Source organism: Mauremys mutica, chromosome 7 (assembly GCF_020497125.1).
Source record: "Mauremys mutica isolate MM-2020 ecotype Southern chromosome 7, ASM2049712v1, whole genome shotgun sequence".
NCBI classification, from domain to species: Eukaryota; Metazoa; Chordata; order Testudines; family Geoemydidae; genus Mauremys; species Mauremys mutica.
Genome location: NC_059078.1, coordinates 44734345 through 44878523, shown reverse-complemented (window position 1 = coordinate 44878523; position 144179 = coordinate 44734345). Strand labels below are relative to the sequence as shown.

Here is a 144179-nt window from a genome sequence, read left to right as displayed (position 1 = left end):
GCATGCCTGTGCACGCATGCCAGCAGTTTACTGTGATGTTGCAGATTAGACCTAATTCAGTGCAGTGACATCAGAGCGTGGTAGGGAAGGAAAGTATCACAATTCAGTGGGCTTTGGATCAGGTTCAGGGTCCTTAAGTTAATGAAAGTCTTTCTCTTTACATACGTGAAGGCTGATCCAAACCCCATTAGATTTGCTTTACTTTCCTATATGTGCATTTTTCTGTTTCTGTTGTGAAGGAGAGAGAGTAAGGTAGAGGGGTCAGCTGCAGAAGCTCCCTCTGCACTTCCAGCGTGCCTAAGCTTTGACCTGGAGAGATGCACCGTTAGGAGAGAGAAATCCAGGGTGTAGGGGCATGTTCAGTCCTTGGCCTCTTTGCACACAAACTGCCAGCAAGAGGGCAATGAGTGCCACATGTAGCATTGTTTGTTATATGATCCTCCCTCCGTTAACAGCTGGACTGACATAGCAAAAGCTGCCGGTTGCTACTGACTTACTGTTGGGATATATGACAGTAGCCTCCAAAATGTGCTAGGCACTGTACGAACATGGAGGAAAGACACAGAGCTTGTTCCCAAAAAAATCAGTGCAAAAATACAAACAATCAGATGAAGCACAGGGAAAGCAGTGGAACAGAGGGGTACTAAGTCACTCACTGTAGGGCTCCCAACAGAAATGGCCCTACAGAAGGGCCGTGGCCATTCAGACAAGCTTTGGGAGGGCTCTGCATGAAGAGGGGGCTTGACGGAAAGAGCATGAGGGGATGTTTGTTGGGGAAGCAGTGAAGGCAGCTGACCTTGCCTTCACCGCTACTCACAAGAAGCTTCAATTTGACAAGATGGGGAAGGGGGCAGAGCCAAAGGGTGGGGGAATAGGTGCTGATTGCTTGAACTGTGTTTGAACAGGCACCCTGGAGATGAAACTCCCATGACCTGTCCCCTCCCCTCAGTCCCTGCCCCATGCCTCCCCTAATATGGGGAAAATCTGCTTGCACGTACTGAGCTCATGCTCTGCCTGGATTGGGGAAAAACATGAGACTTGCCAACAGACACCACGGTTACTACGGAAACCGCAAAGAGGGGACAGAGTCACAAAGACACCCCCCCATCCCCCCCCAATAACAAAGCAGGGAGGAGATAGAGTGAAAGGCAAGGCAGCTTGCATTCAGGCCTTTCCTTTGCTGTTCCTCGCCTCCCCTGCCCTTCACTGCCTATGCTCCAGCGAGCGGCTGGGTCACTGATGTCTTGATGTCCTCACCGGCCAAAGCGACTTTCCATCTCTGATAGGTACTGACAGGCATTTGATTTCCAGGTCAACACGATTTCATTCACTACATCTGCAGCCCAGGGAAGGCCTTTCCCCACACTCCAGCCTTCCCCTCTCCCTGGAGCAATCTCCCTCGCAGGTCTCTGCGAGGCCACAAGGCTGGCTGGAATTCACAGCACTTGCTCAGCCAGCTGTCGGAAGCTGTAAATCTCACCGGATGCAACGCTGAGGACTTTGGGTGGAGGAGGTTAAATGTGAGGGGGGGGGAGACAAGGCTGAAGCTACTAGAGCTCTGCAAGCACCCGCCTGTCTCATTACTATTTAAATTGGGCTCTCCATGTGTCCTAGCTCTGTGCTGGTGCACCTCAGAAAAAGTGTGTGGCTTCCCCTCTCCTCCCCACCACGGCTTCAGCCTAAATTAATGGTGGGAGGAAGCAACATATTAAAGAATGCTTCACTGTTTCCCTGCAAACAAAAAGCTGTTTCCAGCTGCAGTGACCCTGGAGAAGCCAAAATGTCTTTCTGGGTGAAGGTCCAAGACTGTGGTGTCCTGTGCTTATTCAAAGAGTATAGGCATCAAGGGAGGAGCTGGTTAGGTGCTCTGGAGTATTGTACAGCCAGCAGTAAAAGGGTGGGGAAATGAGGATGCTCTGGGCCGCATAGGAGGAATGTGGGTCATAGTTGAAACTAGGTCTCCAGGACAGTGAGGCTACAAAGCAAACTGTGTAGACCCTAAGCCTGCCGTCCTACTCTGATTCATCTTCATGCAGGCCTTAGCAAAGGCGGATCTGTCCTGGGCTCTGCTTTTGGGGGAGACCTATGGTCTTAATTATTCCTCTAGCATCATAGCAATGCATACGTAGACCCAGACCTTGCCCTGAAGAGCTGACAATCTGTGGGCCCAATGAAACTAATCACATGAGTATGTGTATGTGTTTGCAGGACTGGGACATTAGTTATGTAAATATGGCCTAGGAAGAAATGTCCATCCTAGGACCCCAACATGCTGTGTGTACATGAATGAATTAAGCTGCATAGCCCACAGGAGACAGGGCAAGTATTATAAATGGTTCACAGATGGGAACGCTGAGGCACAGGGAGGGTCAGTGACTTGCCCAAGGTTACAACAGAGCAAGGAATAGAAACCAGGTCTCCTGATTCCCACTCCTATGTCTTAGTCATGAGATCATCCAGCTCCCCCACCCAGCTAGCCTGTCCAAAAGCTGAAACTATAGTTCTTAGGCCCTTACTCCCTCCCCAGAGGTGTTCTGCACCCCACAGCTCCAGCAGGAGAGCTGCCAACAGACTGTTGGTTTGCTCTCAGTGCTCGGTTCCCTGCTCAGATTCTGTTCCTTTCCCACTTATCTGACCTGCAGTGCTGCAGGCTAGCAAGGCTCCAGGCCAAAGAGCTTCTCCTACCAGTTCCCATCCCTGCCTTGCTTCCTTGCATGCCACAGTTGTCCTGCATACTCCGCAGCAGCCTTTGACCTCATGAGGCAGCGTGGGGTAGGATGGAGGGATGTTGTGGGGATGTGGCAGCTATTAGAGGTCACATCGGGGGCAGGAGGAGAGCTAGGTGCAGTCACTCAGTCTTACTTCACAAAAGGTCCCTTCTCCCTAAGGCCAGCTCGGTACACGTTGCCAGCCTCTGGTTGGGTTTTTTAGTAGAAAAGTGAACAAATTACACATTAAAAATCAATCCTGTCCCCAGCAGATGAGGATTGCAATGGTAGTTTGGTGTAGCCAATGGCAGTTTGTCCAGTGGTTGGAACTGGGGCGGGGAGGACGCCTAGAGTTTGTGCCTGGCTCTGCTACTGACTTTTTGTGTCACTTTACGCACGTCACTGCAACCAAGGTTGTTGAAAGTGGCCTCAGGTTTGGGGACCCAAACGTGGGATTCCTACTGACCTGATTTTTCCAGCGGTCCGGAGCACCCGCAGCTCCCACTGATTTCAACTAATGTCCCGAGTACTCAGCACCCCGGTCAGTCAGACATCCCCGAATCAGTAGCCACTTCTGGAGTACCAGGCTTAAAAATCTGTGCCTCGGTTTCCACGTCTGTATAATGGAGTTTAAGGATGCCTGCCTTGCAGGGACATTGTACCAATTAAAGTTTGCAAAATGTTTTGAGCGCCTTAGATAAAATTGTTATGGAAGTGAAAATGTTCTAATCCTCGCCAAAATATATGGCTAAGGCAAGTCACCTCTAATACTGACTTTATTTTAATTTGATAAACTGCTCAAGATGAGCCTGATTTAAAAAGAGGATCGCAGTATTGCCCTCAGTTGAGGTAGACTTGTGTCTCCTTGCTCCAGCTGATCAGGGGAGCAAGTTTAGCTGCACTATCCCTGGAGAAACAAACCTCAGCATGCAGATAGGAAAAAAGCCAACATTTTATTGACCAGAGCTTTACAGGCAACAATTCCATGCCCCATCCAACTGAGCCCATCAGCTGTGCTGCTGCTCCAGGGTTACAAATGGATAGTGGCCTTAGAGGTACGCATGCCATTACATGAGCCTTAAGCAGAGGGATATTGATGTGCTTGACTTACTGGAACCTGTGCTATGTCAGGTGAGCATTATTTAATGGATGTTTCACCACACTCCAGAGTTTCTCATCCTTTTAAGTCCCATTTAGCTGTACTGTGACTGATGTTATACTGAAGTTAACAGGCCTCAAGCACGTGTGTAAGTGCTTTCCAGAATAGGGATGGACTTAAGAACTGTTTTAGTGCTTTCCTGACTTAGGACCTCAAAGCTGATAAAACACGAGCACCCCAGACACCACCACATGGTGCTGATTCCAACAGATCTGGGAGTGGGTTCGAAAACATATAGATGTAGTTAAAATGTTGGCAGACTGATGGATCTCTTACTGGAAAGTCTGAGCTCGTTTGCAGATCTACTTGCTAGCCTGCACTTTTTGTACAGCCATTGAGTAATCAATGTTTTTTCATTTTAATTATGTGCAAGGACTGGATCAGCCACATATCCACCCTGACTTAATAAAGGCCAGTGCCACTAGACTGTTTAAAAATGTATGTCCTTAATATAGAAGCGTAGTGTTTGTGGCATTTCCTATTGCTTGGAGCCAGGATATTAAACAGCCTTCCAAGAGAGACAGTCTAATTGCAGTGAGTCTCATAGTATGCACGAGGCATACAGAGATATATTTGCATTAGTGGTTTTGACAGGGATATGATCTCTTAATTAGCATGACCATCTGAAAAGATCCTAGTAAAAGAACTCTACCAGAATTAAGCAGCAGACACTGCACCCTAGAAAGGTGATTCCCTCCTGCCAGATTCAGAAAAGTAAATGGCATGCAGCATTAACAATTAATCCTGCACAGCTAGAGTGCCTGTAACTATGCTAGGAAAGCCCAGATGGATGGATTAGACCAAACAAATAATGTTTGACCAGTTACATTGTGAATTACAGTCGAACCCATTTATCTCGACCTCGGTTAACTTGCCAATCCTATTAACTCGAGGTTTTACAAGTGGAACCGCCAAACTCCCTCTTTATCTTATGGGCTTCTCATCCGTTATGTCGATTTGCCCAACCCTAATATCTCGAGCCCGGCTCCCCGCGTCCCCGCCCGCCTGGCCCCGCATACCCGGTCCCTGCCCATCCCCGCCGCCCGGCCCCGCATACCCGGTCCCTGCCCGTCCCCGCCCGCCTGCCCGGCCCCGCATACCCGGTCCCTGCCCGTCCCCGCCCGCCCGGCCCCGCTTACCCGGTCCCCGCTTCGCCTGCCGCCCGGCCCGCTTACCGGGTCCCGCTTCTTTGGCTGCCCGGCTCCGGGTCCCCGTCCCGCTTCGCCGGATCCAGCCACGTGCAGGCACCGCGGTAAGGGGGCAGGGAGGGGGTGTTGGAGAGAGGGCAGGGGAGTTCAGGGGTGGGGGGGTGGATAGGGGTTTATCTCGATCATCGGTTATCTGGACTATTTTTGGCAAACCCCTAGGCCGGCGACATAACAGGGTTCAACTGTAACAAGTAACTTTACTCAAGTGCTAATCCACCAGCATTCTGCTCTGCCAAAGCCTGTCCTGGCCATGAGGCTGTTCTGCCTTTATTCCAAGAGGCAGTCCCTGGGCATGAGCACATTGGCCATGGGGCTGTGGGAATAAACAGAAAAAAGGCATCTGTCTCTGGGCCCAGCACCTTTCACCATTGGCCAAACAGGTTATGATGAAGCCCAAGAGCAGGGAGGCTTTCTGTGGCTGTGGGATTGTTTTCCTCAGCCCCACATCTACTTAGGCAGAGCTCTACTGGGCAGTGTCCGCTGGCTTCTTTGGCAACTCCTCAGAGCAGTTGGCACTGCCCAGTATTCTGTTTGTCTGTGTGACTGGCCCTTTTTTCTTGCTCTTGTACCCCATTCCTGACCCTACCTTTTTTTGTGTTGTCCCAAGTAAAGAGTTGCTCCCAGTTCTTTTTGGCCTCCTCCCCTCAAACTGGAGGGGAGGGTGGGCCAATCTCACCTGTGTGAGAGGAGCCATCTATGGGTTTCCCTTTGCATCCTGGTGGTCAAATATGTCAGCCAGGATCTTTCACTAGCTCTAAATTCAGCTCAAAACAAGAAGTTTGGTACAGATTGGCAGGGAGAGGAAGGCTTTCCCCCTCCCCCTCCACCCCTCTCAGCTGTCCTCTGGAATTCCTACAAAGTTAAACGAGGTTTTAGAGAAGATGCAAGAGGATAAGAGAAGCTAGAGGGAGAAGTAGGGCACCAAAACCACCACCTGAAGTTGTCTTGGTGGTTTTTGTATGCTGTGTAAGCCAGTTAGCGCTCTGCCTGGCCTTTGGGAGCTACCGTCATATAAATGTACCACTGCTAGAGTGATGGGCACATGTAGATAGCAAGTAGATCTCCACCTAAGGCAGCGAGGGGAAGGGGAAGCTTTAACTAAACATTTTACAACCTTACTGACTCAGCTCCTGTTCAGTTATTTCTCAAGAATTCCAAAGCAGTTCATCCATCCCTAGTGGGAGAATTGATCCGATTCCTGTCTCTCTAACCAATAAGGCTTGTGAGAAACAAATGCAAACACTCATGCTGGACGAGGCCCAACATGATCGCCTTGGCTTCGGTTGCCTTCTTGAGATTCTGCCACAGCTCCATTTGCTATTGACTGATTCTAACAAAGTTGGGTTTCTAAAGTTACAGCTGTTAGAGAAAGGGTACATTGCTGAGGGCTAAGTTCTACCTCCTTAGTCATGCTGAGTAGCACATTTACTCCATCAGTAGCCTCACTGAAATCAGACAGGAAAAGAGTAAAATGAATGGGACTATTATTATTATTCTGAGTAATGTTACTCACTGTAAAGGTATCAGAATCTGGACCTGAGTTATTTAGAGCACCTGTTGCCATGGCAATGAGATACCTAGTTATAAATATGGGGGAGACTTTTAAGGCATGAGGGGAACCCAATTCTCAATGAAAGTCCAATGGGAATTGGGTGCCTAACTCATCTTTCTGCCTTTAAATAATTTGTGGTGTTAAAGGGGACAACTTTCAAAGCCACCAACAGTAGGTGGTATTAGCCAAAACCTCTGCTGCTGCCACCAGAAATCTCATCAGGGAACAAAAGGTCATGCAAACCCTAAACGAAAGGTGCCTTGTGTCAGGTGTCCTACACTGGGAGTATTGGTGGAGCACATTCAAAAGGCAAAGTTCCCCTGCTGGTCCTGGAAATGCAAACCCAGATGCAATAGCAAGCCCAGCCCAGACCACCGTAGCTGCTGTGGCAGGATACATTATGTCAGGCTTCATTAAGGAGGAGAGTATTTATGTTCTTTACTTACTGGAAGCTGAGCGACATCATGGGAACATTATTTTAATGGATGGTTCATCTATTTCAGAGCTTCTGCGGTAATTAACAAGTCCTTCCCAGCTGCACTTTGGCTTTCTCTGTATTTTTTTTCCTTTGGACCTAAAAACATGATTGAGTATTGCTTCCCCTCCTTCATATGCTGCTGGATGGGGCAGGGACTTTTTTTTTTTTAAGGTGTCTTCCCACCATCCATTCCAGATATCACTCTAGTTCCCTTTGCCTCTTATGGGCCCTGATTCAGCAAAGCATTTCAGTCTGTACGAAAACCTGTGCCTATTCAGCAATTGCTTAAGCATGTGCTTAACTGTTAATATGTGCGTAAATCCCTGCGAAGCACAGAGCCCAAGGCTGAGATGCCTGACTCCTATGGAAAATCTCCTAGGCCCCTTTACCAACCCCAACTTAGGTACTCTTCTGAAAATAGATAGCCAGCTGAATTGGGATCACAGGTGGTAGTCCTCCTTCATTCACTTTTCCAGTGGGAGGCCCAAGCATTGTGTGTCTTCTGATTGTTAACAATGTTATACTATGACTCTTAGCTTCAAATAAATAAATATAGCTTGGCCCCCAGTGCTCCAGCTGGCAGTAGCCTCCCTGCAGCATGTCTGCAATTGTTACAGACTACTGAGGTATTTGTCCAAGTGGGGGAAGCAGTGATCCACATTGCTGAGGAGTGAGTGCCACTTGCTATGGTCACATTATTCACGAGAGGTGCTTGCTTCACAGACTGCTAGACACCGATAGAAGAAAACAAAGTTCAGTGAACTGACTTCACTGTCCTTGAGGCACTAAGAACCATAGCTGGCCTCCTTGTTTGAATGGCTAAAGACTTTTGTGTCCTTAGTGCCTGGCTAACTATGGGTATCAACTACCTGCTTTCTAAGACTTCGGAGACATCTTATGGGGCCTGATCCAAAGCCCATTAAAGTCAATGTAGACACTCCCACTGACTTTAATGGGGTTTGGATCAGGCCCATATTGCTTCTCTGATCCTTGACTTAAATCTTCATGAAGCAATTACTTGGATGCCTAAGGGAAGTAGTTCCCAGTCTCTTCCATACTGCAACCTCATTTTCCATACCTCGACCACTTGCTCCTCTAGCGGGGATAGTCATCCATTTAGCAGCATGTACTCTGTCCCTGTATACATAAACCCCAGAGGAGAAGTATGAGGAACAGGTGAATGCCAGGCTGTAAGAGTGGATAGGTATAAACAAAGGCACCAGTCCTACAAACAGTTGCAGTAGCTTGGACTCCTGTGCCCCAGAGAATCCCAATGAAACGACTGCGCCTCCACTCACGTGCAAGGCTCTGTATTAGTAATACAGATCAAGATACAAGATCAGGCCTGCAGCAGCATATGAGAGAGGATGACCAACATCTTGAATGGCCTACTCCTCTCCATCACTTCCTGGAAGTGGCCTGAGGTAAAGAGAGGTAGGGACAAGGGCAGGAAGAAAATCATTCAAAACCAGCTGCATATGAGGTGGTTGATGGTGCCAGTCTCTGCTGCTCCTTCCCCTTCAGGCTTTGAATCTGTGTCCCCCCGACAGTACATTCCAGCTCCAGGGGAATGTGAACCACAGCAAAATCACCCAGCCCAAGCACAGCACTGCACTGATGACCAAAGGCTTGTTCAATATGTGGGATCAAACATTTCAAGCTTTCGATAATGGAAACACTACCTCATCTAAAGTCCAATATGAAGAACGAGAGCCAGAATTATGTCCTCTAGCATGGTGTTTGACTAAGACACAATTATCCAGGCAAAGACAGGAAAACATTAGTACATGAAACCAGGATGGCTTATTCCCACACCTTATTGGCACCTTATTCCCACACCTGCCTGGGGACTGCCTTTTATCTTAATATGTATGTGCCCTGAAGCCACACCTCTGGCTGGGATCTTGTCACACTTCAGAAGCTAAGCAGAGTTAGGAAACGTCATTCCTTGGCTAGCAAACTTCCAGGGACACCTCAGGCACTGCAGGAAGCAGCGCTGATGATTCCAGCTAGTATTCTTTCCTTTGCATCCCGGATGAACCAGTGCCACACCATGGGCTGGGGCTGCTGAAGTGTGGCCCTCTGTAAAACCATGGGCTTGACCAAATTGCAAGACTTCATAGCCCCTTTTCCCAAAGGACACATGTTGACCTCTGTCAGGGACACCCAGAGGATTCAGGGGGCCTGGGGCAAAGCAATTTCAGGGGCCCCTGCCATAACAAAAAGTTGCAATACTATAGAATTCTATATTCTTGTGGTGGCCCCCGCAGGACCTGGGGCAAATTGCCCCACTTGCCCCCCTCTCCCCCCGGGCCACCCTGGGAAAAATAAACATTTAAAAACCTTCCGCATCTCGGCACAAATCCAGTTTTGAGAACTTCTTTTCAAGTCACCTTTACAAGGCATCACTGGTTCTCAGCATCAGCTAGTGCTAAAAGGCACTAAAGCTCATTAAAAGGGTTGGACAAATATTTTCCGTCAAAACTTTTTTTGGATCGAAAACTCGGGGTTTTTGAAAAGCAGAAAAAATCAGACAATGTCTGCTTTCCTTCAAAATGTGTTGTGGTTTTTTTAATTGAAAAGCTGAAATTAGTCTGCCAAAACCTGAACATAGTTTGGGGTTTCATTAGTGTATGGCCAAATATTTGCTGCTTGCTGTGTTTGATTGTTTAAAGAAACAATAAAAAATCTGCTTAAAAAAAATCCAAAACTTTTGAACCACCTCAGCTTGTGTCATAGGTTTATTCCCCACTTTGAACTTTAGCGTCCACAAGATGGGGACCTGCATGGACTCCTCTAAAATTAAATCCAGTTTAGATCTGGTAAAGCTGCCACCAACTAGAAATTCCAGTGTCTAGTACACTCCCTGTTCCCCCAAACTTTCCCTGGGGAACACAGATCCCAACTTCCTTGGATCTTAACACAAAGGGAAATAATCCATTCCTCCCACCTTCTTCCCCCTCCCCTTGTCCTTAGGAGAGATACCTTGATTCAAACTCCTTGAATCAAACAAAGAGGGATTCACTTTTCCCCCTCCCCTTCCCCTGAAAATCCAAACAAGGGAAGAAATCACTCAGGTTCTAAAAGAAAAGATTTTATTAAAGAAAGAAAAAAAGTACACTATCTCTGTATCACCAGGATAAAATCTACAGGGTCTAGCTTATAAGCCTGGAGAGGTTCCCCCCCCCTCCTTTCTCAGAATAATTAAAGTAACAGCAAACAGAAATAAATATATTTCTCCAGCAAATACACAATTGCAAATGTAGAAATCAATTATAAGCCTAAACCGCCTTCTAATACTCACTATACTGAATAGAAGAAAATACTTCAGGAAACCTTGGAGAACTTGAAGAATATGTCTGGCCTCTCTTAGATCCAAAGAGAGAACGGCAATCCAAACAAAGGACACAGACAAAGACTTCCCTCCACAGAGATTTGAAATTATCTTGTCCCTTGATTGGTCCTCTGGTCAGGTGTTCCTCAGGTTACTGAGCTTGTTAACCCTTTACAGGTAAAAGAGACCTTAACCCTTACTATCTGTTTATGACAGCTTGTGACCAAACGCCTGAGCCCATCCAGTCAGAGATTTTTCCAGGTTTCTGATACTCTGCTGGCTTCCTTGACTCATATCTGTCTCCATAACTTTGGGTTCATTTAGGTTAGAACATAAGAACGGCCACACTGGGTCAGACCAAAGGTTCATCCAGCCCAGTATCCTGTCTACCAACAGTGGCCAATGCCAGGTGCCCCAGAGGGGTGAACCTAACAGGTAATGATCAAGTGATCTCTCTCCTGCCATCCATCTCTACCCTCTGACAAACAGAGGCTAGGGACACCATTCCTTACCCATCCTGGCTAATAGCCATTAATGGACTTCACCACCATGAATTTATCTGTTTCCTAGAGACTGGCTCCATGGGGTCCCTCACAAACTGGAGACAGTTACTGTGGGTTTGTCTTAGTATAGCTTATGTACATACTCCACGAAGTGAGCATTTGAACTTGTTCCAGAATCTGGGATGAGCCTATGTTGTGAAAACTGAAATGCTCAAAATAGCAGATGCATGTGAATGGACACAGGGTGCTAAAATTAAATTAACGCAGGGGGTCTTAAACTGGGGATCGGGATCCCTCAGGGGGTCACGAGGTTATTACTGGGGGTCACGAGCTGTCAGCCTCCACCTCAAACCCCGCTTTGCCTCCAGCATTTATGATAGTGTTAAATATATAAAAAAGTGTTTTTAATTTATAAGGGGGGATCACACTCAGAGATTTGCTATGTGAAAGGGGTCACCAGTACAAAAGTTTGAGAACCACTGAATTAACCCCTCTGGAGCCTCAGGGAATGCAGAGGGCGGGGGAGTCTCCCTTTGTATAGTTGGGAAGGACGTAGGTGGTGTAGGATATTGCTCTTCTCATGTGATCCCTCCCCCATGGCTCTCTTGGCTCTATTACTGTTAATCTAAAGTGGCTAATTTTAAATGAAGCTACCCTCCCCTGACATGAATCTCCCTATGGCACTGAAATTAAATGTAGACTATAATTTGGCATTTGAGAAGTGAAAGGGATGGTAACCCTAAGGGAAAAGATAACAGCTTGGCTCTTTGTGTTAAATAGCTGTCTGCAAGCCTCAAACTGCTGAATGAGCTTTAGGGTAGGGAAGGCTGTGTCTCCTCAAACAGCTTGGCCCTGCCCCCATCCAACCCCCACCCACTTCCTGCCCGCCCCGACTGTCACCCTCAGAATCCCTGACCCATCCTGCTCCTTGTCCCCTGACCGCCCCCCGAGACCCTCCCAACCACCACCCTGGGACCCCACCCCCCACAAACCCCCCCTGCTCCCTGTACCCTGACTGCCCCGACCCCTATCCACCCTCCCCGCTGCTGAGTCCTGACAGACCCCCAGAATGCCCCGTTCCCCGTCTCCTAATGCCCCCCCAACCTCTGCACCGTCCCCGTGCCCTGACTGTCCCCAGGACTCCCTGCCCCTTATCCAACCTCCCCCCCCCGGCCCCGGCCCCCTTACCATGCCGCTTACTCCTGCCTCCCCCCTCTCCCAGAGCCTCAGCATGCCGCGTCCAGGAGCAGCCCCAGACAGCACTGTAGTGGCATGGCTCCACGGGACCTGAGCTCCCGCCACTCGGCCCAGAGCTCAGAGCCCCATCCCCTTACCACGCGGTGCTGAATGGGAGGAGCTCAGGCCCTGCTGGAGCCACGCCGCTTTAGCTCTGTCCAGGACCGCTCCTGGACGCGGCGCGCTGAGGCACTGGGGGATGGGGGAAGGCGGAGGTGGGAGGGAGCCTCTGACATTCTCGTGGGGAGCCCTTTGGGGCCCGGGGCCTGGGGCAAATTGCCCCACTTGCACTTCTCCCTCCCACCCGGGAGGAAACGAGTTATTCAGGTTAAGTTCCAATGTTGACCCAAGAACAAATGGATATAAACTGGCCATCAACAAGTTTAGGCTTGAAATTAGACAAAAGTTTCTAACCATCTGAGGAGCGAAGTTCTGGAACAGCCTTCCAAGGGGATCAGTGGGGGTGGAGACCTAACTGGCTTGATGACTAAGCTTGATAAGTTTATGGAGGGGGTGGTATGGTGAGACTGCCTGCCTACAATGGCATATAGCTGATTTGCGTCTACCTGCAGCAAATATCTCCAATGACCAGTTAATGGACACTAGACGGGGAGGGCTCTGAGTTACTACAGAGAATTCTTTCCTGGTGTTTGGCTGTTTGGGTCTTGCCAAAATGCTCAGGGTCCTACTGACTACCATATCTGGGGCTGGGAAGGAATTTTCCCCAGGGTCAGATTGGCAGAGACCCTGTGAGTTTTTTCACCTTCCTCTGTGGCATGGGGCACAGGTCACTTGCAGGTTTTAAACTAGTGTAAATGGTGGAATCTCTGCAATTTGGAAGTCTTTAAACCATGAGTTGAGGACTTCAGTAACTCAGCCAGAGGTTAGGGGTCTATTACAGGATTGAGTGGGTGAGGTTCTGTGGCCTGCAATGTGATTATGATAGTCCCTTCTCATTTTAAAGTCTATTTTATTATATATAATAAAATAATGTAAAATTATGATTATCAACCGATTGGTGTCCTAAGTAACACCAGGAATATGGCAGAAAACTGAGGTCTGAGGGATTCTGGAGTGTTGTCTTATTTTTGACTTGGGATTTTAAATGGAAATACACAATAAGTGGGGAGCAGAGGGCTTTCAAAGAGCAAGTATTGGCACAATGTTGGGGCACTGTGGAATCATAAGGGGAAATAGGGAAATCACTCATGTTTCTTTGTGTAAAGTACAACAGCAAGTATGAGGAAGGGGCCTTTGGAGGAGAATAATAGGATTTAGGGACTCATTAAAGGAGCTTGTGAGAAACTCCAGATCTTGAGGCTGGAGAACAATTGAAAGGGACACAGTTTAGGAGAGAGAAAATGTATCCAAGAGACAGCTTCAAAAACTTCAAAAACACAGTGAAGGGAGAAGGCTGCATCATGGGCCAGATCCAAAGCCCATTGAAATCCATGGAAAGACTCACACTAATTTTCAGGGGCTTTGGATCAGACCCTCAAAGCAGCTGTCCAAGCAGTCAGTAGAGCCATTGAGAGAAGGGAAATTAGTAACTGAGAAAGACAACAGTTCTGGGGGCTTGAATTAATTCTTTGTCTCAGTACTGATGAAAGAAGCAGACATCTGTGTCCTGGAGACTGGGGAAGGAGAACTGAAATGTAGGAGTTATGGGAATTGATCCATTTGTCCTTAGACTGCTCATCTTCTTTCAAACAGAGACAAACTCTTTCCTGTCACTCTTCTTGTGGAGATGTAAGAGAGCTGGACTGTGGGTCACACACATCACTCTGGTCTCTCTATTAGGCTATATGTGATAGTTTTCAAGTATAGTAGCAGCACAGGTAGAATGTGCTCTCTTTTCTGATAGTTATTTGAACTAAGTGCAATAATCAGTGCCACTTACACGTGAGCTGGAGGGGAAACTGCTCCATGTATTTTGTTAAGTTGAAAGAAGGACATTAAAATTGACTTTGCTTAGCACAGAGGTGGCCAGCCTGTGGCTCCAGAACCGCATGTGGCTCTTCAGAGGTTAATATGCAGCTCCTTGCATAGGCACTGATTCTGGGGCTGGAGCTATAGATGCTAACTTTCCAATGTGCTGGGGGGTGCTCACTGCTTAACCCCCCACTCTGCCCCAAGCCCTGCCCCCACTCCACCCCTTCTCCCAAGGCCCTGCCCCTTCCCCTGAGCCTGCCATGCCCTCGCTCCTCCCCCCTCTCCTTCCCTTCCCCATAGCCTCCTGCACACATGAAACAGCTGATTGCAGTGGGCAGGGGGGAGTAGGCGCTGATTGTTGGGGGCTGCCAGCAGGCGGGAGGCGCTGGGGGCTGGGGAGTGGATGGGGGGCTGCTGACATATTACTGTGGCTCTTTGGCAATGTACATTGGTAAATTCTGGCTCCTTCTCAGGCACAGGTTGGCCACCCCCGGCTTAGGACAAAGGTGTGTGCAGACATGTAATGCATGTCATCGCAGAGAGACAGCGCTGAGCAGGAGAATGAGAGCAGATAAGGAGAGTCCAGGGAAAGAGATTGAGCTTTTGTTCAGGGAGGATAATTACTGGTAAAGAGAACAAATGGGGAGTTCAAATCCAAGATTGTGGACATACTTATGTTGTGGTTACAGTAAAAAAAATTGACTAACAATAGCATTGTGGTTTCATTTATTTATAGTTACTTCCTCATGCTCATTGTTCCATGTTTACTCTTTGTTCTTTCTCAATGACTTCCAGACAACTTAAAAGACAAATAATGATATTTTCTCTCTCCGCAAGCTCAACCTGCTATCTGAAAAATTGGTCCTTCCTCTTCCACCATCATGAGCAATTAAGATTTTATATTCAGAAAACTTAGCTGCTAGCTCTGCAGATGGCATGTGAGGCAGAATAGAATCCAGATTCATTTTCCATTGTTCTGCAGGAGTCAAAAATCAGACTTGGGTCCAGGCCCAAACCGTGTCAAAATCCAAGGGAGTTTGGATCCAGTGTGCTCATTTGAGTCCAAACCTAATAAAAACTCCTTTATCAGCAAACATAACTCAAAAGCTAACAGCTGTATAGCAGGTTAATGCATGTGGTGCTTTGTTTGGGGTTTGTAGTGTTGCACTAGTACTCTTGCAGTTCAGAGCGCTGGTATTTTCCTAGAGACCGGTGCAGTAACACAGGATTTCAGTTTCAATGCTCCATTAAGCTTAGCATGGACTGTGAACCCTGAGAATTTGAAAAGTGTATCAGTGAGCGATAGGCCCAGGTGACAAAGCTCAGATCTGAACTTGAACTCTCCCACAGTTCTGATGTGCTACTATGGGTGACAGTCACCTTAGCCGTGCCAGATATGAACGGATGAATAGGGTGGTCTAGACCTGGTTTGGGTTTGGCCCATTGTACAGACCAGATCCAATTCTCTCCAAAGTTTAGGGATGGTTATATCTGGGCTTACTGGTTCAGGCTAATCTCTAGTTCAATCTTTGCTCCCCTCTGCTGACTTCTGCAGTCTCTGAGAAGTGAAGATTATTTGGTACATGTTGTACAGACAACCACAAAAAGGTGAAGGGCCAGATCCTCAGCTGCTGTAACTCAGTTTAAGTTCAATGTAAGTCCCATGAAGCAATACCAGACCTAGGTGTGTAACAGCTTCTATACCGATTGCCCAAAACAAGGGATGTCACCTGTGATGGGGCCTGAGAGGTGTTTGCCACCCCGAGACTTTTCAGAGGTCTATGTGATCCATTGTCTTCTACTTCCACCTCCACACATCAGCTTTGGACATAATCATTAGTAAAGCAAACTTTGCCCCTCAGAATTGTTTCTGAAATCAACCCTGCCCAAAACTGAGTATAAACAGGAAGGGTGTGAGAGCAAACGTTTTGGCAATTTATGCTCTGCTGAGTAAACATAACATTCCCCTGTTAACTGAACGGGTGAATATGCAAAGGCTTGTTTAAAATATCACCATGGGCCAAATCCTACTGAAGCCAAGGAGGTTCATACCACTAAATCGGTGGTGTAAGGGTTTGGACCCAGGTGACTAGATCGGCTTTGGTCATTGTGCTTCTTGGCTGCAAAGAATAAGAAACATACATGCATCTGAAGAAGTGGGTTTTTTACCCACAAGAGCTCATGCCCAAATAAAAGTATTAGTCTTTAAGGTGCCACCAGACTCCTCATTGTTTTTCTGGATACAGACTAACATGGCTACCCCTCTGATACAGGACTGGACTACAATATAACACTGTACTAAAAGAGTTAAGGAGACTTAATTAACCTGCATAAAATTTTCTCTTTTCACAATTCACATACTGTACAAATACCACAATGCTTTTACTGAATGGGCAATAAAGCTCTTGTGCTTGAATGTAGTAGCTACACTTTGTGTACTACAATAGTTGATGGCTAGTCAAGTGACAAGTTAAATGGTTGCTAAGTTCAAGTGAGACTTTTCTCTGCTGCTGCTAAAATTGCAGGGGAAGAAAAGTGGCATTCTCCACATCAGGCCAAAGCGTTGTCAACTTACTCAGGTGGGTAGTCCCAGTTACATCAGTGGGAATACACACAAGTAAAGCAATCACAGTTTGGTCCGTGGTTTCTGGTCTGTATTACAAGTTTTGGACCCATCTGGAAACTTGTATTTCCTTCGCTAGGAGAGATCAATGGGGTTATATAAAGTATTTATACACAGGGATAAAAAGCCCACAGCTGGCCCAGGTCAGCTGACTTGGGCTATGAGGCTGAAAAAAATCCTGTGTAGATATTGTCCTGGAAGACTCCAGATAGGAAGGCCTGGAAGTGCCTGCTTGGGAACGAATAGGGAGCAACCCAAAAGGGCCTAGGAGGGGCTGAAGGGAGAGACAACAGGAGCCTGGGAAGGTCAAAAGCTGAGTCTATGGGTAGAAGAACTAAAGGAGAGAAGACAGAGCCCTTGGGAAAGAGGGCCTGTACCTGCGCCTAGTTTGAGACTGGGGCAAAGATTCTGTTTTGTTGGGTTTGAACTTGGACAAAGGGACGCGGTTACCCTGGAAGGGGCTGACTTAGCTGGAGGGCCAAGTCACTGCATCAGCCAAACCAGCCTGTGCAGTTTTCAAGAAGCCCTGAAGAAGGGGGAAACTGAAGCATGAGTGCTACAGACCATGTGGGGGTGGTAACATCCTGGGACACTGGCATAGTCAGCAAGATAACAAGAGGACGTTCTACACCTGCTGGAACATTGGCAGAAGCAGCAGGAGGTACAGTGGGCTGCTCAGCAGAAGATGTGGCCAGAGTTCATGCCAGCCCAGCAGTGATGGCAAGAAGACCAATGTTATCAGAGGGGAGGAAGGTCATGCTGGTGTTTCCACTGTAGAAAGCCTGGCCACAAAAGGTTTGAGTGCCCCAGGTGACAGTGTGAGCAGTGGGCATGGGCTCAGGGAAGCAGAGGCACTGGAAGGCCAGGAACCAGAGATGTAAGGTTTCAGATACAAAAAATTGGGACACATCAGAAGGGTCTGCCCAGGAAAACAAAAGGGAAATGAGGGATGCAAAGATGGGGAAAGCACAAGCAGAAGCACAAAGGCAAGAGAAAGTGGCCCCTTCCCTGACAGAGGATGGAGAGGGGGCATTGGCTCAGAAAGTTGAAAAGGCTCTGAGAACAAACAGAAGACATGAAGCTTAAGCTGGAAGCTGAAGTCAGTAACCTTAGAGAGCTCAGGAAGAAATCAGAGCAGTTACAGGCTTGGGCAAAGGATGCCCAACAGAGAAGAGAAGCAGCCACATGGAAATGTTACCAGAGCATTGAACCATCTGGTGGGGTGTGCTAAGATGGTAGGCACAAGTACCCAAGAATTCTCTGTATTGGGAGATATCACCAGGCCTACAGCCTGGCAAAGGAGTCAGCTCTTCAGAGGTCTCTTTACCTCAGCATATAAGGTGTTTTTTTTTTATGAGGTGCTATGATACCACAGTGATGGTGTGATATCCCTAGATAGAAAACGAGGATAATCCATCTGGCCCCTCTTGCTCTCACTTTATGAGCTCAGATACCATGGTAAGAGCCATACAAATGCCTAAAACCATCTTTTTTTTTCTTCTTTTTCAATGGATGTGGAAGCATACATTCACCAACCCTGATCAGATGATTAACCCTTCAAACGGTTCCTTTGCCTCTGACAGTTGCCCATATCTTAGCTATTTACTTTTCATCTGTGATGGGATCAGCATAGGCATCCCTACTTTGTGTGATTATTGGCTTCAGGGACATTAATATCTGTAAGCCACTTGGGAGATGGAAAGTGCTGCATGCAGGCTAAGTAGTAATATTGTATGCCTTTGTTTCAGGACCTCAACATTACACATGCAAGATTGCAGCAGCGGAATGTCTAGGGTTCCCAGTGTGCACAGACCATCTTAAATGCCTTTCTCAACTATTTATCCTGATAGTAATTCTGGACTGAGTTCAACAGCACATACAAGCATTTTTGCTTAATACATAGACTGACCTTCCATGAAAATCATGTTTACTGTTCCCTACACCTAAAATGAGTTTGAGAACAAAAGGTTCGATCCTGCATTCAAAGGAAGTTGAGGGTGCTCAGTGCCTCACAAGGCAGCCCACAACCCTGTGCATAGCTCCCCTAACCTCTGCTTAGCAGGACCAGTTTTTTCCTGCTGTTTGGAAAGAGAACCTTGGATTATGTTGCTACAAATGAAAGGTTTCAGCCATTGTATTAGAGGAGTCACAGGTAAGCATTATTTTGAATGTCAACTCCCTCCCCATGCCCCCTCTAGCACAAACTAACTGTCTTTGTGCAGAAGCTCATCTTCGTTTTCAGCCGCAGCATTTATCAATGTGGCTTTTCAATAATCCTCTTCCCACAGGTAAAGAAAATCCAGCATCCAAACGGATTCCATGATTCTTTGAAGCTGGAAAAAAATGGATCACTGCCTGTTCTGAAATTTCATTCAATTCATTAAAGGATTCTCCTCTCTGCTCTAGTCCCACATGCTGGGGAGAAACTAAGAATATATGCCCCATGTGACTGTCTGATCTTAAATCCTAGTGTGAAATTGGATTTTCCTTAACTCCCTTGTGACTTGACCTTTGCAATCTCCCTATGTTGTCAACAAACCAGACAAGATAATTTTATAGCATTACTGCGTGCAGCCAGAATTCACAAACATACTGGGTGCCAGAGAATGAATGGTGTCTCTCTGGGAAGCACAGAAGGAGTTATGCTTAATTTTAAAATAATACAGAAATGTCATATACTTGCCCCGGGTCATATCCAATCCATGGGGTGTAACTTCTTAGTTTCCCTTTGTGGGCTACATGGCTATTCAGTTTGCAAAGAATCTGTTCTTTCATCTTTTAAAAAACTCAAGGCCTTGTCTGCACACAAGTTGTACCAGTTTAACTGAAGGTGCGTTTTTAAATCACAGATGCCTATCCCTACATAGGCACTCTTTATTTCAATGTAAAAGTGCCTCACATTAACGGAAGTTAAGTCCATGCTTTTACTTCTGTTCAGTTAAACCAGTGCAATAGTCTCAGATAGACAAGGCCTAACCTTCTAGCCCGTGTCTTGTACCCACCAAACATGAGCCTAGTGTAAACCAGGCAATGTTGTCTCCCTGCATGTGCAGATAGTCTGAAGCAATAGCTCAGCTTTATATATTAATATACACACACACACACCTTAACCCACCTTATTCTGGGCTGGTTCTCAGGAGACTGACTGCTGCTAGACCCAGAACACATGCTTCCCTGCAGAGCCCCCTCATGCAGAAGCGGGAACAGGAGAAAACCCTCTCATTTAAGGTGATAGCTGACAACTGTAACAATTTTTTAATCCATCATACTGAGGATGACAATTTGAAAGTCAGTGCTGTTAACTACTTTACTTCTGCTCATTTTAGCCAAAACATCCAGCCACCGCATTTATATCTATCCCAAAATGTGTCAAAGCCCTAGCTGTCTCTTACTCAACTGCCATTTTCCCTCTGGCAATTTCTTCATTTCAATTCTGTATTAATAGGAAAATGTTTGACATAGCAAAAACTGAAACTGTGGGGGCAGTGTAATATAAATGGAACTTGCTAGCAAACTAAATAATGCCAGGGCTTTTGTACTGATTTGCATTAATTGTGATGTTCAATTCATTAAAAACCTCCATTTTTATAATTACAATGAAGCTGCTGGAGAATTTTCTTGGCAGCATTTACGCCTACCATGGACCACAATTAAAAACAAAATTCAGTGAGTTTGGGAAACAAAAACAGAATGAGTTTGATGCCCAGAACTGTGAGCTGCTGTTTGATCCTGAGCAACTTATACATAGTAGTTCAATGCTAGGTCAGTTCTGAAAACTATCTTAGACCTCTTTGGAGTGGGCTGGGTAGGAAAATGTGATCTCCTTTGCAGGGCTGCCCAGAGGGGGGGCAAGTGGGGCAATTTGCCCCAGGCCCCACAAGGGCCCCCACAAGAATGTAGCATTCTATAGTATTGCAACTTGTTTTATGGACAGGGCCCCCAAAATTGCTTTGCCCCAGGCCCCCTCAATCCTCTGGGTAACTCTGCTCCTTTGTGTGAAACTACATATGGGTAAATTTATTCCCCACATTTTTTTCTTTAAAAACCCAGCAGTGGTGAAGGGTGCTGTGATAAGAGCCCTGAAAGAAATCTACCCCCAGAACAGCCCCCATCGGCGCAACATGTCTGATCTCTGAGTTGGACAGTGCAGCCTGAAGTGGATGTTCTGTAGTAATTTCAGTCCTGTGTTGTCTGCTGAGAATGCCAGCAAGTATGATATTGGTTGTAGACTTCTATGATATTGGATGTTTTTTTCTTAAAGCTTCAGCTCCTGGACTCCTGTTACATGAAAATCACCACTTGCCTACTTTCTTAGAGAAAAGCTGCTTGTCAAACTCTAAAGGCTCCAATCCTAGAAGGCAAATAAAAAACATTTTTAAGAGGTTTCATAATTTTTTTAATAATCGCGTGATTTTTTTTTAGGGGGCCTAATTTATGATTGCTGAATGTCTGAAGATGGCCAGACTGAGAGTGTAATTTGTGGTGATAGGGTTGTTGGTGACTCCAGACACATGCTGCCTAGGTCTTGGCCTGAGCTCAGGTCATTTCTCACAGGCCATGGGCAAAGCCATCAGATGATAACTGCAGACCTGAATCAGATGCAGTCTGGTGGCCTATAATGAAAGGCACTGCATAGCCAGTGCTGTGAACCGTCCAGCCTTTCCCCACCTCTACACACACACACACACATTTTAATGCGCCATCCTTGAGGTCAAACCATCAGGTGCTAATGGCTTGTACAAAAGGCCTGGAAGCCCACAAAACGCTATCACGTTATCTAAGTGACTAGGCTGTATGTAGCGTGGATCAAGTCCAGACGCAGATCTCCGTGTCATGGCAGGATGCCTGATAGCAGAGATAGTTGAAAGTCCCTTTAGCAGCTCATTGCACTGGCTGCAGCTTGTTGTGCTGCTGGGATAGGAGAGGAAGGCTGGTACCAACTTCCTTTTCCCCCTCTCCAGCAAGGGTTAATTTTTCTTCACAGGTCTAGCATTAGACAGCAATGAGGTTTTGAATATCCCAGCAGCTGGGCCCCTAGCTGAGGCCCAAGCACTTGGCCAGCACATTTCCAAAGAACAAGCACTACCCATATTCTCTTTTCAAAACCCCACTGTATTTGACTTGTGCAAGGACATGCAGTGAGCCAGTAACAGAATAGGACCCAGGAGTCCAGACAATCAGATTCCTGCTCACATCTAGAACATGCTCCCTCAAATCAACAGTGTTGCATCATGTTACAGCTTTGAAATATACATGTGCAGCACATAGGATGAGCTGCTAAATAAGCAAAAACTGAGTGCAAGATAGCATTCCTAAGGGCTCAGAAATTGGTGTCTCTCACACAAGACTACAATAAATTCCTTACAGACAAAGGATTTGGGGATTGATTTTTATTTCAGCCACAGAATTGCAGAGAGCCAAAGGAGCCTGATTGTAAGCTAGACGGGCTCACAGTTTATCCTTGAAAAACCTGTGCTGCAGAGCTTCAATCTCACTTGGCATGCTGCCCAAAAAAAGATAATGAGGATAGAAGCTGAAGTCTGCTTTGTGCTGTAGGAGCACAAATCCTTTCACCAGCCAACTAACTCAGTGATAGGGATTCCTCTTAACAACAAAAAGCTGGTCAAAGTTCTGGGCATCATCCAATTGTAAAAGGTGAAATGAAAAGCTCTTTAATTTACAATAAGGAGGAGTTATTTCAAACTGCTGAAGATGCCATACTGCTAACCACACACACTATAGGTGCAGACTTAGAAATGCCTTTACTTATGATGTTTAAAGCAAACGTTTGGAATTCTGTTCCCTTGTCCTTACTGCCAAACCCTGAGTTATGGGTTTCCCCAGCCACATATATTAGTCAGTGACTGGTCCCTGAGATCTCCCTGACACGGTTTAGGAAGGCAGCAAGCCGGTCCCTGGTATCCAAAAGGTTGCGAAACACTGCATTAGATCACTGTAATGTCCTGTGGGGGCATCCGCTCAAAGTTCCTGACGTGGTCTTTGGAGTAACTGTCCCCAGAAATCTGTCCTGGGTTATATAGTGAGCCCTGGGTATGCTGAGACCGGACTTTGTGGGTGCGTGTGGTTCTCTAAGGCTGGGTGCTGTGTTGTCATTTACCACTGAGCATAGGGGTTCTAAAATACACACCAGCAGCGTGAAGAGCTGTGAGTTGATGGCAGGTCTGCACTTGCATTGCACAGGGTAAATGAGACAGGTAAGGTTAGGCACAGAAGGTACATCTATACAGCCAGCAGCAGTGACGCTCAGAGCCCAGGGTGACAAAGGAGGGCTCACACTATAGCAGTAAGCACAGCCATGAGACTTTCAGCTCACCCGGTAGAGACTCATGCACTAAGGTCCCTGGTTCAATCAGAGGTGTCCCTAGCCTCTGTTTGTCAGAGGGTGGAGATGGATGGCAGGAGAGAGATCACTTGATCATTGCCTGTTAGGTTCACTCCCTCTGGGGCACCTGGCATTGGCCACTGTCGGTAGACAGGATACTGGGCTAGATGGACCTTTGGTCTGACCCGGTACGGCCGTTCTTATGTTCTTAATCCTGCCTGCTGGGGTCTGTTGACGTTACACCAGGACTCTTTTGCCCTGTGGGAAATGGCTTCTATCTATCTATTCCTGCCTTGTCAAGCTGCAGTCTTCCATCTCTGTTAGTGGGCTAGTGGCACTCTAGTGTGCCGTGTAAACCAATATGCAGAGGGTCAGGCCCTGTCCTCATGTTAACCTGCGAGCAAAACTTAGCATCCAGCTCAGAACAAACTCATGCAAGAGACAGCTGTTGATGTGTTACATGAGCAGACAGCTTAGTGAATCAAAACCCCACTGACCTCTCTGTGCCATTTCCCTTAAAAGGAGGAAGATTTAACACTGAGTGGATCAAACGACCATTTCTTCTAAACTGCTACATCTTCCTGTTAACTTAATTCTTTATTTGTATGGCAGTAGCATCTAGGACCTCCAGTGTGCTAGGCGCTGTACAAACAGAACAAAAATGGGATCCCTTCCCTGAAGAGCTTACAAGCTTCCAACCCTTGAATCCTGCACGTGAAGCAGCTTTAATACTATCCAAGGGGAAATCTTTTTTCAAACGTTTCCAGTATGGCTATCTCTCACCACTTTCAGTGTGAGTCCAGCTGCTGAACACGAGAGTCTGCATGACAATCTGCCTTTCATTTTTTTTAATAAAAGCACATTTATGTTTCTCACGCTCGTGAGAAAAGCTTGGAAATGTGGAGCAAGAGCATCCTGCAGGCTCAGGTGCCCGAAGGCAAGGTAAAAACCCTGAATGCATGAGGTTTTGAAAAAGAGAAAAAAATCATGGTTTTTTTTTTAAGCCGATCTCATGATTTTTGGGGCCAGACTAGGGTGTGAATCCTTGGGCATGGCGATACTGTGTGTTTGTGCTCTTTTGGGTATGGAAAGTGGCACTGGAGAAACCTGAGCTTCATTCAGGAGGGGTTTAGGTTGGTGAGGAGGAAGCAGGGACTCGGGAATGCAAGCTGAGCTGGGAGACGGAGAGCAGAGCCTCCACTGAAGTCAGTAGAGTGATGGTGATTTAAAACCCGCTGGAGATCTGGCCCAGGGCCTTGAGGGGCATGTTCCCTCTAAAGCGAATTCATGAAACTAGGATGTCTCTTTGCCTAATGTAGAGCATGTTAGTTCTACCACCCAGGTGTGAACAAGCTTCCCCTGCTATGCTGAATGAGGAGATCAGTGTGCAGTCTGTGAGCATGCAGGAAGCCAGTGATGAGGGCAGATTTGAGGCCTCCTTGTCCCCAGCTGAAATAATCCCTGTACAGGGGCATTTCACCAGAAGAGAGAAGCAGGTAATTGCTCTAAACCACTTCCGTGCAGTGTCAGTTATAAGTAATTATTGGCCTGGGAAAAGAAACCACTGATGTGAGCCAGCTTGGGGTTACTGAGGATACAAAACAATGCTCTTAGAAATATCACTCTGCCTCAGCTTTAAATGAGGGAACTCTTGAGTTCTGAGGAAATGCTCCCCCTATGGGTGAGAGTCTCCTTTCATGGTATTGGTTTTCTCCAGTCTTTCCACACAGGCTAGAGGGGCCAAGTTTAGTGGTGAGTATGTCACATGTTGAGTCACATTCTAGCTCTCACTCTGGCATCTTTGGAACTGCACCAATGCCAGAAAGCTGGCTTAAATAGTCAGTGGGGGACTGCCACACAAAGGGGGGCATTCTGGGGGGGTCAGAGGTAGTGTGGCTAGAACATGCTGTGCTTTGGCAATCAGGGCTGTTACCAGCTGGTGGAAGTTCAAGGCACCCTAAGGCTGGACTGAAGCAGCCCTCATTTTCCCCCAGGATTAGAGGAATGGAAAGGTGGTGTAATGCTTTGCTACCCTCTTGTGAAGCAGAGATGCATTATTTACCCTGCTTTAGAGATGGGATAATGAGGGCACAAAGATCAAGGCCCAGATCCTCAATGGGAATTAGATGCCTAAATCCCTTTTAGGATCCAGTCCTAAGCAACGTGCCCCTTATCAAAGAGGAAGACTGCGGCAGAGACAGGAAAGCCAGCTCTCATTCCTCCCAGGCCTTTGCCTTAACTCACAAGACCAAGTGTCATCCCTCTTTGTTTACAAGTTCCCCCAGTCCGGAAGCCCCTCTTTGATGTCCAGGAGAAATTACAGTTTGTAGATAGCAGCGAAGTCTGGCAGAACATTCATTGACAAGGAATTTATTAGCATCATTCTCAGACTGGGTCACTGTTTGCCAAGACTTCTAGGGAATATAATTTAATTAGTCCTCCAACAGCCCTCCCCTGACTCTTCAGCCAGCTGCAGAAGGTATTCCAGTAGAGCAGCACACCAAGGGGCATCTCTAGCTTTTTTACCGCCCCAAGCAAGGCAGGCAGGCTGCCTTTGGCGGCTTGCCTGCGGGAGGTCCCCGGTCCCGCGGATTCGGCAGCTTGCCTGCAGGAGGTCCTCGGTCCCATGGATTCAGCAGCTTGCCTGCAGGAGGTCCCCGGTTCCGTGGATTCGGCAGCTTGCCTGCAGGAGGTCCCTGGTCTCACGGATTCAGCGTACCCGCCGCCGAATTGCCACCGAATCCATGGGACCGGCGGACCTCCCGCAGGAATGCCGCCGCAGGCAGCCTGACTGCCGCCCTCAGGGGGACCGGCAGGGTGCCCCCCGCAGCTTGCTGCCCCAGGCACGCGCTTGGAGCGCTGGTGCCTGGAGCCACCGCTGAGCTCACCAGAGGAAATGCCCTGAGAACAGGCAATGGAAAATAAGAAGCTACTAATGTTTGGTAGCTTAGCTGATTCCTTGCAGGCCCCAGGCTGTGAGTCACTCATACATAGGTCACCAATGCTGATTCCCCTGAGGAGGAAGGAGCGGAGGTGGAAAAACAACAAGAGGAAAACAATGTCAGTCCGCGCCAGCGCTGGGAGGGTTGGAGGAGGCGGCAGGAAAGGGAGTGAAGAGTGAGACAGAGTTGCAAGCTGGTGTCTGCTGCTTGCTCCTCGGGAATGTGGGCCCGGATCCTCAAAGGTAGCTTAGGTGCCTGTCTCCCATTGAAATCAGTGGGAGTCAGGCACTTAAATACCTCTGAGGATCTGGACCGGGATCATTGTTAACAGTCAGAGGGCCCAGTTCAGTGCTGACCCAGATGGTGGTATCCAGGGCACTGTGGTGTTGTTAGAGGGGATAGAAGAATGGGTGAGCTGGAGCAGTGTAGGGGCTACTCTCTCTCTTTCTCATAGAAGTTGCTTTTCCTGCTGCATTTCTCTCTCCTGTCCATTCAGGGCTGCTTTCTGCTCTCACGTTGGTCTGAGCTCGCATAGCACTGCTGAAACCAAAGTAGGTCTTGTTTACACTGGGAAAACAAGGAGTGTTGAGCAAAAGTGTTCTAAAGCCACCTCACTTTCCCAGTGTAGACATGGCAAGGGTTTCTCTGGCTTTGCACTGGCATAACTGACAGCACAATCGGGACTTCAGTGCGAACACTGATTTACGCTGCTTTATAGCCACTTACCAATTCAAAACTGTCTATCCTAGTGTCTTGGGCTGGAGCCCGTCCCCATCGTACCTGAGCACCTTACTCCAATGCCTCTGAACTTAACCCATAGATCCTGACGTTATTCTTCATCGTGTTAATCTTCAGTTTAGCAACGTTTTTGAAGGCAGATTTTAGATCTACTAGACCAGGAGTGGCTAAACTTACTAACCCTCCGAGCCGCATACAATCTTCTTAAGAAGTGCAAGAGCCGCAAGACAGGCACAACCTGCCCATGGGGTGGTGCCTGCCAGGGTGAGGGGCTAAAGTCCCTTACACACACACACCCCTCCCTGCAGGGCAGAAGCCCTGGGGCCCACCCCACCCCTTGCAGGGCAGAAGCCCTGAGGCCCCCACCCCCGGTCCAGTCTGGTAGCAGGAGAATGGCGGAGAGGGGTGCATGGGAGGCTCTGGGTGCTGCACTTTAACTGTGAAAGAGTCACATGCGGCTCACAAGCCACAATTTGGCCACGCCTGTACTAGATTCAGAGTCATTCACAGGGACTGCTCTCAGTAGACAGCAGGATTCCATGGCCAAGGTAAATGCAGTGAAAAACTTAAGAAAATACCAATGGAGAAAACATGGCAATGCTGAGTCCCCATTGCAGAGGCAGGGCCCACAAATCTTCACATTAAAAAATAACAAGGGACAGGATGTCTCAGTAAGAAAAGAGGTTTCTTCCTGCTCCCCATTCAACTTCCACCTAGTGCTAACACCAGGACACATGCTCTGCTGGTGTAACTCAACATAGCTCCATTGACCTCAGGGTCCAACTGATCACTATATTTGGGGAGAGGACGGAATTGTCCCCCCGGTCAGATTGGCAGAGACCCAGGGGGAGTTTTCACTTTCCTCTGCAGCATGGGACATGGGTCACTTACAGGTTTAAATTAGTGTAAATAGTGGATTGTCAGTAACTTGAAGTTTTTAAACCATGCTTTGAGACTTCAGTAACTCAGCCAGTGGTTAGGGTCTATTACAGGAGTGGATGGGTGAGGTTCTGTGGCCTGCAGTGTGCAGAAGGGTCAGACTAGATCAGGGTTGGCCAACCTGAGCCTGAGAAGGAGCCAGAATTTACCAATGTACATTGCCAAAGAGCCACAGTAATACGTCAGCAGCCCCTCATCAGCTCCCCGCCCCCAGCGCCTCCTGCCTACCGGCAGCCCCGCCAATCAGCACCTCGCCCTCACTCCACGCACCTCCCGATCAGCTGTTTTGTGGCGTGCAGGAAGCTGGGGCTGAGGGGGAGGAGCGAGGGCATGGCAGGCTCAGGGGAGGGGACGGGAAGGGGTGGAGAGGGGGCAGGGCCTGTGGCAGAGCCAGGGGTTGAGCAGTGAGCACCCCCTGGCACATTGCTCCAGACCCAGAGTCAGTGTCTATACAAGGAGCCGCATATTAACTTCTGAAGAGCCGCATGTGGCCCCGGAGCCACAGGGTTGGCCACCCCTGGACTAGATCATGATGGTCCCTTCTGGCCTTAAAGTCCATGACTCTGAGACCTCAGCCAGTTTACACCAGCTGTGTTCTGGGCCCAACACATCTTATTTCCTGCCTTCTCCATCTCTGCAGTGGTTTCATGAAGAATGCAGAAGGACTTCTTTGCTGCTCCCCCTGTGCTGTCCGAATGAACACGTCTGTTCATTTTGCATTTCCATTGTTCCTCTTAACAACCTTTGCCTCCAAGAAATCTTATTCTTTTAAACTATATAGCTTGTCTATTACACTCACTCCTGCTAGTTGGTACCGATTGTTATTGTTATGAGATGGGTGTCCGTCCACTAGGAACTGCACTGAGACAAGCAACTCCTTTAAATATCGGCCACCGAAAAAGAATATCAGATGGTCTGGCGTTCAGGCCCTGCTGATGTGGACCAGATTAGATCTGGTTTCAGATGACTCCTGGCCACTTTACTAGTCCCCAAACCAACCAGTTCCCCTACAGCAGTTAGTCACTTTCAATCAGCTAAGAAATATTTTTAATGACCTTCCTCAGTCTTAAAAAAAACTAACAAGTATCAAAACAGAAGAGCTGCAGCCGAATAGAATAGCAAATAAAATGGGAAATTCCTGCATCTTTTGCCAGTATTCCCCAGAGATTTCTGTTCTCCCTGATTGTGACTAATGATTCTACTTTACAATGTCCAAACCCACTGTTTGTTTCCTGATGTGTTACACTCGGGCTCCTTCTAGTGGTTGTACTACCCACATACTTGCTTGTTTTAGCTGCTATTCTTGCCTTCTAGGTTAGAATTGCTGAGCTTTTCTTTTCTCACTTTAGTGGTGGAATCACCCATCCACTCTGGGATTTGCTAAATCTGGGTTAAGATTTAGGTGGACTCTGGGCCCAATCATCCTTTGCAATGGGGCAGTTCTGTGGTGCTACAAAATTGCCCCATACCAGCATAACCAGCCAGTGGTGCTCTCTCGGACTAAGGGAATGGCTGGTATTATAGCACCTACAACTCATCCCTCAGACTATGGAGCAGTGAGAGTATGTCTGGGGCGGGGGAGGAAGAATTGTGAGGCTAAGGTGTTCATACACCCAAGTAATCCCCATTGGTCAGAATGGTCTCCCTGATGCAGTCTGCAGGTGTTACAGATTATAGCAGCCTTTGGATTGCTCTGCTCACGGACTGTAATAGCACCAGGGCAGGACTGGGTGAGAGTAAAGGTGTATTAAAGCCATCTTTGCATTCCCCTCCCCGCCCATCCCCGAGCTGTGAAGAGTGCAGATTATGAGGGCCCTGGTGTGGTGATACTGCAACAGAGGCTGTCTGCACATGAGAGAGTTGGGGAGCTACACCGTCTCTGTGTGTCCAGCATCTTAAATAAAGAATCCCCTGTCCCCTCTCTCTCTCACTCCGAAGGGGCAAACTTTGGAAATGGTTATCATTAGGGCCAATGTAGGTCTGCCTTGTAAAATGCAATGTAACACAATTCCAATCACATGCTGGTCTTGTATAATTGACAATGTTTGTAAACGCCTCAAGCCTGTTGTTTCAAAATGGACCATACCGGGGAAAGGCAGATGAAAGGGCAGATTTGTTTTCTCTTTTAATGATGGGATGCATTTTGGCATAATCATGGATGCTGTAAATTGCCATAATTAAAGTATAACATGTCATACATTATAAAGTGCTAAGGAAATGCTTAAGGAAAGTCTGATTACATCATCATATAAACAGATGTATTAAAAAGGAAGAATTCAATTAATCCAATCATAGCACAACCTGTAGACAATGTGGTTCCCTGCATACGGACAGGAAAATCTACCAGTTTAATCTCCAGCTGACTTGTCTTATTATTTATGTTATGGTAGCGCTTATATGTCCACTGTGCTAGGCACTGTACATACACATAGTAAGCGTCCCTGTTCTGAAAACCTTACACTGTAACTAGACAAGACAGACAGATGGGGGATTATTGTTCCCATTTTGTAGAGGGAGAAGTGAGGCACAGAGAGTGCAGTTGAATTTTCTCACGGAAAGTGAGTAGCACCTTATTCCCTCATGCACCTTTTTGAAATCCCAGCTTAAGTCACACAGGAAGTCAGTGGCAGACCTAGGAACTGAAGCCCTGATCTCTTGATTCCCAGGCCAGCCTTCCTCTCACTGAGCAACACCACAAGGAATCTTACAAAGACTGATGCTTCCACCACTTCTATTTGAAGTCTTGCAGAAAGACACATTCGCAGCATCACGGGGATGAGCCTAGAACAAAAGGGTGAAAGTTTGCACAGCAGAACATTCGTCAGGCTTCTTTTTAAATGATTTCTTCGATATGCAACAAAGGGCCACCCATTTCGTACGTGTTAGTCCTCCTACGCCACTTATGTACCATAAAGCCTCTCCAGTACTGTAATATTTTGTGCTTATCAATTCCATGTATTTAGAAATGAAAGGCCTCGTTTGTGGGAAGATTTCAGCTGCAGCAGAATGCAGTTATGCAATTGAGCGTCTAGTTTAACTCTTTGCTTTCTTTTTGGCTGGGCTTTAACAATCTGAGGGCCTAGATTTTCCCTTTCCTGCCCTTTGGGTTGTCATTTAGCCCTGTGCAACATGGGGGTAAAACATTTCCATGCGGAGGCGACAGCATTTTACATGCACTTTGCACAGGGATGAATGGTTGCACAAGGACAGGCCCTGGTTCTCCAAGCATTGGAGCCTCATTTGAAAGGTAGCCTTAGCACAGCAGGAGGATGGTGTGAGTGGAGAGGACACTGGACTGGGGTTCAGGAGACCTGCATTCTCACCTTAGCTCTGCTGTGTGAGCTTGTGCAAATCATTCCACTTCTCTGGGCTTCCGTTTCCCCTCCCACCTTTTGTCTGTCTGTTTCAGCTCCTTAGGGCAGGGACTGTCTGTCACTACATGTCTGTGCAGTGGCTTAGATAATGTGGGCCCTGATCTTAACCAGAGCCCCGGTGTGCTACCGTAATACAAACAACAAGAGGGATGTAGTGCTGTTAAAAGTGCACAACCAACAGGAAATGTTGCCACTCAGACCTGTCACATCTCATGCCAGCAGTGGGTGGTATCTTGCATGTGTGTGACATATATAATATTTTGTTTTTGCTCCCCAACTAGCTTCCTCTCATCTCCCCTGGCTCCCTGGCCCATCCCACCCATTGTGAGCTGCTCCACCCTGCGGGTCACACTCAGTTCTGAAACACTTGGCACCCGGAGCTGTGTAACCTGTGAATGCTCCTCTGATTGGAACCGGACTCCCTGCTCTGGCCATGCATGTCAGGCAGAATGGAGAGAAAGGGATAGGGACACATACAAATGCTTAGGTGGATAGATAAAAACACAGCTTTAGAGGGCTAAAGAACAAGATGCAAAGCAGGCCAAAGGGATCCAAATCTCCATCCTGCCCTGTACATGATGCCAATTTCCCTCAAGCCTCTGGCTGGACCTTGGCAGCTCTGCTCCTGTAGTGAATATGACAGTAACGCTTAGCACCCAGATATCACTTTATCTTTACAGACATTCACTAACTAATGCTTTTTTAAGGTGTTTGCTTGATTCACAACCTTCCCATTTGGCCTAATGCTGCTGAGAAGACTTCAACTCTCCAAGGCCCAGCTGGACCTAGTTAACCCTTTGATATTCTTTATTTCCTATGTCACTATTTTAAATTAATAAAGCTTTGTCTGCAGTAGGGGGGTTGCATTGGCGCAACTGTGCTGTGGCTGGCCTCGGATAGCTGAAATGCACACATGGACAGGAACATATTGGGTGGGATGTTCCCGCTGAAAGTGGACATCTAAGGAAATAGTGTGTCATTTGGATTTTAAACCCATAGCACTCCCTTCAAACTGTGCTTGCTCCCTTATGCAATGTTGGAGACCACTCGGAAGTAGGCCAAGGGCTTTCGGAATCAGCATCGCTGAGAATTGGCCCAGTGACTATACTTCCTTGACAATCAGTGAAATGAACGAATGAGGGACTACTTGTGTTAATTCATTGTCCCAAGTATAAATATAGGCTAAAGGGGGTGGTTTCAGCAATGGAATTAGAAATTGCTTCTGAGATATGGGAACAACAAAGTAAAAAAAAATAATAAGGCTATGAGAGGTATATAGAAATTGTCTTATATTATGCAATGCCATTAGCTGATACAACACTGTCTGTTCCTGTCATTTCAAAGGCATTTTGTGATTTTCATTTTAACCAATGCATTTTTAAAATCCCAGTTACAAACACCACTCTTTAATAGATGACACTGAGGATAACACTGAGTAATGAAGTCTGTAATCATTAAAACTATTATAGTCAAGATGACCAGCTCTTCATGATAACACAGTAACTGAAAACATCACCTGGCTCATTAAGGCTCAGGGTAAAAACTCAGGCCCCAATCCTCAACTGCTGTAAACTGGCATAGCTCAATGGACTTCAACAGAATTATGCTAATGTACACTAGTTCAGGATCTGAGCCTGTGTGAAATGTGAAGCTACTTGCCTGAGTAATCCTAAGTAAGTGTGTTTACACAGCTTTACTCTGGAAACTTGACTTGATTTTCTATCCTGTACAGCCAGAAAGAGATGAAAGGGGGGAAAGTTTCTCCATTTGTCAGTGTTTTTATTTGGTACATTTGACAGTACTAGGTGGATAGTCACATTCACTGTTTTCTCTGTATAGATTGCTGGGCTTCAATGGGACTACTCATGCTCTTAAAGATAAGCACATGCATAAGTGCTTGCAGGACTGAGGCCTTTAATTATCACACTGATGTGATACTCCAAAGGGAGTTATGAGCAGTGTCTCCAAGAATCAAAACAGCCTTTGACTCTCATTTGAAAAAGGCCTATATTTTATTAAAATAAAACCACTTAACAAAGAGTTGCTTAATGGTTAACATTTTAATTAACAAATTGCAAACAAAATTGCTGCTAAAATTATGTAACATGTACAAGTGCAGATAAGTATTTCAGTCCAAAATTTATCAACATTTTATTTTAGATGTTCTGTTTCTGATTCTGTGATCAAACAGTGCCACCAAGTGAGAGAAACACATCTCAACTGTACATACTGAATCCACATCACATGGTCTTATGCTTTGGATTCTCAATGAAATGACTTAAGATTGCCTAAATTATTACATGAAGCTCTCACATCAAATCTAATCCCTTGTTCCTTTCTTGAGTGAAGGTAAGGCACACTCTTTAACTCTGAGCAAACTTGAAGACCAGCTGTCAGAGCAAGTTCGCTGTTCTTCAGGGTGCAGTGGGAGGCTCCTCTTTTTGGCCAAGTGTTTATTTCTTGTTGGGAGGAGGTTATGGAGGATTTCTCACAGTTAACATGAAGGGGTGGTTGATGAGGGACTGGCTATTCAGTGTAAGCAGCACTGGCTGACATATTTTATGAGTTGATTCTCTTCTCACTTATACCAGTGATTTCAATGGATTTACTCTTAAAATACACTAGTGTAAAACAGAGGAGAATCCAATCCTTTATAATGGCCTAAGGGACATGACTGTCTGTGCATAATAATGATGATGATGATGATGATTAGGGCCAGCTCTCATCCTCCCTTTAGGAAAGAAGGGGCGTGTGTGTTGCTTTGTGGATTCATCCCCATTTCAAGGAGACGGAGAGTGTGAGTGAGACACACAAGTGGACAGTCCCCCATGGGCTGAAGCTAGGGTGGACATGCACTGTCCCCCTTATTGCCCCATAGACCTTGCCTAGAAAAGGTAACGGTCTAGGGGTCCTGGCGGGAGGCAGTACCTTCCTACCTTTCCTGGGGAACTTCCTCTGTGGAATGGCCAGAGGGCTGGGGTTTCCCAGACACCATGGCTGCCATAGCGCTGTGGGGTGAGCGCCAGGAGAAGGGATGCAAAGAATGCAATGCCTGTGCACCACCGGGCAGCAGCCAGGGGAGCCTTCAGACTCAGGACCAGCCCTGCGGGGGCAAATCTCACACCCCTCCTCGCAGGGAAAGGGGTGGGGGGTTCCCCCTTGGAAACCTCGTGGCTCGCTGTGTCTCAGGCCCCCGGCCGTCACGTGGGGGCTAAGCCAGGGCTGCTGTTCCCTGGCCAGGTTTACCCAGGACTACTAGGCCCCCAAGGCCGCCTCAGCCGGTCCTGGAGCCTAGCCCGGCTCTGCCCTGCCCCCGAAGCGCCGGGCGGCTGCAAGCGGTGAAGTGCTCGGAGACCGCAGCGAGGGGCCCGCGGGTGTCCCGGCCACGCGACCCCAGCCTCGCCCCCAACACCTCGTCCCGCGTCCGCTGCCTGCACCTCCCCGGCCCGGAACCTCCGCGCTCGCGGACCCTGTTTCCAGACGGACTCAGGGGAGTGAGGTTTCCGGTCCGATGCTTCCCCCTCCCCTCGGCTGGTTTCCCAGAAGGCTTTGCAGCTGCCCCTTCTCTTCCGGCTCGGTCCCCGCGGTGGTGAAGCGCCGGTGAGCGTCGCTCCGCAATCCGGCCCCATCGTGCCCGCAGGAGCCGGTGGTGGGGCCTGTGCGGGGCGAGCTGTGCTGGGGATGGGCCCCGCTCTCCGCCTGGCAGCGCGGCGCTCGCTCCTCTGCGGGGGGGCCCTGGCCGGGAACCGGGCGCGGGGGTCTCTGGGATTGGGCCTTGGGGGCTACTCGGATCCGGGGGCAGAAGATCGTTTTTTGGGGGGAGCCCCTGGGAGCAGGGCTGGGGCTGCTGGGATGCGGGGGGGAGCCCCTGGGAGCAGGGCTGGGGCTGCTGGGATGCGGGGGGAGGGAGCCCCTGGGAGCAGGGCTGGGGATGCTGGGATGCGGGGGGGGGGAGCTCCTGGGAGCAGGGCTAGGGCTGCTGGGATGCGGGGGGGAGCACCTGGGAGCAGGGCTGGGGCTGCTGGGATGCGGGGGGGGAGCCCCTGGGAGTAGGGCTGGGGCTGCTGGGATTGTGGGGGAGCCCCTGGGAGCAGGGCTGGGGCTGCTGGGATGGGGGGGAGCCCCTGGGAGCAGGGCTAGGGCTGCTGGGATGGGGGGGAGCCCCTGGGAGCAGGGCTGGGGCTGCTGGGATGGGGGGGAGCCCCTGGGAGCAGGGCTGGGGCTGCTGGGATGGGGGGGAGCCCCTGGGAGCAGGGCTGGGGCTGCTGGGATGTGGGGGGGAGCTCCTGGGAGCAGGGCTGGGGCTGCTGGGATGTGGGGGGGAGCTCCTGGGAGCAGGGCTGGGGCTGCTGGGATGGGGGGGGGGAGCACCTGGGAGCAGGGATGGGGCTGCTGGGATGCGGGGGGGAGCCCCTGGGAGCAGGGCTGGGGCTGCTGGGATGCGGGGGGGGAGCCCCTGGGAGCAGGGCTGGGGCTGCTGGGATGCGGGGGGGGAGCCCCTGGGAGCAGGGCTGGGGCTGCTGGGATGCGGGGGGGGAGAGCCCCTGGGAGCAGGGCTGGGGCTGCTGGGATGGGGGGGGGAGCCCCTGGGAGCAGGGCTGGGGCTGCTGGGATGGGGGGGGGAGCCCCTGGGAGCAGGGATGGGGCTGCTGGGATTGTGGGGGAGCCCCTGGGAGCAGGGATGGGGCTGCTGGGATGGCGAATATTAGCATGAAGTTTGGGGCGAGTCTGGCTCCTACTGGGCTTAGGGCGGACATGTGATATCTATGGAACCAGAAGCAGAAGGAATTTGATCAGGATATTTCCCATGGCGTGGGTAGCATGTGTGGCTGCAGGGGGAAGGTTGGGGATAATCTCTAGGGCTCGGTTATATAGGTGGGGGTTGCCTTTTCTGCATTCCCCCATTGGAAGCATCACAGAGCATGTGGGTGTGAAGGAGTCTGGTGCCTCTGTTCCTGCCTGTCCTGAGCTGAACGTTTCTTTCCCCCTCACAGGTTTAATCATGGCCAAGTCCAAGAATCACACCACTCACAACCAATGTAAGTTTGAGTCTGGTTCTGACCCAAAAGTATTGAGATTTTAAAAACGTTGCTTGTTTTAGTACAGTCAGGTACAGTAGAGGTAAATTTTTAACACTGCCTCTTTAGTGCTTGTGGAAGAGAGATCTGTGTTTTCTATCCCTGATGGTGAGAGTTGGTGGAGATTGGGGGGGAACTACTTCTGCCAATAACACTAATACTTAGCATGGCCTTGGGATAGGTAGATATTTTGCCATCCTCTGGTTGTCAGAATAATTCCAGGTGTGTTCTGTAAGACTGCTAGTTTGGAGAAGGATTGGGTTAGGGTTCTCATTTTATTTTTCCTTCAGTAGAAAACCAACCAATCTGGTGAGTTATTTTAAACTTTTATGTCACTCAACAAGGGAAAGCATTCCTGCCCTTCTTGTGGCCTAACTTGCCTCAAGTTGAAGGAAGTGACTGTAAACAAGCAAAAATAAAATGTAAATGATAAAGAATCGATACATAGCAGCACAGAAAGGATTTATGCTTACCTTAAAAAGCGTGGAAAACTGGTTTCTATGGATTCTTGAAAATCAGTTGTGCCGTTGAATAAAATATTTTCTATGCCATTTTTCTCATCAAAACTTAGCTACAATAATAACTATTAAACTTCATGTAATGCAAAGGGAAGGTATAGAGAGCAGGACTTTTATGTTTGTTTTAAATTACTAATTGTATTAAGTTTGGCTGTGTTGGACTAAATTCTGTATTTAGTGGGGGGGTTTATAGGATAAGTGGTGGTCAGAAATAGCATACTAGCAAGAATATTTGATAATATCTGCAGTCCTATTTTTAATCTGTGAATGTTTCTATCTGTCAACAGCTCGCAAATGGCACAGAAATGGTATCAAGAAACCCAGATCCCAGAGATATGAATCTCTGAAGGGGGTGAATATTTCTCTTTTTATAATTTTGATGTCAGGTTCTGCAGTCTTACACATGAGCTGTAGACATCCAGCATCAGTACTTGCACACTTACTTTCCAGTCCTCTGTTTGAAGATGGTTGTCTCATTTCCTAATATGCGTGGGTTTAAACTTTACTACAGTAAACACTTTTCACTATTTTGCACTTGCCTTTCCTGCAGTCATTATATTGTGTTGCAGATTTGTCTAAATAGCTATCCGCAAACGGTGTTTAGTCCAGTGGCTCTCAAACTTTTTTCCTGGTGACCCCTGTCACATAGCAAACCTCTGAATGCGACCCCCTTTATAAATTAAAAACACTTTTTAATATATTTAACACCATTATAAATGCTGGAGGCAAAGCAGGGTTTGGGATGGAGGTTGACAGCTCGCGACGCCCCCATGTAATAACCTCGCAACCCCCTGAGGGGTCCTGTCCCCCAGTTTGAGAACCCCTGATTTAGTCTCACAGGCCTTGTCTAGACTTCACTTTAACTCTACTAGCTTAATACCTGTTAAAGCTGGGGGGGTCATGACCCCTTGGGGGTTTGTGAGCTGTCAGCCTTCACCCTCAAACCCTGCTTTACCTCCAGCATGTATAATAGTGTTAAATATAAAAAACGTTTGTTTTTTTATTTTTATTTATAGGGGGGGGTCGCTCTCAGAGGCTTGTTGTGTGAAAGGGATCACCAGTACAAAAATTTGAGGACCACTGTGTTAAAAGTATGCTGCCTTGCCTATACTAGACTGCTAACATACATTAGCTGACACCTTTCAAATCCTAGTCTGGACAAGGGTTATCTTTATTTCCCATTTTTCTCCCCTTCAGTGAATATATGTGGGTTGGGTAATTATTTTCCATATTTGTTTTTTGCCTAGGTTTCTGACTTCACTGGTTCCCTTTGTACACCTCTACCCCAATATAACGCTGTCCTCAGGAGCCAAAAAATCTTATCACATTATAGGTGAAACCGTGTTATATCGAACTTGCTTTGATCCGCCGGAACACGCAGCCGCCCCCCACCCGGAGTGCTGCTTTACCGCGTTATATCCAATTCGTGTTATATCGGGTTGCGTTATATTGGGGTAGAGGTGTATTATTTCTCTGTCCTTATTGGTGTTGAGAAACTCTATAGGACAGAAGTGGCTTTAAATTCCTCTAACTGTGAAATGAGTCAGCTGATATAACAGCGCCTCCCTTTTTTGAAAAATAAAGTTTACTTGCACTCAAAAGTGAATAAGAACCCAAAGACATTCCCTGTGTTTATGGCTTTATCTGTATTCTCTTGAAATCTTGGTATATGCAGTCATTTTTCAAAGCTTGCATAATGGTTTGGGTTTTTTTGTTTTGTTTTTTTAATACCACCATTAGGGCCCAGTCCTGCAAAACCTTACTCATGTGACTAGTCCTATTGACTTCCTTGGGATTACTTCTCTGAATAAGCATTATATTGAATAAGACTGCAAAGAATCAAGTCCTTATATTGTATGCCATTAAATGCTTTTGATTAGTGAAAACATTGTTTGGGCGACTACAGTAAATAGCAAATTGTGTTTATCTGCAACTTGATCATTTAATAGTGTTTGGCTGTTTGAACTAGGCCATCGTGTATTAGCTTGAGTTTGCAAGGTGGGGGGTGTCCACACATGCTAACTACACTGCAGTGGTACTGTCATAGATTGCTCCATGAAGCACATAGTTATTTTGCCCTTATACTTTATGGGTGGATAGGGGGAAAGGTATCTTCTTACCCCATGTTAGCTAACACATGATAAGAACAGACCATTTAACCTAGTGAAGACAAGGCGCTGTTATATTGACCTGGAAATACTAAGAACTGACCCCCAAAAAAGGAACAGGATTTGTTTGCTGTGATATTGGATCCAGAATAAATCATTACAGGAAATTTTGATCACATTGCATGGAAATTAAATTTGCTTTATTATCTAATTTCTACTCCAAAGTGCTCTTTGTTACTGTTTCTAAAACTGAGGGTAAACACTAGTTTAGTTCTCAGAACTACACCTGTTGTGTAAAACTCTTAATTCTGAAGTAGTTTCAGATTTAAATGCCACCAATATTTGGGGATTTTTTTTTTTTTTAATGTGTAACGTATCTGTCCCAAATGGGGAAACACTGGCGTGCTTCCTATCTTGAATGTACACTTCAAATGCCCTGCGATTCCCTCCCCCAATTGGTTTATTTTTACCTTGTTTTATAGGTTGATCCCAAGTTTCTGAGGAACATGCGATTTGCAAAGAAGCACAACAAGAAGGGACTGAAAAAAATGCGGGCCAACAATGCCAAGTAACCAGCTTGACTCTCTGCGACGAAAGGACTGGCTTGTTTTGATCCTGAAAAGCAGTTTTTTTCTACTGGCATTTGTTACGCTCAAAGCATTTTTGTACAAATAAAATGAGAAGTAACAAAATTCAAGAGCAAGCATCCTGGCCTTTTGAGTTTGAAGGCGAGACTTCAAAATGTTGAGTTATCAAAAATTTCCATATTTAATATTAAAATTGTTTGAATTCCATATTAAATATCATTGAGGCATCTTAGAAGCTATTTATAGTCACCTGTGTGCATCTTTGTTCAGATTAACTGGAGTTTTCACAGTTGCCAGCTGATGTCTGTTGTCCTTAAAGGAAATTGAAATGACTGTTCCCCCTCAGTGCTTTTTTAGCCCACCACATTATTGGTGTGACTCTGGTTTTGGATTTTACGCACATGTTTCACACTAGCCTATTTTTCCAAGTTACAAAATGTGTTTGTTACTTGAACTCTAAAAGTAAAGCTGGAAATGGAGCACCTTGTGTAAGTTTCTTCAAATGTAAAGTACTGTCAAATTACTTTGAGGAAAGCATAGTTCACTAAAATGTCTTCTCTGTGTATAAACCAAAATACGTTCTCTAAAGGACTAGCTTCCTTTTCCAGAAATTGCAATTTAAAAAATAATTTTGATGCGCCAAAATTCTTGCTCTAGCAGTGGTGGGTTCTACTACTGACAAGGTAGTATAGTTATCAGGGGCCATCCTAACTTTGCATAACCACATTCTATTTAGGTATTTCTGATACACCCATCGCTGAGGTCAATGACAATTTATCTAAAGCCAAGGAATTATATATAAAATGGGATAGTTGACAGTTTTAAATACACTGGGGAGGGCCACAGTAGTTGTAGTTTCTTGTCTAATGCCTTCAAGGTAAAGCATCATCTATGAGGTGTGTGCATCCCTGCATTAACAATGAGTGACTGCATTATATGACTCTGGCCTAACTTTGCATATCGTCTGTCATTAAAATGACCCCTTTTTACACGTCACTGGCACAAGGTGTTTCTTGGCTATAGAGTTATGATGCTGGTAAAGCCAGCATAACACCAACGTTTTAAACAATTCACTTTAAAGTATGCTGTTGGCCTGATTCTCATTTGGCCTGGTCTGCACAAGGTTTTTGCATCTGTCAGCAGTGTGATTTATTTTACTGCTATAGTTCTACTGTATGGGAAAAGCTATACGTGGGTCAAGTCTACATTACAAAGCTAAGTTGACCTAAGTTGCATCAGTGTACGGCCACCCCAGTAATTAAACCACTTTTGCATGTCCACACTATGTTCCTTGTGTCAGCAGTGCGCATCCTCACCAGGATGCACAGAGTTAACTAACTGTGGGGCATTGTGGGACGGTTTCTGAAAGGCAGCAATAATTGATGTACACAATGCAGCGTCTACACTGTCACTGTCGACCTAACTACATCGACTTATGCACAACGCCTCTTGCAGAGATTGAGTTAAGTCAGCATAACGGGCAAGTTACATCAGTGTTAATTTAATTTTAAATGAAGCTTCTTAAACATCTTAAAAACCTTATTTACTTTACATACAACAATAGTTTAGTTATATATTATAGACTTACAGAAAGAGACCTGAAAGGTTGCTGACCCCTGGTATAGACACGCAGGTTGACGTAAGCTACCATACATTGACCTAACTAGTGCAGACCAGGCCTTGTATAACTTGTATAATAATAGCCACACTAAGGGGGTCTCACTATCTACTGGTGTAATTAAAACAGTGCAGCTTTTGTGTGTAGGCAAGTCCTAAGACCTCTTCACAGCACTCTGATAATGTTCAAAGCCGTAAAGTGGGTGTTTGATGTTTGTTCTCCCTGTATGCTGCCCCAGCTCTGTGCAAAGAGCCGGCACAGCAGACCTCAAGCGAACCACCCAATGACAAGATCCATTAAGGTACAAAGGCACCAGGGCAAATTTATTGTTGACAAAGCACGGTAATAGCAGCTGGCAGACTCTACGAGGATACTAAGACATGTACGCCCCTGACAACAGATGCTGCTCAGTGAATGGCGGGGCTTTCCATCCCCCGCCTCCGCTGGACAAAGATACTCCTGAGATACATCTTTATACCCTGATACAAACAAATTAGTACTGCCTCTGACAGAGTTACTTCCCCCGATGAGGCTAGTTGTCACTCATCACCTTGTACGTGTTGGTTGAATCAAAACATCTCTATTACGTACTGTCATCCTGACCTTATCTTTTAGGAGCGCTCAGTGTGTTCCTGTTATCCTTGAGGAATGTTTTTTGTACCATCCTTGATATTGGGATGTTCTGGTGCCACTTGATATTGGGATGTGTTTGTGTGAGTAATCTGTGCTTGGCATTTCTTAGGAATGTGTATTTCTGCATTATCAGCCCTGTTCTTGTCAGATTTTGTGAGCAAGCCCTGCCTCATACCAGGCCTCTAATACAAGGGCTTATGTTTCAGGCTCTCTTTCTACTACATCAGTTACCTCATTTCATGTTCCCTTTACACTACTAGAAAAGTGTAAAGATGGCTTAGGAAGAGTATCTGTGATCTCCAGCTGCTCATTTGGTAACCATTTGCCTCTGGTTTTCATCAACTATCTCAGACCTGTTCTAAGCACTCTTGTTGCTAGTCAGAAGAAAGCTTCTGTATTGCCTAGAAAGGGGCCACAAAGCCAGTTTCTTTGTAGATAGCCTTCCCCCACCCCCAAAAAAAAAATTCCATTTGCTTTCTGGGAAGGAGATTGAGTAATAAAAATAGAGGCAGAACTATACTATAGATCTAGCTGACTATTTTATTACACTGGGAAGAAAGTGTGTGTATTGTCATTTATAATAGGTTTCAATAAGATATTTGAAAAAGAATGGAAACTGTTGGGAGCTCAGGTGTGGCAACTGTCACCCCTGTAATTATGGATGTTATCAATGGCGCTCTTGCTGAAAACGTGATCCAGGTTTTTAGGGCCATGTAAAATTACCAGACTTCAAGCAATTCCTGGTGGCTTTACAGAGTTCCTTTGTTAAAATTAGTTGTTACTGTCTCTTTAATGAACTTGGTGACTTGAGAGTCCTGGAGATTGAGGGTCTCTACTGCTCCTCAGAGCAGGGGACAGCACAATGCCCCTTCATGCTGTCTCCTGCCAGTGTGCAACCTGGAAGAACAAGTGACAGCATGAGGGCTGACGCCAACCCTGTGGCACCTCTTTAGACCAGGGATCGGCAACCTTTCAGAAGTGTGCTGCGTCTTCCATTTATTCACTCTAATTTAAGATTTTGTGTGCCAGGAATTAATACATTTTAACGTTTTTAGAAGGTCTCTTTCTATAAGTCTTAAATATATAACTAAACTATTGTATGTAAAGTAAATAAGGTTTTACTTATTTACTTTACATACAACAATAGTTTAGTTATATATTAAAGACTGAGGATATTAGGGAGATTCCCAAACCTGAGCCGGTTTTTGTAGGTGACACATCTGAGGAACTGTCACAGATTGAAGTGTCACTAGAGGAGGTTTTGGAATTAATTGATAAACTTAACATTAACAAGTTACCGGGACCGGATGGCATTCACCCAAGAGTTCTAAAAGAACTCAAATGCGAAGTTGCGGAACTATTATCTAGGGTTTGTAACCTGTCCTTTAAATCGGCCTCTGTACCCAACGACTGGAAGATAGCTAATGTAATGGCAATATTTAAAAAGGGCTCTAGAGGTGATCCTGGCAATTATAGATGGGTAAGTCGAAACAATAGCAAAGAATAAAATTGTCAGACACATAGAAGAACATAAATTGTTGGGCAAAAGTTAACATGGTTTCTATAAAGGGAAATCGTGTCTTACTAATCTATTAGAGTTCTTTGAAGGGGTCAACAAACATGTGGACAAGGGGGATCCAGTGGACATAGTGTACTTAGATTTCCAGAAAGCCTTTGACAAGGTCCCTCACCAAAGGCTCTTACGTAAATTAAGTTGTCATGGGATAAGAGAGAAGGTCCTTTCATGGATTGAGAACTGGTTAAAAGACAGGGAACAAAGGATAGGAATTAATGGTAAATTCTCAGAATGGAGAGGGGTAACTAGTGATGTTCCCCAAGGGTCAGTCCTAGGACCAATCCTATTCAACTTATTCATAAATGATCTGGAGAAAGGGGTAAAAAGTGAGATGGCAAAGTTTGCAGATTATATTAAACTGCTCAAGATAGTTAAGACCAAAGCCAACTGTGAATAACTTCAAAAAGATCTCACAAAACTAAGTGATTGGGCAACAAAATGGCAAATGAAATTTAATGTGGATAAATTGTAAAGTAATGCACATTGGAAAAAATAACCCCAACTATACATACAATATGATGGGGGCTAATTTAGCTACAACGAATCAGGAAAAAGATTTTGGAGTCATCGTGGATAGTTCTCTGAAGAAGTCCATGCAGGGTGCAGAGGCGGTCAAAAAAGCAAACAGGATGTTAGGAATCGTAAAAAGGGGGATAAAGAATAAGAAGGAGAATATATTATTGCCCTTATATAAATCGATGGTACACCCACATCTTGAATACTGCATACAGATGTGGTCTCCTCATCTCAAAAAAGATATACTGGCACTAGAAAAGGTTCAGAAAAGAGCAACTAAAATGATTAGGGGTTTGGAATGGGTCCCATATGAGGAGAGATTAAAGAGGCTAGGACTTTTCAGCTTGGAAAAGAGGAGACTAAGGGGGGATATGATAGACATATATAAAATCATGAGTCATGTGGAGAAAGTAGATAAGGAAAAGTTATTTATTTATTCCCAGAATACAAGAACTAGGGGTCACCAAATGTAATTAATAGGCAGGAGGTTTAAAACAAACAAAAGGAAGTTCTTCACACAGTGCACAGTCAACTTGTGGAATTCCTTACCTGAGGAGGTTGTGAAGGCTAGGACTATAACAGCGTTTAAAAGAGAACTAGATAAATTCATGGAGGTTAAGTCCATTAATGGCTATTAGCCAGGATGGGGTAAGAAATGGTATCGCTAGACTCTGTTTGTCATAGGGTGGAGATGGATGGCAGGAGAGAGATCACTTGATCATTACCTGTTAGGTTCACTCCCTCTGGGGCACCTGGCATTGGCCACTGTCGGTAGACAGGATACTGGGCTAGATGGACCTGTGGTCTGACCCAGTATGGCCATTCTTATGTTCTTTTAAAATGTTCAAGAAGCTTCGTTTAAAATGCGGAGCTCCCCGGACCGGTGGCCAGGATCCGGGCAGTGTGAGTGCCACTGAAAATCAGCTTGCATGCCACCTTCGGCACGCATGCCATAGGTTGCCTACCCCTGCTTTAGACAATGTATTGTTTTTGTCTTTGAACATGACCATGGAGCAATTATTTGATGTTGGGGTTGCTGTAATGACACTTCACCACCAGATGGTGCAAAAGGAATGCTTGTCAGGTGAGAAATGGTCCGATTTTTTTATTCAAGGTCTACACCTGCTCCCTTTCTTCCTTGTAACTAGAGAGTAGGGTGACCAGACAGCAAGTGTGAAAAATCAGGACGGGGGTGGGGGTTAATAGGAGCCTATATAAGAAAACGACTCAAATATCGGGACTGTCCTATAAAATCAGGACATCTGGTCACCCTACTAGAGAGTCCCCAGGAGATCTACCTGTAAAAACTTCTAGATACCTAGAGGACGAGTGTCCTCTCCCTTGGACCCAAGGAAGGGTGCTCTGAAATGAGGGGCATGTACCCCACACCCAGTCATGCAACAAAGGAGTTCAAAGCTGCTATAGGAAGACGCTGCCTGGGCTGTCAGTCAGTGCCAGCTGTGACTAGTTAAGGAGCAGGCTTGTTTGTTTGTTTTTTCCTCCTCTGCAGCAAAGAGCTGGGCTGGATTGTTGCTTTGGGAGCTAGGAGGGAGTGTAAGTCACAGAGGTCAAAGACAGTGAAGGCTTGCTCTCAGACCACCCTCCTGGCAATGGAAGTGTGTTTGTTTTCTGGCCTAGTTTCCAATATCTCTGGTGACAGGGCCTTCCCTGGGGAAACTATTCCACAGTCTAACACATCCCCCTGTGGGGAAGATTTTTCTCCTGGTTAGCCTCAATTTTCCTTTTGTTAGTTTTGCCCCCTTTATCCCAGTCCCAGCTCTCTGTACTGCATGGACTGTTCCCTCTCAGGCTCTAGACCCATCAGTTATTTATAGGCTTTATTATCTCCTTCCCTCCCCCAGCAGTTGACAAACTCACCATAGTTAGCTCTTTGAACATTTCCCCTAAATCAGCCCCTGCAGACTTGGTGTGGGGGAGAGATGAATGAATGGGGGCAGGGCAGAGAGAGGGGGAAGGACACAGAAGGAAGGAGTGGGGGGGAGGTGTGTGTGTGAGAAAAGGGGAAAGCACAGTACGTATCAGAGGTGAGAAGAACAAGAAATAACATGAGAGACAGAACAGGGGAGACTTAGGAGAGAGGGAGCTGGAGGTGCAGATACAAGGTAGAAAATGGCCAAGGATAGAAAGTGAAGTGGGTGGGGGGAATGTAACATGACCCAGTTTTTATTCTGAAAGCGGGGGAGGGGGAAATGAAGAGTTAGTACCTGCCCCTCCCTATCCCTTGGCTGCCATAATCTTGCCAGGTGCTTGTCTCTGCCTGCCCCCAACCTCCCCCCCGCAGCAGGCACCCTGCTTTTCCCACTTCGAACATTGAGTTCCCCTGCCAGAGAGTGACTGGAGATTCTGAGCCCATAGGCCAAACTGAGCCCTGATTCAAAGTTGCTGCAGCTTGTTCAGGAGATGGAGATGGCCTGTGTTAAATACACTCTGAAGCAAGGGACTCGGGTCCGTGCTCTACAAGCCAGGGGAGTAGGTGTTCCTGGGAAGCAAGGTTCCTGTATGCGCTTAGCTGGTGGGAGAGAGCCCTGTTAGTTTTAACCCTTCCTGCAGAGTCTATTTTTAGAGAAATCCCCTGGAGATAATCTAGTCCCCTGGGCCAAGACTTTCAGTCATATTTAGGTGCCTTGCTCTCATTGATTTCAGTGGGAGATAGGTATCTAAATACCTTTGAGGCTCGAGGCCTTGATGACTTTAAAGAACAGGGCTGGTCTCTTCATGAACATCTTCTAGGGCTCTGTAGGGGGTCAGTTGTGGCAAAGCTGCGGATCCATCCGTGTATCTGACATTCTGGCTAGTAAGGCATTGCAGTTACAATGCTTTGTGCAATTGATAGTTAGAACAGATTGCCGGGGGCAGAGTTATAGTGGCTATGGGGGCCATGTAAATTTTTTGCTGTACATTTTGGTGTATGTAAAATATCAGCTGTAACTTTGCCTTAAATCTGTGAGGTGATTACTCCTGGATGGCGAATTCCACTTTTCCTTGTCCCCTCAGCATTTTCTCACAGAAGTGTCAGCAACTTGAGTACCTTGCTTACAAGCCACAATACGTAGTGGCCACTTGGTCAGGTTTAGAGCAGGGGCTTCCGGTGTTAATGGGGAGAAGGGCCTAAGGGGAGAATTTCTGATCCTTTCTCTCCTACAGTAAAACTGGCTTTGTGAGGAGCCATTTCTCATCGCTGCCCTTCAGCCTGCCCTTCAATGTGAGAGACTTTCCCAAATATGGGCACAGCTACTTCCTGACCAAAATAGCCCCTGTGTGACACAATGCAGCGTGGAATAATGCAACCTTAATCCAGGGCTTCATTGTGCAGAGAGAGACGGGGACTCTTGAACTTTCACGGCTGCTCAGTGTCAGGTTTACTATTGTCCGCGTGCCATTTTGACTCTTCCCTATACATGCTTGGGCATCCTCCAGAGGAGCCTTGGCATGAGCAAGACATTTGATTTCCAAACCCCAGGCAGCTGGAGGCAGAATCATCTGGGGGCCAAATCCGTGTCACAGCTGTCCTTTCCCGCTTTACTATCTTACTAGGCTTCTGCTAAATGCAAGTCCATAGCAAGCTACAGCTTGGTTACGGTCACCATTATGTATTATTTCTGTCACAGTAGCACCTGGGAGCTCTAGTCCTAGACGGGCACCCTATTGTGCCAGGCGCTATACCACAAAAAACTGGTCCCTGCCCCAAAGAGCTCTCAACCTGCATGTAGACCAGATGCCCCACTCCATCGTCTTGGGCAGAGGAAAGCAATATGAGTAGAATGGATGGGGCAGCCCATAGTGGCCTGGCCTTTGGGTTTGAGTGTAGGGCTGGAAGTTCCCAGGATGGACACCGACTGCTCCTGTGGCCTTGGCCAAATCGTTTAAATGCTCTGCCTTCATTTTCCCACTGGTAATCTGAGGCTGCTTAGGAGTATTTATAAAGCCATTTTCAGATGAGTTCTAACCCTAGCTACCTGGCAGTGAGACTGTTCTGTATCACAACATATTATTGGTCATCTAGAAGTCCCAAAACTGTTCCTATGGAGAGAAGCTATGAAGTAAGAAATGAAGCCTGTTTTGTTTATTGAGATCTAAGAGCAGCTGAGCACTGAGATGGTTTCAGAACTTACGGAGTTGGTGCCTATGGAGAGCTGCTACTTCATCTTATGCTCTGAAATCTTCCCATTGAAGTGAGTGGAGGTGCAAGGAATGCAGGCTCAAGCGCACAGTGCAGCAAACTGCACTCTGGACCCAGGGCACCAAAATGCTGTCCCCCACTAACTTTTATTTTAGGAGTCTTAGGGACCAAACACTAGGTTATGGGCTTCCCAGAGACTGTCAAAAAATAGTCAGCTTGGCAGCAAGAGACCCCTTAGACCAGTAGCAGTCAGCTTTGTCAGTAATTCTCTATGCTTTTTTCCCTTTATTTTAGATATGAGTTTAAATTCCAGCCTTCTCCCTCCCCAGTTGCCTTCATCATCTGCCTGATCCCATCATGAAAGCATAGCTCTGTGTTTATGATATCACTGTGATGTCACAAATGTTACTGTCAGATGTATGAATCCACAGCAGCAGCAAGTAGAGGAGAAAGCCCTTGTGTAAACAGTCAAACATCCTTGATAGCTATTAATGGGCTACCGAAGTGCTTGGAAACAAGTGAAACAGACATGGCTGTAACTGAATATGTAAGACAGAAATATATTTTATGTTCTGCTCAAAGTCTGCACTGATATTTCAGTTAGCTTTAACCACCATGAAAGTCTCTCTTGCACAGGGGTTCTCAAACTGGGGGTCGGGACCCCTCAGGGGGTCAGGAGGTTACTACATGGGGGGGTCGTGAGCTGTCAATCTCCACCCCAAATTCTGCTTTGCCTCCAGCATTTATAATGGTGTTAAATATATAAAAAAGTATTTTTAATTTATAAGGGGGGGGGTCGCACTCAGAGACTTGCTATGTGAAAGGGGTCATAAGTAAAAAAGTTTGAGAGCCACTGCTCTTGCACATGAGGCTATGGAAGGTGCTTGAGCAGGAAGAGTAGCCTCAGGGTTATGAAGGGTCTGAGCTTTTGCATGTGAAATTGCTGTTGATAGAAGTACACCAAACTAGAGGAGGCTAAGAGTGCACTGTGGAGTGGATCTGGATTAGTTTAGGTGGGGTTCATGGTCTGGGTCTGAGGCTGAATCAGGGTCAGTCCTTGTGTTTGGGATCAGATTCTGTGGTACAGAAATAGCACAAGCTGCTCTTGCAAGATTTTGGCTTCAAAATAATATGCTTTGGAGATTTTCAGTATTCAGGGATGAATATCTTACACGGTTGGCTGTGTCCTAGTCATAATCAGATACCCTTCCAGTGGTGATCCAGTCCAGGTTTGTTGTTTGTTTGTTTTATAGTACACCTAGAGGCCCTAAGTGAGATTAGGTGCCTGTTGTGCTAGATGCTGTACAAACAGCTAGTGAGAACGAGTCCCTTCCCCAATTCACTTACAATTTGGATGGGGGACAAGGACAGCAAGGTGAAGTACTTTGCCCCAGGTGACACAGCAGGTAGTGGGAGATCTGGGAATATAACCCAAGTGTCCTGAGTCCCAGTGCAATGTCCTATTCACTAGACTACATTGCTTCAGATGGCAAGTATCCTTCCCATCTCTCCACCCTGACACGTAAAGGGGTTCAGATCAGAGATGAGATTTGGCCCCTCTCTAAACAAAGTACATGGGGAAATAGTTGATTACGGAGTAAGTCCTCATGCAAAGCTTTGTGACCATGTCAGAATGTAATACCACATGCCAATTTAAAACACCAGGAAAGGCTCTGATGAGGACATTCGCCCAAGAGGGCCGGTATTTACAATGCCATGATACAGTCAGTTCAGTTGAAACTTTTTGCACAGAATCATGCTTTGGTGGCAACCAGAAATAAGGCTAGATGTGGGTCTAATTTGTAACACTTTGTACACAGGGCTCATGAGTACTTTTGGGCTCAATTTACACACACGTGCTCAGGTGTCTCGGAAGTGAACTGATCTATATCCCTGTTTTGATACAGGTTCTACAGCTCTTAGGCATATGTCTGCATCAATGACATTTTCACATGGTGAAACATTGTTTATCACTAGTGATCCCCAATGTATGCCCATTCAAAAAACATGTACAACACTTTATTCACAAGATCAACTGTCAGTATCTTAATCATAAACCTTCTGTCTACCTCTCACAACAAGATGCATAGGAAGTAGCTTGGTTAGTGTAATGCAGTGGTCCCCAAACTTTTGAGGGTCGCACCTCACCTTCCCCCATCCGTGCCTCCTGAGAGCCAGGGCCAGGAGCGGGGCTGCGGCTTGGGGGAGATGGACAGAGATAAGGGGGCCAAGGTTGGAGCCAAGGGTGGGGATGGAGCTGGGAGCAGAGCGGCAGCCACGCCACAGTGAGGGATGGCAGAGTGGAGCCACGCCAATGCTGGGGACAGGGTCAGGCGCAGAGCTGGGGTCATGGCCGGGGTGGAGCCAGAGCAGAGCTGGGGGCAGGACAGGGCTGGGTGGCACTCCCTCCCTGCCCCATGTGGGGTCTGGTCTGGCCTGCCACACCTCGCCCAACCCGAATGTTCCTCCACACACCCCTAGGCACACTCCACAGTTTGGGGACCTCTGGTTTAAAGCATAACAAAAAGCTTTGTGCTCACCTCTGAGTGAAGTGAGGCTCTGAATGTGCAATATACCATGGCTAGGGCGGCCATATTTCCCAAAGAGAAAACGGGACACCCCCAGCCGCTTGCCCGAGGGCCCCCCCCCATGAGGTTCTTGCCCATCGCTGGAACCATACCGCCCCCCCCCCGCTCTGCCTCCACCCCCCTGCAGGGGCCTGGCATCTCCACTCATCCCCCACATGTTCCTCCGCGCCCCACTTTTTGGACAAAAGTGGGCATTTGTCCCATGTGCTCTTGCCAACTGAGCAACTCAGCAAGAGCAACCGGGACAAAAGGCTCCTTTTGAAAAGAAAAAAAAAAAGTTGGGACAGCCAGGACAGGGCTTAAAAAAGTGGCTGTCATGGCCAAAACAGGCCGTATGGTCACCCTAACCATGGCAGGAATGCAATCTCTGCCGGCTAAAGAGGGTGCACAGAACATGCAGCTCTGAGCAGGTTTGCATGCATGGCAAAGTGTGCCTGAGCCTTGTCTGCAGTAGCAGTTGAGCACTGATACAGCAACGCCATTGCTGGCATTGCTGGAATGCAGGTACTCATTTTATTAGTGTAGTTGCCTATTCACCTGTGAAGTGGGAGATGAAAGAGAAGGGAAAACCCATCAGAAAGTGGTTTCTTCTGTTTCACCAGCCATTGCTTAGTTTGTGCCTGTGACTAAAATGACTTGGAAAAATGAGAGCATAGTGTTGTTCACACTGCATAAGTATTAGGATAACTGGATGCAAAAAAGGCTATGATTTTCTGATGGACGGGAGGGATTTTTACCATCTGCAATCGTATTAGAATTGTCCCATTGTATATGCAGTAGAATAGCAACTGTAGTTATAATAACTAGGATCAGAATTACAATCCTCAGTTTTCAGGGTCTGGATTGAGCACCAGGCAGGAATTTCCTCCGTGGTATAATAGTGCATAATTTAGGAACGTTATTTATGCCTTTCTCCCTGACATCTGGCTGGAGAGAGGATACTACCCTAGATGGACCAGCCAAGCTCATAAAATAATTGTTCCCGTTCACGTGTGGCATGGAGCATCCCTCACCCCTCCTCAGTGAGGTGATGAGTGCCCTCACCCCCCACTGAGGTGAATAGGAGCTGGGGGGTTTCAGGACCTCCATAGGATCTGCTCTCTGCTTTGTAATCATGGGCTTCCTCAGTTTCCCTGTAAGACTCATGGTTTGACTCCCAAGACTTCCATACTCTCACAATTACAGTAACCAGTCTTTCCTTGGCCCAGATCAGCCCGCACACAGGAAACTTCGGGGAGGGGACCAGGTTAGATCCTCTGTGTTCTCTGTGTTGGGGCAGGGGTTGTCCTCCAACCCTATGGAAGAAGCAGAGAAGTGAGACCCCCAAGCCCCACAAATCCAGATCTTGGAGATCCACTGAGGCACAGGAGCCCCTGTGTCCCTCTGCCCTCTCTGGCTTCCTGCCAACATGGCTGTGATGGGGCTTTGCTCACAGGGCTTCTCCTGCCAACAGTGGCTCCTGGAAGCCTGGCTTAAGATGGCAGGAAGTTCCCTGCCTGTACCCATCCTGCACCTCACCAGCCCTGAGTCCATATCTCCACAGATGACTCTGAGATCCTATTCCCTCCCTGCGAAGGGTGAGATGCACACATGGGAGCAGGAGGAGGGACCTTCCATGCTTAGATCTTAGGGGGAAAGCCAGGCTCTTCATGCTTCCATTGGGTTGAATCCCAGTTGTTGTCTAGCCATTGACTTCAATAGGGCCCAGTTCTGGCCCTGTGTGGGTGTTGCCCATTTTCATGACTCTCGGGGGTTTTCACTGTCTTTTGAAAGGGTTGAGAACCGATGTGACTTGTTGGCAGCAGCTCTCGTGGTGCCAACAAGGCGTCACCTTCTCCCTGCCTCACAGATGCTCGGACTAAACCCTGACAGAGACACGTAGATACCAGCACGTCAAAGGGGATGATGTCCAGGGACAGAATGAGCTGACAGCTGCCTGATCAACGCCTGCATCAAGTATTCCCTGTGTGTCAGGAATAATATGGCTAGAAATAGACACTGTCATACTGGCATAGGACATACCTAGCCTGCATAGTTTAATGGGGGGGTTTACCACAAGGCAGTTGTTCCCAGAGCCCTGTGAGCATGTGCAGGCTGCATCCAACAAACCCAGAACCACAGAGCTCAGCTAGAACCAATGGTGGTTTTCTCCCTGAATAATATAGTAATAACCCTTTGTGTCTCACTCAGCCCAGCCTGTCTCCTCGACAACGCCCTGCAGTATGGTCCAGTGCTTTGCCCAGCCTCATTTTAGATGTCTCACGCGATGCAGTTTCCTCCATTTCCAGTGGGAGGAGGCCATTCACTACATAATTCATCTCCCTGTTGGAAAAATGTCCTTGATACTCTAGATTCTCTCTTTTAGTTTCTTCCCATCACCCCTAGTGGTACCTGCTGTGTAACCACTGAAACCGTGAATCCCCCCAAGCTTCACTCTGGACCTTCTGGGAAACTGGTTTTGGGTTTTGAGATTGTAACATAAGTTTTAAGTGTATTTGCACAGCTGTCTTAGAAATTCAATTGCTCCCCTTAAAATGCCTGTGAATAGCAGAATGTCCTGTTAAGAAATATAACCAGTGCAGACAGCCTTTTGGAACGCTTTTCAGAACCTTCCAGACTCCATTCTGCAAGGCGCTGAACACCCTCAACCTCAAGGAGGCACTCAGCACCTTGTAGCTGCCATTCACTCTCTGTGTTGATAGGCAAATACCAGAACCTTTCTGTACCTCAGTTTACCCTGTTGTAAAATGAGCTTGATAACACTTCTCACCCCCATCAAAGTGCTCTGAGATTCCCCAGTAATTGCAAAGTATCATATCTTAAGTATAAAAACTTCCCTTTGGACTGAGGAGATTCTCCTTTTGCAGGATGAAAAAGAGTTTGCCATACGACAAAAGAATAAGTCTCAAAGGAATCAGGAAGCAGCAAACAAAATGCTACAGGCAGACAAACAGGTGAGCCAGCACCGTGTGGTTCTTCTCAAAGCAGTTGGCTTTGAACGGCCTGCACAACCCCAGAAACCTCTCTGTGTGCAGACCTCAGGACCGCAGGACCATCAGCTCTGGGAAAGGCAGAGGAAGGAAAACACATGAAAGCAGATTCCAAGGTACAGTTAATCTGACACAAGGTAAAATTAACCATGTGATGCTGCAACCAAAGGTAGCAAAAGAGAAGGTGATGCTCTATGAAAACGAAGTGTATGTTAGAGGTGGGTGAGAGCCCACCGTGTTTACATGAAGAGTTTCAATTTGGGCCCATTCAGCAGACAGGTCCAAGCCTTGGGGTTTGCATCTGAATTCCCCCACAGTTCAGGGAGTGGAATTCCAGACTAAGCCCCATCCCTAGTTCATTTCGTGTATGTAAATCAGCAAGGCACATAGGGCCGGTGCAAGGATGTTTCGCGCCCTAAGCGAAATGTCCATCTTGCCCCCCCCCCCGCCCTGAGCCTCCCCCAGCAGCTCCCCCCCTTGCGGCAGCTCCCCCCCTTGCGGCAGCTCCCCCCCCTCCGCCCTGAGGCGCCCCCCTTGCGGCAGCTCCCCACCCCCCCCTCCTCCCTGAGGCACCCCCCGTCACCTCAGCTCACCCCTGCTACGAGCACGAGCACCCCAAGCATGCCATTGCTACTTCACTTCTTCCGCCTCCCAGGCTTGCGGCACCAATCAGCTTAGGCGCCACCCAGGCTTGCGGCACCAATCAGCTTAGGCGCCACAAGCCTGGGAGGCGGGAGAAGTGAAGCAGCCACGGCGTGCTCGGGGAGGAGGCGGGGCAGGGGTGAGCTGGGGCGGGGAGTTCCCCTGCGTGCCGCCCCCCCCCCCTTACTTGCTGCAGGTGGCCCTCCCCGCGCTCCCCTGCCCCAGCTCCCTCCACCTAAATGCCAGCAGAAACCGGGGCAGCTGAAGATCCGGCCGCCACAGTCGCTGCCCAAGAAAATGGCGCCCCCCAAATCCCAGCACCCTAGGCAACCGCCTAGGTCACCTAAATGGTTGCACTGGCCCTGGAGGCACACTGCTCTACACGTGCTTTGTCAGCGTGTATAGTGCGTGCTGGGTCACGGGAGCCCCAGAGTACAGGGAATGGGTGCAGAGCAGCAGCCTGGGGTTTAGCAAAGAGGCTGCCACATGTGAAGAAGATCCCCAAAGGAGCTCTCTGTGGCTGGGAGGGCTTGAATGGGGTGGGGAGCTGGGACCCTATTTGATTTCAGAGGGGAGATTAGTATGCAAAGGTCTGGGTAATTCAGAAAAGCAGCCAAGTGCTTAGAAACTCATCTGAACTGAATCCATGAACATTTCAGAGGTTCGTTCACAACTAAAGGAATACGCTGTAGCTGGCTAACATTTTACCTTAATACCCACAGCATATTTTTGTTTAGTCTGTGAGGATGGGGCCAGAGAGAGTCCCGTGGGTGCATAAGGTTGTGGGGAAGGTACCCTTTGCACATACAAATGTGGGGTTTGCATACATAAATACACAGACATGGATGTCTGTGCATTTTGTGGGCATGTGAGCGCGTTTTTTGACCATGTGGCCATTAGTATTTAATTGAGGCAGTGTGGCACAGCAGCAGACAGTGTCATGGGCTGGGTGTCAGGAGGCCTGAATTTCTGTCACTGCCACAGACCTTGCAGTGTGATGTAGAGGAAAGAGAGGGCAGATCACATGACCGCTCTGTGCCTCAGTTTCCCCATCTATAAAATGCAAATGTCGAGCCTCATTAGTAAAGCACTTTGGATGAAAAGTTCTATGTAACTACTAAGAATTATTGATGTTATTAATTAAGAATTATTATGATTATTAATAATCACTCTCTCTTCTGAGATTCTCTGTCCCCTGACATTTAAAAAGTCCATCAGTGGCATCCTTCAAGGTGAAATTCAAGACTTTGTTTAAAACATCCTATTTATTTTGTATGTTGTTTGAATATGATGGGTGTGTTTGTTGGAGTTTTCATCAGATTTTATTCCTATGTGGAGATTTAACTGGGCATTTGGACTATTTATTGTAAATTACATTTTTAGTTATTTTTGCTAAGGTCCCAAGTAGGGCCTTTCAGGCATGAGCTGGTTATAAGTTAAAACTTATGGATCAGATTTTCTAAAAAACACAGATGCACCAGTCTTTGAGACAAATGCTCACATAATTCATGCTTAATTTGTGTTTGCAATTACTGCAGCTGCACTTATAAATCAGGTAATTGTGCACACATCACCTTAACTGGCCATTTGTGAACAAATTTACCTGATTTGTGCACACAGTTCTGGTAACTGTGCATGCAAACTAGGTACACAGCTGCATACTTAATGTTTTAAAATCTGTCTCTATTGTTGTTATTAGAGAGAGAAATAAATGGTAGGCAGGTCTCAAATACACATATATAGATTCAGGCCTGCTGGCGGGGAGCGGGGGGAAGCGGGGGGGGGGGGAGGAGAGGGCAATTGCCCAGGGACCCAGGTGATTTAAAAGAGCCCAGAAGCTGCCACTGCTGCTGCGGTAGCTGAGGCTAGCATGGCCAGGGCTTCCACATGCCCGCCTGGCTGAAGAGCGCGCCCAGCAGCGTTGCCAGCAGCTCTCTGGGCACGAGCTAGTGCAAGCGCAGCACCGCCCAAATGTCAGGCGGACCACGTCCGTGTGGGCGCAGCTTGTGCATGTGTGCACCAGCCGCCGCACGTGGTCCAGCTCTGCACCCAGGTGGCAACGCCATGCCAATGCGCAGCGGCAGCCCACTGACTGTTCTGCCCTGGGGCCCAGATTTGCTATCGACGGGGCCTGTATAAATGGATTCATTGTAATCCAGCATAATTCTACTATACATCAAAAGCGATACAGATAAATAGCATATCACAGATTCAAATTTAGTAATATTACAGTATCGGCCAAATTCTGGCTAATGCAGGGTAGTGTGTGACCTTCTTACTTCTGATGGGCACAAATATACCTATCACAAGCAGTATGAAAATTTGCACCTATTCTTGAGACCAACCCTTTGTGCATCTTGATCCCTCATGTGCTCTGTTCTAAGAGTAGCTACAGTTTGCATGGGGGCCGTTCAGAGGGAACAACTCTTGCTTCAGATGGCTGCATATGTATTTGAATATATTCATGTGGCCAATGCCCATTTCCTTGTGACTGTGCCCTTTGATGTCCTGCTCTTCCCGGCCGATCTAGAGTGGTCTGTGCTCTGTGACTTCCTAAAGCTTGTAAACTGAGCTGACAGCCTTCTTCCAACATGCACTGCCTGTCATTTTTCTACTGTGCAGGAATGAGCATCCTGATTGAAAACTTGGCCTTGTATCCATGGCTAATCCACATTTTTGTTGTTCTGTTTCAATCCTATTTGGTTAGCACCCATTCTCGATGTGGCCAGCTCTGCACAGTTCCCATGGACTTCAATGGGAACCACCTCTGACAATCAGGCCCTTAACGCTCATGCAGGAGTTCTCTATTCAGAGATGACCATCTGGTGTCACCAGATGGTCATCTCTGAATAGAGAACTCCTCCATTGATCCACAGAACACGAGCTTCCCTGCCAGTGCCCCTCAACCCTCTGGGTCCGTTGCTAAGGTCAGAGTCCATCTCCATATCATTCAGTACTTGGTTTTGCTGCCAACAAGGTAATGAGTTACTGCCAGTTGTGATGGATTCTGGGTTTTGTGACACAGATTCTGGTTCATTGGGAATTGGACTGAAAGTACTGAGGGCCCAAAGTAGCATTCAGAGAAGTCAATGCAAAGACTCACCTTGGCTTTGATGGCTGTTGGATGGGGTCCCAGTTTCTTTTACATAAGCTATTTTATTTTTATGACACAAACTTTGGTATAATTTTAGAGCTGATTAAAAGATGAGAGGTTTTCACTGAAGTGCTGAAGTCATTTTTGTTTCACGGGTTTCAGTCCGGAACAATTTTGTTTATTGGAAATTTGGGGAGGTGGGGGGGGTCTTTTTTTTTTTACTTAATTTTCTTTAACTTTGGGCTCCCCTCCCTGACCCTTCGTCCCTTGTTTTCTTCCCCACTCTCTTTTTCCCCTTTATTTTGCCACTAAAAAGGGTGAAACAAAGGAGAAAGTAGATCAACCAAACCCAAATTTTGTAAACTATTTTTCCATTTTCCTCTTTGGCTGAATATATTAAACAAATGAAATTTTCTGACTTTAAAAAAAGGCCAGTTTTCAGCTAAAAATGTTTTGGTAGAAAAATGTAAATGATCTCACCCTATTTTATATTGCTGTAACTGGAAGTTGCTAATGACAGACTGATGCATCTGGCATCTGTCTTAATAGAAAAACTGGAGGTGACTGGCAAAGCTACTTCTTTTTTGAAAGTGACTTTCAAAGGAAAACAATGAGTTTCTGTTTTTGTTTTGTTTGGTTTGGTTTGGGATGTGTATATGTGTTTTATGATATGCATAAAGAGGCCTGAAAGAGTTTGGGATTTTTTAAGCAGCTGTTGTGAAGGAAGAGGGTTGCTTGGTTTTTTAATCTTAGAAATATCAGGATGTCAAATCTGATCTCTGTTTTTGCTGGAGATAACTGAGTCTGAGGAGATAACTGGGTCTGTGGATGAGGGGAAAGCAGTGGATGTGCTATTCCTTGACTTTAGCAAAGCTTTTGATACGGTCTCCCACAGTATTCTTGCCAGCAAGTTAAAGAAGTATGGGCTGGATGAATGGACTATAAGGTGGATAGAAAGCTGGTTAGATCGTCGTGCTCAGTGGGTAGTGATCAATGGCTCCATGTCTAGTTGGCAGCCGGTTTCAAGCAGAGTGCCCCAAGGGTTGGTCCTGGGGCCAGTTTTGTTCAATATCTTCATTAATGATCTGGAGGATGGCGTGGACTGCACTCTCAGCAAGTTTGCAGATGACACTAAACTGGGAGGAGTGGTAGATATGATAGAGGGTAGGGATAGGATGCAGAGGGACCTAGATAAATTAGAGGACTGGACCAAAAGAAACCTGATGAGGTTCAACAAGGACAAGTGCAGAGTCCTGCACTTAGGACGGAAGAATCCCATTCACTGTTACAGACTAGAGACCAAATGGCTAGGAAGCAATTCTGCAGAAAAGGACCTAGGGGTTACAGTGGACAAGAAGCTGGATATGAGTCAACAGTGTGCCCTTGTTGCCAAGAAGGCTAATGGCATTTTGGGCTGTATAAGTAGGGGCATTGCCAGCAGATCGAGGAACATGATCATTCCCCTCTATTCAACATTGGTGAGGCCTCATCTGAGTACTGTGTCCAGTTTTGGGCCCCACACTATAAGAAGGATGTGGAAAAATTGGAAAGAGTCCAGCAGAGGGCAACAAAAATGATTAGGGAGCTGGAGCACATGATTTCTGAGGAGAGGCTGAGGGAACTGGGATTGTTTAGTCTGCAGAAGAGAAGAATGAGGGGGGATTTGATAGCTGCTTTCAACTACCTGAAAGGGGGTTCCAAAGAGGATGGATCTAGACTGTTCTCAGTGGTACCTGATGACAGTACAAGAAGTAAGGGTCTCAAGTTGCAGTGGGGGAGGTTTAGGTTGGATATTAGGGAAAAACATTTTCACTCAGAGAGTGGTGAAGCACTGGAATGGGTTACCTAGGGAGGTGGTGGAATCTCCTTCCTTAGAGATTTTTAAGGTCAGTCTTGACAAAGCCCTGACTGGGATGATTTAGTTGGGAATTGGTCCTGCTTTGAGCAGGGGGTTGGACTAGATGACCTCCTGAGGTCCCTTCCACCCCTGATATTCTATGATTCTATGGAGGTTTCTTTGGATGACTCAGATATGTTGGAGTTTTCTCCCATTTAAATGAAGGAGGACAGAGAACTGAATCTTCAACAAAGAGAAATTACTCCCAGGAGTTGAATAGGTGTTAAACACCTTGAGTTTTATTGTTTGCAGTGGTGGTGTAGGCATGTTGGTCCCAGGTTATTAGAGAGACAAGGTGGGTGAGGTAACATCTTTTATTGGACCAACTTCTGTTGGTGAAAGAGACAAGCTTTCCTGTTACACAGAGCTCTTCTTCAGGTCTGGGAAGGATACTCAGAGTGTCACAGATGAATACAAGGTGAAACAGATAGTTTAGCATAAGCAGTTAACACATCAAAGGGACCATTCAAGGTGAAATGGCCAGTTAATACCCTTCCAGTTATAGGACAAAAAAGGGGTTACAGGTTGTTGTAATAAACCATAAATCCAGTATCTCTATTAAGATGATGATTTTTAGTGTCTAGCGAAGTTATAAATTTAAGCTCCCAGGCTAGTCTTTTGAAAGTGTTGTGCAGGTTTCACTTGAGGATGAGGACTGAGAGGTCAGATCTAGAGTGGTCGTGTTGTGAAAATTGTTCACCCACGGGTGATATGGTGTTTTTGTCTTTTTATCATTTTTCTGTGAGTTCATTCTTGAACCAGCCACTTCACCTCGAATGGTCCCCTAGAATATGTATTAAATACTTCTGCTAAACAATCTGTTCCACTTTGTATTTAGCTGTAACACTCTCAGGACCTTCCCCAGACCTGAAGAAAAGCTCTGTGTAGCTCGAAAGCTTGTGTCTCTTACCAACAGAAGTTGGTCCAGTAAAAGATATTACCTAACCCACCTTGTCTTACCTTGAGTTTTAAAATCACTTCCCTCCCACACACCCCACTTAATCATGTTTTACTTGTTTGGCTTCTCTGATGTTACAAACCTAGACACAGATCCTGCGAAGGCCTACTCACATGCGTAACCAGTGCTTAATTTGTAATGAAAGAGGTGCCAGGGCTCAAGCAATTTTTTTTACATTCATAACTGATGTAGCAAGCCCAGAGATGCTAGGGCTATGAATTGCCAAGCCTAGAGGTGCCAGGGCTCAACCCTGGAAAGCCCTGGCACAAATTTAAGCACTGAGCTTTACATACAGTGCTGTAAGTTAAGCAAAGCATATATGTGGATCATTACAGGACAGGTGCTCTCCTGGATCTCCAGTCAGCCAACAGGGCCTTTCAAGTAAAACAGAGTAGACAAGGCTGAATTTCCAATGTAAAATACAAATAGCCAGGAAAGAAATATATGTGGCCTTCTTCATACCTCAAAAGAAGCAATATAGGACATAAACCCAATTTTTATTTTCCTTTCCAGATCACCTTTCAGACTCGTTTCCCATTTTGTATTAAAGTGGCAATGCACTCATCTAAAAGAAGAGAAATGCATAGGGTGGGACCTAGGCCACTCAGCTTTGCATACATTTTAATTTCAGATAACTAATCATTTAAATACTATTTTTGTTCTTAGCTAGAATAAAAACATCCTAGAGTAAATTGCATGCTGAGAAACCAAGAGCTCTTTCTCCCTATTATCAAAGTCACTAGGCAATTTCTGACAGGCCCAGCGGAGAATTCCTCCAGCAGTAGTATCTCGCTCAATATTTAAGGCACTGAGCAATGCAGCTCTCTCAGCCTGTGGATGTTTCTGCTTTGCTTGGGTAAATGTTTGATTTTAGCGACATGAAAGCAATGAGAGCTGAGCTGTGAATGTTAATTCAATGGAGATAAACAGCATGGCTGAGTGATGCATGGGAGGAACTGTTAATGCTACAGGAATGTGCTAATCATCTTCTCGGGGGAAAAAATATTCCTTGGGACCAGGGCCGGCTCCAGGGGTTTTGCCGCCCCAAGCAGCCAAAAGAAAAAAGGAAAAAAAAAGCCGCAATCGCGATCTGCGGCAATTCAGCAGGAGGTCCTTTGCTCTGAGCGGGAGCGAGGGACCCTCCGCCGAATTGCCGCTGAATACCTGGATGTGCCACCCCTCTCTGAAGTGGCCGCTCCAAGCACCTGCTTGCTAAGCTGGTGCCTGGAGCTGGCCCTGCTTGGGACCACTATTAAAGAGAAATAAGGGATGGAAAAGGAAAGGAGATACTCCTAAAGATGTAGTCCCCTGACCCTTCCTCTCTTGCTGCTCTGACCGTCCCCTCAAATCCCTGTCTCCTAGCTCTTTGTCTTCCTCATCAGGCCCCTACATAATCTTGCCCATGTCTAGATCTCTTCTCTCATTCTCTTCTGCTCTCCACTTGCCCCGATGCCCCACCGAGTCCTCTCCCATTACTGCCTTTCTATACACTCGGGTCCTGGTTCAGCAAAGAACATAAGAGCCTGAACTTGTGGTTACATTCCACTAAAGCCAACCGGATTTAGGCTTGGTCTACACTTAAAACAGCTGTTGACATTGCTACAGTTCCCAGGGGCATGAAAAATCCACACCCTGAGCACCGTAGCTGTGCTGACCAAATAGATGTGGCTAAAGATTGCTTCAATCATCCTAGCTCAGGGAGGGGGAGTTCCTACAGCAATGGAAAAACCCCTTTCATTGCTGTTGTCTGCATCTACACTATGGGGTTGCAGCTGCATAATTACGGCACTTTAGCTCTGTTACCCTAGCACCCATAATGTAGATGTTCTTTAGGCTTAAGTGCTTTGCTGAATCAGGGCCTCTCAGCTTTGCATTTCCTGTCATGCTCCCCCTTATGCTTGGAACAGTTTCCCACGTCCTGCCCAGCAAGCTCTCTCAAACTGCTCCTTCACATCCCTTCTTAAACCTGCTTCCTCCAGGGAGCCTTCCTACCTTATTCTGCTCACCAATAATCTTGCCTCGTTCTCCCTTCTGTAAACTGTAGTGCCATATTCTGTCTCTGCTAGCTGAGTATATATTTTTGTTTGGTGCCGAAACAAAGAACCAGAAAAAATTGTTTTGGGTGGTTTTTTACCCTTGGAGGAAAAAAATTAAGCACATCTAACTAAATTTCACCACAAAACGTCATTTCGAAATGAAAAGTCAGTGTTTCATTTAGGAAATGTCTAAACAAGCCATTTTGACTTTTTTACTTTCATTTTTTATTCAACCAAAACTGTGTTGAGTTCAACCTGAATTTGTGGATAGTTTTTGTCCATCACAAAACTGCATTTTCCAGCAAATGAACTATTTGACGAAATTTTTTTGCCCAGCTCTAATCAAAAGCTTCTCAGGGCTGTGGATGTGCCTTACTCAGTGTTTGTAAAGTACCATGACCACTTGTGGCACAATCTCAGTGATATCTGCACTCAGTAATGGAGATTATGAATAGGTTATTTTGAGGAAAGTGAAAAGCTTTCATCCTGAGAAACCTGTCCCGCCCCTCCCCCCCCCGCCTCCCAACACTGAGTGGTTTTACTCAAACCTGACATGACACTTCACTGAGCGTCTTTCATCTGGGAGTTCCTTTTGCTGGTCTTACAGCTGCAACTATAAATTGCTTCTGTGAAACAAGCAGGAATGAAATAATTACTCTAGCTTATGAATTATTTTATTAGCATTTCAAAAAGGAATCTTATTTCTGTACACATTGCCCATTTACATTGCGCTTTAAATCAATGGTTGGAGGTGGAGGAAGAGTAGAGATTGTCAGAATGTTCAGTGACAGTTTAAGTGTCTCAAATCATCATTCAACTGAAGGTTCAAATGCTAATTGTTTCACTATAATATTTTCTAAGTGATGTGATTCAATCCATCGAGCGCTGGGGGCCAAATCATGGTAGCATCAAATCCAATGGCAAACTCCTAACAACTTCACTAGGAACAGGAATTTGCTCTACATGCCTGATTCAATGTGTAGCTGTAAGAAATATGCAGGGATTGACCAACTCATAAAGGTTACATGTGAGTTCTGTGCCCTGCTGGCACAGTCTGCTGGCAATCACTGATTTTGCCTTTTACAGCTGATAGGTTCTTACTAGACTATAGGAAAAACATTCTTTACAGACTTAATGATATGTTCACTATGTTATCTGCTCCAGAGTGTCTCAAGGGACTCAAGACTTGGCTCTCTCACATTTGCTATTGCTCAAAAGAGCAACATCTTTGATAATTATTAGGTCTCTTACTTAAATATCCATGGACTGACCATCTGAGGCACTTAATAACAAACAGAGTGTATTCTTCTGATTGCCACCCTGTTCAGCACTTAGTCTTCATGCTAGCAGCCAAGCGGACGCAACCACATAGACGAGATGAGGAATCAGAGGGCTTTAAAAGTCGAGGCTGCACATCGTGTTTCAGATTTATTCAACTCCCTTCATGAACTCCAGGAATTCTGCCAAGCAAGGGAAATTAAAGACGCATATTTTAGATGACAACCGGAGAGTCAGTGTGTAGCACTTCACACTCTTTCTGGGTATCTCCAGAATCATCCTTCTTCTCTCACCCGTTTTCTCACCTTCACAATTCCAAATGCCTAACAATATAGCTAGCTTTGCTCCAGTCATGGAGAGGTTTGTTACTCCTCCTGGAAGTGCCACTAACATGATTCAGCACAGTGAAAGATCTGCAGTACAGAAAGACTTACAGGAGGCTTACTAGCTGGAGTCTGGGCTTAGTAGACAGGTGGTCAAATTTCATCTTATAAATCAGCATAGCCTCGCTGAAATCAATAGATAGATGCCAATCTACATCAGATGAGGCTCTAGCTCAAGATATCTAACGTTCAGAGCAACAACTCTCTAAAAATGCCCTGTGCGTACAATTTGAAACTGCAACTCCCATTTTTTTTTAAAAATCATATTCACTGGAGCTGGTTGGGAATTTTAGAAATTTTGACAAAAGTTAAAACCCAACCCTTTTTTTAATGTATTTTTTTAAACCAGCTTCATTGAGTGGCTGAAATTTTAAAATTCTGACAAAATGTTGTTGACAAGCTCTCATGTGCATGTAATAGTTTTATTTTTCAGTTTCTGTCAGTGATGATGACTCCAGAGCATGGATTGTGCAGGAGACTGGTGCCTGTGTAGGTATGATGAACAAGGCCAGCTCCAGGCACCAGCAAAGGAAGCAGGTGCTTGGGGCGGCCAATGGAAAGGGGCGGCACGTCTGCGTCTTCGGCGGCAATTCGGTGGCGGGTCCCTCAGCCCCTCTCGGAGGGAAAGACCCATCGCCAAATTGCCGCCGAAGAATGAAGTGGCGCGGTAGAGCTGCCGCCAAAGTGCCGCCGATCGTGGCTTTATCTTTTTTGTTTGGTTGATTGGGGTTTTTTTGTTTCACCGCTTGGGGTGGCAAAAAAACTGGAGCCGGCCCTGATGATGAAAGCTCTGATCCTGCAGCTTGGTGCATTCAGGTGAGTCCAGGTGTCTGCATAGAAGCCCTTTGGGGTTCTGTGAGGGCACAGGAGTCCACTTGCATGGAGTCAGTTTCAGGACCAGGGCCTACGTAATTATAGTTCTCTGAAGAAGGTACCATCCAAGACTCCCCACTATGAAATCAGTTGTGTTGTTTGTGTGTAACGGAGAAGAGAATTTGGCCACTAACCTCCTGTTGTCAGGTCTCCAGCCCTTTAATGCACCCCCCATGGCCAAGAGTTTGATAACAGCAGCCTGGCCTCAGTTTCCCTTTTGGTATTCTGAAATGTGGCCTATAGCACTTGGCCTCTCTTTACAGCTCCAGACCCTTTGTCTGCTTTACCACGTTATATACAAATTTGTATTATATCGAGTCGCGTTATATCGGGGTAGAGGTGTACCTCTCACCAACCAAAGTAGCACTCGTGCAAGCAAATTCAAAGGTTTCTTCTCCCCAAATATTGCACGTGTATATTTAGAAGCTATTCTGAAAGCATGGGACTACCAAATGTCATGTTTCAGAGCCTGAACCAAACCTTCTGGAATTTGGAGAGATTGGATCCAGATCTTGGTTTTGCACTGGTTCATTGCCTCTGTAGTGGGTGGAAACCAATATCTACATCCTTCAATACTGGAGGCAGGGGGTGTAAATCTCTACCTAAGTCTGCAGCCTGCCTAATTTTGAAGCTGGCTCATACCTCTATGAAAGACCAAATCCTAATCCCATAGCCATACACTCTCAAACTTTATGGGAATTAAAACCTGGATCTGAATTGTGAGTCTTAGGCCCATCTCTAATATATACTACTTACATCTTTTGTTAAGGTTCTGAGTTCCTGAGGACAATGGATATCCCATTTTTACTTTTAACCAAATTATGCACAAAAACCCACCTACCATCATAGTCAATCTTGCCATCATTGTTTTTGTCTCCATCCTTCATCAATTCCTCTATGTCATCTTCGGTGATGGTCTCTCCTGTAGCCTGTAGCATGATCTTTAGTTCGTCAAGGTCAATGTATCCATCAGCATTTCTGTGCAACGACAGAATGGCTCAAAGATAAAAACCAAAAATACTGTAAATGGATGGACAACCACACTCCATGTTACATCACTTCCACTTGGTCTCCAATCTGTTTTTTATAAGCAAATTGCCCGTTAGTGACTCATTGTCTCAGGTTTCCTGTCATGAATTGGTAGGATAAATAAATGAGGGGACACCAACTCTCCCCTTTCTGCAGGTCTCTATGGAAGTAACCCTACAGGATTTGTGTGCCTCCTGAGACAAAGAAAGCAGAGAATAGTAACTATTTGCTTCTGCTAGTGAATTAAGGGATGGTCTTCATGGACAAATAATACATGGAGAAGTAAAAGTCTTTTGCAAGTGATGAAGACCTAATTCAGCAAACTGCTGAAGCATGTGCTTTGGTCCATTTTGAAAGAGGGAAATTCTTTGATTTTCCCTGGAGGAGACATCTTTACGTACCAACTTCTGCTGAAGGGGAAATGTTAACAATAATAGCTATCAGTGTCGTTTCTTGTTTTAGTGTATTACATTCCAGTCTCTTACTTATCAAACATTCTGAAGAGATCTGAGAGTTCCTCTTCTGATTTTCCTTTGCTGTCATCTTTCATACATCGGACCATCATAACTAAGAACTCATCAAAGTCTACAGTGCCACTGCCTGAAGGTGAAATAAATAAGGTTTAGATTACACTACAATCTAGAAGGCAATCTTCTGGGTTTTTTTGTTTTGTTTTGTTTTTTTGACAAACAGGCATACACATAAAACAGAGATTAAGCTTTTATTTAGTAATCCAGCCACAGACTTCATGTTAGTAGCACTAAGGAGTGGGTAACAGATTATGGGATGGATTCACCATTGATTTGCACCTTATGTAGTCATTTAAACAAGTGCAAATTGGATATAAAACACAACCACTGGTGTAAATGTGTGGAAAATTCTAATCTGGTAGCATTTGACACCCTTGTTGCACAGATGTAAATTACTATGGAAGGTGCAAGCCAGTGGAGAATCAAGCACTATATTTTTTATGCTGATGGTATGTTATCATTTGTTGTTTAAATGACACTGGCAAGATATTTTCCTTAATTCTTAGCATAAATTTTCTTGCTTTTGGTTTTAACAAGCTTTTGGAAGCTTGGAACTGAAATCTTTATCAGTTTCTTTCCTAGATTGTTTTCTGCCAATCTGCACATACTGGTTTGTTATTGTGGAGTTGTTTGTGGGTATATTGTTGTGCATGTACATGTCCGCATGTTGAAGAATTTGTTTTGGGATAAAAAAGCTGCACATCTATAATTCCATGGAATTTGCAAGCACAGAAGAAAAAAAATGGTGGATCAAATTTTCAACCTATAATCTTTGATGTGTCCTCTTCTATATGCATCCTATACTGCCCTCATCACTATAGTATCTGAGCACCTGTGTCTCTTAAAAAAGGTTTGAGAAAACTCTTTGCATCCGTTATAGTAGTAATATTTTTAGTGCCTTCCATCTGTTACACTGGAATATTCAAAGGCATCTAAGACACTTAAGCATTCATTGAAATTCAGTGGGTGTCTGCGACCCTTTGAAAATCTCAGCTTTAGCATTTTATAACCTACGGCCCCAGTCTTGCAACTTATTCCAGACAGGCAGAGCTCTGCATCCACTGAGTTCTGTTAGAGTTCCACAAGGGTGGAGTGGTCCACCTGCATAGTTCAACTTGCAGGATTGGGTCATATGTGCCCACAGTAGCTCTGCAGTGCAGCAATTTATGCAGTGGGTAGTGGCATCCAACTGGTGCACAGCATGCTGTAAAGCTGTTGCAGAGATGGGATTGTGGCCAATAGCCTTGTGGCCAATTCAAAGTCTTACACAAAATGGCATTGTATCTTTACTGTCCACTCCACACAGAATGTCTGTGTCTACAGTATTACCAGAAGTGATCCACCTGTATTAACCAGTGTGGTCACTCAGTTTGTCTGACTCCAGAAGTACGAAGCAACAGGTAAAACCTACCAGAGTTTGGTTGTTTCCAAGGTGTCTCAACTTTAATTTATAAACTGATGAATGGCTTTACTTGAAAATTCTCAGAAAATTAATTCTGTGCTCAAAGAATCTACTCAACTGATCTACTTTCTCTGGTGGAAGTAGAGTGCACTCTGTTTTCTTTCATGTGATTCTTGTGCCTTCAAAGCCTGAGTGCACAGTATTTAAGGTCCAGCTAATAACCATGCGATTCTGGCCCCCTGTAAATGCTTTGCCAGTGCACTGAGACACCTAGAGGATTTAAGAGAATAGCTCACCGTCTTCATCCACCTCATCTATCATCTCCTGCAGCTCCTCTGGGGTTGGATTCTGCCCCAGCATTCTCATCACCTTCCCCAGTTCCTTTGTGCTGATGCATCCATCCTCAGCACCCAGGACAAAGATGTCAAAGGCGGCCTTGAATTCTAGAGAGGAAAAGGAGAAATGGAGGGGTTCACCCTTTTAATACGAGTTTGCAAGCAAGAAATCAGAGGGAGTTTCATTGCTGTGGTGATCCAAAAATGGACAAACTTCAACGGTGTGTCTGCAGAAGACTTTTTAGCTGTGTCAATGGAAGTCAAACTTAATTTCCTCCACCTCCCTTGCATTGGTGTGAAATCAATCATCCTGCTGGTGTAAGCTCCACTCAACACCCAATTTAACACAGTGTGATGAACCCCAGTGGAAGAACTGAGGGATTCTTTGTCAGCCATTGTAAAGTACAGGTGGAGATAGGGTTACTGGATGTCCCGATTTTATTGGGGCACTCCTGATATTTGGGGCTTTTTCTTATATAGCCCTTATTATCCGCCACTTCCTGTCCTGATTTTTCAAACTTGCTGTCTGTTCACCCTAGCAGGAGAGTCTAGAGTAGACAGAGCTTAATGGCTCAAAGTTTGGATAAGTACCCAGAAGTTCCAACCAGAGGCTGCTCAAGACAATCTGCTGCCCTAGGCAAAGCTTCAGTGTGCTGCCCCCACTTCCTACCACAGACGGGTGTATGGGGGTGTGAATTATAGAGCGCTGTAATGTGTTGCACTGTAACTGCCCTGTATAGACCTTCTGGCATGAACTAAAGGGCACCTAGTGCATGTTAACATAGTCCTGTTGACACAGGACTACATCAGCACAAACTCGCTACCTCTTCATTCCAGCAGGGTCTAGATGGGTCCATTAGAGCTCTATACGTTAGAGAGCTTTGCACTTCACATCCCTGTAAACCACCTGCAGCACAGTGTAGACAAGCATGAGCATTTAAAAAAAATCACTTCTCCCAGAAATCTCTGTGCTGCCCCCAGAAATCTGGCCCTCAAGGCAGCTGCTTAGTTTACCTACAGCTAGAACAGCTGTAGGTAAACTAGGTCGGTTCCAACTTCCCCACCACTGAACTTTCCAAGCATCTTAGCTCTACAAAATTGGGCTGGAACTCTCATGAGAACAGGCTTTGTAACAGGATTTCTGGTACTCCCTTTCCTTATTATTATCCAAGACTTTAGGCACATAACTGCCCAGAAGCCTCTGTTCAGCACAGAACTCCATTGGTTTTCAAACTAGGGTATGCAAGCTCTCATCAGGGGTACACAAGGAAAAGCCTGTAATAGCGGACAACGCACTTTATTTAGCAAGACCTGGCAAACTAATCATAGATATATTATGACCCTATGTCAGATGGGGGTACATGGTAGACTACATTATTTGGAAAGGGGTACGCAGCCTAAAAAGTTTGAAAACCACTGTACTAGATGTTGGTCAGACACATAAAAAGATCCTGTGTTTGCCCCAAAGAGCATTAAGACCAGAAATACCATGAAACATTATTGTAGCAATTCCACTGCCAGCCTCTTAGCCCTTTTCCTAAACTTGGGGATGAGAAGTCATTTGCTTTGCCTTGTACTTTGACAGCTGGAAGTGTGGTTTTTCACTTGTGGCAGCAATTGTTGACCCTGAGCTGGCCTGTTCAAGCCACAGGCTAACATCATGGGTTGATAGCGGATTGACTATCCATTACAGGGAGTATCTTCTGTCTACAATGGTGTCAGAGTAAAGACACACGTACCATTTTTCTGTTCTTCTGTCAACTGCTCAACCTGTGATGAAAATAAAAAGAGAGAATAATTCATTTTTATTAAACTTAATCATTATCATTAATTGATAGTACCACTTATATTGCACACTATTTGTTCAAAATGCTTCACAACCCTCAACTAATCTTCACAACAGCCCTTCCTGTGGAGTAAGGGTGCCTTTTATCTCGATAGTTTTGGCATGGTCCCCCCTTTTCTTTTCTTTTTTTTTGGCATATTGCATTATTCTGTTCCTCTATTTTAAATATTTTACACTCTTCTGGAGTTAACATTATTTTTAACCAGAGTGTGAGTCTCAGGCATGTGGCATGATTGGCTTTTAGACAGTCAGGGCAGCATTTCATTATGCAAAGTTGGGGGACTGAGTGCGAGGAGCATTTGTCACACTTGAGAGCTACTGTGTGGTGGTTCTTCATATGGCTGATGTAGATGTAGAGCAACAACTATAATTTTACAGTTAGCTTAAGCCAGATAATTGTGTCAGGAGTAGCGCAGAGCGTCACTGTGATGCCTCCTTCGTATTTGGGAATCGGACACTGAGTCATTATATGTTCCCTGGTCTGTTCTGGGTGACCACAGTCACACACTGGAGAGTTTTTAATTTTCCATTTGTGCATCAGATACCTGCATCTGCAATGGTTTGTGCAGGTGCGGCTTAAGGTTGCCCATAAGCTTTGCAGAAGACTGAAGCCCAGGATCTTCTGTGTTTGGTCTTTCACAAGTTGTTTGTTTGTGACTTCTTGTGAACTCCATTCAGCTTTCCAAGCTTCATCAAGATTGATGTCACATCGTCGGAGGGTAAGCGCATGGATCCAAAAGGGCTTGTGTGACTTCAAGCAGTGCTGAGGGATGTCTTCGACAGGGGCGGCTCTACGTTTTTGGCCGCCCCAAGCAGTCATGCGCGGGAGGCGCCCCGGAGCCGCGGGAGCAGCGGACCTCCCGCGGGCATGACTGCAGAGGGACCGCTGGTCCCGCATGGCTCGGCTGGACCTCCCGCGGCTGTGGACGGCTCACGGGTCCGGCGGCTCCGCTTGAGCTGCCGCAGTCATGCCTGCGGGAGGTCCAGCCAAGCCGCGGGACGAGCGCCCCCTCCGCAGTCATGCCTGCGGCAGGTCCGGTCCTCCCGGGGCTCCGGTGGACCTCCCGCAGGCATGACTGCGGCAGGTCCGCCGGCCCAGCCTGCCGCCCCCCCCGGCCGCAGGGGACGCCCCCTAGATTTGGCCGCCCTAGGCACCAACTTGTTTTGCTGGTGCCTAGAGCCGCCCCTGGTCTTCGAGGTCCTAGTGCATGGGAAGACTTTACTTTTCCTCAATTCGCTAGACTTCCTGGAGGGTTGCAGCATTGCAGCAAATGGATGGGCGAGCAATATGTGAGAGCACAGGTAGCCATGATGTTGGGATCAACTTGAGGGTTCCAGTGAAGGACATCAACTTGAGGGTTCCAGTTGGACATTAACAAGTCAAGTGTGGCTACTTCTGGTCCATACCAGTGCACAGTACTCAGTTAAGGAGTAGACAAAGATGCTGATGCCCCCCTTCCCACTCCTCCGATTGTGCTTGCCAGTTTCTGGACCAGGTTGACCCTGGTCTTCACCTTGGTGGCTACTTTCTTCAGGAGTGGAAAATGGCAGCCTTCATGTGGTCCACTCTATTAAGTGAGAAATAACAACTAATGCCATCAACCCAGTGACCAAACATTGATCAACGATCTCCTAGTCTTCAGAGCAACAATGCAACTGTGTGATTAATTCTATCACTGAGAGTCTTTACACCAAGACTGGATGTCTGTCTAAAAGATGTTCTAGTGTGGCATCAGATTGTTGGGTTTCATGTAGAAATCGCTGGGTGAGGTTCTATGGCCTGTGCTGTGCAGGAGGTTTGACTACATGATCATAATAGACCCCATTCGCCAAGGCAGGCTCTAGGTTTTTTGCCGCCCCAAGCAAAAAAAAAACAACCACCTCTGAGAGCGCAACTGCCAAAGCAAAAAAAAGCTGGTGCCTAGAGCCGGTCCTGCTTTTCCCCTTTAGAATGTATGAATCTACTGAACTATCTATTCCACTAATTTAGGGACAACCTTCATTAAGATTCATCTTTTATAAATTCTGATTTTGGATGAAGTATCGAGGGGCTGTTGTTTTTTTGACATGTCTCCTACTGTTCAGCTCTCTTGGAGAACTCCAAGATGAGAATTTTAGGGCCCAGTCCCAGATGATTTCAATGGGAACAGGATTGGTCCCTTCAAGTATAATGGGAATGTGTTAGGTTTCCTGGTTTTATTGCATTGCTTTGATTATCAGAAGAACAGAGGGACTTATGTTCTTCCTTTTTCTGTTCTAGTCTTAAGTCATTGGTGCTCTAAAAGTGTGCTGAAAAGTGGAGGTAATAATAATACAGAGTCTGAAGAGGAATTAAATAAGGGTAACAAAATGAAACTGCATTACTACAGTTTAATATGAAAAATCTTAGTGTGAAATTTACCCTGCCAAGTCCTTGATTAAGTAGGCTTTGTGCTTTGGTGGGAACGGACACCTGGATCTATGGACAGAGTGGAGGGCAGCTCCGCAGCCCTTCCACAGACTTTTGAAGTCTATGGGTACTCCCACAACCAGTGAAGCTGGCCTGTCATGCCCTTGGTCCAATCCCCAAACTCTACATACCCATGGCCTTTGCAGGTTGCAGGAGCATTCTACTCTGCCTTATATAGGAGTAGTGACTTTTCCCTGCCTGCTTGCTATGCATCATATGTAAATGAGTTCCTCTAGTCAAGTACTGAACTAATACTGGACTGTAAGATAATTTCCATCTCCTTTCCTGGTTATCAAGAGCAAACAAATAGTGGAGGCTTAGTGTAAATTTGAATTAATAAGATACATCTACAGGAACAGAACATAAGAACGTCAGACCAAAGATCCATCTACCCCAGTATCCTCTCTTCCGACAGTGGCCAATTCCAGATGCCTCAGAGGGAATGACCAGAACAGGGAATCACTGAGTGATCCATTCTCTGTTGCCCATTCCCAGCTTCTGGCAAACAGAGGCTCTAGACACCATCCCTGTCCATCCTGGTTAGTAGCCACTGATGGACCAATCCTCCATGAACTTAACTAATCATAAACAGCAAATAGGATTGTGTAGTTGAGTCATGTGCTAGTGGTCTGGACCAGTGGTTCTCAACCAGGGGTATGTGTACCTCTGGAGGTTCGCAGAGGTCTCCAGAGGGTATTCAATTCAGATAGATCAGTGTCTCTCAACCTGGGGGTTGCAGCCCCCAGAGGGGTCATGGGATGGGTTAGGGGGATCGCAAGTGCAGGGCCGGCATTAGAGAGTGGCAAGCAGGGCAATTGCCCAGGGCCCCATGAAGCTAAGTTATGTGCTTCAGCCCCTGGTGGCAGGGCTTCAGCTTCAGACAAGGCTCTTAAGTGAAAAATAGGTTCAAATATTGCACTGAAATGTAAGTACACTATTTATATTCCAATCAATTATTTTATAACGACATGGTAAAAATGAGAAAGTCAGCAATTTTTCAGTACCGCTGTGCTGTGACACTTTGGTATTTTTATGTCTGATTTTGTAAGCAAGTAGTTTTTAAGTGAGTGAAATTTGGGGTAAGCAAGACAAATCAAAATCTTGAAAGGGGTGCAGTAGTCTGGAAAGGTTGAGAACCACTGGTCTGGACAATGTTAGCACCTCTCCTCTTATCTGAACCTACTTCCCTCTCTCAGTTCATTCCTTCCTGATCTTAATGTTTCATTTAATACCACATCCTATTCAACTGGCCTGCAGAATTCGGTGGCGCTTTCAGCACCTTCCTGGTTTCCTTTCCTCCAGCAGCTATCCAACTGCTACTGCTTGTCGCCACTCACACTCCTCTGTCACTAGGCAGCTCTATTTTGGTGCTTACAGGGTTCTGCCTTTGGTCCTGCTCTCGCAACATTTCCCTACCCCCTTTCTGAAATCAGTCTATGTAAATGGGACCCAAATCTGCAACCACTTTACCAGCCCATAACATAAGGCCAATGAACCACAGTTATTACCAGCAGCTTCCCTAGGTTCTTAGTCTTATATTCCCAGTGTTGCCAATACACTCTGTTCCTGAGCTGTATCACGATCTTAATTCCAGTCTTGAGCGCTGACAGAGCTTTATCAATGCCCCTTAATCTGAAGCTGCAGCACCCTGTTTGCTATTTCAGACTTGGGCCTTTGTTGATAAGAGCCTTGCGAATTTCTGCTAGAAAACTGCCAAGCCTGTTGTGAGGGCAGAGGCAAAAATGACCAGCATTTCTTACTGAGAAATGTTGACTTTTACAAACCACACATGCAGAGGACAGACCAGGGAAGCTGATCCATCCATATCAGATGCAGATAACAATAGCAGCAGGATTCTTCTTCAGCATTGCATCACGAAATTTGAACCCTTTTGTCCAGCCACCCATGATGGAAGGCAAGCAGCTGCAGGCTGCTCTTCCATTGTTTTGGCAGTAAAATAGGATAGCTGGGGACTCCGAAGGTATGAGCTGTTCCCAGTAAATAAATGCCTATTGCCACTTTCGTGCCTTCCATGTAACTCAACTCTTTTGGCATGTTAGCTATTTATAAGCCCCAATGATTGAGGTGCTGGAGATAAAGATAAACCTTCTGATTGTTCCCAGGAACTGAATGGCATTGGTATTTATCCTTGGGCCCTTTTATCTGGACACTTGTCCTTGGCACTGTTCTTAGCATGGTTCAGTGGAGTTTGAAAGCGTTACCAAAATAGCTCTGCATTTGTATAACCTTATCTAGACATGAGTGAAAATGAAAATCCACTGGACTCTGTTGGTGCATTTAGAGAAATTGGTGGGAATTAATTCAATGCTTTATTAAAATGTGTCATCAACTTGCAACAAACCACAAATGGTCAATTCCTTTGGCTCAAGCTAACCCTCTTTAACTAGAGCCTTTCTTTGTGTGCATAAATTTATAGCTATAGGAATGTACTGGACATAAATTAAATGATGGGTAACAATAATGCTAGGAAGATCAATTCACTGCAAGGCTCTGGTAATAAGATAATAAACCATGAGGTGAAATTCAAGTGGTTTATGATCTCCCCAAGACCACATGATCTATTCATGGCCTTTTTCTTTTAGTCTCTGTATCTTCTTGTTTTGGGGGTTGACTTCTTTCATTACTGCCTCAGTGTGTAAATGCTGAAGATGCTGTCATGATACATAAGCAGTGCCATAAGGTACTGTCTTGGTTATTCCTTTTTTGGCTTTGTTCTTCATTCACTGTTTCCATCAGAAATTGTGCTGGTGAGAGCCAATCAACTTTGCCTTGCTTTAGTTACTCTCTAGATTTCTTCCAGTTTAATATTTTCTTACAGTACATATATTTAGGATCTTTTTTTATGGAATGGTCCAAGGAAATATCCTTTACACTCAGTTGTATTGCAATTTAGAACCACGTGTGTGCCCCAACCCAATATTACTTTGCCTTTGTAAATTAATTACAATACAAATGCATCTATATTAACCTGCTTAAGACAGGAATCCCACTTCATCTATCTACATTACAGTTTTTTAATGATTCTCATCAACATGGTATCTGAATGTGCCCCAAGCTAAAAAAATTGGCACAGCAAAGTCTCTACTGGACTTCATGGAGTCTTCTGGTCCTCTCTCTTTCTTGGCTATAGAACACTACACTTGGAGTAAGATGTTTGTTGGTTATGGGAGATGGCAATTTTTTGTATTTGTGGCCCTTTTTTGAGCTAAACACAAACTCCATTGAAATCCATGGAGTTAGATTAGGGATTAATTTGGTTTTCTGAGTCTTTGACCTGTATGGCATTTAGCAGGTTGAGAGGTATGAAAGAGGCTGAAAATTGTACATGGGAAACCTTCCTCTATCCGTCTCTTGACTCTAATTCTTCCTTTGTGCTAAAGAATGCATTCCATCCACCTGACTGACAGATCCATTTGGCTAATTGTTAGCATTGCTGGCTTTCAAAACGTTTCAACATTTCTTCATAACAATGTATGTGATGCCTCTAAACATTATGGAGCATGAGTCTAATAAAGAGCCAATTGCAGAGACATGAATTTTGTTTACTTCTATAGGTCACTTTTTTAATTTCATTCTTTTTGAGGATCTGGACTTTTGGCTCACTGAACTCAAGAGGACTGGGGTCTGTAGAATGGAGTCCCAGCTCAGTACAGGTCATAGATTAGTCTAATATGAAGAACAACTTGTTTTGTTGCCGTGTGTCAACCATGATCCCTGTTCCTTTAGTATCAGAGGGGTAGCCATGTTAGTCTGGATCTGTAAAAGCAGCAAAGAGTCCTGTGGCACCTTATAGACTAACAGACGTATTGGAGCATGAGCTTTCGTGGGTGAATACCCACTTCGTCAGATGCATGTTGACGAAGTGGGTATTCACCCACGAAAGCTCATGCTCCAATACATCTGTTAGTCTATAAGATGCCACAGGATTCTTTGCTCCTGTTCCTTTAGGACATCTTGGAATTTTGAAAGAAATATCCACATTTGATTTATCTTTATGCTCTTGATAGAACTGTGAAGACCAACCTAATCAATTGTTAACTATCTGCAACACCATATATAACCCTGTAACCAACCACAAGAGTCATGTACAGAACCTGGTAACACAGAATTCAAGGTAAAGGAATTCATGCAATACAGATTCCAGAAAGATACAGCTTTCATATTGTTCTGCCTCCATATCATCAGCTATTTAAGGTACAAATTAATGCTGCATCTTTACTGGGGGAAGACAAAATAGTTTGGGTTTTACAGTAAGCTTGATATGCAGTGGTTGAAGGCAAAACTGCTTTCTCTTGTCTTCTTTCGAAAGCACAACCAGTATGTTTTACATTATAATTAATGTAAAACATAATAATTAATAGATATCAAGAACAAGGAAAGAGAAATTGCAAATCAGATCACTTATTTCCAAAGCCTTTATCAAAAGGGGTTTTCAAAATATATTTTGCAGAAAAACATTCAGCTAGGGAAGAAGCTTGGAAATGGCAGAATTTTAATACACAAAAATAACAATGCTTCAGTTTCAGCTTATTCAAATTCTCTTCAGTTCCCCATTGAAACAGTTGATCTGTCAAGTCCTGGATAAAGCAGTAACCATGCCTGTTACTTCAGTAGATTTTTCAAAATATATGTAAAATTACACTTACATGCCATCTCTCTATTTCACAACTCAGAACCAGGGAAAGACTTATTACAAATAATTTAGCAGTTTATTTTTAGAAGAATCTGCTTACAAGAAGAACATTACATATTTAGAATTGCCATTGGATGAAAAATTCTATGTTCTGAACTAGAAGGTACCTCACTACAACTAACATTCCTAAGTGCATTTCATTGTTACATTAAGTACTTGTAGTGTAAAGACAGTTATTGCTGTGCCTTATTGTGGCTTTAGGAGATCAGCAAAAACTCTTTGAAACATCTTTCTAATACAACAAATGCACCCTCAGACCAAGGTAAGTTTAAACATATTACTCACTGCTGCCTTGTAAATATCATCCATGGTTAGTTACTGCTGGTCAGGAGCTGGACAGAGAGGGCAAACAGTACAGAGACAAACTTCAAGTCTCTGTCAGCCGTCCCCTCCTTCTATCCCTGCTAATATAGCAAGGTGTCAGCCCTAAATGTGTCACTCAGGGGCCGCTGCTCACCACATCAGCAATCTAATACATAACTATCAATGATACCCATTCCAAGTGAGAATTCCTCATCCCTGTGAGGAGGGGAGGGAAGGGGCATTGTGCGAGGCCGACAGCTGACATTCCAAGGGCCCGATCCAGCTCTCATTGAAGTCAGTAAGCTTAATACATTAAGTGAATACTGGCAAATATTTGTGTCAGGCTATGGGTCTGATCCTCTGGAATTCCCTGGCAAATTTCCCTTTGAAGTCAATGAGAACAGAAGGGTGTTCGGAACTAAATATTGGGCATCTGTTTTGGACAGCTAGACCCTTTCTTTATAACAGGTTGGACCCAAAGCCTGGATCCAAACACTCCCAATACCTGGAATAGTTTGGATCAGAACCCAAGCTCTGTGGCTTGGGCCAATCTCTGCTTTCTTTTTTTATAGAGGACAAACAAGTGGAAGAGCTTCCAATGAACAATTTATATACATTTCTCCTCTTCAGAAAGTGAGTAAGCAAAAGAGGCTGCCACTTCAGTTGGTACTATTTCTATCTCACTGCACAGCTATCAGGGACATAATACAATGGGCCATTGAGGTTCATCTACAACGGTGCCACTGACTCACTGAGTGACCTTAAGCAAATCACCTAACCTCTTAGTGGCTCAGTTTCTCTGTCTGCAGAATGGAGATATTTAATACCTAGCCACCTTTATAAAACACCTGGAGAGATGTTAAAGAAAAGGCTATTAAGTGCCACTATTATTTTATTGTATTTTAAATTCTCAGTTACCTTGGTGATGCTCACGAGTGACTTCACGACTCCCTAGTCACTCACAAATGTTGGCCCAAATCCTGCCCTCAGTTATACTGGTGCAAATCCATTGAAGTTGATGAGTTTACTCTGGATTTACTCCAGTGCAGCTGAGAGCAGAATCTGGCCCAGCAGGAATAAACTTATTATTATTAACTGTACTATATGCATAAATAAATACATGAAGAGTGTTTGGCACATTGTTAAAAATCTTAATCTACAAATATGGAATCCCTGGTGAGGTCATTTTCCTTCAGTAATCCAGGGCTCCCTCTTGTGTCCAAATGCAGACAGCAAGAAAAAGTAGCAAAAGAAGTCATCCAAATGTGACACCACTGTGTTTCTTGGACTGTTTTACAAATTAGCCAATACTGAAAGCAACCGCTATCTCTGCCCTATTGAGAAAAGGGATGTTCTGTAGGGGAGTGGATGGCTCTTAGGACTGGTAACATGATGTAGAGCTTAGGTCAGTAATGATCATTAATGGCCTAATTTCCAGAAGTGCTGAACACCCACTTAGTTGCAAGTTTTGGGGGCTCTGCACCTCTGAAAATGAGGCTAAAGGTGGTCTATGTGAAATGAGTTTGGTGGCCTCTGTCCAGTTCCCTTTGGACAGGTATCCACATTGGCGCTGGTCAAAAGATAGGGAAATGATTTTGCAGTTTTCAAAGTTTTATTTTTTTCTGTTTTACAGACATGGAAATGAACCTGTTTTCTGTTTTTCTCAAAAAAATATGCGATATTATTTACTGAAATTGACTATTTTTCATTTATTGGCCATCTGGTTTTCAGAAAGAAAAGATGGCTTCCAGTAACTGAGAAGTTTTCATACCAAAAAAATTACCAAAAATACCACCAAAAATGTAACCAAAAAGGAACCTTTGATTAATGCTAACAATAGTTTGCAAAAAGGTCACTTTTCCATGGGGGAGGAGGGGGAGAGGACATTTTGTGCAAATATTTTGACCATCTCTAATCCCTAATCCATAATCTAATCCATTAGCATTAATTGGCAGCCTTGCTAGTGGTCGCAGGGAGGCCAAGAACCAAATGGCCACAGGAACACTCCCTTAAGAAGTAGTCCTTCCAGGTTAGGGTGGATGCACATTGCCAGAGTGGCAGAGGAGAAATTTGTTGTACAGCTGCCTGTGCCTTATCTGTTCTGTGGGCTCCTACTAGCCTTGTTATACCTGTTCACCACACACAACCAGCCTCTCCTCAGCATCAGCCCAACACAGAAATTAAAAGAAAAAGGTTATTTTTTTTCTTTTTAGAGCATATTAGCCTTTGGAATTTGCTCTGAGTAGGGGTTCAGTGCTTTGAACACACAAAGGTCAGCACACAGCAAAGTGCTTCGTGGCTGTGAGTCATGGCCACTTTTCAAGAATACACTGTGTTAAGGGAAACTGAAGCACAAAGAGCTCAATTTGTCCAGGAACATTCTATAGACTGGGAACAAAACCCAGGAATCATGACTTCCAGTCCCCCTGTTCTAACCTCTCGACTGCACTTCTCTCTAGCAAACAATTTGATTGAACTAATGTAATTAGGGGCTTTATAATCAATACAGAGTAGTAGTTCGATTTGGGTGTTATGAATAGTATAGCATACTATACAATAACAATTCTTTGTCAGAAAAGTTCTTTTCACATCTGATATGTTATTTTATCCACTTTTGTTTCCCAGGCTGATAATATAGGATTCTGTGCCAAAAAATGCCATACTCATTTCAGGGAGTTAATGTGTAAGTCTCTTTATGACCCCACCCACAACAGCCTTGAAGGTCCATTGTGAAGCAAACCCATAGTGGGTGTTATTCTGAGCGTGACACCCAGTTCATGCTCAATTCCTGCCGCTCTGGGAGGTGATTGCTATGAGTCATTCTCCCATGTAAAGCCTCTGGGATGCTTCATAGTATTTTTAGTGCCTGATCCAAAGCCTTTGGAAGGCTTTGGCTTTTGATCAGGCCCTCCAAGAAGCAAAACAGTGATTTAGTTAAGGCGAGCGGAGGTTGGAAAGCTGTAACACATCTCAGTCCATGGTGTTTTGAGAAGGCAGAAGGGAAGGTGTCTTTCTCTGCTCACCAACTCTTGCTGTAAACAGCACAGTGCCTGTTCCCTGTGAATAAAATCCCTGTTCGCTCATTACTAGTATTTGTCTCCACTGAATGAAAACTGCAGTCACTGTTTGTTTATGTGGAATTATACAGAGAAAAAAATAGCATGCTCCTCTTAAAGTATAAGGGCCTATTAGACTGGTTTATGAGAAGGGCTTGTAAAATCTATTGAAATCCTTATACCCAGAGGCCAAAACCTATTAGCCAGAAGGGAAAGTTACTTCCCTATCCTTGCGCAAGGACCAGGAGCATGACCTGGATAGAAGCCTGTCACAAAGCTCCCCAGATCCGGCTGACCAGAAAGGGTCACTGCGATTCCCATCTATTCCTAGGTCCTGCCCTGTGCCCAGGGCCGGCTCCAGACCCCAGCGCGGCAAGCACGCGCGTGGGGCGGCCCTTTCCTGGGGGGGCGGCAGGCTGGGCCGGCGGACCTGCCGCAGTCATGCCTGCGGGAGGTCCGCTGCTCCTGCGGCTCCGGGGCACCTCCCGCGCATGACTGGTTGGGGCGGCCAAAAAGGTAGAGCCGCCCCTGCCTGTGCCTCCCTTTTTTGTACAGTCCTTAGCAAATGGATGTCTGATACATATCAAGCTCTCTTCCCTCCCTGCCTCCTGATAGCTGTGATGGGGAAGCTGCCTTTTGGCTGCTTCAGGTAGAGAACTTCTCTTTTCTCCTCCCTCCTCTCGACAGTTGGAGGGAAACTCTTTCTCCCCTCACTGTCCCTGCCTCTTGCTTGCTGCCAAGAAAAGGTGATTCTTTCTCCTCCTCAACCCAGCCTCCTGATTTCTGTGAGTTGCTAGGACTGAAGTGCTGCTGTTGGCAGGTGGCTGCATTTCAAGGAGTCCCATCTATTGGAGAGGGGTTACACCTACACCAATGTTTGTTCATTGTAAATAAGTGTTGTGGTGCTGCAATGATGGAAACAAAAAAATCTGTGAACCACAGAAGCTGCGGGGGGAAGAGGCAGATGTAGTAGCTGAAACTCCTTGAAACACATTTTAAAAATGAAATTATTTGACAGTGTCCCTTTAAAAACTAACCTGCTGTTTTGGAAAATCGGTCTCAAAAGCTGTCCCTTATTTAAAAAGACAACACTAGCACAGTAATGTCTCTAATCATTGTGGTGTTGTAAATTGCAGTGCTTTGCACAATTAGGTAGAATGCTGTAGTTCATTTTTTTGTGAGGATTGTGGAGGAAAGGATGAAACTGACTACAAACACGAAGTAAAATTAACCAGACTAGTTCCCTGTCCAGACAGAATTAACCACAAAACCTGAACAAATAGGAGCGATGGGGAAATGTGAATTCTTTCATTTTTAATATTCTGAAGCATTGTTAGTAACAATGAAAAACTTTCAGTGTATAGTCTGATCCTGCTGTCCTCATGGAAGCAAAACTCCTGCTGATTTCCATGGCTGTTTGCTCTCCATTTTGATCATCACCCTCCTTTTGTGGGCAATCAAAATGCAGTGCTGGTTACTGGGGATTGTTTCAAAATGCATGCTCTGGCAGTTGTGTGAGGGCCCCGAATGCCATCTGCTTCTGAACCTCCCTCTAACCTTTAGATGTGACCCCCAGGGAGCAGCATAGAGGATGCTTGCACTCCTGCTTGTACATAATGTAGCCATTCTGGGGATAAACAGAACATCAATCTGCCTGATTATCAATACAGCAGAAATTCACTTAATCTGGAGCTCATGGGAGGCAGTACCTTGTGGGCAGCAGGCTCTCTGTGGTACAATAACTGTCATTTCTATAACCTCATTTGTCTGTTAATCAAAACCATCTAAAGAGAGGAGGGTGGGAGTGTTGTCAGGGCCAGCTCCAGACCCCAGCGCGGCAAGCACGCGCGTGGGGCGGCCCTTTCCCGGGAGGGGGCGGCAGGCTGGGCCGGCGGACCTGCCGCAGTCATGCCTGCGGGAGGTCCACCGGAGCCCCGGGACGACCGGACCTCCCGTAGGCATGACTGCGGACGGTTCGCTGGTCCCGCGGCTCGGCTGGATCTCCCGCAGGCATGACTGCGGCAGCTCAAGCAGAGCCGCCGGACCTGCGAACCGTCCACAGCTGCGGGAGGTCCAGCCGAGCCACGCGACCAGCGGACCCTCCACAGTCATGCCCGCGGGAGGTCCGCTGTTCCCGGGGCTCCGGGGCGCCTCCCGCGCATGACTGCTTGGGGCGGCCAAAAAGGTAGAGCCGTCCCTGAGTGTTGTGTACTGATTTCAACCCATTTTTTGATGCAGCTATAGTCCACTTCACACGCTGTGGCAGTGGCTCTAAGAGTGACTGTCTTTGGTTACACAAACAGAAATCAGAAAGGGGAAGGGTGTAAATCTCTGAGCTTGTAAGAAAGATTTTTTCCCCACTAGTCACAAGGGAGGGCTTGATATGGCAAGGGGCTGTAAGATATTGAGCGTGCTCCTCTCTCTGCAAGTCAACTGAGATAAGGTGTCTAGCACTTAAGAAGATCAGACCTTTGTGAGCTCTTGAATTTATTCAAGCAGATTAAACACTCAGGGTCAAATTTTCCTCTGTTACATCGGTTCAACCCTGTTAATTTCAATGGAAATTAAATGGTGTAATGGAAAGGGAAATTTCACTCTTGGTACTAAAGTAGTAGTGTCATGTGATTCTATCCTCAATAGACTAAATTCAGCACTGATTTACATCCTGTGTAACCCCAGGTTAAATCAACACAGACTCTGACCCTGTGTTTGCCTAGTAAAGTAACTGAACTACATAAGAATGGCCACAGAGGATCAGATGGTATAATGGCAGAGCCTAATTTTGGCAATTAATTGGTTTTTGACTATTAGCGGTAAATATGCCCAATGGCCTGTGATGGGATGTTAGATGGGGTGGGATCTGAGTTACTACAGAGAATTCTTTGCTGGGTGTCTGGCTGGTGAGTCTTGCCCACATGCTCAGGGTTTAGCTGATCGCATATTTGGGGTCAGGAAGGAATTTTCCTCCAGGGCAGATTGGCAGAGGCCCTGAGGTTTATTCGCCTTCCTCTGCAGTGTGGGTAGGGTGACCAGATCACCCAGGTCAAATATTGGGACACGGGGCAGGGGCAGAGGGGAAAAAATGGCGGCAGAGCAAAAAAAAAAAAAAAATCCCCCACCCCCGATTCCTCCTCCCTCCGCAAGCACTGGAGGGAGGCCCGGGAGACTCAGGGGAGCGCGGGGCCGGGGTGAGTGTGAGTCCGGCCTGGACCCGAGCAGGCAGGACTCGGGCACGGTACCTGGAGGGAGAGTAGGGAGGTGGCCCGCGGGGCCAGGCAACGGCTGTTCTCCCCACCTAGGCAACAGGACTCGGGAGCAGCTGCTGCTGCAGCTCCCACTGCCGCGGGAGGAGGAAGCGGCCGCTGGCCAAGCTCGGCGGCTGCAGCTCTGGCGCCCACGAACCCCCCGAGCCTGGGCCTGCTGCGGGGACCCAGCACACATGCTGCACGTGCCCAGCCCCTGGCCAGTCACGTCTGGGCTCGCTGCCCAGCTAGTGCAATCCCGCGGGCGGCCCTGGAGTGGGGGCAGCAGGCCCCAGCCCCTCCATCCTGCTCGGGTCCCGCAGGAGAACGAATAGGGCTGGGCTGCCGATGCCTCCGCCGCGGGATTGCACCAGCTGGGCAGCCAGCCCAGACGTGACTGGCCAGGGGCTGGGTGCAGCGTGCGCGCTGCTGGGTCCCCGCAGCAGGCCCGGGCTTGGGGGGTTCGGGCCCAGGCGCCAAAGCCGCAGCCGCCGAGCGCCACGTGCTTGGCCACTTCCTCCCCCCGCGGCAGTGGGAGCTGCAGCAGCGGCTGCTCCCGAGTCCCGCTGCCCAGGTGGGGAGATCAGCGGCCGCCTGGCCCCGCGGGCCGGCCCCCTACTCTCCCTCCAGGTACCGCACCCGAGTCCTGCCTGCTCGGGGCCAGGCCGGACTCACACTCACCCTGGCCCCGCGCTCCCCTGCGTCTCCTAGGCATGATGTGCTTGGCAAGAGGCGGGGATTTGGGGAGGGAGCCAATGGGGCAGTGAGGGGGCAGGGATGGGGGTGGGGATTTAGGGAGGGATCCAATGGGGGAAGAAGGGGGCGGAGTTGGGACGGGGTAGGGCGCGAGCCCTTTTGGGCTCCGGAGCCTTTGCTTGTTTGTCCAGTGTCCCGACCTAACATTGGTCGGGACGCGGGACAAACAAGCAAATATCAGGACAGTCCCGATAAAATCGGGACGTCTGGTCACCCTAAGTGTGGGGCATGTGTCACTTGCTGGAAGATTCTCTGCACCTTGAAGTCTTTAAACCATGATTTGAGGACTTCAATGGCTCAGACATAGGTTTGATATAGGAGTGGGTGGGTGAGATTCTGTGGCCTGCGTTGTGCAGGAGGTCAGACTAGATGATCATAATGGTCCCTTCTGACCTTAAAGTCTACGAGTCTATGAGATCAATGGACAATCTAGCCTAGTATCCTGTCTTCCCAAAGTGGCCAGTGCCACATGCTTTAGAGGGAATGAACAGAACAAGGGCAATCATCATGTGATCCATCCCCTGTTGTCCAGGCTCAACTTCTGGCAGTCAGAGGTTTAGGGACATGCAGACCATGGGGTTGCATTCCTGACCAGCTTGGCTAATAACCATTGATGGTCCTATCCTCTGTGAATTTATCTAATTCTTGTTTGACCCAGTTATACTTCTGACCTTCACAACATCCCTGGCAATGAGTTCCAGAGGTAGACTGTGCATTGTCTGAAGAAGTACTTCCTTACGTTTGTTTTAAATCTGCTGCCTATTAATGTCATCAGGTGACACTTGGTTCTTGTATTATGTAACGGGGTAAACAGCACTTCCTGATTCACTTTCTCAACACCAGTCATGTTTTATAGACATTTATCATGTCCCCCCCTTAGTCATCTCTTTTCCAAGTATGATATTCTTGTGTAATGCTTCTTTAGACAGTGATAGGAGAAATGGCTGATGGGACGCTGACTGCATATGCTAATCCTGCCACCCACGCACAGTTGAGAATTAATTAGGAACAGGAGAACAGGATCAGACAAGATGACAAACATGCCAGTACAGCAAATTGTTATTTACTTAAGAAGATGGAACATTCAGAGGGATCTTAATTAAAATTGCTCTCTAAAAATACTTATCTCATTATGACACAGTGCTTAGCAGCAGCTCTTTGTGACACTGTAGTGATGGCAGAAGACCTTCTTCCTGGAATGTATTCAGCATAGGTCTTTGTCTTCTCACAGGCATGATCCTCTTTGAAGTCACAAGCTGTGGGAAAGAAGGGCAGCACTCCCACGCTCAGGGAAAAATAAAAAAGTATGCATTTATCAAGCTGGCATTTGCCCTTGGTGGAAGACTTGTCCTGATTATTTACTGTCCAATCCCAAGATGCTCCTTTCTGTTCTCAAGACACTGAGACTCTCAGCACTTATTCGATTATTCAGTTTTCCCATCTATAAAATGGGACTAATGATACTTATCTCCATTGTAAACTAACTGCTTTGAGATCTACAGATGAAAAGTGTTACATAATGTAAAGGGGAATAATGATACCTTCTTGATAAAGCACTTTGAATTCTACTTCTGAAAAGTGCTATATAAGAGCTAGATACTATTAATCATAAAATAATATTGGGACAAATTCTACCCTCACTTATAAAGTGTAGTGTAAGCAATGGTGGAAATTAGACTGTCCCCTACACTGATTTGGAAGATTCTATTTACATATGGGCCAAATTCTAGTTTCAGTTACACCCCATGCAACCCCACCCATTTCATGGGACATATCTCAGATCAGAATTTGCTTCATAGTTCTCCAAAGGTTTTTATCTTAATTGCATTAAATTAACACCCAATTCTAATCCTTATTTTTAATTAATTCTTCTATCATCTGTCTCTCTCTTTCTCTTCCCTTCTCCCTCCTATTTTCTCTATTTTCTAACTTCTTTACAGTACTTCAATCAAGTTGAGCCTAATTCAATCCTTAATTGCATGGATATAACTGAGGGGAGAATTTTCCCCTTTGCTTTCTTTGTTGGGCATCCTTAGATTCTCTGCTTTCTTCTCTAATGTCTGCATCTGGGGCTATATTCTGTTCTCAGTGACACTGGTGTAATTTGGACTACAGTGCAGTCAGTGGGCCAGATCCTTATTGCTGTAAATGGAGTTAACAAAGTGGCTTCAGTGAAGTCAAAGAAGTTATGCCGATTTACACTAACTGAAGATCTGGCCCCATGGATCAGGGCCACCCAGAGCGGGGGGGCAAGAGGGGCAATTTGCCCCAGGCCCCGAGCCCCACGGGGGCCCCCACCAGAGTTTTTCGGGGCCCCTGGAGCGGGGTCCCTCACTCGCTCCGGGGTGCCCGGCAAACTCTTGTGCGCCTGGGCGCAGGAGCTTCTGCCGCTCCCGGTCTTCGCCGGCGGGGGGTCCTTCCGCGCCGGGGCGGAAGGACCCCCCCGCTGGTCCTTCCGCTCCGGGGCGGAAGGACCCCCCCGCTGGCGAATTACCGCCGAAGACGGAGCGGGACCCGCCGCCGAAGTTCAGCTCGGTCTTCGGAGGTAATTTGGCGGCGGGGGGCCCCTTCCGTTCCGGGACCCGCCGCCGAAGTGCCCCGAAGACCCGCGGCGGGGGCCCCCTGCCACCGAATTACCGCCGAAGACCGGGCTGCGCTTCGGCGGCGGGTCCCGCTTCGGCGGTAATTCGGCGGCGGGGGGTCCCCGCCACGGGTCTTCGGGGCACTTCGGTGGCAGGTCCAGGAACGGAAGGGCCCCCCGCCGCCGAAGACCCCGGGCCCCCAGAATCCTCTGGGCGGCCCTGCCATGGATTAACATTGTTGTCACTGAGGTCAGAAACTGTTCCACTCTCTCTGTTCAGCCTAAATTGCCATTTCCAGGTACCCTGGAACCTTCTAATTATGGCAATCTTCTGATTAAAGCGCCTGTCCATGTCAGGCAGGGGCAACTCTGGGGCCAGGTTTCCTCACAGAGCTGTTCTGTTGAGATGCTTGTGAAAGCCCCCATTACTACATTCTTATGCTGTCATCAGCCTGAAAGGCAGGGCAGCGACCATTAGATGAGGAAGACTTCAATCGGCTATTACAACAGTAAATATCACTATTCTCTACCATATTTCTTTTTATTTCCAGTCCTATGTACCAGGGAGGGTATGCACTGGAGGAAGCTCGTACCGGGTCCTGCAAAAATGATGTACTAGGTAGAGTGTATTGCATGAATAACCCACCGGGCCTGATCCATAGCCCTGCCCCTAAACTGCAGGCCCCGCCCTTTGAGCCATATCACCGCCCCTAAACTGAAGGTCCCGCTTCCTGCGCACCAGGCCCCGCCCCTCCAGTGCTACGTCCCGGCCACCGGCGCTGCCTCAGACTTGCCTGGTCCTACGCCCCGCCCTTCCCGTGTGCCTGTCCGCGGTGCAGGTTCCCAATAAAGTTGCCGTGGTCGGGGCGGGCCGCTGCCTGTGAGGCGGCGGGGGGAGGGGGGAGAGACAGAGCGGGATGCAAACAAACATGGCGGCGGCGGCGGCGGCTGGTGCGGGCGGAGGCGGCGCCGGGGCCAGGCGGAGGAGAGCGGCCGAGTGAGCGCCGCGCAGCCGGAGCCCGGACAGCCGGACCCCCGCGGGACAAGGGATGGAGGCGGTGGGGGCCGGGGAGGAGGGTGAGGAGCCGCCCAAGGAGGCCCGGATACTCGGCTCCGAGCTGGTGGAGAGCTACACGGTGAGGGGCCAGTGGGGCCGGGGCCGCCCCCAGGGACCAGCGTGGGGGTAACGCTGGAGGGCCGGGGCCGTCTGTGGGGGGGGGGGGTAACGCTGGAGGGCCAGGGCCGTCTGGGGGGGGGGGGTAACCCGGGAGGGCCGGGGCCGTCTGGGTGGGGGGTAACGCTGGAGGGTCGGGGCTGTCTGGGGGGGGGGGTAACGCTGGAGGGCCGGGGCCGTCTGTGTGTGGGGTAACGCTGGAGGGCCAGGGCTGTCTGTGGGGGGGGGGTAACGCTGGAGGGCCGGGGCCGTCTGTGGGGGGGGGGGGGTAACGCTGGAGGGCCAGGGCCGTCTGTGTGGGGGGTAACGCTGGAGGGCCGGGGCCGTCTGTGTGGGGGGTAACGCTGGAGGGTCGGGGCTGTCTGGGGGGGGGTAACGCTGGAGGGCCGGGGCCGTCTGTGGGGGGGGGTGTAACGCTGGAGGGCCGGGGCTGTCGGGGGGGGGGTAATGTTGGAGGGCCGGGGCCGTCTGTGGGGGGGGGGGTAACGCTGGAGGGCCGGGGCCGTCCCTGGGGATCTGTTGGGGGACGGGGCTGGAGGCGGGGAGTGGGACCAGTCAAGGGCGCTATCCCATATATGGGGTGGAATGGGATCGTGGGAAGCAGAGAGGGGAGTAGGTTGCCAGCAGGTCCCATGGGTGAGATGGGGCTGGTGGGAGGGGAACAGGACAACCCCCAGTAGGGTGACCAGACAGTAAATGTGAAAAATCGGGATGGGGTGGAGGGGGTAATATGAGCCTATATAAGAAAAAGATCCCAAAATCGGGACATATGGTCACCCTACCCCCCCGCCCCCCTCAGTGCACTAGTACCAAGCTCAGGGTCTCCTCGGGGAGTATGGAAGGGAGTTGTCTGAGTGCTGGCTTGGAATAGCGATGTGGCCAGTTTGGATATCCTCCTCATTTCAATCCTCCCTCTACTGCCCTGGGGATAGGAAGAGCAGAATTTTCAAAAGTGCCCAGTCCCCACTATTGGGGCCAGATTTTCCAAGTGCTCAGTACACCGGAGAATGAGCCTTTCTTCAAAATCTGGCCCCAATTGCTGGTGCTGAGCCCTTGAAAATCTGGCCCAGGAGCTCATTTGAAAAATTAGCTCTGTGGAGCAAAGCAATGCCTTTTATTTAGCAGGATTTGTATGAGTGGCTATCATGTTCTTAGCATGCATTTGCTGTGAGAATGTCAGTAAGGGAAGATAGCTTTTAAACTTAGACTAAATTAAAGATTTTAGTGGTTGACATAATGAAAACATTTTAAACCTATCTTCCAGTTGAAAAGTTTTCAGAGTTTTCCTGGGGAAAATCAGATGATTTAGGGGGGGTGATTGGGGTTAAAATTCTCAGTAAACATTTCTAAGTTTACTTAACAACTTGGGGAAGGAATTTAAAATGTCATACGTAACATGCAAATTCTTTTTTTAACTATGTACATAGGAGTTACACTATATAAAATAGTTCCTTGATCTGTTTTTCAGGAAGAAGCTGTTTAGAATTTAAAAAAGTAATTGCACGTGTCCATCACTCTGTTTATATAAGTAAAAATTTCTTCTCCTCCTAGTCTAGTTTACTATGATTAGAACAATCTCTTCTCACTGAATCCATCAGTATGGCTGCACAAACTTCACTCTGCACACAGAATGAAGTGCTCAGAAAATTTTTAGAAAATTTAAAGGGACATTATCAACTTAAAAATGGCCCTCTCTGATTTTTTTTTAGCTGCTATTGTTACAAGTAACATCTATGCTTACTGTAGCTGAAAATTTTTTTTGAAAAAAAATCCGGTCTTTTTCCATGTTACCTCTGTGAACAGGGCTTCTGGAACAATTTATATAGTGGGGTTGCTGAGAGTCATTGAACCAAACTATAAACCCTATATATGATGGAAACTGTTTGAAGCCAGGGGTGTGGCAGAATCCCTAGTTCCAGCACCTGTATTTGTGAACCTTCACACAGTTTTTAAATAGGAAAGTGTGTTGAACCAGAGGACCCAGACAGATGTAGTGCTTGAAATTCTGTAACTGTTTAGATTGACTAGATTTCAGGTTAGTGTTGTCCCTTTAAACATGTGTAATGTGACTATTCTCCTTATGTTTTCCACACTTTGCAATGAGTCAGATGTGACAAGCAAATTTGTTTGCTGTTGAAGAGCAATCACTGTGTTGCCTGTACAGTAGGGGTTCTCAACCTTTTTCTTTCTGAGGCCCTCCCAACATGCTATAAAAATTCCATGGTCCAACTGGGCCACAACAATGTTTTTTCTGCATATAAAAGCCAGGGCTGGGTAGTAAGGGTAATTGCCTGGGGCCCCACACCATAGGGGGCACTGTGAAGCTCAGGTTTTGGCATCAGTCATGGGTGGTGGGGTTTGGGGCCCGGGCTGTATCCTGCATGGATGGACTTCAGCTTTCTGTCCTGGGCCCTAGTGAGTCTAATGCCAGCCATTCTTGGTGGCACCCCTGAAACCTGCTTGTTGCCCCCTGGAGGTCCAGGACCCCTGGTTGAGAACCACTGCTGTACAGGATACTCCTATATTGGGGATAGTAAATCAAAACATAGGTATCTGCTGAATATTTCAATTAACTTGGTTAAGAGGAGCATTCAGAATGTTAGTTTGTTAGAAAACCAATCAAGAATTTTCTTATCAATGTTCTGACTAGTCCTCTTACCCTAGTTATAACAAGCTTTTTTTGTATATTTATATTGTTGCTGACGTGCTAAAAGTGTACTGTATAGCTGGAGACACAGTTTCTGTTCCAAGGAACTTACTTTAAAAGACAAAGACCAGACAATGCATTAGGAGATCCCGACCAGAGCATTGTGATAATTTAGAACCTTTTTGCTTTGTTTATGAACTGAAGTGGTAATGATGATGTTGAGCAACTTCTACGTTTATTTTTGTTTAATGATAATGGAGATTCTGGAAATCTTAGTATGTTGGTGTTCTGTGGATAAGGTAAGAGACTTGTTTAATATTTTTGTAGGTTCTTCCTCCCTGATATTGTTTTGGGTGTAGCGTGCAGAATCTGACAGGATTAACACTGCAAAATAGAGATTCATATTATATAGCAGACTCTGCAGATGGACATTATATAACAGACTATACAAGGCTGCTAGAGATGTGAAGCATTATCTAAACATTGAAACAGGGGGTCTCATAACCCTGATTCCACACCTCTCTCTACTTTATAGTCCACCTCCTGTCTTGACAGAGTAACAGAGCCTAGATGGAAAGCATTTGTACTTAATGTATTTGTTCTTCATCCCTGGATCACATCTTTGTATCCTATTTTACTACTGTAGAGTTTGCAGAAAATCAAAGTGTACTTACATGACTGTTAATTTTTTCTCCTCTTCTAGTTCTCAAACACCCAAGTGTTTCCTAAAGATTTGACCTAAAATTTAAATTTTATAAAATCAAGCTTTTATAAAACTTAAGGGCAATAGTAATGTGTTTATACATTTTTTAAAAGTCTACAGATTTTTAAAAAAATAAACATTTGTCTTCAGTGTTTGGAACTCAAACATTGCAACACTGAGAATCTGAAAGTGAAAGAGGCTGCACAAAAGTGAAATGACTTAATTGTTTTTTTTCCAATCTGAGAAAAATGTGAAAAAATATAATTAGCAGCAAACTGAATTTTTGTAACTTCCATTTTAGGTAATCCAAGGTAGTGGTAACAATATTTATATTGTGATTTTTAAGTTCTCTCCTTAAAATTTTTTTTTTAAATGGCCTGGTGCTGGGTTTTAATAAGGCACACCTTCATTAAAAATACTGAATTAAATAAAGAGGAAATAAGGTAAAAGTCCACCTGCACTTTGAATTTTCTGCATGAACTTTTATGATGTTGGTTTTAAAAGAATCAGCATGCTTTAGCATCATTTCTTCTTATTTTCTTGCACCCCATGAGACTACTGAATTCAAGAATGTTACAGAGACTGGAAAAATTTCAAGAGCCATTTTAATGCCTGTATCTTCATAACAGCTTTGTCCTGTAAAATATCATCGGGGTAAGACAACAGTTCTAGGTGGCTTAAACACATGTTAGCAGTCCTCACTGAAATTGTTACAGGTGCTGAGGAATGGAAAGAAGGATTATGTATGAAACCAGGGGTTCTCAAACTTTTGTACTGGTGACCCCTTTCACATAGCAAGCCTCTCGACCCCTTTTATAAATTAAAAACACTTTTTAATATATTTAACACCTTTACAAATGCTGGAGGCAAAGCAGGGTTTGGGGGAGGAGGCCAACAGCTTGCAAACCCCCCCCCCCGCCCACGTAATAACCTCGTGACCCCCTGAGAGGTTCCGACCCCCAGTTTGAGAACCTCTGGGTAAAGCTAACCTGACAGAAACTAAACTTGCTGTTGAGTCTCCCTTGGTCTTTGAAAACATTTATCAACGAAAATGTGAAGAGTCAGGGCTTTCTCTTGTTTTTACTACCTTTGTATTGTTCTGCTTGCAATGTAAGCTTTAGGCATACCACAGCTTTGTCCTTCCTACTTATGTCATTGCTATTAGATGCTCACTGAAGGTTGTCTGGTTAAAGACATGACTCTCATACCACTAGCACTGCATTTGTTTCCCCCACACACCTGGTTCGTTGCTCCTGAGTTATGTGCTCCTGCATTTCCTGGCAATTGCAAACATTTTTTAATCTAAATACTTATCTTGATTTTTTTTTAAAGGAAATTATTGCAGCTTCGTGTATTGATAGAGTTTTTACTTACTTGTAGCTTTATTAGGGAGGAAATGTGATTTTATGGTTATGTCACGGGTCTGGAATTTGGAAGTTGTTGGTGATCTACACACCTCTGCCCCAGACTTTGGGCAAATTCCAGTTTCTCCATCTGTAAAATGAAAATACTTGCCATTTTCACCATTGTGTTAGGCATAATTCATTAACATCTACTATGCTTTGAGATCCTCAGGTGGAAGTTACTATGGAAGTACAAATCATTCAAGTCTCTAATGTGAGACTAGCTGCTTCCTTGCACCTAGAGCAAGTGAACTGGAATCAGGCTGTAGCAATGATGTTCACTTTAGCAAATGGGGTTAAAAATCACACTGTTCTTTTTGAAATACTAAATTAATATAACATTTTCTTTATGAGCTTGAGAGGAATTGTATCTAGGATATAAAACTCCTAACTATAACATCAACCTTAAAAAAAAATCAAAATTCTTATCAGCTATTTATTATGCATGCTAAATATAGGTCTTTCTCCGATATAAACATTTCAAACAAATTAAAAACTTGAAGTGACTAGACTAAATAAACAGCTTCATGTCAAGAATGAAGAGATGCATGTGCTCAGTACTGTAAGAGTATTAGCATGAAAAAATGACTGGTCTATAAATACACTGAAGACTTTACAAGAAAGGATCTAACCTGTCCAAGACAATTAGTGTATGCTGAAGAGTACCGAGCCCCTCACTAAACAGAGCAATCTGGTAAAATGAGACTGCCTGCAAAGTGGGAGTTGTGCTCAGAGGGGCAAGCCAGTGAACTGTCGGGTTGTAAACAGTTCTGAGATTTAATAAAAAACCTGTGTATGGCTAAAATGCATGCAAAGATCTCTTGCAGTAAGTTAATTTTTCTCTGCAAGACCATACCTGATTATGCAATTTTGTCATCTTTTTCACTTTGTTTATATCATTCCAACAGATGGCTCAATAGACACACGGCCCATGAAAACTCTTAATGTAGTAAGCATAGTCAGCCCTGTTGTATTAGTGGGATCAAACAAAATCAGTTAGGAATATTTTTAAACATTAGTCTGACAAAACTTTTTTAATCAGATTTTTGCTTTAACAATTGGTAGTTAATTCTATATCAGTTTTTGAAACACTGCAGGAAATCCAAGGCGCTCTTTGTATTTACTGAGTAAGATATGACAGTGTGGATTACTGTGAAGTGATTCACCAATACTCTGGTTGCTAATGCTTTTAGGGGTGTGTATATGTGTGCTAATACACGGTGAATGAAGTCTACACAGGAATCCTATTGCAGTAATTTTAAAATAGCGTTTTGTGACTCCTATCAGTACCCCTAAAAATGTTCATTTGGTCAGATCCATTGCTGATCGTATCCTTATCCATTTGCTTTTAACAAAGTGGCCAATATTTGTTGCTTCAACAGGAGGTATGAGTCTTCCATAATGCAGCTATGCTAATTGTGCAGTACTTTATTACGTTAGGCGAGAGGAATAAATTCCTTCCTCCTCGCCATAGGTTATCAGTTTATACTGAGAATTGGTATAACTGTCTCTCAGGAGTATGAAAAATCCACACCCCTGAGGAACAGTTATACTGACCTAACCCCCAGTGTAGACGGCACTATGTCGGTGGAAGAGCAGAGGTGTATTAACTACACCACGTCAGCGTAGAAGCATCTTGACTTAAGCACTACAGTGGTGCAGCTGCGCCTATGCAGTGTTTCAGTGTAGACCTGTAGGCTTTACAGTTTCTCATGGAGTGCAAGTTTCACCATGCCCTTTGAGACTTTATAATTGGGCACAATACTCAGAGGAGTTTGTAATTCTTTGTATGACCTAACTTCTGTCTTTTCATTACTGTACTTCAAACACCCAGGCAATGTTTTCTGTAGCAGCTGCTGTGCACTAGGTAGACTTCTTGATTGCATTCTGTTGTAGAACTCATTTTTCTTTCAGCATTCTAACATACTATAAATTCTGATGTTTCATGAACAATTAATTGTCTTTGACCACTTTTAAAGTGTAAATTGTAGCATATTTTAATATTTTGTATGCTAGTCTTCTGGGTTGATTACATAAAACAAAGGCATTCTTCATTTATTAAGAAGATTTGAAAACTGATCACGAGTTAATTTTTTTAAAATGTGATTAGTGATAGACCTGTTTCATTGAGTTCCAACAGCTGTGAAATGGTACCACGTGACCTGCAGTCTCTTCCACATTCCTGATTATATCAAGTGATTTCAAGGCTTGCTGATCAGCTGATTATTCACTTCATGCACATCGAACAGATGTGGTGCCTTAAGTTTTGTGTTTTCCCATTGTTGTACACGTGGAGATTGGTTCTGTTGGTTCAGGGTTCACCTCTGCCGCCCCTTTTATCTTCCTCCAATACCTTCCAAGTTTCATCCTGATGGCTTCCTTCCAATCCGTCAGAAGGTGGATTGTAAGTTTTCTTTAATAAAAGGTCATCTGCAAACGAAAATCTTAAGGTTCACCTATTCAGCACATCCATAATAAAACACTTTTTGGGTCCCGCCGATGTCAGTTGGTTCCAGCTTAACTATAATGGCCCATCATGCACAGTCACACCTGCCGTGAAGCTCTGTCATAGCCTGGAGCAAGCTCATTGGGGCTTGAGTAATTCTGTTGATCTTGTCTGGCTTCTCAGTTTCTATACCTTCAAAGGGAATACAGTTATTTAAAAAACTGAAAAATCATTAAGTGGACTTGCCTAGGCTTCTCAGAGCTCTGCGTGGTAGCTGTGAAGTCTATGGTGTATGCTAGGTTGTCACACTGGGCATGATGTTGGTAGATCTGGAGGAGAGATGTTAGCTTTTAGGGTTGTGCAAGGTGCTTCTGAAGAACCATTTATCATGGCTAGAGGAAATGTTCAGAGCATAGTGCAGAAAGTGGTGGGATTTTGAAATATTTGTGGTTCACCTTTAAATCATACAGATAAATGGTAGCTGAGTTTAAATGCTCCTCAAGTACCTAACTCTGCTGTTTGCTTTCTTTAGGTATACATTATTCAAGTCAGCGTTGGGAGTCATCAGTGGACAGTCAAACATCGTTACAGTGACTTCCATGACTTGCATGAAAAGGTAAAGATCAGAAGACTGGTCTTGAGCTCTTGCAAAATAAATAATTTGTCAAATCTTGGTCCGTGGCACAAGCTTACTGACATCCTTTTTAAAAAAATACAAAGTAAGGGATATTTGGCCTTTGGGGTGTATTGTTAATGAAAGAGCAGATTAACTGAATTGCAAAATGAAGTTCTCACTGCACAAGCAATACAGTCTGCCTCTTCTATACTCCCTTGGATGGACCATATTGGCCAATAAGAAGGTAGTTCAACTATTAGGAGGGGCCCCGGCCATTTGGCTTGCCAGGGTGAAGAATGTTTTCATTGCTTCCCAGATCAAGCGCCCCCCCCCCCCAAAAAAAAAACTACAACCAAAAACCTAAACTCAACCACAGCTATCCAATCAGCAGAGGGGGAAAAATCCAAACAAACCTGCTTAATTAGTCCAAAGCAAAAACAAATAAAAGCAGTATGGCACCCCCTGGAAGTTAGCATCTGCCTGTCACCAAACCCTAGAACCAACCATGCAGACTCTAATCCTTACACTCTTTGCTGAGAGTGCCATATGTGATCTATTCACCAGAAGTTGGTTTCAGACCAAAGACTTGCTTCATATGGGTTACTAATGAGCAGCCATTGGATAGTAATTTCTAATACCTACCAACCTGTACTGATTTAAAACAGCAATATCAAAATATGGAATTCAAGGTCCAAACTCCAGAGAAACATTTTTCACCCCGAAATAATAAGTAAATAAAAAGATTTTGCAGTCCATTCCAAAGCATCTGGCAGTCTGGATTTGGCCCGTGGTCTGCCAGTTGACTACCCCTGATCTTGTGGAACAGTGCTGGTGGTTGTACTTGATGTTTTTGGGGAGACTGGAGAAGATTGGGTTCAAAAGTTTGCAGACACTGAGTGCCAACACAAAATATACTTATTGTTAAACTTACTGTTGTTGTTTTCATGCTCTAATATTCTATTCTTATCTCCCTCCAAAAAAAATGTCTGAAATTTATAGAAATTGAGATAAGTAGCCAAGTAACTGCAGTTTCAGAGAAATGTTACAGGAAAAAGAAAACATTCTCTTAATATCTTAAGTTGTACAATATTACATCATTCTTGCAAGATCAAGAACTACTTCAGGTAATAACTTATAATATATCTGTTTCTACAGCTTGTTTCAGAAAAGAAGATAGATAAAATCCTGCTGCCTCCAAAGAAGATTATTGGGAAAAATTCCAAAAGTCTGGTGGAGAAAAGAGAGAAGGAATTAGAAGTTTACCTGCAAACACTTCTGGTCAAGTTCCCCATTGCTGCACCCAAATTGTTGTCACACTTCTTACACTTTCATCTATATGTAAGTTGCATCCTAGCTATCTAGGTATTTATAAAGTGCCCTCTCACTGTGGTATCTTGCCCATTTGAGTCAATGAGCAGAGCAGGAGTCCAGTGAAAGTGTACGCCCTAATTTTGAGTAGCTTGGGTTTTTTTTTGACTGACTTAAACAAAATAGCTTTAAAATCACTCCCTTTTCAGGATTTGGGCAACATAAAAAGTTAGGCCATAGAATGAGCTTCTCCAATGAAATCTTTGATGCTGTCCCTACTGTCATTGAAACTCTGCTAGCAAATAATGTGGACAGGGCCTTTGACCTGAAAAATATGTTGGAGTTATACTCTGGTGCTCTGAATGAATCTGCAGTTGCATTAATTGTTAGTCTGAAATCAATATTGTTAGGTCTCAAAAGGAACATTATGTAATTGAACCCAACCCTGCTTAATGGTTAGTGGTTAGAACTATGGTTCATATTAAGACAGCTTCCAGTAGGCCAAATGAAGAAAAATGGTCTCTCTCCAGGAAAACATGCTGATGGAGTGGCCTCTAGAGAAATATCTCTACACAGCAGATAGAATATTATAGCAGAGAATGTTTGAAGTAAGAAGCAATAACTTCTTATTGTGGTTCACAGATTCAAAATGGTTCATTCATCTCTTGTGATTGGGTTTCTCCTTTTTGTAGCATGCTGTTGTGTTGTAAGGCTAAGCAGACACTATGAAGAGAAACATGCATTGGGTTTGAGCAGGAAGGAAAAGTAGTAATTGCTTTAAATGGATGGATATGTGATGGGGTGGATCATTATCGTTAAGACTATGATTATGTCATGGAGGTCATGGAATCTGTGACTTCCACTGACCTCTGAGACATTTTCTGCACTGGGGCTGGAGCTCCTAGCCAGCCCTGCCCCCACAGCTCCCAGCCCCTGGTCTGGGGAGAGACCGCCCATAGCTGCCCAGCTGTGGCGGTGTGGGACCCGGGAGCCCAGCAGTGGTGGATGCTGAATCCACCTATCCCTTTTGTCAGGGATATTTTTAGTGAAAGTCAGGGACAGGTCACAGACTTCTGTGAATTTTTGTTTATTGCCCGTGACCTGTCCATGGCTTTTACTAAAACTATCCATGACAAAAACCTAGCATTAATTATAGTTCAGTGCAGAGGTTTTGGAATTGAGTCACAAATGATCAGTTAAGTAGGTTGATTAAGCTTTAGTAGCCAAAGCAAAACCATTTCAAAACACATAATGTGATCATAAATGAGTTTACAAAGGTGGAGTAAATAGAGGTTTTGTTCCATAATATTGCTATTGATCTGCCATTTTGAGCAGAAGCACTAGTTTAAATTAAATGACAACTTTTAAAATTATTATAACTGTGCATAGTGACATGGTATAGTGTTTAAAATACAAGATTAGGAGATAGATCTGGGTTCTAGCCTGATGCTGCACAGGCTTCTTGTGTGACCCAGAGCAAGTCACTTAATCTCCCTGTACTTTAGTTCCCCTATCTATATAATGGGGATTAATACTTTGATCCATTAATGTTTTGGAAAGTATTTGATTTCAAATGGATGTACTTATGTCGTGGATGTACAAAGCATTATTGTGTAGGCAATTTAACCTATATTCTTTAAAAAAGTATTGATTTGGAAAATGGTGTATTTAGACAGACTTATAGATCTAAATTTTCAAACACACATTGTTTTTGTTTCTTTACTGTGGCTGCCCAATTTGAGATACTAGGAGGTGTGAATTTCAGAGGTGCTGTATACCTGTAACTGCTGCTGAAATTGTGCTTGCCCCACACCTCTGAAAGTCAACCTTGTGTCTGAAATTGAGCAGCTAAACTGTAACAGCATGTGTAATACTCTATTTAAATTGATTTTTGGTTTAGCATGAAAGCTAATAATTTAATTCAGAATACCTCAGGGTTCAGAGTGCTTTACAAACCCTTACTATACCTAGGATTGCGAGAATTTGATTTTTATTTTTTCATAACTTTGACATATAAGGATGTTTATTTTTACGGATTTTTTCTATTTAAATTTTCACAGTTGTGAGAAATTATGGGGGGAATGTGTAAGGGGGTCAGACAACTTAATGACAGTAGATGAGATTCAAAAAGTTTTAAAGCTTTATAGCAGTTAATACACAAATTGTAAATATCACATATCAAAATATACAAAGTAAATATCCTTCAATCAAACTCTGATAAGTTCTCAAGCAGTACTTTTCTTGCTTTGCCTGTCTGTACATTTCAATTATTATCCATGGTAGTAGTTTTTCCTCGGTTTCTATTTGTATGCTCAAATCAGCGTTTATTGACATTTACCAATAACAATCTAATCCTTCCAAGTTTAAGTATACCTAATGAGAGAGGCACTGTAGTAACATTTTACAGTTGTTCAAACTCAGGGACAGAGGTTGAGACTTGCTGATGACCATCTGGCAAGTCAGTGCTAGAGATGAAAAGAGGACTTGGAGTCTCAACCCCCAGTCCTCTGCTCTTGTGCTAGACTACTTTCCCCTTTGTTTCTGGGAATATATCCAAACCCAGCTCATTGAAACTTACTTATTGCTATGTATTTATCCACTCATCTTTATTTAAAAAATATTAGAACTGAGGTTAGCTATCTAGACATTGACCCTCATTCTGTCTTTGGATAGTACTTGTGTGTTAGCAGCCAAGTGCAGTGCTGCTTAAATTATAGCTCTTTTCCCAGTAGGCAAATCTGGTTTGATGTATGAACTCATAAAATCTTTTTGTTTGGCTGTTCTAGAATGCTTTTAAATATTTACATTAGTTAGTTACACATCAAAAAACCCTAAATATTAACTTAGCAATTCTGCTAAATAAATATACCTTCCAGCAGGCCTTTAAGAACATAGTGACTGCCTAGGAAGGAGTACTGCGGAAAGTGTCTGGGCGTCATAGTTGACCAAAAGCTAAATATGAGTCAACAGTGTAACACTGTTGCAAAAAAAGCAAACATCATTCTGGGATGTGTTAGCAGGAGTGTTGTACGGAGGACACGAGAAGTAAGTCTTCCACTCTACTCCGCATTGATAAGGTCTCAACTGGAATATTGTGTCCAGTTCTGGGCACCACATTTCAGGAAAGATGTAGACAAATTGGAGAAAGTCCAGAGAAGAGCAAGAAAAATGATTAAAGGTCTAGAAACATGACCTTTGAGAGAAAATAGAAAAAATGGGTTTGTTTTGTCTGGAAAAGAAGACTGAGGGGGACATAACAGTTTTCAAGTACGTAAAAGGTTGTTACAAGGAGGAGAGAGAAGAATTGTTGTTGTTAACCTCTAAGGGTAGGACAAGAAGCAGTGGGTTTTAATTGCAGCAAAGGAGGTTTAGGTTGGACATTAGGAAAAACTTCCTAACTGTCAGGGTGGTTAAGCACTGGAATAAATTGCCTAGGGAGGTTGTGGAATCTCCATCATTGGAGATTTTTAAGAGCTGGTTAGACAAGCACCTGTCAGGAATGGTTTAGATAATACTTAGACCTGCCCTGAGTGCAGGGGACTGGCCTAGATGACCTCTCGAGGTCCCTTCCAGTCCTATGATTCTATAACAGGGGTGAGCAGATTATGGCCCGGGGACCACATCTGGCCCTCCAGATGTTTTCAGCTGGCCCTCAAGCTCCCGCTGGGAAGTGGGGTCTGGGGCTTGCCCTGCTCAGGTGCTTCAGCCGGGGAGCAGGGTCGAGGTCTTGCCCCACTCTGCATAGCTCCCGGAAGCAGCAGCATGTCCCCCCTCCGGCTCCTAGGTGTAGGGGCAGCCAAGGGGCTCCGCACACTGCCCTCACCCAGGCACCTCCCCCGCAGCTCTCATTGTCTTGGAACCGCAGCCAATGGGAGCTGCAGGGGCGGCGCCTGCGGACAGGGCAGTGTGCAGAGCTGCCTGGCCTCACCGCTGCGTAGGAGCCAGAGGGAGTACATGCCACTGTTTCTGGGAGCTGCTTGCGGTAAGCGCTACCTGGAGCCTGCCCCCCCGATCTCCTCCTGTGCCCCAACCCCCTGCCCCAGCCCTGATCCTCCTCCAAACTCCTCAGTCCCAGCCCAGAGTACCCTCCTGTACCCCCAACTCCTCATCCGCAGCCCCACCCCAGAGCCCACACTCCCGACCGGAGCCCCTCCCACACACCAACTCCCAATTTCGTGAGCATTCATGGCCCGCCATACAGTTTCCATACCCAGGTGTGGTCCTCGGGCCAAAAAGTTTGCCCACCCCCATTCTATAACATAAGACTGGCCATGCTGAGTCAGACCAATGATCAGTCTAGCCCAGCATCCTGTCTTCCAACAGTGGCTGGTGCCAGATGCTGCAGAGGGAATGAACAGAGAACAGGGCAATTATTGAGTTATCCATCCCCCATCTTCCAGTCCCAGCTTCTGGCAGTTAAAGGTTTGGGGACACTCAGAGCATGGGTTTCTGTCTGTGAGCAGCGTGGCTCATAGGCATTGATGGATCTATCGTTCTTGAATTTATCTAATTTTTGTTTGAACCCAGTTATATTTCTGAACTTCACAATGAACAATGGGCAATGGGTTCCAAAGGTTGACTGAGCATTGTATGAAAAAGTGCTTCCTTATGTTTGTTTTAATCCTGCTGCCTATTAATTTCATTGGGTGATTCCTGGTTTGTGTGTTATGTGAGGGGGTAAATAACACTTCCTTACTCCCTGTTGCCCTTCTGTACTTTTTCCAATTGTAATGCATCTTTTTCTGAGATAGGGCAACCTGCACAGCACGCAGTATTCAAGGTGTGGGTGTACCATGGATTTATTTAGTGGTGTGATATTTTTTGTCGTCTTTTCTAATGGCCCTAACATTGTTAGCTTTATGTGACTGCCGCTGCACACTGAGCAGATGTTTTCAGAGAACTGTCCGGGAGGACTCCAAGATCTCTTTCTTGAGTGGTAACATTTAATTTAGACCCCCATCATTTTGTATGGATAATCGAGATTGTTTTCCAGTGTGCATTGCTTTGCATTTATCAAAATTGAATTTCATCTGTGATTTTGTTGCCCATATATGCAGTTTTGTAAGATCCCTTTGGAACTCTTGGCAGTCAGCTTTGAACTTAAGTATCTTGAGTAATTTTTTATAATCTGCAAACTTTGCCACCTCTCTGTTTACCCCTTTTTCTAGATCATTTATAAAGATGTTGAACAGCACTGGTCCCTGTACAGATCGTTGGTGGACCCCACCATTTACCACTCTCCATTGTGAAAACTGACCATTTATTCCTACCCTTTATTTCTTATCTTTTAACCAGTTACTGATCTATTAGAGGACCTTCCCTCTTATCCCATGACTGCTTACTTTGGTTATGAGCCTTTGGTGAGGAATGTTGTCAAAGGCTTTCTGAAAGTCTTTATGTACTATATACGCTGGATCATCCATGTCCACATGCTTGTTGACACCCTCATAGAATTCTAATAGATTGGTGAGACATGATTTCCCTTTACAACAGCTGTGTTGACTCTTCCCCAACATATTGTGTTCATCTATGGATCTGCTAATTCTGTTTTTCACAGTAGTTTCAACCAATTTGCCTGGTACTGAAGTTCGGCTTACTGGCCTATAATTTCCTTACCACAATTAGTAGTTCTGCAATTTGGTGTTTAGTATCAGAGGGATAGCCATGTTAGTCTGTATCCACAAAAACAAGGAGGAATCCGGTGGCACCTTAAAGACTAACAGATTTATTTGGGCAGAAGCTTTTGTGAGTAAAAAACCACTTCTTCAGATGCATGGAGTGAAAATTACAGATACAAGCATAAATATACTGGTACATATTTATGCTTGTATCTGTAATTTTCACTCCATGCATCTGAAGAAGTGATGTTTTACTCCCGAAAACTTATGCCCAAATAAATCTGTTAGTCTTTAAGGTGTCACCGGACTCCACATTGTTTTAATTTGCTGTTTGAGTTCCTTCAGAACTCTTGGGTGAATCCCATCTGGTCCTGGTGACTTATTGCTGTTTAATTTATCAATTAAAAGGATGTGAGAATCTCCCTCACATCCTCTACAGTGAAGACGGATTCAAAGAATTCATTTAACTTCTCTGCAAAGACCTGGTCTTCCTGGAGTGCTCCTTTAGCACTTTGGATTGTCCTGTGGCCGCACTGGCTTCCTGCTTTTGATAGACTTAAAAACAATATTTTTTTTGCTGTTGGTTTTTGCATCTTTTGCTAGTTTCTCCTCAAATTCTTTTTTGGCCTACCTTTTACACTTGACTTGTCAGAGTTTATGCTCCTTTCTGTTTTCCTCAGTAGGATTTGACTTCCAGATTTTAAAGGATATATTTTTGTCTCTGCCCACCTCTTTTACTCTTTTTAGCCATGATGGTATTTTACGGTGTTTTATAATTTGGGGTATACATTTAGTTTAAGCCTCTATTACGATGTTTTTAAAAAGTTTCCATACAGCTTCCAGGCATGTCACTTCTGTGACTGTTTCTTTTAATTTCCATTTAACTAGCTTCCTCATTTTTGTGCAGTTCCTCTTTGTGAAGTTAAATGCTACTGTGGTGGGTTTCTTTGGTATTTTCCTCCCTACAAGGATGTTAAAAGTTAATTACATTATGGTTGCTGTTACGGAGTGGTTCAGCTGTTTTCATTTCTTGGACCAAAACCTGTGTACTGCTTAAGACTAAATTAAGAATTGCCTCTACCCTTGCAGCTGTTCCAAGAAGCTGTCATTAATGGTGTCTAGAAATTTTATCTCTGCATCTCTTCTGAAGGTGTCATGTACCCAGTCAATATGGGGATAGTTGAAATCACCTTTTATTGGGTTTTCTGTTTTTGTAGCCCCTGTAATATCCCTGAGCACTTTACAGTCACCATCACCATTCTTGTGAGGCAGTTGGTAGTATATTCCTACTGCTATACTCTTATTACTCAAGCATAGAATTTGTATCCATAGAGAGAAAGTCCTATACTTCACTTTTGACACCTGAATTGTCTCCTCTGCTAAACTTACAAAATCTTGTAGCAAGGAAAAGAGGATGGGTGCTCCTGGAAGTGCAGCTGAAAACTGATCCTGTGAACAGAAGACTACTGTGGACTAGACAAACAGAAATATGATTAGAGCAGTGCTAGAGACAGAGATTTCTGTTTCCCCACCTCCCAGGTCTGCCATAGGAAGGGGGACTCTTTAGCCATGAGCTGATTGCTGTGTGGCCGTGGGCAAAGTCATTTAACTTGTTCATATCTTACAGATGGAAAAACTTACTTTCCTACATTACCAGTGAAGTGGTGAGGATTAACTGGTGTTTGTACAGCTTTGTCATCAAGTGCATATGTGCTAAGAATTACCCCTGTTGTAATTTGTTCATTTAAAACAGGAGCAAGAACAATTCTGTGCCACTGAATTATTTATTAGAATGCAGTTTTTGTAGCTTTTCACCCTAAGTTTATTTGGTTTGAACATTTTAGGCTGATACATACTCAGTGCAGTTTCAGTTCAGTTTATATTTTAGGAGCATATTTTCTAAAATACTTGCTTCAATAAATGAGCAAAGTAGTGTGTAGCTGATGGACTCTTTGTGTCTTTATCTTCTTATTATGGAGCATTAGAGCTGTCTGTGGACAAAGTAGACTTCTGGATGAGTACTGAATTAAGAATCATTTGACTTAAATGATGTGACTATTTCAAGGTTAAGATTAAACTATTGCATGAAGGTTTACTTCTGATACTGTTTTTGCAGCGCTTTCTTTGTGTCTAACAGAATCAATACAAGAATTATCTTATTACTGTTGCATTGTGTCCAAAACAGCCTCTGAATTTCCATAGCATCGTTGCTCATCGTAGGTGGGAAATATTTCATTCCCCATCTTGGTGCCTTTCATTCCCCTCCTTTATGGACTTGGGGAGGCAGAAATGTTGACATCCCTATATTGAAATTTTTTTGCCCTCATCCTCTCTTCCAAAGTTGTCTACACATATGCCTCGACTCCTGGGGCTGCATTAATGGTGATGCCAGAGCAGGACGGGGTGGCATAGCATTAATGCTGTCAAAAAGCAAATATGTTGAAGACAAGTCTAGAGGAATGAATTCAATTGCCTTTTCTATAGCTATCCCTTTCTTCACACCTGTGCAAGCCAAAGAAAGCATCTTTTCCATGTTAGTGGCATGCAGTCTAAGTCTGACATAGTAGAGGAACTCTTGAATGTTTAATAAATGAATAGCTTATTCCAAGACCTCTTTTCAAAATAGTCGTCTTGACATTTCTCAGCAGTGAGTGGTTACTAGAACTTGTATAAGGAATTGGCTTACTTTCAAGTAGTGCTAATATTTTTTGTAATATTTACTCTAGCATCTGTTACATTTAAAAGAGTAAAGACATCTAGTTAAGAATGTGCTTATTTAACTATAGTCTAATGCTGTCTGTCTTTTTCTAACTTAAGACTATTTTAATTTTCAAAATTATTTCAGGTTATTTCCTTAGTGACTTCAGTAGTATAAAAAAATCCATAAGATATAATTATGGTCTCAATACTTCATTTTTTAAGATATTTGTGAAGCTCTTCTAATATGGCAGGAAAGGGAGATTTCTGATAAATGTCAGAAGTGTTAAACATTTGAAGAATGGAAAACATTTAAATTAGTCAGTTACAGTGGTTTGTTCTTTGCAGGAAATCAATGGGATCACAGCTGCGTTGGCTGAAGAGCTCTTTCACAGAGGTACTGTAACAAATTTCCTAGAATTTAACAGAGAACAATAGTGTGCACTTGGTATGCAAATTTTCTTAAAATTATATTGTATATGAATATACATGGAGTGACGTGTCTCCAGGCAGCCAGATATAGATTTCCCTTTTGAATGTTGTGGATCACGTTTTCTTTGGCTCTCCGCTCTGTCTTGCTATCAACTCTTTGCATGCTCCATATGGACAGATGTGTTTTGGTTTGAACAATGCTGGGCCATTGGCAGTGCTTGCTTGTAAAGTTGCTCTCAACAGCAATGTGGAAATGCAGTAAATAGACACTGCCATGGGTCTGCCCTGCCCGGCTCTTGGAATGGACTTACTGAAACTTCTCCCAAACTCAGAACTCTTATATGATGAGCCCAGGGTGCCCTTGTCAGGAAACTTTTTCATAAAATCTCTTGACATGGCATATTATTCCAACACTTCCTCTTGCAACTTACACATATGTTTTTTCCACATTAATTAATAATATTTTAGCATAAGCTGAATTAAAACTTAATTTGTTCACTGTACATAAATTTGTGGCTATTTTGTACTTCTAACTTAATAGTTTAGTTAACCTCATAATTATAGTATCGTGAATGCATCCTAGTCAGGGGCAGCTCTAGACATTTAGCCGCCCCAAGCACGGCGGCATGCCGTGGGGGGCGCTCTGCCGGTCGCCAGTCCTGCGGCTCCGGTGGACCTCCCGCAGGCGTGCCTGCGGAGGGTCCGCTGGTCCCGCGGCTCCCTCCGCAGGCATGCCGGCGACCAGCAGAGCGCCCCCCGTGGCTTGCCGCCCCAAGCACGTGCTTGGCGTGCTGGGGCCTGAAGCCGCCCCTGATCCTAGTCAGCTTGTTAAAAGGCATTCTTTCCTGAGACTTGGAGACTGAATGCCTTTTCCATTAGTGTAGTGAGTTACCTTATGCTCTTGCTGCTGATAGAGCTGGTCAGTATTGCAGCAGTAGGGAACTTATGAAATTGTAAAACCGTTTCAAAGGGAGTATTCAGAAAATTGTATAACTCTTTAAAATAATAGTTACAGGACAATATTCTATCCTGACTTGCAGTACATGCAATCTCATTAGCATCAACAGAGTTGCTCTAGGTTTACACTGATGTGCCTGTAGCAAAGCAGAACCTGGCATAGTTTGTAACTTCAGCACTTAGGATGAGATTTCCAAAGACCTCTGCAGCTGGCCTTTGTCTGCTCCTAGTGAGAATCATTGACTGAGTGCTTTTGGAAACCCCATCCATAATTTATAAAGTTTATTATGAAAACTGATGCCTGTCCTGTCCCTAATATCTTATTGCTGCCTCTGAGTGAGAGGAGAAATGCTAACAATTCCAGAGCAGTGTATTTGTAGTTTATTGGCTATAGTCAGGATAGAATTTTCAGGTGTCCATGAGGGCTGACAATCTGATGCTATTTCTTACAATATCAGAGTTGGAAGGGACCTCAAGAGGTCATCTAGTCCGGCCCCCTCCCTAAGTGGCCCCCTCCCTAAGTGGCCCCCTCCCTAAGTGGCCCCCTCAAGGATTAAACTCACAACCCTGGGTTTAGGAGGCCAATGCTCAAACCACTGAGCTATCCCTCCCCCTTTGAAAAGCAGTCCAAAATAAGAGTTCTAGAGTGAGAAGGGATTGAAGAAATGTTGATGGAATTCTAAATATTTTCTATAATTCCCCATTGTATACAGCAAATGCTGCAAAGTCGGTACATATGTTTTATTAAAAGGAACTGTTCTGCAAATGGAATGGTTAGTGTTAATTGTTAGGGAATTTATCTAAGGATAGCTTGGAGAAAGTGATCTTTTAAATTAGATAAATGGGCTTCAGTATGTCTGATCCTGTTCTATTAAAGGTAATGAGGGTATGGCTTTAACTCCATTAGGAGGTTTAGGCCTGTTGTGGCTGAAGGGCATATTTTAAACATTTAAATTTTCTGATGCAAGAAGTCCATAGTTTTCTGTTCTTCAAATATTTGTTTAAAATGGCAAAACATGTGGATGTTGCTTCAGTGCTTCAGTCAGAGCTAGGGTGTAAAGGGCAACCAGTTAAATCTCCAGCATGAGGTGCCCACCACCACTGTAATTCTCCTCTCTTGCCCCTTCCCCACAGCAGTGGTGGGCATCAGCTGTTTATCTCTTTGGATGAAATCTTAAAATATTATGACTCCATGTTTGACATCACTGTACTCTTGTTTTTCAGGAGAACAATTACTAATGGCTGGAGAGGTCTTCAGCCTCAGACCATTGCAGTTATATGCTGTTACTCAACAATTGCGCCAGGGGAAACCTACGTGCGCTAATGGAGATGCCAAAACTGATCTAGGTCATATTCTGGATTTCACATGTAGACTCAAATATTTAAAGGTAGACTGTATTGATGTAAATAATGTAGACGTTGTTTCCAGCAGTATACGCTAGAACAGGGGTGGGCAAACTTTTTGGCCTCAGGGCCACATTGGGTTTCCAAAATTGTATGGAGGGCTGGTTGGGGCAGCTGTGCCTCCCTAAACAGCCAGGCGTGGCCTGGCTCCTATCCCCTATCCAAACCCCCCCTGCTTCTTGCCTGCTGACGGTCCCCCTGGGACTCTAGCCCCATCCACCCCTCCCTGTCCTCTGACTATCCCTGGACCCCCTGCCCCTGACTGCCCCCTACAGCCCCATCCAACCCCTCCTCTCATTCCTGACTGCCCCCCTGGGATCCCTGATCCCATTCAACCCCCCTGTTCCATGCCCTCTGACTGCCCCAACCCCTATCCACACCCCTGCCCCCTGACCACCACCCCAAATTCCGCTGCCTTCTATCCAGCCCCCCCTGCTCCCTTACCACACTGCTTGGAGCACAGGTGGCTGGCAGTGCTACAGCCGCACCGCCCAGAGCACCAGGACAGACAGCTGTGCCACCCAGCTGGAGCCAGCCATGCCACTGCACAGCACAGAGCACCGGGTCAGGCCGCGACTCTGCAGCTGCGCTGCCCAGCAAGAGCTCGCAGTCCCGCCACCCAGAGCATTGCATCAGTGGTGCAGTGAGCTGAGGCTGTGGGGGAGGGGGAACAGCAGGGGTGGGGCTGGGGGCTAACCTCCCAGGTCAGGACCTCAGGGGCTGGGCAGGAGGGTCCCGCGGGCCATAGTTTGCCCACCTCTACACTAGAAATTAATGGTGTGCTGTCAGTGTCACTTTTCCTTTGAAAGCATGGAAACACCAATATTAATGTTGATTAGGTGGCCCAGAATCTTCACTTTATTGTGCCTAGAAGCAACAACACATAGCAGCTGATATTTTCCTGCATGACACCGCCTCCTCAGAGCCCCACTGTAGGCCCTTTGTAAATAGGCATACAACCACGTAATCTTTCTGAGCCTTGGTTGGCCGTTGGGAACGCATATAACTCCGTGATACTATCCGTCTAATGTAGAATTTATAAAAACTCTGCCCCCCCCAACATTTTCACTTCATTATTTTATATCTGTAATTGTAAATAGTAACTGTTCTGTAGTTGAGAGTTGCAACTGAGTTTCCATTAAAAATCAATTTTAGCCCCTTGTACTCTTAACAGTAAAAGCTCATATGGCAACCTCAAAATTAGTAAGTTCAGTCTGGAACCATGACAGATTTTTCTTCTGCCAAATTTGAAGTGAATTGGAAAGGTTTTCCTCAGTTCTGATGTACAAAAATTGAGAGCTCATCAGAATTAAAAAGACTGATTTTTTTTACTCTTCATAGCAAAAAGAGAACAACTTCCCTGTCTTATCTGACTTCTGATTTAAATCTATCCAACTGAACTTACAGCTTCTGAAGTCCAGCTGTAAAGATGACCTTTCAAGAAAACTTAAAAGTTAAAGCACTCATGTTATGTTCTTGCACCCTTAATTAAATCTGAATCAATTTTTTTATCTGGGATTAGAATAGTTACAGTGTTAGGGAGCAGTGGGGGAGTCCAGTTCCTTAACAGGCAAAAATGAACAGCTGGGGAGAATATGGAAACTTCTTCAGAAGCTTTTGTGCTCTGTGGAAGCAAAGATGCATCTGCAGTTTCATTTCTATGGAGCTTTCCATTCCCCAGCCTTGCAGCTCCAATGCTATAAAATTTACACGGTCTTGGAGAGAGAAACCTGTGTTCTTTGGCCCCAGTGGTGTTTTCTGACCCTGTAAGCTCTGATCGCTTGTGCCTAGAGCATGTCAGTTCCTTAAGAGCTTGCAAACCCCAGATGAGTCCAAGCAAGATATCCTGCAGACTTCTCAAATTCAGATGTTCATGGCAAGTGTTTCCAAAACTTCTGTATTGGTACTAATATTAATTGAAGACAAGCAGATAAAACCAATTTGGAGTTTCTAGATTTGCGCTTCAGTTTGCAGATATCTAAAACTGCTCAACTTTTTCCAAGCTCTCAACTTGGAAATGCCTTGCCCTATTTGAAACTCTGGGATGGAAATATGTGTAGTTTCTGATTTTATTTCAAGAAGAGAGATTATTTTTAGTGAATGGGGGACTAGGGTGTCAATTAGTTTAGAATGGAAAACTAGTGACCATGTTAACTATGAAGTCTTTGCCACAGCTCCATGTGCTACAATGTATAAGCACAAGGTGGCAGCCTTAGGCCAAGTCTGCACTATAAACTTATATAAACCCATGAGCGATGCGGTTCTCCCAACCTATACCCAGTGTAGACAGCGCTATGTTGATGGGAGGGCATCTCCCATCACCATAGCTACCACCTCTCGCAGAGGTGGAATAACTATGCTGACAAGAGAATCTCTCCTGTGGGCATAGTAGCATCTTCACTGAAGCACTGCAGCTGCAGTGTTCTAAGTGTAGCCCTGCCTTTTAAGTTCAGCATCTTGCTTTCTGTGTGTTTGGCTTTTGCCTTTAATTTTTTTTCCTTCTTTTTTTTAAACGCTAAATTGTGTTCAAGTGTCATTAACAGTGGAATCCTTCAGCTTCTTTGGTTGTCATTTTAGAAGGTTTTCAGTAATTGTATTTATATGGTTCAATCCCTGTAATTTACAACAGACACTACAACAGATGCGTGTTGATTGGTTTTGTGTATTAATTCTGTCTTTAATCTTGATTACTAGGTAACTGGCACAGAGGGACCTTTTGGAACCAGCAACATTCAGGAGCACCTCTTGCCTTTTGATTTGTCAATATTTAAATCTCTTCATCAGATAGAGGTATGGTGGAGATACTGTTTGCTCAGTAACTTTCTAATGGCTATTCAAAAGCATAGTCTAGCAATACCAATATTGCCGTGTATCACTTAGTATTGGTGAGCTATCATTTACTTTGGCTTGGCACTAGAAGTAATTACAATGTCTTATATTTATTACTAATAAGTGAGACAAATGCCACTTTCTCTAGTCTGGAAAAAATGGATTCCAGACTAGATATTTAGAACAGCTGATTTTGTACTTCCCCCTAAAAAGCAAGATTCCTAATATAATTACAGCAGAACTTTGTTTTAGATATAAAAATCAAAACCAAAGTAGTGGTGATTTTTCTGCTTCTTAGAAAAAATCTAATAACAAAGTTTTAGCAAGGTCTCGTTACTAAAACATCTTTACTTGTTGAAATACCAAATATTTACAAATATACCATGAAATAAATGTTTTCCCGCAGAGCACTTTGTGGTGCAGTACTTTTGTTTGTTAGCTTACTTGTTAATTGTTAAAATTTATTTATTTACAATTGGTCTAACATTCATTAGTGGAACTTAGCAAGTTTCTGAGAGAACTTCAGTCATTCTTTTAATGTATTACGTCGTAGCTTGCTTACCAGACTGAATATTTACATATGGAGACCTGCCAATGTCTGTACCTTGTTATGAAATGTAAAGCAATAGTGAACTTCCATTTTGGGAGTACAGTAAATGTTAAGAATGAGGACTCTGGTGTTCTAATGGCAAATGCATCAAAGAAGGCATTGGATCAGCTAGAAGAACTCCAATCAATCAATATAGATTCATAGATTCCAAGGCCAGAAGGGATCACTGTGATCATATAGTTTGGCTTCCCGTATGACGCCCATAGAACTCACCCAAAATAATTCCTAGAACCTATCTTTTAGAACAACAGCCAATCTTGATTTAAAAATTGTCAGTGATGGAGAATCCACCACAACTCTGTGTAAATTGTTCCAGTGGTTGATCAATCTAACCATTAAAAATTTGCACCTTATTTGCACTCTGACTTTGTCTAGCTTCAGCATTAAAGAGCCCATTATAAAATGTTTGTTTCCCATATAGGTACTTATGAACTGTAATCACGTCACCCCTTAACCTTCTCTTTGTTCAACTTAATAGATTGAGCTCCTTGAGTTTGTCACGGTAAGGCAGGTTTTGTAATTCTTGAATCATTCTTGTGGCTCTTTTCTGAACTCTCTCCAATTTAACAACATACTTCCTGAATTGTGGGTGCCAGAACTGGACACACTATTCCAACAGCCGTCACAGGAGTCCCAAATACAGAGGTAAAATAACCTCTCTACTCCTACTCGATATTCCCCTGTTTATGTATCCCAGGGTCATGTATCTTTTGGCCACACCATTACGCTAGGAGGTCTTGTTCAGCTGATTATCCACAGCAACCCCCAAATCTTTTTCAGTCATTGCTTCCCAGGGTAGAGTCCCCCATCATGTAAGTATGGCCTATGTTCTTTGTTCTCAAATGTATTCATTTACATTTAGCTGTATTAAAACACACATTGTTTGCTGGTACTTAGTTTCAGAGCAGTTTGGATCACCTGGTAATCAGTGACCGGTCCTCTTTATTTGCTGCTCCATCACTTAATTAGTGATTATTTTGTTTTCTTCCAGGTCATTAATAAAAAACATTAAACAGATTAGGGCCAAGAACCGATCCTTGAAGGACCCTACTGGAAACACATCCCTTGATGAGTCTCCATTTACAGTTACATTTTGATACCTATCAGTTAGCTAGCTGGTAATCCATTTACAGTGTGCCATGTTCCTTTTATAGAGACAAGGTGGGGAGTAAGAGAAGAACTCTGTGTAAGCTTGAAAACTTGTTGCTTTCACCAACAGAAATTGGTCCAATAAAAGATGTTATATCTCCCATCTTGTCTCTTTGTATCCTGGGACCAACATGGCTACAACAGTACTTTAGACAACAGTGCTAAGTTTCTATCATTCTTATTTCTTAATCAAAATGTCATGTAGTAGCAAGTCAAATGCCTTACAGAAGTCTGCATATATTACATCAACACTATTACTTTTCTCAACCAAATTTATAATCTCATAAAAAATCAAGTTACCATATATACTCATTCATAAGCCGTATATTTTTGGTAAAAAAGTGACGCATCAAAGAGCGGGGTTGGCTTATAAACGGGTCTTCAACATTTGATTATTTTAAACTCTATGGAATGATTGAATTGAATATCTAATACATTGTTCTTTTGTTTACCTGAAGCGTCTGCAGGCATGGAGCCCCTCAGCTCCCTGTGGCCACGGTTCGCCATTACCAGCCAATGTGAGCTGTGGGAAGTGGAGGCTGACGGCTCGCAACCCTCCATGTAATAACCTCACGACCCCCAGTTTCAGAACCCCTGTTTTATATTATCTTTTTATTTTTTGCGATTGCCTTCACTTCCACTCTAAATCAGATTGTTTTTTTAACCAGTACAGTCGTCTTCCTCAATTGTGGCTTTTTGGACATCTAGTAAGGTGTTCTTAAATGATTCCCAATTATCATTCACATTTTTCTGATTAAATTCTTCCTAATAGCTGTTTGGCTCATAATTGTTTTCAGGTTCGTGAAATTGGCCCTACTAAAGCAGCAAGTATGTATATTACTGGTCTGGGCTTTATTCTGTTTGCACATTATAAATGCAATCAAGTCTTGATCACTTGTACCTAAGCTAGCATTCATTTTTAGGTCTGTGATCAGTTCCTTTATTAGACAGGATCTAATAAAGAATTCCCCAGTGTTCACTGCAATGCTTTTTGAGTTAGGAAAGTATCTGCAATGTTTACAAAATTGCAAGGATGTTTTAGTCCTGGCAGCATGAGACCTCTAGCATATGTCACTGAAATTGAAGTCCCCCATGATCATGCACCTTCTCTTTCTACACTATGTAGATAGATGCATAAGGAGATGGTCATCTTGTTCCCTAAGCTGTCAATATCATTTTTTTCCGAGTTATCAGTGACTGAGAAGCAGGCAATGTCACTCCCCCTTCCCTTTTGCCTTCTCGATCCTTCCTAAATAGGTTATAACCATTGATTTTAACATTGCAATCATGCAAATTATCTCGCCAGGTTTCAATACTACCAACTAGGTTGAAATTATGCTCGTTTCATTAGTGCTGATATGAAACATCACCAATAGATCCTAGCCCACTGACTTCAGAAGCCTTAGAGTGACATCTCTTGTCTTGGCTCTGGGAAGGCAGCATACTGTCCTGTTGTCCACCTATGCCTTGCAGAATGTTCTTTAATTTTTCTGAATATTGAATCTACAACAAGGATTGTCTGTGTTCCTTGGACAATTGGAGAACTTTTCGTGGGCAAGCTTGATTTTCTTACAGTTTGGGCCAAACTGCCATCCACATGTGTATCCAATACATCCTTCCGTTCCCTTGGACCTCCAGGATCTTGAGGTATCTTCTGTAGTTTTCATGTTAAGGACCTGGTATCAATTTGAAACTTCTAACCATGTGGAATTCTTCCTGTTGTCTTCTCGCTAGTGGCCACAGCCTGCCCATCCTTATCTGTCTCCAGCTATGTAGAATGCTGCTTTGACCTCTTGCCAATGGTGGTTATGAGCCACCAGACCTCCTATGACTTCCTCTGTCTCTCTGATTCCTGGGAAGTCAGTTAGATGATCATTATGATCCCTCCTGGCCTTAAAGTCTGAGGCCAGTGTCATTTTTCCTTGGTGTTTCCCAAACCTTGCTGTCTCCTCAGCTTTGCTGATTCTCAGTAGCATCTCAACTTGTTCCTCCAATCCTAGAATCTTTTCCTCCAGCACAGTCACCAACTTGCACTTCATGCACAGGAAATCCCTTCTGTCTTCAAACACCACCACTGTTCCATCACTGGCCATCTTAATATCTCACATACTGCTGAACCTGGAAAGAAAGCTTCTCTCACTTGTCAGAAACCCTGTTAGTTGCCTCTATTGGTTGGAGCCTTACCATCTTTGCCAAGGCACTGATCAGAGTTCCAAAGCCAAGAGCCTTTCAGCCTTTAGCAAGGCATCCTGCTTACTCAGGGCCCCATGGCTCTGCTAAGCAGCCCATACACAGAGAACAGCCAGCCAAACAACCCACAGATGGACCAAATGCTCCACTCACTGGGTCCTGCTACTTTCAAGCACAGAGTCTGCAGCTACTCCCTCCAAAACTCCCCTCTTAGTGGCCTCTGTTTGTAGCATTTATTTAATAAAGATTTTTTTAATTAAAATTATCGTGGGAAGGAAATATATCTCAATATCTCTTTGAGGGGTTCTAACTAAAATGTGTTTAGTTTTTTGGATGGGGCAGATCACTTTCTAAAAAAAGAATATGGAAAAGGAAAAATAATTTAACATCAGGGGTTTTATAACTTGAATGTTCATGCAAAGTACTGGATTGACTAGCTCTGGATTGACATCCTCTTTACAATAATAATGCAACTTTTCCATCAGAGTATCAGCTCTGTCCTGGAAGGACTCCACTTCTAAGGATGACACTTACGTTTTTTTAAAATGTAGAGAATGCACAAGGATTGTTAGTATGATCAAATATCTGCTGCTGTAATTATAGTTAAACTTACTTGCAAGAGTCCTTTCCATTTGGTAAGAGTAAAGTATTATGTTTAGTTAAGCTGCCTGGGTGGCTTCAGCATGATGAGAATTTTTACTTGTGCTGAGCAACTTTGTTGAAAAAGGTTTTAGAATTTTGCTTCTTTCGGGTTGCCCCACTGATTTCATTGTCAAATTTTCTTTGTCTTGACCAACTTCCAGTGCAATAGACTGGATCAGCTCCTCCTTGGTCCTTTTGCTTATTTATATTCTTATGGAAAAGAGATTTTAGAGGAACACTGTAAATGCTCTCTCTGTTGATACAATTGAACACCTGGTATACCAGCTATCACCAGCATCTTCCTTACTTAATTATTTTGTTTGTTCCAATACTCATGTCCTTGTGACTTATTTTGTATGGCTGTATTTTCCCTTTAAACAGATAAATCACTGTGGTGCAAATCTTATTAAAGGGCTGACATCATCAAAGCACACTTTAACCACGATGAGTGTTCAGTTTTCAGCAACTTCAATGAAAGTAAGTGCAGTTTCCCAAGGCTGGCAATTGTTTAAAGCATGTCCAAAAGTATTGCAGTTGCAGGAGTGTTTATCTGAAGTCATGTCTTGCTGTGTCAAGTGTTACTATTAAAGCCATATGACTGAAGGGTCCTGTATTACCTTGAGAGGTAATGTCATTTTTATAAATTGGAAGGAAGTGTTTATTATCTGTGTACCAACTCTTCAACAGCTGTATTTACAGCCGGTATTCATGGCAACTGTAGTTATTTCTCAATAATCCTAGTGTTCATGCAGATTCTCTGCTTGGATTGGCTAGTGCTGTCAGAACTCCCCATCCATATGCCCAAAATAAGCACAGTTCTTGCAGTTTCAACCCCGTCAGTCCAGATACGAAATTCTATTACATTTAATCTGAATGTGTTATTTTATCCTTACTGAACTGTTGCAAGACTTGTTTTGAGAACTATTAGTTTTCCCTGAAGGCATAGTTGTAGTGCTTTAATAATGTTCTTTAATGTCTGTCTTAACAGGAAATTCTAGTGCCTGAGGCCTCTGAATTTGACCAATGGGTTCCAGAGGGTGCCCTTTCAAGTTTTCCTGTGATAGCGGTTATCCCAACTTGGAAGACTTTAACAACTTTAGATATGAGTCACAATTGCATATCTCAGATTGATGATTCAGTGGTAAGACCTCATGGAGTTTAGTCTTCAAGACATTTTCTTGTTTGGAAAAAATGCACACCGAGCATGCTGTGGAACAATCTAGGTAGCCAGCAGGGCTTTAAATTTACATCAGAAACTTCCATTTGTCTAGAGGAGTTCCATTTGCACTCATATTTTGCTTTTAATTTAAATTATACATTGACAATCTAAATCACAGAAAAAGCAATATTTTTGGAAGCAACTTAAGCAGGTTTGTTTAATTTCAGTAGTTTCTGCCCTCAGGCAAAGCAAGGGCAGGGGTAAATGCAGTGTCTGTATGCAGCATTTTGTGTATATGATTAGTTGAATGCTGTACATCTTCTGAAACTTTTATGCTTCAAACCAGTTTTATTCTTAACCCAATTATATAAAACAAAATCCCGTTCAGGGATAGAATTTACTGTATGTTACAGACCTTATTGGTGTTTAAAGGCAGCCTTGAACCCCACCAGTTAGAGTAACACAGTTGACAATGACTCACTATGAAAAGTCTTCCAAACATGAAAACCACATCCTTAGTATTCAGTCAAGACATTGCTTCCTTTGTTTTCCTTTCCATGCTGCTTCTGCAGTTCCCAAATTAAAGATAATTAAGTAAACTATGGGTTTTTTATAGCTGTCACCGCTATGTCGTCTGTGTGCCTCACAAACACTAACACCTTTTTCCTCGCAACCCATGTGTGAGACAGGGAAGTAGTTATCCTCATAACTCAGATGGATAACTGGAACACAGAGTAAGTGATTTGTCCAAGGTCATGAAGTCTGTGACATAGGCAGAAAAGAATCTGGATATCCTGGATCCAAGTCCAGGACCTTAACCACAATGCATTTCTTCCTCCCTTCAGTGTTAGCAAAGACGGATCTTTAGGGAGATCAAAACCAAAAGAAGGATATAATGCAGGCAGTATAACACCAAGACTCTGAATGAGAATCAGTAATATAGACTTTAATTCTGCAGTATGAATAAGTTTGAAGGCAAGGGTCTAAATGGAATCTAGAGTTTATTGTGGCCTATAAATGTTTCCTTGAGGTATTAAGTTGGTGCATGAATTGTAGACATAATCAGATTCATAGAATATTAGGGCTGGAGGAGACCTCAGGAGGTCATCTAGTCCAGTCCCCTGCTCAAAGCAGGATCAACCCCAACTAAATCATCCCAGCCAAGGCTTTGTCAAGCCAGGCCTTAAAAACCTCTAAGGATGGAGATTCCACCACCTCCCTAGGTAACCCATTTCAGTGCTTCACCACTCTCCTAGTGAAATAGTGTTTCCTAATATCCAACCTAGACCTCCCCCCAGTGCAACTTGAGACCATTGCTTCTTGTTCTGTCATCTACTGTCACTGAGAACAGCCTAGCCCTGTCCTCTTTGGAACCCCCCTTCAGGTAGTTGAAGGCTGCTGTCAAATCCCCCCTCACTCTTCTCTTCTGCAGACTAAACAAGCTGAGTTCCCTCAGCCTCTCCTCGTAAGTCATGTGCCCAGGCCCCCTAATCATTTTCATTGCCCTCCGGTGGACTCTCTCCAATTTGTCCACATACTTTCTGTAGTGGGGGGGACCAAAACTGGACACATTACTCCATGTGTGGCCTCACCAGTGCCGAATAGAGGGAAATAATCACTTCCCTTGATCTGCTAGCAATGCTCCTACTAATACAGCCCAATATGCCATTGGCCTTCTTGGCACGCTACCGACTCATATCCAGCGTCTCGTCCACTGTAATCCCCAGGTCCTTTTCTGCAGAACTGCTGCGTAGCCAGTCGGTCCCCAGCATGTAGCAGTGCATGGGATTCTTCTTTCCGAAGTGCAGGACTCTGCACTTGTCCTTGTTGAACCTCATCAGATTTCTTTTGGCCCAATCCTCCAATTTGTATTGGTCACTCTGGACCCTATCCCTACCCTCCAGCCTATCTACCTCTCCCCTCAGCTTAGTGTCATCTGCGAACTTGCTGAGGGTGCAATTAATCCCATCATCCAGATCATTGATAAAGATGTTGAACAAAACTGGCCCCACTTGATACTGGCTGCCAACTGGACATCGAGCCATTGATCACTACCCGTTGAGCCCAACAATCTAGCCAGCTTTCTATCCACCTTATAGTCCACTCGTCCAATCCATACTTTTTTAACTTGCTGGCAAGAATACTATGGGAGACTCTATCAAAAGCTTTGCTAAGGTCAAGATACATCACATCCACCACTTTCCCCATATCCACAGAGCCAGTTATCTCATCATAGAAGGCAATCAGGTTGGTCAGGCATGACTTGCCCTTAGTAAATCCATGTTGACTGTTCCTGATCACCTTCCTCTCCTCCAAGTGCTTCAGAATGGATTCCTTGAGGACCTGCGCAATGATTTTGCCGGGAACTGAAGTGAGGCTGACCAGTCTGTAGTTCCCCGGATTCTCTTTCTTCCCTTTTTAAAATATGGGCACTATATCTGCCTTTTCCCAATCATCTGGGACCTCCCCCTATTGCCATGAATTTTCAAAGATAATGACCAATGGCTCTGCAGTCACATCAGCCAACTCCCTCAGCACCCTGGGATGCATTAGATCTGGACCCATGGACTTGTGCACGTCCGGCTTTTCTAGATAGCCCTTAACCTGTTCTTTCACCACTGAGGGCTGCTCAGCTCCTCCCCATACTGTGTTGCCCAGAGCAGCAGTCTAGGAGCTGACCATGTCTGTGAGTACTTCAGCTTTTTCCACATCATCTGTCACTATGTTGCCTCCTCCATTCAGTAAGGGTCCCACACTTTCCCTGACCACCTTGATACTAATGTACCTTTAGAAACCCTTCTTGCTATCCTTCACATCTCTTGCTAGCTGCAACTCCATTTGTCCCTTGGCCTTCCTGATTACACCCCTGCATGCTCTAGCAGTATTTTTATACTCCTTCCTAGTCATCTGTCCAAATTTCCACTTCTCGTAAGCTTCCTTTTTGAGTTTAAGCTCACTGAAGATTTCACTGTTAAGCCGAACTGGTCAGCTATTCTTTCTGCACTTCAGGATGATTTGTTCCTGCACCCTCAATAAGGCTTCTTTAAAATACACCCAGCTCTCCTGGACTCCTTGCCCCCTCATATTAGCTTCCCAAGGGGATCCTGCCCATCAGTTCCCTAAGGGAGTTTGTCTGGTTTTCTAAAGTCCAGGGTCCATATTTTGCTACTCTCCTTTCTTCCTTTTGTGAGGATCCTGAACTCAACCATCTCATGGTCACTGCTGTCTAGGTTGCCACCCACTTCTACTTCCCCTACCAATTCTTCCCTGTTTGTAATCAGCAGGTCAAGAGGAGCATGAGCCCTAGTCGGTTGCTCCAGCACTTGTACCAGGAAGTTGTCCCCAACACTCTCCAAAAACTTCCTGGATTGTCTGTGCATTGCTGTATTGCTCTCCCAGCAGATGTCAGGGTGATTGAAGTCCCCCATTAGTACTGGGGCCTGTGATCTGGAAACTTCAGTTAGTTGTCCGAAGAAAACCTCATCTACCTCATCCTTCTGATCGGGTGACCTATAGCACATGCCAACCACGACATCACCCTTGTTGCTCTCGCCTCTAAAGTTAAACCAAAGACTCTCAACGGGCTTTTCTCCAGTTTCAAACTGGAGCTCTGAGCAATCATACCACTCTCTTAAATACAAGGCAACTCCTCCACCTTTCCTCCCGTACCTGTCCTTCCTGAACTGTTTATCTTCATCCATGACAGTGCTCCAGTCATGTGAACTGCCCCACCAAGTTTCTGTTATTCCAATCACGTCATAGTTCCTTGATTGTGGCAGGACTTCCAATTCTTCCTGCTTGTTTCCAAGGCTTCTTGTGTTTGTACATGCACCTAAAATAACTAGTATGAATCAGGATGCTTCCCGTCTTGTACCCTCCTCCTTGTGTTTCCTCCCAGTATCCCACTCCCCCACTTACCTCTGGGTTTAGGTCACCATCCCCCGGTGAACCTAGTTTAAAGCCCTCCTCACTAGGTTAGCAAGTGTGTCTGCAAAGATGTTCTTCCCTCTCTTCGTTAGGTGGATCCCATCTATTCCTAGCAATCCTTCCCGGAACAACATCCCATGGCTGAAGACTCCAAAGCCTTCTCTCGAGCTGACTCTTGCAATTTTTAGCTTTATCCGGATTGCTGCATAACCCAAATATCCATCGCTACTAAGGTGAAACATCTCAAATGAATTTGGGCTGTAATGAATGGCTTAATTGGGAGACAGACCATTAGTCAGAGTATGAAGCCAGAATTTCAAAGTAGAACTTGACCTCACTTCTCAAAGTAGAGCTAATGTTTTTTTCAAGAAGTGCATGGTGCCACTTAGATTGCTGAATTACCATATTGTGTGAGTGAGTGATTGTTTTTTGTTTTTGTTCTTTTTACTTTAGAGACTCAGGACATAGAAATATGCCTTTTTTCATCATTAATCAGCTGACAGCCTCGCAAATGTGGGCTGATTGACAGACGCAAAAGGGCATTTTACCGCATAAAACCATTTCTTTTCTTCCAGAAACTAATTCCGAAGATTGAATTCCTAGAATTGAGTCACAATGATGTGTCGCTAGTAGAGAATTTACAGGTCAGTGACATTATTGAGGATTCACTTTTGTCTCCAAAGTCTTGGGATGTGAGAGCACAGAGCTGCTTCGTTTGGACTCTGGTATTGGCTGCCTTTCTCATGAATAGTGCATGAACTGTAAAGATTACATTCTGACATTATTAAAAACAATTTGGGGTGGCTCCCTCCATGTCCATGCTCCACCATATACTACTTTCAGTCCTCCATTTTCCCTCTCCTGTGTTTTTTCTTGTTTCACCAGCTCCCCTGCAGTTCTTATCACTTTGCATAGCAACCAGCTGGCAGTGAAGGCAATGTGGGTCTGTAGAACTGAGCCAGGGGGATCTCTCCCTCCCTACATGGGCCCATGTGGATGAATGATAGCATACACAATTTTTTAGCAATGCTGGCTAGTGTGCAATGTAATCTTGCACACAGCTGGGGTGAGCCTTAGCACAATGTCTCCAATAGATGTTGTTTAATTTGATTGAATTGGTATGTGATGTTGCTGTTGTGTTCTGGTGTTGCAGCATCTTTACAACCTCATTCATCTGGACCTATCCTACAACAAACTTACATCACTGGAAGGAGTTCATACAAAACTTGGGAACATCAAAACTCTGAATTTAGCAGGAAACCTTCTGGAAAGGCTATGTGGCCTTAACAAACTGTACTCGCTAGTCAACCTGGATCTTAGCAGCAACAAAATAGATCAGGTAAATGATTAGCTTCATTGCAACAATAAAATTAACTTTAACAAATTGTCCTTCAGATTATGGAGAATTGGTTTCAAAGTTAAAATACAGATATACTAGATTTTTGTGCTTGTGGCATTATTATAGTTTTCCTGTTGTATACACCATATACTTTAGTCTACACATTTACACATATGCTCACATTCAAAGAATGCAAATTTGAGTGACACTTATATTTATATGCAAATACTTTCAGATTGACGAAATAAGAAATATAGGAAGCCTTCCATGTTTAGAAAAGGTGGTCTTATCCAACAATCCTTTGAGCATCATTCCTGATTACAGGACCAAAGTGCTAGCCCAATTTGGGGACAGAGCCTCAGAGGTAAGCCACGTGGAATTTTTATTTGAATTCAGTACCTAACAATCTTTTTATTTTCTAAAAATCTGTAGAGAAAACAAGTGGCTAGTTCAGCTTTTTTTGCACAGCTGTTAAATTTGCAAAAATTCCCTTAAATGTTTACTATGTGTTGTAGATGTTTTCTATTTTAGAGAATGAAACCAACTTACTCTTGACAAGGTCAGTTATGGGAAGAAAACTTAACCTCGTCTGGTAGAGAAGCACCACATTTACATTTGAACACAGTTTTTGCTACAAAGGCATGAAAATAGCCTTTCTGGCACTTTTGAACTTACATTAAAACATGTCTCAGTCCTTTGGGCGTTAGGGTGGGGAGGTCTGGTTTTCCATGAAAAGTAACCCTACAGATGTACTTAGTTTGTCATTATGGTACCAGATTATTTTAAATGTTTGTATTAGTGTAAACAGTCAGTGGTCATTCTTAAAATAGCGGCAGTGTCTTGCTTCAATCAGTGCATCATTCTTTCAGTATTGCTACTGAGGCTTAACCAAGCAATTTGTCTTTATGGATTTTCTTCAGGTCTGTTTGGATAATATCAGTACCACAGAAAAGGAACTCGACACTGTAGAAGTGTTGAAAGCTATTCAAAAAGCAAAGGAGGTTAAGTACAAACTGAATAACTCTGATAAGAAGGTGAGTTTTTAAGAGGGAGAGGATCAGGGGCTAGAAACCATGTAAGGTAAAACATGAACAATGTGGTGCTTGGGGAAAATAAAAAGACTTGTAGATGTTAAATAATATCTCAAATTACTCTTGGATCTATTTGGCTTCTAATGAAGTATCTATATTATAACAACTTCTACAAAACATGCTTTGCTTGCTTGTTTAATGTCTGATGCACTTTAAATGCAGCAATTTTGCACATTTTTCCTGTTCTGTTCCTTTAACTTCAGTAATGTCTTCTATGTCTTCCTTTCTGTGGTGGTCTGGCAGATGGGGAGAAGGAGGGATAGATAGAATGACTTCACAATATACAGAGTGGCTAACTTGATGAGAAGCACAGCTATGCTGGTCCATATTACAAGTTGTAAAGTCCATTCAAAGATGATCATTAAAAACAATTTCCACTGGTTATGCAGTAAAGTATTAAAATAATTTTCTAAAAGTCCCTCCCTTTTGGCACTGGTGGGGATTTCTTTGAATTTTTTTTTTTTATTGTTGGAGAAACAAAATCAGGCGAAACTGCCCCACCTCTGCGGGTACACATACTCAGACTTGTTCTCATTGAGCTAGTGCAAGTATAAATAGAAGTGTACCTGTGGTAGCATTGGCAGCAGCAGAGTGACTACCCACCAGTTTGACTCTTTTGTACGTGGCACATCTCAGCTGTGCTTCTGCTACCTAAGCTACTGCTGCTACACTGCCATTTGTACTCAGTGAGAGCTAGTGCAAATGTGTACATGAGCAGGGGCAGCACACCCATCTCTTGTAGCGTAGACATATCCTGAGTACCTCTCACCTGTAGTTAAAGTATGTTTCAGGTTTGCACTTTTGACTGTGACTGTGAGGCCAGGTATAACCAGACTGTCCAGAGTTGGCATTAGAAGAACTAGCAGAAGTTGCTCTGTTCTTTTAGTCACTCATCTGACTTGTGAAATGCACTGTTCCATCAGTCTAGATATAACAACTGGTTAATATTATCAGTATAATCAAAATGGCATTTTCTAAAATGGACCCTTATAACAGGATTTCACTGTAACAGAAAATAAAATATAGACTTTAATGGATGTGAACTGAAAATTGTTCATGACAGCTGAGCTTTCACAGAAAACAAGCCATGTGATTATGTGGATTTGTTTGAGTTCTTGGATCTAATATTTGCTCTGTATGTTTCAGTGGTGCTAGATTCTTGTTTCTTTAACCACTACATACTTTCTTTATTAGATCAGTGAGGACTCCAGGCTCACTGCTGCCAGCTCCAAATCAAACTGTTCTTCTCTTACTGTTCATCCTTCCTCTTCTTCTCTGCCTCGTCCTGTCAGCTCCAGCCAAGGTAATCATGTATGTATCGTGCTGCTGGGTTGGGCCTCTTGGTCCTGTTTTTCTAGGCTGCATTGATATACATGAAGTTTATATACTAAATATGGGGCTTTGTCAGCATCAGTTGAAGCGTAAAGGCAAACGGGTACTGTCCCAGACATCTAAGCTATATTTATATTGGCAAAATTCTGACCTATAGTTTTCCTCTGGTGGTGTTAACTGTGGTAGCTGTAGTATAAACCTGGTGCAAATCTTTTTACCACTGTATCTAATCCTGCTCAAACCACTGGTGGAGGACTACACATCCAGCTTTTCCTAATGTAGATAAATCTCTAGTGCCCTAATGGCAAACCTTTATGTACAGCAATGCTTTAAAATGGCTTTTCTTCCCTGTTTGGTTTTGGGATATTAAGAGGGAATTGATGTGGTGGTAGTTCCCATATTGCTTTTTGTCAAGAGACACAGTTAAGTCAGGAAACCTGAAAGAAGGTAGAAAAAGAAGGGGAGCAGAGAAAAACATCAGTAGTAACAATATTAACTTGAGGGCTATCACACTGATTCTAACCCTGTGATCTCAGTATACCCATTGTGCCAAAATCCTTCTGTCAGATGTTCATAAAAACAAACCCACTGCATAAATGTGGCATACACAAAAAGGCTTTGTGCTCTGTGTACTGCTTTTGCAGCAGCCATTAACACTATTTATAGAGCTGTGCTCATTCCTGCTGATTTACAGGAATGTTGATGCATGACTGAGGATAAGTGAACATCACTGAGCTTTTTTGGCTTCAGTTGAGTTAGAAACACAGAAAATGATTAAATGGAAACAAATGGTAGGGGTTAAGACCATTTCTTATTCCTTAAGATGGTATTGCAAACAAGGGAGTACGTCAATTGTATGGGTTGGGATGGGAAGCAGTTGACCCTTTTCCTGTAAACATTTTATTCCGGGTGAGGGAGGTGGAAGTGTCCAAAGCTCGTGCTCCCATTCTGGGAAAGAATAAGATGTTACCAACATTTCTGCAAAATCTCATGAGGTTTCCCCAACCTTCATCTTCTATGAGAAGGCAAAGATTGTTATGATAGCACTCACATGATTATTTGTATGTGACCAATATAGGAATCGACACATCAAAGCAGACTCGGTTACCGTTTTATGTACTTCACCTAACCTTTCAATCTATTTTAGATTTCTTTTGTAATCTACAGATTAAATGCAGTCAATTTTTCTAAACTCTGGACAGCTGCTACTTAATTTGTGTTAGGTATTTTGATTCTGTAATTGCTTTTCCATGTACTAAATTATTCAATATTCTAGGTCATTGCTTAAGAGTGGAGTTTTTGTTATAATACATCAACATGTAGCTTTAGATGGGCATCCATGAAGAAGTAAAAGGAAGGTGGGAAATAGCTGACAAAAATTGGAATTAAAAAATTTCTGGGAAATATTTAGGCTTATTCTTTTTCCTGTTATTGTAAATGATTAGGAGTATGTTAAATTGTGGACTTATTGACTGAAGTGCTCAGTCATCTTGTAGAAATTTGCTGCAAGAAAGATAGTGAAAGGATTAAAATTCATTTACCTTAAATCTTTAGTAAGTTGTTTTAGTAACAAGATGTGAAAGGCTAAAATTAAAAAAAAAAGTTGGAAAAGAAGTCCAATAACACAGCTGGCTACTATTGAGATCAGTTTATAAGACTTAATAATTGTAAGTATTTGGGCATCTAGAAAGGGGATATTTTAAAATCTCACTTGATTTTAAGAATTCTAGGTAGAAATTTTGAAATATGCAATCTAATTATCAGTTTCACTGTTAAGCTTGTTACTACCAAGAACTGAACTGCAGTCCCTGACACATTGCTTTTATGAGCTGTATTCTTTGCTGTCTTTCAAGACAACACCTGTTTCCATGATATATTAATCACATTAAATGTTGCAGTAAATTGCTTACGGGAGAGATGTAAGTAGCTAGATAGGAAACAATATACCAGAAATAATGCTTTAGCGGCCTCTTAGCTACTTTTGTTCCCTACATAGTTAAAGCAGTGTTTCCCCTGAGGAAATAACTTTTTTCATCTGAGTTGGGAAAGAATATTTGATTTGACTTTATGATCTTTTTAAAGCCGATCTAAAAAGTTGCATCCATAACTTCTGTGCAAGTCCTATACTTCACATCAAGAATTACAATATCAATAGATGGTCCATTTGTTTCTAATAATTAATTACAAGTATTTATATGAAGTGCTGATATAAAACAATCCTTATCATTGGTAGCATTGAAAAATTGATCCACTATATCATGTGAATAAACACTATTAATATTACATAGAGCTTCCCATACAACCCTTGCTTATACACACTCAGGCAATGTAGTTTGGACAGCTAATCCTTGTGTAACTCAAATCAGCTATTCTGAATCAGGTAAAATAACGGTTTAGGATTAGTATTTTGGATACCAGCCACATTTCAGCTATCTGAGTATGTGTGTATGTGAAGGTTTTGGATTTGGTGAGATTTTGTAGCTGTAAACTAGTAGAACATAAAGATGTGAGAGAGAATCGCAAAGGAAGCACTGCATTTTTCAGTTTTGCTGTACCAGCCAATAAATGTTTAAAATACATTATTCAAATTACTACTGAGTTTATTGTACCAAATGTGGAGGCTAAATTCAATCATTTGTTTGAAAGCCCTCTAAGGGTATGTCTACACTACGAAATTAGGTGAATTTATAGAAGTAGATTTTTTTTAGGAAGCGATTTTATACAGTCGATTGTGTGTGTCCCCGCTAAGCACATTAAATCGGCGGAGTGCATCCACAGTACCGAGGCTAGCGTCAACTTTCGGAGCATTGCACTGTGGGTAACTATCCCACAGTTCCCGCAGTCTCAGCCGCCCATTGGAATTTTGGGTTGAGCTCCCGATGGGTCAAAAACATTGTCGCGGGTAGTTTTGGGTACATGTCATCTGTTTCCCTTCCATCTGTGAAAGCAACAGCAGACAATCATTTCATGCCCTTTTTCTGTGCAGACGCCATACTGCTTTCAGCAGACAGTGCAGTAGGACTGCTAACCGTCATCATCCAACCACCGCTTCCGCTGCAACTCTGCTCTCCTGGTGCCATGAATCCACCTCGCAGGTCCTCTTGTTGTTCTTTATAAATATCTATTCTCGTGGCATCCAGTCGTCATCCACCACTTCCGCTGAAACTCTGCTCTCCTGCAGACGCCATACCATGGCAAGCATGGAGCCTGCTCAGCTCACCTCTGCTGTTGTGAGCGTTGTAAACACGTCGTGCATTATCCTGCATTATGTGCAGAGCTTGCAAAAGCAGGCGAGGAGGTGACAACAGCACAATCACAATAGTGATGAGGACATGGACACAGACTTCTCTCAAAGCACAGGTCCTGGCAGTTTGGACATCATGGTGGTAATGGGGCAGGTTCATGCCATGGAATGCCGATTCTGGGCCCAGGAAACAAGCACAGACTGGTGGGACCGCATAGTGTTGCAGGTCTGGGATGATTCCCAGTGGCTGCGAAACTTACTAATGCATAAGGGCACTTTCATGGAACTTTGTGACTTGCTTTCCCCTGCCCTGAAGCGCAAGAATACCAAGATGAGAACAGCCCTCACAGTTGAATTACCTTTGGGGATGTTGAAATGCCTATAGTTATCCTTGGGGACCCAGCCTACCCCTTAATGCCATGGCACATGAAGTCATACACAGGCATCCTGGACAGTAGTAAGGAGCAATTCAACTATAGGCTGAGCAAGGGCAGAATGGTGGAAGAATGTGCATTTGGACGTTTAAAAGTTTGCTGGCGCAGTTTACTGACTAGGTTAGACCACAGTGAAACCAGTTTTCCCATTGTTGTTGCTGCTTGCTGTGTGCTCCACAATATCTGTGAGAGTAAGGGGGAGACATTTATGGTGGGGTGGGAGTTTGAGGCAAATCGCTTGGCAGCCGATTACAGTGTGACAGTTCTGTTTGTTTCTCCTTGATGAAAACCCGCCCCCTGGGTTGACTCTACTTCCCTGTAAGCTAACCAACCTCCCCCTTTCGATCACTGCTTTCAGAGGCAATAAAGTCATTGTTTCAAAATCATGCATTCTTTATTAATTCATCACACAAATAGAGGGGAAAACTTGCAAGGTAGTCCTGGAGGAGGGGGGGGGGTGAGGAGGGAAGCACCGGGTGGGGTGGTGGATGAGGGGAGGAGGGAAGGACAACGCCACACTACAGTTCAAAACTTATTGAATGCCAGCTTTCTGTTGCTTGGGCAATCCTCTGGGTTGGAGTGGCTGGGTGCCTGTAGCCTCTTCCTCCTCTTCCCACCCCCCCACCCCGCGCGTTCTTGGGCATCTGGGTGAGGAGGATATGGAACTTGGGCAGGAGGGCAGGCGGTTATACAGGGACTGCAGCGGTGATCTGTACTCCTGCTGCCTTTCCTGCAGCTCCACCAGACGCCTGAGTATGTCAGTTTGCTCCTACATTAGGCTCATTAGCCTCTGGGATGGAGATAATTGGGAGAGGCGTAGAAACATTTGCAGCTGTGGGAGGAAAAAAGGGAGAGTAATATTTAAAAAGATACATTTTAGAGAACAAAGGGAAGACTATTTCACACTGAATCAAGCGATTCACATTACACAGCACATGTGCTTCACCCCACCCCCACCGCATGGCTAGTATCAGGGAAGAACTCTCTCAGCCAAACATGAACAGCTCAGCATGAATGGGCCTCCACCCACCGCGTTGGCAAAGGCTTTTAGAGTACCTCTAGGAGAGCATCTTGGTGATGTCCCTGGAGGATTTCTGCTCTATCCCCAGACACGTTAACAGACTTTTCCAGTAGCTATACTGGCCGTGAATGCATCCCAAGTCTTCAGGGCAAATTAAACATTAAACATGCTTTTAAACTCTGTATTATATTTACAAAGGCATACTCACCAGAGGTGCCTTCTCTGGCTTCATGGTCCAGGAGCCCACTTTGGGAGGGTATTGGCTCCAGGGTGCTGAACAGTTCCTGGCTGCCGGGGAGAAGGGATTCTCCGCTTGCCTGCTGCACGGATTCTTCTCCCCACACAGCGATCAGATCCAGTACCTCCCATTCGGTCCATGCTGGAGCTCTTTTGGTCACCTGTGCTGATCAGCTTGCCACGCTGGCCAAACAGGAAATGAAAGTCAAAAGTTCCCGGAGCTTTTCCTGTCTACCTGGCCAGTGCATCTGAGTTGAGAGTGCTGTCCAGAGCAGTCACAATGGAGCACTCTGGGATAGCTCCCAGATTGGGATAGCCAATACAATCGAATTGCATCCACACTACCCCAAATTCCCTCGTCGGGGAGGAGTGCAGAAATCGATTTTAAGAGCCCTTTAAATTGACAAAAATGGCTTTGTCGTATGGATGGGTGCAGGGTTAAATCGATCTAATGCTGCTAAATTCAACCTAAACTCGTAGTGTAGACCAGGGCTAAGTGCAGATCTCAGTGCAGCTGCTGATGCCTCCATAGTAAGACTTAAATTCAACATATAAACAGACTTCCTTTGATTGGTACAATCTATTGTATGAAACTATCCTCTACTGTATTAATGACCACTTGTCAAGTTTTGCTTAGATATTTTAAGAATACTTGTCATACACTTGCAGTTAAATAATGTGTTTTGGTTTTGTTTTAACATTCTTTAAGAGCTATCTGTATTTGTTCTAGAAATAATTTGTAGAAAAACAGCCCTAGCTAGCATTTTATCGCCATCCAGTAGTTCGACTCCTACAGACCATACAGTTACCCAGAGATGCTCTGAAATACTAGACTCTAGATACAGAAATCAGGTAACTGCAATTCTCTTCCCATGTGTCTTCTGTTTAAAAATGGTTTTAATTTGTTTTTTCTTGGAGCAAAAACTTTGTTAAAATAATCCACAGCAGAATTTTCCTGTTAATCTGATTATTTCTGTACTATGTGATCTGTTGTAATGGGGCAAAGCAGAGTTAGCCCCAAATTACTTATCAATTATTAAGAGGTTTCAGTTTGTAAAGTACTGAAACTAAATATTTTACTCTGAACTTTTATAATAAATTGGGTATAAAATCAGTTTTCAACTTTTAAGCAAGATATCTGAGGGCTAAAGGCAAAGCCACTACCTGTCCAGCTCTAATGGACTAAGAACTAAAGACCTAATTTACAGTAACTGACACTTTCGGTCCCGTGGACACTTAATGCTGACTTTCAGGAGTTTTCTTCCACCTGAACTGAACGTAACTCTTCTGTAGCGCTAGAGGGCTTGGTCCACCTTCTAATATTTTAGAACCACTCAAGTAGTGTATGGAGTTGCAGAGAACAGGAGTGTAGTGTCCTGAGCTTGCTTCATGGTACTTGCATTGTGATGTTGCAGTTCAGTGCCATGACATATTGACATAATGTCAGTATCACATCACTGTCACTAACATCCACCTAGCTGCTAAGATTGCAGGATGGGGCTTCCCCTCTCTCTCTGCTGCTTCTGTCTTGTTGCTTGAAGGTAGGATGGATGGGCGGGGGGGGGGGGGGGGGAATAGCTATCTACTTGCTGCTGGGTGGGAAAAGTTTCTCTTTGGTGCTGATAGGGAAAATTCAGAGTGGTTTCAGTTTTCCCCATCCAGACTCCAGGTTCCTGATGGCTCCTTTACCATTACTTCATTAGTTTTAAGCTACTTGCATTTGTTAAGCAATGTTGGGAGCATTCCTGAGTAGGGGGCTGAGTCAGCTGGCACCTTTGATTTGCCACTGGCTTAAAGTGACTTGTTGAAGATTACTCTATCTCTCTATGCCTCCCTTTACCCATCTGCAGTAAAGTTTTGCATGGCATAGCATCCTTCATCCAAAGATCTCAAACTGCTTTTCTTACGCAGTCTCAAAACAACCCAGTGAGGTAGGTAAATAACCATTTTACAGGTGGGGAAATAGGTTCTGTTCCTGGTTCAATTTCTGCCTACCTCATGAGGTGTTCAGGCTGCTGAAGTAATGTTGGCAAAATATTTTAAGGTCCTCTAATGAGGTCCTTTAGGTGAAAATTAATTACCAAGTAGTGCAAGAGGCATACCAGCCAGACCTTTGGATTCAAACACTTGTTGATCTGACAGACTGTAAACAGCTCAAGAACCCTATGTTGATTAATATTGTTCTATGACTAAACCCATGTTTACTGAAGTTTGTATGACACTTCTGTTTGTTAAATACAACATGGCAGCTCCCTGACCTTCCTTTCTTCTCCTTAGGTGCCTATTTCTCTGTTGGACTTATCAAAAGAATATGGAAGAGGTCATCACATTTGGTGAGATAAAATGACTAACTTCTAATATAAATTTGCTTATAGTAGTTGGCTAATGTCTCTGGATACTGTGTGCGTCTCTGGACACAGTCCTGGCCTTTAAAGCAGAACATGTTCCCGTTTCTGGAACTCTGGCCCTATTTTTCTCATCTTGAAAATTTCTTCATGAAATTTCATCAGAGTTCTCTTTTGAACTGTGGGATGTATTTGAAAGTTCACAACTGCCTCAGTGGCTGTATAGTGAAGTGGTCAGATGACAAGGTGCCATCCTGCTTTAATACTGATTAAACTATCATTGCATGTTTGGTGATTAAATTTATTAGGAATGAGGAAGAGAAGATAAGTGAACTCTGTGTACTTGTCAGTGCTCTAAGGGTTAAGTTATACCAGTCTTGTGTTTGAAATAGTTGGCTGAAGATCACAGATTCTGTACAAACTACACTGTTACACTTTCTCTTGAAGTGATTGTATAGGCTTGAGAATCAGTCTTGATACACAGTAGAAAAGGTCTTGGATAGATATGATTCCTCTTAAACTCAACCTTACACTCTTGTTTTTTTCTGTTTCTGAAGTTTGGACCATTCAGATGAAGAACATGGTGCATTGCCTGACCCTCGTTACACCATCATCTTGCCTTTTACCTGTATGTCATACACTGCCACCAACCAGGATTTTATCCAGCACCTCTCCACCTTGATAGCACAGGCTTTGCAGAGATCACCTCCTTCCTCTACTGAAATAGAAAACAAAGAGAGCCCTGTGAGTGATTCCAGTGTCACAGATAATGAAGATGGCTATTTTGAAATGGGACTTGGAGACCGGACTTTCGAGTTCAATGCTACGTCAGATATTGCCGCACCAGCTCCAGATAGCACAAGAGCTGAGAGCATAGACATAGTCAAAGTTCTCTGGAGTTTTTCTATTCAGGTTCATAAAGGAGGAGTCAGGCAGTTTGCCTCTTGTTTGGTTTTGACTGATAGTGTAGTAGCTGTGTTTGAGATTCCTCATCAAGATCCAAAAGGCAACTGCCAACATATCCCAGCTGCCTTGAAACTAGCACTGTGCTTTCCATATACAGATCTTACAGAGTTTGGCTTTCTCATGCCAGAAATATGTTTAACCCTCAAGGTGAGAAATAATGACAACTGCCTGTTTGTCGTTTCGGACTCCCAAAATCTTCAGGACTTCTATTCCTGTTTACAAACATGTTGCTCTCAAAGCTGCACATCCCTGTTTTCAAGTTCCACGTTGTACTGTGGCAAAGCAAGCTTGCAAGAATTTGTCTACCAACTGATGGGATTTTATCACATTTCACCAGATGGCATGGAGATAAAAGGTTGCTTCCCAACTTACCTTGTTTACAGCAATAAAACTGATGTTCAAAAAGCCTTCCATCTACCAGAATCAGTGGATGATAACAGAGTATGGTCTGACCATGCCTTGTGTTCTGCACTTTATTCCACATTGTATAAATCTGCTGAACAGAGTCACTATGCATTCCATCCTTGTTGGATATTTCTGACACCCCAGCATTTGCACATAGTAAAGGTTGATTTTAATGTAGTGCCATCTAAATGTATAGACTCAGAAGATGCAAGAAATGTATTCAAGCTGAGCAGGATTCCACTGGCTTCTGTTGTGTTGCATCCGACCAATCATCCCATACAGCAGAAAGGGTCATTTTCAGATGGACATGTGCTAGAGTTACTCATTGGACACAAATTTGTTACAGCAGTATTTGTTCTACCTCATGAAAAATTCCATTTTCTAAGAATCTACAGTCTTTTGAGGACACTTCTGCAGAATGTTAAAACTATAGTTATTTTGAAAGCTTCCAACAGTTTGGAATCAGTAAGAAATCACCTCTTGGATTCAAAAAACAGACACAGCCAGACAGCAGGGTAATTGACTCCCTTAAAATACATACCCTGCAGCATTGAAATTAACGTGGCCTAACCAGCACAGTGTTACTGGAAACTTAAGTTTAACAGTGCGGCAGGACCTGGGTGTATGAGAATCAGGCCCCTAGTACTTGTAGTGTCTATCCTTTCACTCTGGATACAGGGTTATACAATATCAGTTGACAGTTCATACCTGCTGCTCAGCTTTATGTTTACAACCTATTGTATGCTCTTGTGAAAGGAAGCTTTGCATTTTGCCTGAAACCTAGTAGAAGGAAAGCAAACAACAGAGGTGTTAAAGTAAAATAATTTACGTAGTGAACAGGAACTCCATTGAAACAAAATATAATATGCTGCTACTAAACCCACAAATCTCTGTTATGAACTACAGAATGGACTTTAAAGTATGAATGTTGCTTATGTGGGGAAAAAACTCTGCATCTCTACTTGTTAGTTACAGTTTTTGTGTGTGCATTCTGACCTGATGTTTCTTGGTCTCTTCTGCCTCCTAGCTTTTGCAAGCCTTGTTTGACGCTATCATCTTTATATCCATCTGAATTTCTGATGCAGAAAATTACGGAAGATAACCAAATTCCAGCTTATCTTCCAATATCTTCATCTCTTCAGTATGTGGCTGGGCTAAAAGGAAATGCGATTGTGGAGTTTTTCCATAACAGCGTTGCTGAGGTATTGTGTGCAAATTAGGGACACTTTATGCAGGCTACCATCAACCTTTTAAAACTAGAAATGTATTTAAAAACCTTTCTTGTTCAAACTTAAACCCAGAACATAATAGATACTCCTAAATCTGGAATTTACTGATCAAGACCCCAACCCTGTAACTGCTTCCAATTGAGTGAACCCCTGTTCTGAGTCTCACAAATGTTGTTGGGGCCCTACAAAGCTCCGGGTCTGGCCACAAGGTCCTCAGTACAGGATCGGTACCTAAATTAATGGCATATTTGTCTTGAAAACAGTGTTTCTCCAAGGATGCAGCTTTTTTTTTTTCAGTAAGAGTTAAGAAAGTTACAAACAATTGGTAGGATGGGCTTTGAGGGAATTTAGTTGCGTGCCATTCAGATTTCACTGGAAGAGTGTCTTAGGGCTTCTTAGGTGATGCTTGTGTATAAATACAGAATTACATAGGCATAGCTATTACAATTGCAAAAAGACTAGCGCCCTCTGAGTTGACAAATCCAATATCTGATACCCAAGCAAATATTAGTTGGGATGTTAATGGGTTGGATATCCAGCTTGAAAATACAACTCTTATCTTAAGTCATTTTGCTGTAGTTTGAAAGAAAACTCACTATGATCAGAATGAAAATGTCAGTTGAAAAGCTATTCAAACTTGCAGTGAACACCAAAGAATTTTTTCCCTAATTTTTTAAAGTGCAGTTAACCAGACTTTCAGTAGAACGTACTCAGTCTACATGATACTCAATTCTGCAGTTCATAAGTCTTCGACAATGGTTTTAGTTGAGAACCTACAGACTTTTTATGGAATGAGATCAAATTAGGAGCTGTTAAAATAATGGTTTAGAACAGTGTTTCTTAGACTATGGGTCCCGACCCAAAAGGGGGTCACAAGGCTATAGTAGGGAGGTTGCAAGATCACAAAAAATATTGCTGGGGGAAGAAGGAGCTGAAGGGGGAAGGGAGATACAACAGCAGCACAGAAGTAAGGGTGGCAATACCATAAGTGTGCTCCTCTGAATATGTATAGTAATTTGCTATCACTTTGGGGCAGGGGAATCATCACAATCTGAAATATTTTCAAAGTGAGGCCCAGAAACCCTGATTTAGGAAATTGAAACAGCAATATTGTGGCAAATGTTGGATGAAGGATTTGTGAACTCAATTTGGTTTTACTGAATTTGGAAAAATCATTAGCGTAGTTTCAACAGATATCAAGTGTTCTGGGCATAACATCTAAGAAACTATGGCAGTAAATTAATATAGTAAAATGCATTCTAATTCTACTTCCCAGTATAACATGTGTCTGAGGTAATTGCTAGTCATGCTTCCTCCTTTTTTCATAAAGCTGCTTGAAACTTATCTCCTCAGCAGTATTTGAAGGTTTGTGTTGCTCTTTGAGATATGGCAGGCATCGTGAACTTTACTTTTACTTACAGAAGCTCCTTAACTAGATTTTGTGGGCATAACTCTGCCAGGTTTTCTGGTTTTAGATTTTTTTAAGTAGTTCCTCATCAACTCTGTGAATCTTGGAATCGAGTAGTGTGGTAGGCTAGACCACAATAAAAACTTCCTGTCACCAATTCTTAATCTCATACACACTAGAACAGTTTCATGGACAACTCTTTCGATACAGCTGCACTCAGCAACTTTGGGGAAAACATTATCACACTTCTGTGTTCATATGTTAGTTTTGCATTGGTTTACCAGGAAAGCAGTTCCCAAAAGCTGCTTCTAACAAGTCAGAGGTGAAGACATGCAAAATCAAGCAATATAATTTGTCTTGCAGGTGGAAAACGAAGAGCTGAGACATCTTATGTGGTCTTCTGTTTTATTTTATAAAACTCCTGACACAGAAGTGACGGCTTGTGTGATGCTCTCAACAAAAGCTATTTACTTTCTGTTGGATGATTCTGTAACTCATACTAATGAGCATCAGTTGGGTAAGACAAAAAGGGTTAATTTTGAATCTCTAATAAAGTTGCAGGGTTAATTGGTAAGTGAGCCTCTATTGTCACACTCTTCTTCCTTTATATTCAAGGTGCTCATAGAATCATAGATTATTAGGGTTGGAAGAGACCTCAGGAGATCATCTAGTCCAACCTCCTACTCAAAGCAGGACTCTAAACATCCCATCATGGGTTTTTCCAGGCTTGCCCTTTGCAGCATGCATGTGTGCCTGGGGCTTTACCTTGCAATAAGGGTTTTGGGTCTTCATCCAGCACTGCACCTCAAATAGCCCCTTCTCCATGACGTCCGTGCATGCTTCTTTCTGATGTTACTTAGCAATCCCCAGCATCTTCTACGCAATTGAAATGCCATTCCATTGCCAGCAGTAATGTGCGACAGGCCTAAGGGTTGTATTGTGCCCCTCTGTCATGTGAGTAACTTATTGACTACTTGTCAGTGAGAGTTGCATATGGTTCATGGGCACAGTGTGGCCCTGAGAATGTGACATGCTGTCAGCAATATTTGCCAGTTCGAGGAGCAAAACACCTCAATTGCTTTTGATACTGGGTCTCCCAGTCCGCACTAGCTGTTTACCACATTGTCTTCTCAGGAGCGAGGCTTAATATTTTTAGATTGAGGTTGCCTAATTTTATTTTGATTATGTATAAGCCATTCCTTAAATGTGCTCATCTTCAGAAGGCAAAGTACATGTTCCACCAAAAAATGGGCAGAAATGGAGAAAGTAACAAACTCTAAACACTGAATATAAGTAGGTTATGTTTTAATAGCTTATCTGGCATGGTTGCTGAGTAGAGATCATCCAACTCTTTAATCTAGTTGCGCACAAGTAGAGATTTCCCAGCACGATGATACTGTGGCTCATTGTAGATCAGTGGCACGTGTGGTGGATGGGTTTCTTCTGGTTTGGGCAAGAATAAGACTTCTTCATAAACCTCTTTCCTCTTAACATTCCTCTGTTTACTCTGGCATGTGCGTTTTGGGCCAGATTCTTTTTTCAGGTATACTACCAGAGATGAGGTTCAGCGCTGTAGTTTGCCCCAAGAAAGCTATTAGCCACCATTCATAAAGTGTGGTATCTTAGGACTAGTTTCTGCCTTTGAGTGCAGCCTGTGTCCATGTGTTTAGGGGTCCTGTGCCTTTGTGATATACTTTGAACTCTAAGAAAGTCTGAAAGCAAGTTATATCATCCTCATAGATGGTGATGGGGGGGGGGTGGATATTTCACTGAATGCAGTATCATCTCTCGTTTCTGAATTTTTGGAATGTATCTGCATAAAGAAAGCTTCCAATATTAAATGAGTAGTCATTAAAGAAAAATGCTTTTCAAGGGTTTGTTTCAAGCACAACAGTGGAGAAATTTATAATTTAATTTTTAATATAGATCACTCTAGGATCTGAATGTAATTGTTTGTAGTCTAAATTTATTATTCTTCCTTTTTGTGACTTGCTCTTTATCATACTATATTCTTCGTTCATTAGACTTTTGGAATCAAGAAAACTCAGATTTTGAAAATAGCTCTTTCCACCTCTCTTGCTGCTTTGTGCTAAAACTTAACGATCTGCAATCAGTAAATGTTGGACTTTTTGATCAGTATTTTCGAATTACTGGTGAGTAACATTTTATGCTGTAGATTTTTCTAGTTGCAGATACTACTGTCATCTTGATTTCATCCCTGTCTTCACTTCACTCTTGATATGGAGCACCATGTTATCCTGCTGTCTTTTTATAATTAACACATTTCCAATATGTTAACATTTATGATGTCACACTGGTGCCACTATATAAATAAGCGTGGCTGAAAAGACTGTCCAGTTCCAGTGGCTTATGTTGCCCAATTAATAATTTTGGGGTGTGAAATTTTACACTTTCCTCGCCTAAAGCGAAATAAAATGTGGGGAAAATAGTCACTTCAGCCTTGTGTAAAACATTCAAGGAACGCAGGAGTGAACATTTCCAATTGAATGTTTCATATCTTTTTGCAGTTTGATAAAGATTTGAATTTAAAGTATGCATGTGTACACCATAGTGCACTCAAAGGATTAAGTGATCAGTGAATGAAAATGTGCTCTGCATGTTGAGTGTTTTTCTTGATTTGTGTGCATAGTGGGTTGAAACTTGAAACTTGTAGCCTTGTTGTGATGCATTAGTGGAAGTGTTTCACCACAAGTGCCTCTGCCATTGAGATGTGTAGGCAGATAACCATGAACTACTACAAAATGATGGTGCTTATTGAATCTGTGGCTGTAGCTTCATTCAAGCAAAAAGCAGAAAATGATTTTATGATGGTTTAATGATATTTGGCTATTGCCTCAAGACTTGAATGGGCAGAAATGGAGATAGTAATGAACTCTAAACACTGAATATAAGTAAGTTATGTTTTAATGGTTTATTTGGCAGGTTTGCTGAGTAGAGCTCATCCAGTTCTTTAATCTAGTTGCACACAAATTGAGATTTCCCACCATATTTTGAAATAGATGCAAATATCCCCTGACTCTTACTCCATTATGAGAGTTAGTGTCTCTTGCCAAGAGACCATTCTGCCAGTTTGTTTGAACATGCTTCCCAGATACATAAGGCTAGTAAACAAGGGAAATATAAACTATTCTTCCCTAGTCTTTCATTCTTAAGAATTTGTAGCACCTTCCATTTTTAATGTGAATTTATCGTAGTCACTCATTAAATGTCATTTCCCATTATAATTTTTCTTTTGGCTTCCAGAAATTATTGTAAATGTTTATGCCTTGAAGCCTCTATTCCATCCTTTTAACCAATTTTTAAAATTGCATGGTATGTCCTATTTTCATGTCTCAGTGATGTGATGCTAACAGAGACCTCCAGCAAAAGTAGACACTAAACTTCTAGCTGGTCTAGGGTAACATTTGCAAAAGAACCTGTCCCATTTTGAAGAGTGATATAGGTACTTAAATGGCTAAATCTCAATGAAAGTCAAAGGGATTCAAGTGACTTAGTAGCCTAGAAGCTTTTGAAAATTTTACCTCTGCTTTTTTTGGGAACATAATATAACTACTAGCTTAGCTCTCCTAAAAACAAACCCCATCAGAGAATAATATCATCTATGTCTTATATAGTACTTTTAATCAGTAAGGCCAGATATTTAATTAAAATATAAAAAATAAATTTCAAGTTGACCTGAGACCCAACAAAACAAAGAAATCCAAAGTTAGGGATACAGCTGTCAACTCTGTTCTTAGCTTTCCCTGTCATGTGAAGATTGCAATTGAAGGTATAATTTGTACGGCAAAGTTTATGGGAGACTTTAAGACTGAAACCCAGTCCTTATACTTTTTTAAAGGGATTCTGTCACCTTGAAATCTAGTGACTTTAATATACGAGTTCAAGTATTACAACTTGCCTCTGACTACCAGATGTTGGACTAAATGATGGCATTGATCACTCAGTAATTGCACTGTTTGTTCATTTCCTCTGAAGCACCTGGCATTGGCTGCTATCGGTAGACAGGATACTGGGCTAGATGAATCATTGGTCTGACCCAGTATGTCCATTGTTATATCCTCTCTGCCGTGGCAAAGATCCTAATGAGGAAACTGACCATAAAAAGGTGATGCTGTAGGTGACCTTATCAAAGTGTAAGTGCACAAATTGAACTGGAAAAGCAGGAGGAGTTTTTCCTTTAACTTAGTTCACTTTTAACATCTGTAATTAAAATATTTTCAGAAATTTGTTTTCTTTTGAAGGTAAATTTTCAAAGTAATGAACAGTTATGGAGTTAAATATCTACATTCAGAAATGTTCATATCCAGTGTTCCAAAATAAAGTACCTTATGAAAGTACATGCTCTAATCTTTCAGTAGGTCTGGGAGGGTCCCTTATCTTTTGGTCAGAGGATCAGTTCTAACTAGTTAACCAAATAAAGACATCTCAAATCCGTCATTACAGGAAATATTCTATGGTGGTGAATGAACGTCTGCTGAAATTGTAGTAAAGCTACAAATAGATATGTAACTGGCTTATATTCTGTCTTCTCCAGGACATTCTGCAGATCATATAGTAACCTGCCTAACCAGAGACAGTTACAGTACTCATGCCTTTATACAGCACCTCATGGCAGTGCTGTCATTGCTGGCACGCACACCTTCACCAGAACCAGTAGATAAGGATTTCTACTCTGAATTTGGGAATAAAAATACAGGTAAATGGTCCATTCTACACTCTTAGGTTAGTATATCAAATACTAGAGGGGTAGCCGTGTTAGTCTGGATCTGTAAAAAGCAACAGAGTCATGTGGCACCTTATAGACTAACAGAAGTATTGGAGCATAAGCTTTCATGGGTGAATACCCACTTCGTCAGACTCATGTGGTGGAAATTTCCAGAGGCAGATATAAATATGCAGGCAAGAATCAGTCTAGAGATATCGAGGTTATTCAATCAGGGAGGATGAGGCCCTCTTCTAGTATATATCGAATACTGTGTAATGTGTATTTTTTAAAAATCCAAAAGTAAAAGATTTTATGCATTGATTGTCTGCTTCCTATTAACTCAGTTCCACTTCCACTTGAAGTCCTGTGTGAGTTTATCCTAGACTTTCCTGTCTGAACAGAAATGTTTAATTTCTAATACATTTGCACAGGGGGAGGCAATATGATGATATAATTCTCCTTTTATAGAATCCAATAAATTACATCCCTTACATAATCTTTTGGGCCATCTACAGCTGTAGCTTGTATTTATAGGTTAGACTTGTAACTTAGCGCTCTTTAAGGAACAGTCTCTTAACTTCTGCAGGAGAGAGACTTTTTTGGTCTCTAAAGGTTGTACGTTCGTGGACCAGTAACAATGACAGATTAGAGAAGATTTAAGGGATTTTTAAAATGTGTTAAATTTGTACCTTCAGCTATTAAAATGCACAGTGATAACTCTGCTTTTGGCTAGATTTCTAAACTTAGCAGAAGGTTCTCTAAATAAAGCTGAATTTTTTGATGGTGCTTGTGATTATTTTAAGAAAGCTTTTAAGGAAATCATTGCTTAAGTCTGGCCTAAAACATTTTACTTACAGCCATTTATGGTAGACCAGAAGCAGCGAATCCTCCTACTGCAGGAGCTTGCTCCTTAGGGAGTGGTGTGCACATCATGATGTGACATTAGACATAACACACAACTTGTGAGAGAGTTCTTTTCAGAGGGACCATTTAAAGATGTCTGTTCATCTGCTATAGCAATAATAAGGGATTTCATATTTGTGTTCTCAATGATTCCATACTGGATTCAATCCGTTTAGAACTCAAAACTTGATTTGTCTCCAACTACTAGCAAGACAAATATTATCTATGGTCTGAGAATCCAGCTATTTTTTTCTGCCTCTTACGTCACCACCACTAATAAAGATTATTTAATTGGAACTGAAAATGGTTGACGATGCAAGAGGCAGATGAGAAATCCAGTTAAGGACATGCAATCCAAATAAATTATTCACGTATTTTATACAAATAAAAACTGTGCATAAATAATGGCTAAACTTGAGTTGTTCCAGCTGCAACAAACTGTCAAAGGATCTAATGTTTAGCCACATGCATCAGGGAAGTATTGTGTAATACTGAATGTAAAGTAAAATTCATGTATATTTGTGCTTGCAGGAAAAATGGAGAATTATGAACTGATTCACTCTAGTAGAGTAAAGTTTATATATCCCAGTGAAGAGGAAATTGGGGACCTTGCTTTTCTAGTGGCAGAGAAGATGTACAGTTTGGCTAACCTCCAGTCTCTAAATATCCTTCTGTATGTGTTGGCATTTCAAGTGAATCATACAGAAGAAACTGCTCAAGCCAATAGTTCACTTCAGCCTAAAACACTCATTTTAACCAGTTCGGATTTGTTCCTTTTCAATGAGGATTATATCAGTTACCCGCTACCTGAATTTGCAAAGGAACCACCAAAGAGAGACAAATATCAACTCACAGATGGAAGACGAATCCGTGATTTAGACAGAGTGCTTATGGGCTATCAGACATATCCACAGGCCCTCACGTTTGTGTTTGATGACGTTCAGAACCAAGATCTCATGCAGAACCTAATGCTGGATCACTTTGGAGATACTTTCAGTGCCCCAAAGTTAAATGCTAAACATAAAGGCAGTGGGAATAGAGAGATCCAGTGGTATATCTTTATCCCAAGTGCAGAAAGCCGTGAGAAACTAATATCACTGCTTGCAAGACAGTGGGAGATCTTATGTGGTCGGGAGCTGCCTTTGGAACTGACTGGATAATTGTCGCACAGCTAAGTGATTGGAATGTGAAATAAAGAACAGTACTTGAATAAGTAGGACTTTGGTATTATCTGAAAACTTAATCAGAGGCTGATGCTCGACTCTACTGTCATTATGGTTCCCTTGTGCAGTGAACAATTTAATATAGTAATACAGTATAAGCTTCTGAAGTGTTAACTGAGAAAAAAGCTTTTTGTAAATTCTATTTTTATGCAATGGTATACGTACACAATTTTCATGAAGCATCCTGGGAAACTGTATGGAACAAAAGGAGTCAACACTAGATGTTGTCTAGGACTATTAACATTTCCACTATTTTTCAATATATATCAGTCTAGCTGTTCTATACAAACTATACTGTGTAAATAATGGTAAGAAAAATGCTTGTGACGTTAAAAGTGCAATGGTATTTGTACAAGATGTATTTTATTGGGTATGCTGCTAACACTTATTATTTAATGACAACAAACACTTTGACATTTTGTCTTTTTGAGGTCAAATTTAATTGTTTGCTGCTAATCATGAACCTAGTGGCAAAAGTCACCTGGAGAAACCACAATTAAATGTTACATTTTCATCTGAAATTATAGTTCTGTGGCACTCTTTCATTATAGATTTGTAAAATGATTAAATCAGTTTGCTACTGTCATGGAAATGGAGTGCCCAGCATTGATAGACTAACATTTTGCCAGCAAATAATGGTAAATTTGCACCTCTGAGTACCAAGTGTTGTTTGTTGCCTACTTTCTCAATACAAATAAAGTGAAATTTGACAGTTTGTTTACTTGACTTGTTTTCTGTATATCTTTATTCACACAGATTATTTCAAGCATTTGCAAGATTGTATAAAGCAGCGTAGCTGCAGTGACTGCTATAGAGCTTATGCCAGTTTAGATCAACTGAGTCTCTGTCCCTAACTCTAGAAGTATAAATAACTGTTCTGGTGATGATTGTAAGTAAGTGCTTCTGATTTATAGCAAGATTGTTTTGTATACATTTTTATATCCCCCTCATCATTGTAGTATCTGAGCGCTTTCCTGTAGGGCCTTAACTTTACTAGCATCTATCTAATGGCAGGGGGAGAATTTTGTTTTGGAATATTTTGTATTATATACGCACACGTTGCTATACGTTTATGTTGGAAAAGGAAAGATCAAAGGTGTGCCTTGCACTTAGCGGGAAGGTGTTGAGGTTTGTGCTGGTCCTTAGTTCCTGCGGGAGTTCATTCTGCAGCCTTGGACCAGGCCCCAAGAAAGCTGCACTCTCCTGAACAGATGAGCTTTGCCCTTACTGTAGAAAGTTCCATTGTGCTAGAGGAGCAAAGTTGTCAACCACAATCTTCATATCAGAGCTTCATTCGATCTTGTAGATATCCTGGGTCCAGATCATTGAGTGCCTTGAAGATAATGCCCGAGACCTTGTATCAATGCGATATCGTGTGGGAAGCCAGGGAGCAGAGGACCGGTTTGATGTATTTGCAGTAGCCCATGTTGCTGTGGAAATGTGTACCCCATCTGGAGCTTCCTAAGCACTGAAGGCTTCATTCCCAGGTATATTGAAGTGCCATAGTTCAGCTGAGATGACAAAAGCGTGAATAACCAA

General features: G+C 44.2%; 2 protein-coding genes across 4 annotated transcripts; one reads left to right on the top strand and one right to left on the bottom strand.

Moving 5' to 3' along the window:
* Positions 1-48236: 48236 nt before the first annotated feature.
* NISCH (nischarin) lies at positions 48237-143366 on the top strand. 3 transcript variants are annotated; one of them, XM_045023356.1, is made up of 22 exons: positions 48237-48391; positions 53300-53386; positions 95732-95815; positions 96971-97153; positions 105787-105835; positions 108052-108215; positions 110926-111021; positions 116033-116128; positions 116640-116792; positions 121313-121381; positions 121891-122076; positions 122312-122440; positions 122997-123110; positions 124362-124470; positions 130166-130287; positions 131713-131768; positions 132338-133666; positions 134179-134353; positions 136152-136305; positions 137813-137941; positions 140344-140505; positions 141949-143366. In XM_045023356.1, exons 1-22 carry the CDS (start codon positions 48260-48262, stop codon positions 142575-142577), a joined length of 4407 nt encoding a protein of 1468 aa, XP_044879291.1. In that variant the 5' UTR covers positions 48237-48259; the 3' UTR covers positions 142578-143366. The 3 variants fall into 3 exon arrangements, with proteins under 3 accessions (XP_044879291.1, XP_044879292.1, XP_044879293.1); XM_045023357.1 differs by lacking the exon at positions 130166-130287 and having other exon boundaries at positions 48238-48391; positions 124362-124478; XM_045023358.1 differs by lacking the exons at positions 48237-48391; positions 53300-53386 and adding an exon at positions 87787-87962.
* On the bottom strand, positions 62757-77305 carry TNNC1 (troponin C1, slow skeletal and cardiac type). Its single transcript, XM_045023359.1, has 6 exons — positions 77174-77305; positions 69619-69649; positions 67841-67987; positions 66098-66212; positions 65425-65561; positions 62757-63509 (listed from the first exon to the last, which is right to left on the bottom strand). Exons 1-6 carry the CDS (start codon positions 77195-77197, stop codon positions 63478-63480), a joined length of 486 nt encoding a protein of 161 aa, XP_044879294.1. The 5' UTR covers positions 77198-77305; the 3' UTR covers positions 62757-63477.
* Positions 143367-144179: the final 813 nt, after the last annotated feature.

Coding starts and splice junctions, on each gene's coding strand:
- NISCH (XM_045023356.1), top strand. CDS start 48,260: ATGTATGAATCCACAGCAGCAGCAAGTAGAGGAGAAAGCCCTTGTGTA. Junction 108,216..110,925: donor GTAGACTCAAATATTTAAAG/GTAGACTGTATT, acceptor CTTGATTACTAG/GTAACTGGCACAGAGGGACC. Junction 131,769..132,337: donor GGAAGAGGTCATCACATTTG/GTGAGATAAAAT, acceptor CTGTTTCTGAAG/TTTGGACCATTCAGATGAAG.
- TNNC1 (XM_045023359.1), bottom strand. CDS start 77,197: ATGGATGATATTTACAAGGCAGCA. Junction 66,213..67,840: donor AGATGAGGTGGATGAAGACG/GTGAGCTATTCT, acceptor TTTCACCTTCAG/GCAGTGGCACTGTAGACTTT. Junction 65,562..66,097: donor CTCTTCAGAATGTTTGATAA/GTAAGAGACTGG, acceptor GTCGTTGCACAG/AAATGCTGATGGATACATTG.